This window comes from Crotalus tigris, unplaced genomic scaffold, assembly GCF_016545835.1.
Source record: "Crotalus tigris isolate CLP2741 ecotype Arizona unplaced genomic scaffold, ASM1654583v1 scf7180000017753.6788120, whole genome shotgun sequence".
In the NCBI taxonomy this organism is placed as follows: Eukaryota; Metazoa; Chordata; class Lepidosauria; order Squamata; family Viperidae; genus Crotalus; species Crotalus tigris.
Window position 1 is genome coordinate 2,422,566 of NW_024096615.1, and position 144,179 is coordinate 2,566,744.

The 144,179-nt window shown below is 40.1% G+C and overlaps 1 protein-coding gene across 1 annotated transcript; it reads left to right on the forward strand.

Annotated features, from left to right (window-relative positions):
* Positions 1-10,492: 10,492 nt before the first annotated feature.
* Positions 10,493-103,438, forward strand: LOC120306765 (PDZ domain-containing RING finger protein 4-like). Its single transcript, XM_039340574.1, has 4 exons — positions 10,493-10,595; positions 100,781-101,034; positions 101,886-101,988; positions 103,373-103,438. The coding sequence occupies exons 1-4, from the start codon at positions 10,527-10,529 to the stop codon at positions 103,436-103,438; spliced, it is 492 nt and encodes a 163-aa protein (XP_039196508.1). The 5' UTR covers positions 10,493-10,526.
* Positions 103,439-144,179: the final 40,741 nt, after the last annotated feature.

Here is a 144,179-nt window from a genome sequence, read left to right on the forward strand (position 1 = left end):
GTTTATTGAAATTAGCTCTCTTGAAGTCCAAGACTCTACTTTGACTGTGTTCTATTGCTTGTGCTTCTATAATGTTGAATTCTAATATTGCATGATCACTTCCTCCCAGGGTTCCTATGGCTTCAACACCTTCTATCATTTCATCTCTGTTAGTAAGAATTAGATCCAAAATTGCTAAATCCCTAGTTCCCTTCTCTACTTTTTGGGAGACAAAGTTGTCTGCTAGGTTTGCCAGGAACCTGTTTGATCTTCCACTTGGTGTGGAGTTTGTCTCCCAGTTGATGTCAGGGTAGTTAAAGTCTCCCATTACTATTGTGATGTGCTTCCTACATACCTTAGTTAGCTGACTAGCAAAAAGTTCATCTATTTCCTCTGTTTGGTTGGGTGGTCTGTAGTGTACACCTACGGCAATGTCATTTCCCCCCACCTTTTATATTGACCCAAATGCATTCAAGACAGTTTTTATCATTGTTGTGCTCTATTTCTGTAGAGATGTAGTTATTTCTATATAGAGAGCAACTCCACCTCCTCTTTTATATGGTCTGTTTCTTTTAAATAATTTAAATCCCTCTAGCTGTGTGTTCCATGTGTGGGTTTCATCCCATCATGTTTCCGTAATGGCAACAATATCGTATCTGCCCTCATTAACCTGAATTTCTAGTTCACCCTGTTTGCTGTTCATACTCTGTGCGTTGGTGTATAAACATTTGAGTCCTTTGTGAGTGTCCCTGTGTTTCCTTTCTACATAACCTGTGTGGTGCCTGAGTTCCCCTATTGTCTTATCACCTATTTGGTTAGTGCACTTTGTGTGGCACTTGCTATTAGAGGCTTCATTTTGCTTGATAGCAAGGTTGGTATTCTTGTTCACACATACATCTATGCTACATGCACTGATAACGCTATAATTTTTAGATTGCCGGGGACAGGGTTGTTCTGTATCAATTAACTCCCTGTCCCCGCTGTTTAGTTTAAATTTCCCTCCAGAAAATCTGTGAATTTATAGCCGAGTAACTCAGTCCCTTTTTTGATGGATGCAAACCATCTCTTTTGTACATCTTTTGATTGGACCAGCTACTGACATTGTGACTAATATTTATTTATTTATGAGACTTATATACCGCTTTAAGTGCAAGCACTCTCTAAGCGGTGTACACCAGTAAGCAATGTATATATATATTTACATTGCCCCCAACAATCTGGGTCCTCATTTTACCTACCCCGGAAGGATGGAAGGCTGAGTCAACCTTGAGCCGGTGAGATTTGAACCGCTGACCTGCTGAACACAGTCAGCTAAAGTGGCCTGCAGTACTGCACTCTAACTGCTGTGCCACCTCGGCTCTTCTATATCCAAAGCCTTCCCCTTTACACCACTCCTTTAGCCACATATTGAACTGTGCTATGCGCTGGCCTTTTCCGTTTTGCTCCTTATACACTGGTAAAACCTCTGAGAAAGTAAGCCTACAGCCTATTCTGCTAAGTTCCTTCCCCAAGCTCTGGAAATCGTTCTGCACAGAGAGTACATCTTTTTGGGACAGATCGTTAGTGCCAAGATGTACAATAGCCTCCACATCACAGTCCTTGCTGCCATTCTTGATTATTTTAGAAATACGCTTCTTGTCTCTACTGGCAGTAGCACCTGGAAGACACCTGACCTCTTTCGAAGCCTCTGTGTCCTTTCCTAAATTTACATCACTTATAATTGAATCACCTACCAGAAGGTAGCTTCTCTTTTTGGGTGCCTTTCTGTTCTTGCATGACTGATGTATAATACCAGATTCACACTTCTCCCTGTTGAAATCTAGTTCTTCGTCTCGGACCACAATCCCCTGCTTATTTGAGTTATCTTCACAAATACCTTTACCTGTCTCCTTAATGTCCTTATTAAGGTCAGCAAGGGCACTGTAACTGTTGTGCAGGGACATAGCGAAAGCTTGGTGTTTATGGTTCACAGCTCTCACCCTGCCAGAACCCACGGTTGTCCACACTGCCCTTCTCCTGCAGGATCTTTGTGGTAAAGGGGGCTGATAGCATGGAGGCTTACTAGAGTAGAGCGGCTGAACTGGATGCCTAATTTCTGCCTGAAGAGCACGGATTACAGACCCTAGGTAAATGATCTGTCCATGTAGGCTACTGATTTGTTTACAGATAGGACAGTTTCCAAGTTTGAAAAGGGTACTGTGAAAGACAGCTGCAAAGCAAGTGTTGCACTGAACTAAGCCAGACATTCTTAGATACAGGGGATCTCAGACACACTTGCCCTGAATGTATGCTGCTGTTTATGATTTTTAGTTATATAATTCGCGCGCTGTTAGGCACGTGGGCCACTACTTTCCTGGTGGATTCTCCCAAAACTTATAGCTCTAGCAGCAGTTGATGCAATATAGCACGTCCCAGCAGCTCCGACAGGAGCTTAAATGGAGTTTAAATACAGTATAATACACTATAAATATAATGGAGATCCAATCAGGGCCTAGCTACTTTCCTGGTGGATTCTCCCAAAACTTACAGCTCTAGCAGCAGTTGATGCAATATAGCACGTCCCAGCAGTGTGCTTTTCCACATGTGAAATGGGACAACTTGCCAAAGCCAACTTGCTGTGGCCAACTCGCCATGGCCAACTCACCACAAGACAACTTATTGCAAGACAATTTAACAATTGTATTTACTTATTTAAAATAAATAAAAAATATTTTATTTTTTGCTATTCACATTTCATTCTGTCCCTCCTTTTGCATCCTTTCTTTAATAGTTGTATTCCACCATTTCTTTGATATTAGTGTAACTCTTGTCCTGTGATGAATTGGTCATGGTGAGTTGTCCTGCAGTGAGTTGGCTGTGGCAAGTTGGTCATGGCTAGTTGGCCACGGCAAATTGTCATAGACCCACATGCAAAGGATTTCCATATTGTTTCTTTTCTCCTCCCCTTCTTTTAAAATTCTTATTCTAATGTAAATTAGCTAGAGACATTTTGGAGTGGTTTACAAAATTGAAAAGAAGGAACACTCTGGACAGATGGGATTTTTAAAAATTTTTATTTTTCCATTTATTACAATTTACAAGATAAAATAAATAAATAAAATAAATTCATAACCATTGGTACCGCTTGCCCGTTCCCCCCAGGCTGCGTCCACCCTCTCTAATACCTTCCCTACTTCCCTCCACTTTCTCTCCTCCCCTCCTACTATCTTCCCCTCCCCTTCTCCTCACCATCCTACTTCTTCCCTGCACCTTCCTCTCCTCTCATGCCTCTCAAACACATAAACGCAGCATAGGGGAAACGCCCAAGCAGCACCTCTATCATAAACAACCATATCTATATTATCCTTACCCACCCACTCACCCACCCACCCACCCTCAACCCTCCCCCTCTCACTTCCCAGAGCAGAGTACAGGGTTATTAATAACAAAATTAATAAAAAAAAAGAAAAGAAAAAAAAAGAAAAAAAAATCATACTTGGCCCTCAACTCCCCTTAAAATACATCATCAGAAACAAATCTCTTCTACAACATTTGCTATAAAATTTACTTTAACATCATAATTTTATAAACAAATCCATTATTCATAAAATAAATGATACTTTGTAGTCCCATACTTTTTCTGAATATAATCTATCCATCTTCTCCATACAATAATATATCTTTCTTGTGTATGATCCTTTAAATAAGCAGAAATTTTTGCCATTTCTGCGAAATTAGAAACTTTAAATATCCGTTCTTCTAAAGTAGGCAACGAATCTTTCTTCCAATATGAGCCTACTAGTAACCTTGCTGCAGTTAATAAATTCAACATTAAAATAGTTTCTTTATCATTTAAGTCCACAAAAATACCTAGTAAGAATAATTGAGGAGTAAACTTTATCTTCCTTTTAAAGATCTTTTGAATGTTCCACCAAATCATAATCCAAAAAGCCTTTACGTTTTTACAATTCCACCAAACATGAAAGTATGTCGCATCCATATTACCACATCTCCAACATTTGGGTTGTAAATTAGAATACATACAAAATATTTTTTTAAGATTTAAATGCCATCTATAAAACATTTTGTAAAAATTTTCCCTCAAATTTTGAGCTTGTGTAAACTTAATGTTTCTGATCCAAATTGTCTCCCATAAATCCAATGGAATCGGTTCCTGGATATTCTGAGCCCATTTGATCATACAATCTTTGACCAATTCTGTTTCTGAATCTAATTCTATTAGAGCATTATAAATTCTTTTTATATGGGCCTGATTCTGATCTTTAATCTGAATAACCAAATTTTCATCTTCTAACGTTATTCCCTCTTTCTTATCTACAGTCCACCTATCCACTATTTGTAAATATTGAAACCATGACTGTAGAATATTTTCTTGCCTTAATGCATCTAAAGATTTTAAATGCCAATCCGAACCTGACCAAATTAATAATTCTTTACACAAAATTTTGTCAAAATTCATCCCCTTAGAAATTCCCTCGATTGCATGTCTAGGAATCCCCCAGATAGGTATTTTATAATTTAACCTATGATAATACTTTTTCCAAACTCGGAGTAAGGCATTCCTCAAAATGTGTGATTTGAAAGCCCGGTCCACTTTCTTGTTAAAAATTAAATATGCATGCCAACCATACATTAAATCCCACCCTTCAAGAGAAAGAATATCCTTGTTTGTTAAGTTAAGCCAATCACTTATCCAAGTTAAAGTGGCTGCATCATAATATAATTTCAAATTGGGTGCTTTAAGTCCTCCTCTTTCTCGGGCATCTTGCAAAATCTTAAACTTAACCCTTGGTTTTTTCCCAGCCCAAATGAATTTATTGATACCCTTCTGCCATTCCTCCAAATTTACATCTTTTTTTAAAATAGGTATCATCTGAAACAAGAAAAGAAACTTTGGTAGAACATTCATTTTTACAGCTGAAATTCTCCCCAACAGTGACAATTGCAATTTTTTCCAGTCATTTAAGTCCTTTTGTACTTTTGCCCATAATAATTCATAATTGTTCTTATACAATTTTCCATTTGAAGCAGTTAAATATACTCTCAAATATTTAACCTTTTTCACCATCTGAAAACCTGTGGCTTTAACTAAACCAGTGGTTCTCAACCTTTCTAATGCCGTGACCCCATAATACAGTTCCCCATGTTGTGGTGACCCCCAACCACTTATACATCACTGGGTGCCAGGGGCGTGGCCAAAGAAAAGGGGAAAAAAATGGCAGACAGCCTTGTTTGGCGACCCCCGTGAAATGGTCGTTCGACCCCAAATGGGGTCCCGACCCACAGGTTGAGAACCACTGAACTAAACTTTCGTTATCATTAAGTGACATATTCTTAGATAATATCTTAGTCTTATGATTATTGACTTTAAAACCAGAAACTTTCCCATACTGTGTTATAAGTTCTAATAAACAATCAACCGCTTGAGTCGGCTGTTCCAAAATTAAAACCAAATCATCCGCAAAAGCCCACAGTTTATACTCATTCTTTCTTATCTTTATACCCTTAAGTACCGTTGATTCTCGAATCTGGATCAACAAAATCTCCAATGTTAAAACAAATAACAATGGAGATAATGGACATCCTTGTCTTGTTCCTTTTTCAATATTAAAAGTCTCAGTCAGTCCCCTATTAACAACAATTTGAGCAGATTGTTGCTGATATATAGCTTTAAGCGCATGTAAAAACTTAACCCCAAAATTCATTTTCTCTACCATTGAGAATAAGAATTGCCAATCTAATTGATCAAAGGCTTTTTCAGCATCCAAAAATATAAAAGCCACAGGAATCTGATTATTCTTATCCAGATACTCAATTAAATTAATAATTTGTCTTACATTATATTTCATATATCGCCCTGTTATAAATCCTGATTGATCACTGTGGATCAAATTCTTCATAACCTGCATTAATCTATTTGCCAAAATTTTAGTGAAAATCTTATAATCTACATTTAACAAAGATATTGGCCTGTAATTCTTAGGTTCTGTAAGATCTCGATCCTCCTTCAGAATCAATGATATAAATGCTCTTTTCCAAGAAGGGGGGACTTGTGCTCCCAACAAAATACTATTAAAGAGCTCCTTTAATGGCTCCATCATTTCTTCAGATAAGATTTTATAATACGTCAACGTCAATCCATCTGTTCCTGGAGACTTTCCCACCTTTAACTGCTTAATAGCTAAACCAATTTCCTCCACAGTAATTAATTAAACAATTCATCCCATTTTGCTGTTCCTCAGAAAGTTTAGGAAAATGTGCTGATTGTAAATATTTATCTATATCCATTCCCTTTATATTATCACTTGAGTATAATTTTGTATAAAAATCTAAAAAACTCTTTTTAATCAAGTTTTGCTGAAAAACCTCAGTACCTTTATATTTTACTTTCTCTATAATCCTAGCCTTCTGTTTCTTTCATAACTGATAAACCAGCCACTTTCCAGGCTTATTCGCATTACAAAAAGTATTATGTCTCATATAACGCAAATTGTTAGCCACCTGATCTGCCATCAACATATTAAATTGTTCCCTAAGCATTTTTATAAAAACCTTTAAGTTATTATCAGTTGGGTTAAGAACAAGCGCTTCTTCTTTTAATTTAATCTCTTCTTCTATTTCTCTACGTCTCTGTGATCTTTTATCCCTAGAAACTTTATTTAAATGAATCAAAATTCCCCTCATATACACCTTACTGGCGTCCCAGACCGTGGGCATCGATGTACCCTTATTCATATTTAAAGCAAAAAACTCCTTTAAATACTCTTTACATTTTTGTACAAACTCTTCCCGAGTAAACAAATTCTCATTCAGCCTCCAGGGTCTTCTATTCCCATCTTCCAAATGTAACTCCATCCACACAGGACCATGATCTGACGAAGTCCTGGGAAAGATTCTTACTTTCCTCACCCTAGAAAGAAAATCACTAGTAATCAAAAAGAAGTCAATCCTTGAAAATGACTGGTGTCTATCCGAGTAAAAAGTAAAATCTCTATCACTTATATTCCTTTCTCACCAAATATCAATAAGTTCCAGCTCTTCTTTCAAATCAAAAAAAGTTTTGGGTAATTTAGTCTGAATAAAAGTTTTAGAAGAACTCTTTTTATCTATCGTTGAATCCAAAACTCCATTCCAGTCACCCATCAAAATTACAGATTTGTAGTCCAGCTGAGATACCTTCCCATGCAAAAGCTTATAGAATTGCTTCTGTTGTTGATTAGGGGCATATAGTCCAACAATAAGAACTTTCTTGCCTTGTAATAGTAATTCCACAAAAACATATCTTCCTTCAGAGTCAGCCTCAATTAGTTTAGCCAATAAATTTTTCTTCACATAAATTACAACACCCCCTTTTTTCCCTGGAGCTGGAGCCATAAAATGTGGTCCCAAACGAAAATTTGTCAAATATTTTGAGTCCTTTGAAGTTATATGAATCTCTTGCAAACATATTAAATCATTATTATGTTGTTTCAAATAGTGGAAAAGCTTTCTCCGTTTCTGTGGTGAATTTAAGCCGTTAACATTCCAGGCCAAGAACTTGGCCATCTCCACCAGACTGAAGCCTCTGAAGCATGGCCTGAAGATCAACTGTTGAAGATCTCTTAGGTCTTGCCCCTCCCACAGGCTCTGTGGTAACCGTTCCTTCTACTTTATCACCACTCTTCTGCTGCAACTCTTTTTCTTTACGTTTGTGGGCAGCTCGTGTCATCCTTTGATCTTTTATCTCAAAATTCTGTACAGGCAACACTGCTTGTTCCATGACCATCAGTGAGGAGGCTGCTGCCATAACAGGCTCTTCAATTATCCTTGTTTGTGGGGGTGAAGACGGTCTTGCCTTTAGAATAGAGTGATAAAAATCTCTTGCCTTTGAAACTGTAGTTAATCTGTAACGTGTCCCATCATAATTCACCACTATTCCTCTTGGAATCTCCCATCTGAACTGAATTTGGCGACGTGTTAACTCATCAGACAGAAAAGTGAAATCTTTTCTGCCTCTTAAAATTTTTGGAGGTATTTCTTTTAAAATTATCACATCTTGAGCTGCAATTTGAAACCTCTGTTTATAAAAAGCCTGTATAATTTCATTGTGAATAGATCTTCTGTAAAAATAAATAACCACATCTCTTGGTAGATTTCTCTGTCTAGCAACCCATGAGTTAACTCTAAAAAATTTTTCTATCTCATTCCCAACTACTTCTGGTCTCCATCCAAGGTTAAAAGCAATATCTTTAACAATAAGCATCTTTAAATCTTCCTGGGAGTTTTCTTTCAATCCCCTGATACGCAATGCAAACTCCATTTCTCTGTATTGTGAGATAGTTTGTTCATCCTGTGTAATTTCTATCTTATTCTCCACCTCCTCCATTCTAAATTCCAGTCTTGCTGCATTTTCAGTAATCTCCTCCATTTTATCATCAATCCTTTCAATATGCAGAGCAAGACCTTGAAACGCAAATAATATGTCATCTCTGACTTGTTTATTTTTTTTCTCCAATAATTCTTCTGTAATAGCCCTCTCTGCAATTAAAAGATCTTTTATCTCCTCTTTAATATCCAAAGCATTCATTTTTAAAGCCTCTTGTAAGTCTTTAAGAGAAATTGCAGGAGGAGGGGAGGGTGAGGGTGATTTTGGTTTAGACTGAGAAGCAGGTTGAATCATTGGTGAAGAGATAGAAGCTTTAGGGACAGAGACCAAAGGTTTTGAAGCCATTCTCTTAAATTCAAAGGAGCAAAATTCTTGCCTCTATAATAGCACAGTTCTTTAAATAATAATAAAAAAAGAAAAAGAGAAAAAAGAAACAAGATTCTTGCCTCTATATTTAAAACATGAACTGTATCCAACTTTTAACTTTGTTGCAAAATCAAACAAGAAAGACAGTCGCCATTTTGCCTTTCACTTTCACTTTCTTCAAAAGGGAAAGTAAACAATAAAAAGGGGAGAAGATACTTGCAGGAGTTAAAGTCACAATCAATCTTAAATCCACTTTCTCCTGGTTTGCTCCATCTGCATTTAAGTACTCACAAGCCAGCAGAAAAAAGCAGATATGGGAGCGGCGTCTTGCTTCATCCCAGAACTTTGGGACAAAGACATCCTGGAGCGCGGAGTTGGCTCAGGCTCCGAGGGAGCTCTACCCTCCAATCCCCAAAATTATAGGGATCCAGGGGAGTTCTTTCCTCTACCTGAGCAGCTCTTCTCTTCCCTTTCTCCCAGGGAAGAGATTCAAGCTGCGGGACAGCTGATTGTCAAAGTCCCGCCGGCTTTTACACGATCCGGGAACGGGCGGCTTGATCCACCGGAAGTCTGGACAGATGGGATTAAGCATGCGGTGAGGTCTTTTTAAAGACCCATGTAAGATTCTGCTGCATAGTAATGGATGCAGCAAAGGGCATCACTTTCTGCACTGCATTTCACAGAATGGGCTGTGGCTTTTTGAATGATAAAGTTCAAAAATTTGGGGGATGAGAATCCCCCAACAATCAGAGACTTGCTCAAAGCAATTTTTAAATAGAGGCATTCATATTTGTTCAGTCTTCAGTTGGATTCCAGTATTGAGGCAGGGCATAGAAACCAGTAAAGGCCTTGTTGCTTGGACATTCTGGGATTTCTAATCCTAGCACTTCTGGAGGACACCAGGCTGGGATACCTGGTAAACGTTCTTCCCAGATACACAGCAGTAAATCAGCTCCATGCATACTTTGAAGTAGTTTATCAAATCGTTTGCAAAAAATCCAAATAAAACCTTCATGCACATAACTGTTAGAATATATTTTCTTCTAATTTTAGTATTTCAACAGATTTGATAGCACCAAATGAATTAAGAGAGAGTGCAACCATCTGGATTTGTTTTCTTTTTCTCCCTTGTTTACTTCAACTGTTAAGAAAAATAATGTTTTTTTCTTTTTTAAAAAAACAGAGCCTATTTTCAAAAGGTACCATCCTGCATTGCCAAAGTTGGAAACCTCTCCTGGTACAAGTGTGTCATCTCACAATTTCTGTTTGTAAAATTGCCTTTCATTCCTCAGATTAAATGAGACACACTTTTTTAAAAAAGGTATTCCTATCTGTACTCTCATCCCAATTAACAACGATGTTAGTGATACATGTATTTTAAGTATACTATATTTGCTTCTTAATTAGTGAATATTTATCTGTTATCAACAGTGGCTAAGACACCCTTCCTTGCTAACACATTGTGTCATAAATAATCAATGAGAGCCTATTAATATTCATGAGCTGGAATCTGTGTAGTCATGTGCACTGATGCAGAGAGAGGGGGAGTGTTGCTGCGAACTGAGATGAAACTCTGTGTATGTCTGTAGCTATACATGAGTGTAAGACTCTTAGGCAAGAAGAAGAAGAAGCACCTGCTGCTTACACAAGCTGCCCTAGCTTGTGCTTTTAACTAACAGTGGCATGCCTGTGTTTCTGCACTGGAGTGACTGATGAAAAACAGTAGACAACTCCAGAGGGTCTTTCCCTGCCACTGCATTTGGCTCTCAGCTCTTGGGAAATTAGAAGCCTTGCTTCTTCACTATTGCTTAATAGAATGGGTTGTAATCTGTGCAGTTTTCAGAAAAGGGAGGAACACTACAAATTGCTTTATGAAGTTTCTCAGGTGAGTGCAGAAGATGCTTCCAGCAGCTCCACAAAAAGAATACTGTGATTTGAAAAGCACTTAATAAAAACGAGGGATGTTTATGTTGGTCTGTTTGCATTTGCATGTTGGGGTGGTGGTGATAGTAGTTCATTTCCAGTTTTAATTGACTTCCTGCTATTTTTTTTTTTTAATCTCTTCATATGTTTGTCAATTCTTAGAGTTGTTCATTACCATCTCCATAACCTGCATAGAAAATCTTTCGTTTTGGTACGAGAATGTTCTGTCAATTGCACTTGATAAAGGTTTTGTAGCTGTGAGGATTTAAGAAGTCTGTGGTATATGCTGTTTTCAAATTATTTATGATATGTTTTATTTGAGGACCAGCTTCTACTGTTTGTGAAATCACTGCTTTTAATGAAGAACTGTCATTTAAAAAATAAATAAGATGCACCGATTGTTCTTTTCACCATTTTGAATAGGTCTTAAGTTACTTTCTCTCTGTGTGTGATGCTTTTATCAGTAATTATGCCATTTCTTTGTACAGTTTATCATTACGAGGAGAGTTTGATTTATCCTGGACTTATTTAAGTGTCTCCGCCAGCAACAGCAGTATTTCTATAATTTGCTAACATGTACTAGCTGTGGCATCAAAATAAGGAGGCAGAGAAACAGATGTGATTTTGAACAAGTGCTATTGCATCCATATTTAATTTGGGTGGATTTTGTATTGATCAGGCTTTTGCTATGAAAATTTAATAGATGAAAGTTTAGTGCTTTTCAGCATTTGTTCCTTTCCTCTTTGTCATTTGTCCTTGCTCTGACACATGTTAACAGAAGCTGAATATTTCCAGTTTTGAACTGCACCATTGATGACGGGCTCAAGACTAAGGACAAAACAGCTTAGAATATTGGTGGTCTATTGCCTCCCCCTTTTAAATTTTTCCCATTATTCACTTCACAGTGGGCTAATTAGAAAGTGGATTCTCTAAATATGGAACATCCTTTTCAGTTGTAATGTTAATGCGCATTTCCACTGTAATGTGATCAAAGCCTCATTAGCCAGTACCACAAATGATCCTCTGAATTAAATATAAAAATGACTCTTTATTGCACTGAAGGGAGAAAAGAAGATTAACATTGTCAGTTATAGCTGAGGACAGGATCTCTGATTTTCAGAGGTGAGGGGAAAAAAAAACCCTATGAAGTAGCAAGCACTTTTGTAATTTTACAAATAGTGTATCAAAATATATACTTTCCCCTTCCATTGCTTTCTTCACCAGAAAATGGACTCTAGGTGGAACACTTTCCTCCACCTATTAGATTTCTCCTAACAGTTGTAATACAAAGAACGGAAAAGTAGTACAGCTCTTCTCATATCCCACCCTTTTAACACTTAAAAATGCAAAATATAAATATCCTAGACTACAGTGTTGAAGATCAAAGAAGCTATAAGAAAACAGATAAAACCTTTCTCTGGATTTCATCAAAGGACATTGAACCGAGAGAATATATACTAACATATTTTTTAAAAAAATTGCTTGAAATGACATTCATTACAAATGCCTTTTAAGCATGCAAAAGTCACTCTTTTGTTGAGGGTTTCCAAGTGTTAAGCCTTACTTTTTTGTTTCCCCTTTGCCAGAGTTGTGGCTTTCTTTCTTTCTTTCTTTCTTTCTTTCTTTCTTTCTTTCTTTCTTTCTTTCTTTCTTTCTTTCTTTCTTTCTTTCTTTCTTTCTTTCTTTCTTTCTTTCTTTCTTTCGTCAGTCAGAATGAATTACGGCTTTCACTTTAACCCTGCTATTTTACCTGATAAGCTTTAATCCTAGAAAGAATTTGAGCTTTCTAGGAAGGCAACGAAAAGTCAAACCCCAGCTTTTGCCTTTTGGGTGGTTTTTTGGGGGGGGGAGAGGGAATGGAAAATTTCACTGATAAAGTTATTTACAGATATAACTTTCCATATCGTATTGGCACTGTTTCAATCTTTCAGCTACTTTCTAGTTTTGATCCAGTATTATTCATCTTCATGATCACATGTGAGAATATTTTAGGCATTAGGTATTCTTGGCTAGAAACTAATGTCATCAAAGAATACTCCACAATATAACTAAAGTGAGATATCTGGCAAGCATTTCTATCTTCCCAAAACTTATGTTTTATACTTTAGCTTGCATAGATAATATGCATGTTTGAAAATAATGTTATATTTATATGAACCATTTGGTAGATTCATTTTTCCTACTGTTTAGGTCAAATTCTCCTTATTGGAATTACAATATTCTAATCCTGCAGAAAATGAAGATATATCTGGCTATTTTTAAAATCTTGGCTTTTTTTCCCTTTCCTTCTAAATCTTTTTCAGTGGAATTACAAATGTCGTCTTCTGGTACTGAAACTATATTTGTTTTTTTATATTTATTTATTTATTTATTTATTTATTATATTTATATTTTCTTTTATATTTATATTTATTTACATACTCTGTAGTTGTTGTCATTAATAAATATGAAGTGTGATGTATTTAATAGTGCATAAAATCAGACTCAATGTGTAGCTCCAGGGATAATAGAATAATTAGGACTGTGGGCTGCAAAAAGATTGCAGGAAAGTTATATTTTATATATTTCTTTGCTGCCATCTTAAGATCTTCTGATGCTTTTTAGCCAAGATAGATAAACTGTAAGGAAAGTAAGTTAACTGAGATCTTTATTGCAAAGGAAATGTGAGATCTGAACACTATAATGAATAATTGCTGGTTTTAATCAAGTTTGCTGTTTCAAATTTCAAGATAATGTATTATAAAATTTATAATCCCTACTGGTATAACTTTAAAGACTACAATCTTCTGCTCCATTTTCATTGGTCTAGTTCCTCCTAACTTATAAATACTTCTACTGTTTGCTGGAAGGGCTGTGGTTTTGCTAAGGACTTAAGATTACTGGTCATTGGCAAGAACCTTTTTTTTGGCTGTGGTTTATTCTCTAAGCTTGTTTTAATATAATTTCTGAACATTTCGTTACCAAACTAGGTTACATCATCAGCAGGATTTTCTTGTCCTATTCTCCTTACCTTATAAGTGTCTTGTGTGCCAGTGAGGTCAGTTAGTCGTGCAGTTATTTATTTGTTTGGAGCAGTGGTTCTCAACCTGTGGGTCGCGACCCCATTTGTGGTCGAACGACCATTTCATGGGGGTTGCCAAACAATGCAGTCCACCATTTTTTCCCCTTTTCCTTAGCTGTGCTACTCCCTTTTATTCTATTGGCTTTTGAAAGCCAATAGAATAGACTCTCTTGAATAGAGTCTAATTCTATTGGCTTTCAAAAGCCAATAGGAATTGTCCAGGCTGTCTCTGCCCTGCTGAGCCCGCCAAAAGCCCCAGTCTGCAAATGGTGCTGCAAGTTGTCTGCAGCGAAGGCAAGCTGTCTGGAAGCTTCCACCCCTCCCTGCTGACCAACTACTAAAAATATAAGTAAAAAAGGGCCAGGGGTGGGAGGTCAGCGGGCGCAGGGAGGGTTGCTGGTGCACGTGGGGCCCGGCGGGTGCCTTACCTCCCTTGGGCTGGGCCAGCTGGTGGCCCAGCCGGTGATCGCCCTGCGCCATCGCTGCCCCTTGCCAGCTACGCCTTGGCCGGCGCAGGGGGCAGCACCACACATGCGTGGCACTCCCGGGCAGGGAAAGTCCTCGACTTATGACTGGTTGGGTAGTCCTCGACTTACGACTGGTTGGGTAGTCCTCAACTTACGACCAACTGGGTAGTCCTCGACTTACGACCAGTTGGGGTCACGGCATTAAAAAGGTTGAGAATCACTGGTTTGGAGCTATATTTGAATTTTGAGCAGCTGATTGGTTGTCTTGTTGATTGGCATTTTGAATAATCTGGTTTCTTACATGTTGGATCTAGATCAATATGCTTGTATATTGCTCCTTTTCCATAATGAAAAGAAACCAGACCGTTCGAAGTACCAATCATTTTAGCCATCATCTATCCAGAAAGAAGGCCTCTTGCATATGTTTTCAACCTTTAAGCCAGGGGTAGGCAACTTTGGCTCTTTTATGACTCGTGGACTTCAACTCCCAGAATTCCTGAGCCAGCCATGAAGTTGAAGTCCACAAGTCATAAAAGAGCCAAGGCTGCCTATCCCTGCTTTGAGCTTTCTTTTGCCAATTGGCCAGCAATACTTGCTGATGTCATTGATCCATCTTGTTTTAGATCTCTTTTGTGGATGCTTTTTATCAAGTTGTATCCATTCCGTAATGTTCATCTCTTCCAGTAGATAACTTCTCTTCAAATCTTTAAAGTTTCTAGAAAAGCCTATTTTATTTAATAGTATATTTACCATTTATCTCCACAAGATCCCTTTGTTCCTGGTTTTATTCACTTCCTTGGATGAAAAATTATTTGATCATGTTCAATAGAAAAATGCCTTTGAATGTCTAATATGTGGAGTTATGATGAATAGTGGCAGAAATGGATTATTCTCCTTGTGAATACCAAATAATGCAATATAGTTCCACCTATTGTCAAATTGCAACATTGAATCTAGTGCTGCTAGAGTCATTTCTTCAGGATGTTTTCTGTCCAGTGACTAGAAGCTTCAAATGTACTCATCCATCTTCTTGTCTCATTAAATGTGACTGATATTCTGCACCTATTAAATTGATGGGAAAGAACAAAAGGAAGAAAAATGTGCCCTCTACTTGATCCTATATCTTAAAGGAGCAAATTTCTACTGGAATTACCAGAGGAGCAGCAGTTCCAACTTCTTTAAATAGTCATCCATACTGATCAATTATAGCTAATTATAATATACTTGTATATTGCTGAATTTGTACCTTATGAATTTGTACCTTATGTTTTATTCTATAATATCAGCCTTTTCTTGTGATACAATAGGAGTCCTCAAAGCATATCTAACAGTTCTCACATATCTCAAAGTGTTATTATTTTATTACTTTTCTTCTTTATTTAGATGCACAATACAGAATGATATATAACATATGAGATACAAAGTCTGTACCTTATATTTTTCTTTTACTTAAGATATATTCAGGTATGTATTCTCAGAAAATTTTGGAAAAGTCCAAAAGAAAGACAGTTGCATTTAGGTTGCATCTGGAACTTATTATTTAGACATGGAAATGCTTTGGAAAAAAAGAATTGTTCATGGAGAGACTACAGTAGAATTTTGAATGTCAGAAATTGTTACCTCTCTAACCTTCTGATTCACTGGTGTTCTCATTGCTACAGTGGCTGCTTTGGCAAAGTTACCTCTTTCCACACATATACTTTTCTCTTATATTGTATTCGTGATCCTGGAACAACAAAAGAAGGATATCTGTCTCTCCTTTTCTGTCAACATCCAGCTCAATAATCCAAATAAAACTCCAGGTTCATTCTGTTTCCAAAAATCTTACTGTTTATTGAATACATTACATGGCATGATAATGTCAAAGCAAAATGAATTCTGAGGTTCCTAGACACTAGTCATAGAATTAAATAATAATTTCTCAGACTTCTGGTTTTGCGTCCCAGTGAGACGGACACAGGAAGGCAGGACTCTGCCTTCCGCACTTGATTTCACCCTGCTGGGGCCCCCAAACAGGGCCTAAAGTTGCCCCGAAGAGGCGATGAAGAAGGAGGGGTGCCTCATCGATCACGGAGAGATGGTGGTCTTTCCGTTCGATCTGAGGAAAGCCCTCCAAACCGGCAGAGGAAAGACTGGCTGTGGCCAGCCATTAGTTGCTGACAACAGAAGAAGAAAAGTTCTAATTAGCATCGCAAACAGCATGTTTGGAACTGGGTGGGAACATTGATCCTTTTTTTACTATTTTACCACTGAATTTCCTGGGAAAAGCTGCCAAGAAGCTAAAAACCTCTGAATGTGAACAGAAACGGCGTTTTAATTTCTTTTATGGGGGACAGAAGTGGAAGTAACATAAAGCTACAGTTTTGATAAATTTGAGAACTAAGATAATTGCTAAGATTTTCTCTTTGAAAAAAAAATGTTGAGATGAAATATAAGAAATCAATCCTTTGTCTTAAGAGTGGAAAATGGACTTTGAATGACTTCTATGGTGGATTTGAGTACAGCACTATAACTTGCTTCCTGGCTGCTTGGTGACTTCTAGCTTAATGGAGAATAGCTGGCAATAAAGGAAAATGTTTTGGCATACTTATCACCCTGACCATCTTGGACTATAAACATCTACTGAGCTTGAACTTTTAATCTCAAGAACTACTGGGCAAGAAAGAAAAATTTGACTTTTGACTATATCTGACTTGAAGAGACTTTTGAGCTGTTTTCAGGGTAGTTGAACATTTTGAACACTTTGAACATTGTGGATTACAACCGTGCCTGATTGACAATTCTTGGACACTGAGACAAAGGATTACTACAAAATATTGTTTTTAGGACTGGACCCATATTCTGGAACCTACTGGATTATAAAGGCTACACATAAAGTCCAGAAAACTAGATAAAACTTTGTTTTACTTTTATTAAGATTGGTGATACTAGAGGATCTCCAGGAATTATGCCTCAAGAAAAAATAAACACATTTCAGAAGGAAATATACTCTGTGCTACAACTAATTCACCAAACAATTGTCGCATACAAAGAGGACACAAAAAGAAACCATAATGAGACTAAAAACAATTTAGATAACATAAATGAGCAAATCTACAAACTAAATCTACAACTAGAAAATTCCCAGACAACAACTACAAAGTATGAACAAATAAACCAGTAATCAGACAATGAAGTAGAAGAAGAGACAGAAGAGAAGAGAAATATAAACTACCATATACATATAAAATACGGCAAGACTTAGCCATAACAACGAAAATGGAAAAGATGCTTTAACCCTTAGGTTTGCAAAAAGAAGTTTTTAAAAAATGGAATATAGAGCTGTCAGGGGAAATGTCACAACTTGGGAGACAAAAGAATGAAAAGAGAAATTGAGGGAGAAGGAAAGTGGGAGTTGCTTAAGAAATATAAATCGGTGGAATTTCCCCCCCCCCCCCAAATACCCTACCTAAATTGTCTTCCTTACCCCAAGCAACTTTTACAAAAAATAGAAAGAAAATTCCTGGGCGATTTAATAGCTTTGCCTTGGAAAGCTACTTGGCAAAGAAAGAAAGTGAGAGTTAGATTTAAAAAACAGAAGATTTGACCTATTAGACAAGGCATTACATATTTAAATATTTGTTTGAATATGGTTAAAAGAACGGATGACCCTTAGATATAATTAGACTTTTATAATGAAAGATATGATTTAGAATTAAAATAGCATTCTTTTTTCTTTTCTTCATATGGGAAATATAAAAATAAGAGGATGGCTGATATGAATAAAACTTTTAGCTATATAAATGTAATTAATATTGAGAAAGTCATAACTGACAAACATATTTCAAATGTTGATGGGAAATCAAACCTTAACAAGACCATGAAAAACAGGATATTGATTTATGAATTGATATTATTGTTATTTGTATAATATTAGTAAAATATGATGAAGATGTTTATATCAAACTTTGTATACATCAATAGTACCAAGAATTGTAACTGTGTAATGAGGGGAAAATGGAAAAAATATGGCAAAGAAAGGAGGATCAAAGAAAAAATACTGGAGTGTGCAGTACTGAACAGATTTATATTGAAGAAGTTACTGTTAAATATGTGAACCCAGACAACATGTTGTTTACTAAACACTAAAGATTGTAATTTTTAAAAATCAATAAAACATTACAAAAATAAACAATAATTTCTCCGGCCAAACCCCCACTCTCTCCTGTAGTTCATGTAAACAATTTCACTTTTGGGGGGGGAACCGTCTGCTTCCTCTCCACATCTGTTGCAGTATCCTTGGAAAGGTTTCAGGTGCTCATGGTCTTCAGTGGAATTGTAGAGGTTTCGTTTCTCCATCTAACCCATTCTAGAACAACATCTCTCCCCTTTACTCTAATGGCAAGTTGAAACAAAGAGGCATGTAGCTGCCAAAGTTTCATTCTTGATATTTTCTTATTGTTCCAGAAACACTAAATATAAGAATGTTAGATTAAGAGTCTTCTTTCCTTGCTATCATCTAAGCATCAGCAGGAAGGTGAGTCAGAAGCTGTCCTGAAGAAGTTGTTCTTTAGCTCTGGTAGAAAAGGGCTCAGACATGCTTCCATACACCCCTCCTCCGACTGACTGCTCCATAGAGATCTTGCCAGGGCAGACATGTCCAACACAAGACCCAGGGCCCAGATGCGGCCCGCAAAGTGGTTTCATGCAGCCCACAAAGCCATCCTGGAAACAGTGAGGGAATGGCCCCCACTGCCATGGTCCTGGCCCAGGCTGGCCAGGAGCCAATGTACAACTTTGTGGTGGCCATCTATGCTGAAACGCATTCAGTCTTAGCTCCACAAGGCCATCTGGAAACAGCGAGGAACCAGTCCATGCCACATTGGCTGCACCCCCTGGGTGCATGCTGGGGAGGTGTCACTCTTTCTGAGGAATGAAAAAATGCACCAAGGCCAACAAATGGCCTTCGCCTACTTCACATATCCGGCTTTATGGGCTCTGGGGGAGGGGTTTCGGCAGACAGCAGGGCGTTCTTCTCACAGCGCCGAGAGGCTGAGCCAGGTGGTGCAAATCCAAAAAGAAACACGAGGCCCCCCAGCTCCCAGCCTGCCTGGTTTCAGCAGCAGCGGGGTACTCTCCTCACAGTGCCAACAGCTGAGCCGAGTGGCGCAAATCTGATGAAAAGTGCAATGCTGCCTAGCCCCCAGCCTGCCCAGTTTCAGCAGGCAACAAGGTGCAAAACTGGTGAGCTTCGCACTGCCCGGCTCAACCTCTTGGTGCTATGAGGAGAGTGCCCCACTGCCTGCTGAAACTGGGCAGGCTGGAGGCTGGGCAGCATTGCGCAGGTAATGTTGACTCTCACGCTGCTCATGGCATCCCCTCCCCCAGAGCCCACCAAGCCAGATATGTGAAGTAGGTGAGGGCCATGTGCTGGCCACTTCCAGGTGATGGTACATTTCTTCATTCCTCATGAAGGGTGACACCTCCCCAGCTGCATTTCTTGCCTGTTTTTCTCCCTCCCTCATTTCAAATATTTTCCCACCACTCTGTACTTAGGAAGGAAGAAAGGAAAAAAGGAAAGAAGGAGAGGGAGGATCTGAGGGAAGTCCGGCCTTAGTCCTGCCCTGCTGCCCTTCACCATTCCCTTGCCCCCTCCTCCTGGCCTATCCTGGGGGTCTCCCATCCTATTGCTAAGGAAGCTTTGGATACAAAGCCTGGTCTCCTCCCATGGAGAGGGAATGGGCCTCCCTCTGACTTTGACCTCGTACCCATCATGAGCAACCTGGGTAAGGAGAGCAAACACAGCAGCAACAGCCTTGAGGAGGAGGTAAGTGCAGCTGGGCGCCCCCTTGGGGAAGTGGGGCTGGGCTTGGTGCCACGGGTGCTTGAAGGCCAGGCTGGGCATTTGACCTTTGCTGCCCAAGGCTCCGGGCAGCCTGCACCACCATCCAGCCCCCCCACATGGCCTGAGAGGAACATTGAGGCTCCTCCAGTGGACCATGCCTTGGCACTTGCCCTGGTCCCATCCCCTTCTACCAGAGACCCTCAGATCTGTTCCACTCCTGCCCAGGCCCCCACAGGCACCCTTGACGCCACACCCACTCCATCCACGCCCATCCAGTAGGCCACACCTACCGTGACCACACCACCTGGCCCCCCGAGGGCATCCGCAATGCTGATGCGCCCCTCAGTGAAATTGAGTTTGACACCCCTGTGCTAGGGGCTAGGTTATCCAAGACTAAGCTGCATGTGATGATCCTTAGAGAATTAGAGGAACTCTGGACGTTTATAGACAAAAACCTGAAGCGCAGCTTCATACAACTTGCCAGACTGAGAGTAGCTGCTCCAATGCTGTTCAGAGAAAAAAAAGGACGGGTCCCTTCGTCTATGCATGGACTATCACAGGCTGAATGCTGTTTATGTGGAAAATGTTTATCCACTACTCTTAATGAAAGACATGCTAGCTTATTTGGCCAAGGGGAGGATTGGGAGACATACTACCAGATTAGGATCAAGGAAGGCAGCAAATGGAAAATAGCTTTTAATTGCCACTTACGGTATTTCCAATTCCAGGTCTTCCCCTTCAGACTGCAAGGCCTGTATTCATGCAGCTAATAAACAAGATGCCTCATATACAAAGGAGTTTTGGTCCATCTGGATGACATAATTTATACTGAGACTCTAAAGCTCTGGAAGGCAGAACAAGAAGCAATGGATGGAAACTAATCAAGGAGAGAAGCAATCTAGAACTAAGGAGAAACTTCCTGACAATTAGAACAATTAACCAGTGAAACAACCTGCCTCCAGAAGCAGTGAATGCTCCAACACTGGAAGTTTTTAAGAAGAGACTGGACAACCATTTGTCTGAAATGGTATAGGGTTTCCTGCCTGAGCAGGGGGTTGGACTAGATGACCTCCAAGGTACCTTCCAACTTTTATTACTATTATTATCGATCATCGCACAGTCAGCCAGATGTTCAGACTGGATTTGGCATTTTGTCTACCTATCGAGTCCTTACCCAGGACCTGGGATAGGCAGATGTGGATGTTTGATGGTATTACAGGTATCGTCGCAGGATGGAAGCAGTTCCTAATAAGGCCGCCTTTTGACTAATAGCGAATTGTCACTGCGAATTTGTCAATGCCAAGTGTTCAAGTGTGCTCCAGTTGTTTTGGGATTGCACCCAAGGAGCCTATGACTATTGGTACTACCCTTGCTTGCTTTTGCCACAGTCTTTCTATTTCTATTTGTAGGTCTTTGTATTTTGTTATCTTCTCCAGTTCTTTCTCATCTATTCTGCTGTCTCCAGGCACTGCCACGTCCACTATCCAGACTTTTTTGTCTTTCTTATCGACAATTGTTAAGTCTGGGGTGTTATGTTGCAGGTGCTTGTCTGTTTGAATTCTGAAGTCCCAGAGCAGTTTAATTTTATCATTTTCTATGACTTTCTCTATTTTATGATCCCACCAGTTTTTGCTTACAGGCAAATGATATTTTTTGCAGATCTTCCAATGCACCATTGTTGCTACTTTGTCATGCCGCTGCTTGTAATCAGTCTGTGCAATCTTCTTGCAACAGCTTACCAAGTGGTCCACTGTTTCTTCAGCTTCTTTGCATAGGCGGCACTTACTGTCTGTTTGCTGTCTTCTCAATTTTGACTTTATATGCATTTGTCCTTAAGGCTTGGTCTTGTGCAGCCAGAATTAGTCCCTCGGTCTCTTTCTTCAATTTTCCTGCTCTTAGCCATTGCCAGGTTTTATTATTATCTGCTTTCCCAGCTATTTTTTTCATGTATTGGCCATGTAGTGCTTTGTCTTCCCATGCCTCTATTCTGTTCTTCATTTGGTCTTTCTTGTAGGCCAGTTTGGTCTCTCCAGTAGTTAGTAAGCCTTCCTGATATACTAATTTCAGTGCATCTTCATCATTGTTCTTCAGATATTCTTCCAAAGCCATTTTTTCTTCTTCAACCATCTGATGTACTTGTAGCATTCCACGCCCACCTATTTGCCTTGGTAGATAAAGTCTATCAATGTCACTGCGTGGATGAAGGGCATGATTCATTGTCATTATTTTTCTGGTCTGCCTATCCATTGCTTTTAGTTCTGCTTGAGTCCAGTCCACTATTCCAGCTGTGTACCTAATGACTGGGATTGCCCAGGTGTTGATTGCCTTTATGGTATTTCCTCCATTGAGTTTGGACTTTAAGATCTTCTTCACTCTCTTGATGTATTCACCTCTAATCTTTTTCTTGACTTCAGTGTGCTTGATGTTGTCAGCTTGAAGGATACCCAAGTATTTGTAGTACTCTTCCTCATCCAGACTCTTAATGTTATTTTCGTGGGGCATCTTGATTCCTTCAGTTTTCACTATTTTTCCTTGTTTGATAGTAAGTGTGGCACATTTGTCCAAGCCAAACTCCATTACAATATCTTGGCTATATATACGGACAGTGTTGAGCAGCGATTCTATTTCAGATGATGTTTTTCCATACAGCTTCAGATCATCCATGTAAAGGAGGTGGGATAGTCTAGCAGATGTTTTTGATGTTTGATAGCCATGTCCTGAGTTATTCAGTATTGTTGACAGAGGAAACAGTGCAATAACAAATAGTAATGGTGATAATGAATCTCCTTGAAATATCCCTCTCTTGATATTAACCTCTCCCAGCTTCTCACCATTGATCTGCAACTGTGTCTTCCATTGTGCCATCGATCTTTGCACAAATTTTCTGATGTTTCTACTGACTCCTGTTATTTCTAGGCACTTGATTATCCAATCATGTGGCAGAGAGTCAAATGCCTTTTTGTAGTCAATCCATGCCACATTCAGGTTGGTCTTCCTTCTCTTGCAGTTTTCCAAGATCATTTTGTCTATTAGGAGTTGATCTTTTGTTCCTCTGCTATTGGGGCGGTTTCCTTTCTGCTCAGGTGGAAAGAGATTGTTTTCAATTAGATGCTGTTGTACTGCATCAGCTACCACACCAGTTAGTAATTTGAAAGTTGTTGGTAAGCAGGTAATTGGCCTGTAGTTACCTGGTGTTGCCCCTTTTGCTGGATTTTTCATTATTAGGTAGGTTTTCCCAGTTGTTAGCCACTTTTCAATTTCTCCTCCTTGTAGTATATTGTTGAACTGCTTGGCAATGAGTGGGTGTATAACAGTTAGATGTTTCAACCAAAACCCATGCAGTTCATCTTCACCTGGTGCTGACCAATTTTTGATTTTCTTTGCTCTTTTTTCTACCATTTTTGTTGTTATTACTAGTTCTTTCATTTCAACTTCTGTTTTATTTGCATCCACCTCTTTTAACCAAGCCGCATCCTTGTTGTATTTCTTTGGGTTATCCCATATCTGCTTCCAGAACTGCACTGTTTCTTCTTTGTCAGGTACTGACTGATTCCTTGCAGTTTCTCCATTGATGGATTGGTAGAAACGTTTCTGATTGGATTGAAATTGGAGGTTCTGCCTATAGTTTGCAATTTGAGCTTCATATCTACTGATTTTCCTGGCTATAGCTGTTATTTGTTGCTTTATTATTTCCAGTGCTTCCTTGATCTTCCTTGTTTCTAAGTGGTATTTCTTGATTAGGTATTCTTTGGTCTTCTTGTTCTTCAGCTTCTTTTCTTTCATCTGTTCTAGCTTGCTTGCATGTGATCTTAACTTGCTGATCTTATTTTCTAGTCTAACCTTCCATTTTTGTGATGCACTGTTTTTTGTTTTTCTTCTTTGTTGATTTTGCATCCCAGGTATTCAGTTATAACTGCAGCTGTGCTGTACATTAGTTGGTTTGTTTCTTGCAGTGAATTGGTGCTTATACTTGCTATTGCAGTATTTGCATCTTTTAATGCTTGTGCTAGCTGTTTCTTTGGAACAAGCTTCAATGCAGGCAGCCTTATTCTGTTGTTTTTGTGCTGTTCTAGATGCTCAGTTATTCTTTGTTTCAATTCTTTTATTTCTTTAGTTAGAGGGTTTTGTTCTTCCTGAGGAAGAGGTGCCTGGTTTCCAAATGAGAACAGTTGTATATCTCTACTGGATTCTTTCATTCCCAACTCCCCCTGGTTTGCCTCTACATTCTGAATTACTTCTTGTAAGGCTTTGATTTCTTTGCCCTGGGTAAATCTTTGCAGTTCGTCCAATTCTGTTTCTGTAAATACTTTATTTCGTATTATAAATCGGCGTTGATCTAGTAGTCTCTGTTCTGTTATTTCTGATTCTGGATGTTGTTCTTTCCAGAACTGGTGCATTCGTTTTAGATACCCTCGTCTTGTTGGACTTGATCTGTAGTAACAGATCATTATTTCTTTATTTTCCATCACTGTGTATCTGCGACGGGTAAACACCTTTTCTTCCAGTAGTTCTGCAGCTGCTGGCCCTGGTTGCTCAGCCAACAGTCCTGAGTCCTGTAACCCATTTTTCACCAGATATCCAGGAACTCCAATATCTAGTGCGGACCTTGTTAACCCGGGCGACATCCGAGCCGGTATGGCATTCTGAAATTTACGTCTCACCATATTTTGTATGGGAGAGACACTCTTTGTCTGACTCCTCTGATGAGACCTGTCCAGTATGGTTGAACCTCTGGCATAGCTCTCATCTTCCTCAGAGTACACAAGCCCCACAACCACGTCAAGGTATTATTATTATTATTATTATACCTCACTCGGTAATAGGCTTCCTTTAAGCCCAGTTTGGTGAAAAGCCCAAGTATATGCCAAACGTTTTCCTGCCTAAATGTAAAACTTTGCTTTTCTCCACATTAAAATTCATTTTGTTGGATAGGACCCATCGTTCCAGTTTGTAAGATCTTTTTGAATCCTGAGCTTGTCTTCTGGGATGTTGGCTATTCCTGCCAGTTTAGTGTCATCTGCAAATTTGATGAGTTTCCCTTCTATTCCCTCATCTAAGTCATTAATGAAGATATTGAAGAGTACTGGGCCTAAGACGGAGCCTTATGGTACTCCACTGTGTACTTGTCTCCCTGTGAATGTAGTACCATTGAGGACTGCTCGCTGAGTACAGTTTGTCAGCCAGCTACAAATCCATCAGGTGGTGATGTTTTCTATTCCACCTTTTTCTAGCTTACAAATTAGTAGGTTGTGGTCTACTTTGTCAAACGCCTTACTGAAATCTAAGTATACTATGTCCACAGCGTTTTGCTGGTCTACTAATTTGGTTACTTTATCAAAGAATGAAATAAGATTGGTTTGGTATGATTTATTTTTGATAAACCAGTGCTGGCTACCAGTTATAACATTGTTTACTTCTAGTTGTTTGCAGATCTGTTTTTAGATTATCTTTTTCAGAATCTTCCCATGTATTAATGTTAGACTGATTGATCTATAGTTTCCTGGGTCTGTTTTTTTCCATTCTTGAAGATGGGAACCACATCAGCCTTTTTCCAATCCTCAGGTACTTCCCCGGTGCTGCAGGATTTTTGAAAGATATGGTGCAATGGTTCTGAGATAATATCTGCCAGCTCCTTCAGAACTCTGGGATATAATCTGTCGGGTCCTGGAGATTTATATTCATCAAGGTCAGATAGGTGTTCTCTTACCATTTTCTTGCTTATTTTAGTTTTTGTTTCTAGTTTGTCTTTTTTGGTATGTTGTGCTATAATTTCTTTTTGTGTGAAGACTGATGCAAAGAATGAGTTAAGCAGCTCTGTTTTCTCCCTATTGCTTGTTACTACTTTGCCATCTTCTGTCTTTAGTGGACCTACAGTTTTCTTGACTTTTTTCTTGTTATTAATATGTTGAAAAAAAACTTTTTTATTATCCTTGATTTCTGTTGCAAGTCTTTGTTCGTTCTGAGCCTTTGTTTTCCTGACTTTGTCTTTGCATATTCTGGCTGTGTGCTGATAATCAGCCTTAGTTATCTGTCCTTCTTTCCATTTTTGTACTTGTCCTTTTTGTCTTTCAGTTTATCATTGAGATTTTTGTGTAGCCATGCTGGTTTCTTCTTGACTTTCTTGTTTTTCTTTTTCAATTGTAGTGTGGTGGTCTGGGATTTTATGATAGCATTTTTCAGAGTATCCCATGCTTCTTGAGTTGTTTTCCCTTTTAGGATTTTCATCCATGGAATCTTTCCTAGGTTCTATCTGAGTTTGTAAAAATCAGCTCTTTTGAAGTTTAAGATATTGGTTGAATTATTTTCTATTGTTTTTATTTGCATTATATTGAATTCCACTATGACATGGTCACTTTCCCCCAAGGTTCCGGCAAGTTCAACTCCCTCTATCACTTCTTCTCTATTAGTAAGAATTAGGTCCAATTTACTTCTAGTTGGATGACAAAGTTGTCAGCTGGGTTGGTTAGGAATCTGTTTGCTCTCCCGTTCGCTGCAGAGTTTGTCTCCCAGCTGATATCTGGGTAGTTGAAGTCTCCCATTTTACTGTGGTATGCTTCCTACATACATTTGTTAACTGGCTGGCAAAGAGTCCATCTATTTCTTCTGATTGGTTGGGTAGCCTGTAATACTGTATATACCCCTATGGCAATATCCCTTTTTTCCTTTTATATTGACCCATATAGATTCTGGAGGGCTTTTATTTTTGATCATGTGCATTTCTGTAGATATGTAGTATTCTCTTACATATAGTGCAACTCTCCCTCCTCTTTCTGTAGTTCTGTTTCTTTTGAACAATTTGTATCCATCCATCAGTCCATTCCAGTCATGGGTTTCATCCATCCCACCAGGTTTCTGTAATGCCAACTATGTTATATCCACCCTCATGTACTATTGCTTCTAGTTGACCCTGTTCCCTAAACTTAGGATCTAGAGGTTTATTTAAATTTACATTTCAGCAACTTATTGCAATACAGACCAAATGGACAGCAGTCAATAAGTGTAACGGCTTTGCCAGGTGATAACACCCAGATCTTTGAAGCAGGCTTTATACTTTAGCACTGTGCCCACCCCTTGACATTCTGGTGCCACCCAATAGCCATCCCATTTCCCTTTTCTTGTTAAAACCATCATCATACGATTTTCTGGAATGCTTCCTTTGCTACTTCCCTTTTCTCGGAACCGACCTCCAGGTCACCTCCCTATTCCTGGAACTGACTACTGGGTTAGTTCCTTATTCTTCTTTTGTTGCCCTGGTGACTGAGCCACTTCCTGTTCTACCTTGTCCTTGGTTCTAACCACTACTTTCCTCACTATCATTTTTACACATGTCACTGAAGAAGTTGTACCCAGTAGCAAAGGCCAGTTCCTCTTTTCTCATATATTCTTGTCCTATGTTCCATTTTTGTTAAGAAATGTGTGTCACCATTTCCTATTGAAGGTCAACAGCAAGCAAAAGCAAAGCGCTTGTTAGCAAGTTCAAATCTAAGCTAAACTTGATTAAACCACTCAGAAAATAGTTATCAATATATTTTCCTTTCACAGTCCCCACTTCTGGTCTATAAGGACAACACTTCTGTTTACTATTCTGAGAATAAGGATAGGAACAAAGGGTTGCAAGCATCACCCTGCAGACTAGATGGGGCTATCTAATCTGGACTCTTGTAGATTTATGATCTACAAAGGAATCTACTTCAATGTTGTTATAACAATATAAATTTTATCCTAAGAACAAGAGTATGTATATGGGCTATCCAAACATCTCACTGTAGCATATGTTGGATCCCCAATAGATAGGCTAATGCTTAAGCATTGCATAAGCGAAGCAACAGAAGGATGCTCCGAGGAGGGGTGTTCAGATGATGTTACAGAATATGTTCAGTCTCCTGTCGGAAGGGAAATATTCAAGGGGGACAAAGTAACATTGTGCTCTACAGCCTGAGTGCTCATTGTCATTAGAGGCGTTGTTGCAGGTTTATGACAGAGAGAGAACACAAACTTCCTTATCAGTATAATGAGAAGGTAAAGGAGCACTATAATACAAAATATGGTAAGAAGTAACATCAAGATCTTTCCACCAAACCATGAGAATATACTAGAAAGTATAATCCAAAAGCCTCCAGTGCCAAAGGATCCAAAGGGTGTTACAAAATCCTTCTTATATTCAGTGACTGCTTTTTGTATTTTAGAGATAATGTTAAATAGACTTTGATTACCATCCAGGATAAAAACACAGCAAGATTAATTAATTAATTACTAATTTGCAGATTCCACCTTCTTTAGCCAGCAGATAATTGAGGGCGACCCGATTTTGTAAAACCGTTGTCCTAATGGCTAATTCTGTACCAATCACTTCCAACCCGTCAGCAGTGGTGTTAGCCAAACGCTCCAAAAATTAGAAAACTTCTTACACTGTTCCCACAACATATTAATAATGACTTGAGGGAACAGAGTTCCCAAAAAAATGGTACCAACCATTGTGCAATATTTCTCTATTATGCAACCGGGCCAAAGTTGAAGGCCGGAGATCTATAGGCTGTTTCAGAGGCACCAAACCTGGAAAAACTACACCCAGGTAGCATAGACCTGCCCATCCCATAGGAAGCATCTGTATGGATGTGTCCCACAAACAAAATACATACCCTGGAGGGCTTTGACACCATGGAGCCATCTAACGGATTAAAAACAAACAACAGCAACTGTGGCTCGAGCCTCCTCAACATTAAGGGGCCTAAGATATGGGGGAGAGGAAGCATAAACATTCATTTGAACCAATGCAGTACAGTGAGAAAACGTGTATTCTCTGGAATCAGCTAGCTGGCAACACACTGTAATTTGGGGCACCAAAGAATGCAACTGAATTCTAGTTGATGTGTGTAGCGGCACAGTGAGTATATGCAAGCTATCATGAAATGCATGATCCAAACATGGATATTTAACCCAAGGATCAAACAGGCAATCTTTTTTTTTCCTTTTGTTTTTTTATTCTTATTGAAGTTTTAACATTTGCCTTTTATTTCTTCCTTTCTCTTTTATATTCTTTGTTCTATTTTACTTTGTATTAGTTCTTGTTATTGTTGTTAAAACTTTTCAATAAATTTAACAGTAAAATAAAATAATAATAAAATCAATTAATAAATATATATATACAGTAAAAGAACTAAAGGAGTTATGCATTTATCAAACATTTTAGAACTATGGAATAATATTTCAGGACATACTGTCTTTGATTGGAAGATAACATTGAATTAATGTTTTTTTCAGAGCATGTTTTATATAATTTCTACACTGCAATACAATATATATTTTTTTTATTAAATTTTTTTTGTTTTTTAAACATACAATCATTTATAAAAATACAATAAAATTTTAAAGTAGAAGAAAAAACAAACAAACAAAAAAAGAAACAAAACAAAAAAACAAAACAAAAAAACCCCTACCCTCCCTCCCACCCCCAACCCCCCTCCCTTCACTTCCCAGAGCAGAATACAGGGTTAATAATAATAAAAAAATTTATAGTAATTAAGAAAAAAGAAAAAAAAGAAAAGAAAAAAGAGAAAAAAAATATCATAATTAACCTTTAACTCCATAACCTATAAAACAATTCTCTATAATATTTAAAATTCATTCATAAAATAAATGAAACTTTTTAATTCCATACTTTTTTTGAATATAATCTATCCACCTTCCCCATACAATAATATATCTTTCTTGTGTATGATCCTTTAAATAAGCAGAAATTTTTGCCATTTCTGCAAAACTAGATACTTTAAATATCCATTCTTCTAAAGTAGGCAAGGAATCTTTCTTCCAATATAAACCTACTAGTAACCTTGCTGCAGTTAATAAATTCAACATCAAAGTAGTTTCTTTTTCATTTAAGTCAACAAAAATACCAAGTAAAAATAGTTGAGGAGTAAACTTTATCTTTTTTCTAAAAATCTTTTGAATGTTCCACCAAATCATAATCCAAAAAGCCTTTACTTTTTTACAATTCCACCAAATATGAAAGTATGTCGCATCATTATTGCCACATCTCCAACATTTGGGCTGTATATTGGAATACATACAAGATAATTTTTTAGGATCTAAGTGCCATCTATAGAACATTTTATAAAAATTTTCTCTCAAATTTTGAGCTTGTGTAAATTTAACATTTCTTATCCAAATTGTCTCCCATAAATCCAATGAGATCGGCTCCTGTATATTCTGAGCCCATTTAATCATACAGTCTTTAACCAATTCTGTTTCCGAATCTAACTCTAATAAAACATTGTATATTCTTTTTATATGAGCCGGACTTTGGTTTTTAATCTGAATAACCAATTGTCTATCTTCTAGTGTTATTCCCTCTTTCTTGTCTACAGTCCATCTATCCATTATTTGTAAATATTGAAACCATGACTGTAGAATATTTTGCTGCCTTAGTACATCTAGGGATTTCAAATGCCAATTCGAACCAGAACGAATTAACAATTCTTTATACGAGATTTTGTCAAAATTTGTCCCCTTAGAAGTTCCCTCAATTGCATGTCTGGGAATCCCCCAGATAGGTATTTTATAATTTAATCTATAATAATACTTCTTCCAAACACGAAGTAAGGCATTCCTCAAAATATGTGATTTAAAAGTCCGATCAACTTTCTTATTAAAAATTAAATATGCATGCCAACCATATATTAGATCCCAACCTTCCAAAAAAAGAATATCCATATTTGTTAAATTAAGCCAATCACTTAACCAAGTTAGGGCGGCTGCATCATAATATAATTTCAAATTAGGTGCCTTAAGTCCCCCTCTTTCTCGAGCATCCTGTAATATCTTAAATTTAACCCTTGGTTTCTTCCCGGCCCATATAAAATTATTGATACCCTTTTGCCATTCCTCCAAATTTGCCTCTTTTTAAAGAATAGGTATCATCTGAAACAAAAAAAGAAACTTTGGTAGAACATTCATTTTTACAGCTGAAATTCTCCCCAACAATGACAATTGCAATTTTTTCCAATCTCTTAAATCCTTTTGGACTTTTGCCCATAGTGGTTCATAATTGTTCTTATACAATTTTCCATTTGAAGCAGATAAATATACTCCCAAATATTTAACCTTTTTTACCATCTGGAAACCTGTGGCTTTAATCAAACTTTCCCTTATCTTTAACTGACATATTCTTAGATAATATCTTAGTCTTATAATTATTAACTTTAAAACCAGAAACATTCCCATACAGGCAATCTTGAGAAGGGGTCACAAAACTTAGCATTGTTATCTATAGTATAGGAGCAAGGCCTAATATGGAGCTCTTAGGATGCTCACACCATGAGGTGGTAATAAAAATACTAATGTTACAGGAACTATAGCCTAGTGGTATTGTCCCAAGAGACATTAAATTGAAGCCATTAGCCCAATGAACACCTTAAACAATCTTCGATGTCATGAAGACGGTAGTGTCTCACTATGCATTGGAAAGACCGCTTTTTACTTATCTGTGGCATGTCTAGTGTCAAGTCATCCCACCTACTATGGTGCCATTGAAATGGCATGGTTCTGGCAAACAAGGAAACCATGTCCCCTTCTGCTCCTGTGCCATAGTTGCATATCCAATATTCACTCAGGTCAGCAGTACTATGGGCAGCTCGATAAGCCTCAATCATACTCAAATACATATTAGTATAATATGTATTAGTATAATAGACATGGGGCCCCTTCGTAGGAGGTTCAAGGGTCACCAAGGGAATGCATATATGGCAGATTGGTTTTGCTCTATGGAGAAAGGCATGAGACCCACATTGGGTGTCACCAGGCATATGCGAAGCCTGGGTGATGGTAAGGCTAAGAACAGGGGGATATAAGTATTATATAAATTGTTCCAATAAACAGCAGTATGAGCATAGTCCATATAGCAGGCATGTTCTAACACAGACTATTTCTTTTATACACCTCTGGGCATCCATTATGGAGAAGCCTTCAAGACGTCAGCAGATGAGAAATCTGGTTTTGTGTGACAACATTTAGCCTAGGCCAAAGATTATATGGGGATGACGAGCAGAGGTTACCAGCACATGCTCCCTGTTGGGCAAAACTTCAATCTTTGCCTTGCTAATCACCAAAGGATCAGGCTATACAGCAACATCACCTGGAGATATCTCAGTGTCTGGGGGTACCAACGCTTCCTCATCTGGGGGCACCACCTTCTTGCAGTGTGTTATATGCACCCAGGAGGTTAGACCTTCACACTTCACAGTGGTGTTGGTGGTTAGTAAGATCTGGATTGGTCCCTTCCAACGAGAAGCAAGGCAATTCTTTCACTGAAACACTTTTGTCAAAATCCAGTTGCCTACTTTCAAAGAGTGGCAAGGAAGCAGTGGTTCTTTGAGCAGGGCTGCCACAACCAAAAGAACACAACTTAAAATAGAGTTGTTAGCAGTGAGGGGAGGTCACTTTAACACCAGGGTATGACTCTCAGTCAAGGCACTACCTTGAAGACTACAAGGGGGTGATCAGTCCCCAGGAACATCAGCTCCCTTTCAGGTCCTGGCCATGTTAGTTTCTACTGCCACTGGACTTGCCTGACCATTTTGCCTAAGGGCACGACAATTTTTCCCGTGCTGCCAAAACTGGAGGTAGCACAAAAAGGGTGTCCCAAGAAGGGGTACCTCCTTACCTCTGATCCATAGTGTAGTGTGGGTACACGGAGAGGGAGCACAAGCTGATTGCCTATGGTCCAAACCTGGAATTGGTCAGATGCTCCTGTGGAATGCAAGGCCTCTTTCAGCTTCATCCCTTCCCAGCCAATGCACCAAAACTGTCAGGGGAAAAACTTGTTAAAGAGAAACAAGAGACAACACACAACAAAATTCTCACTTTAGGATCCAGAGGTTTATTTAAATTTAATACACAATTCAGTACTTACATTTCAGCAACTTATTGCAATAAGGACCAAATGGACAGCAGTCATTAAGTGTGACAGCTGGGCCAGGTGGCAACACCCAGATCTTTGAGGCAGGCTTTATACCTTAGCACTGTGCCCACTCCCTGACATTCTGGTGCCACCCAATAGCCATCCCATTTCCCTTTTTTTGTTAAAACCATCATCAAATGATTTTCTGGAATGCTTCCTTTGCTACTTCCCTTTTCTTGGAACTGACCTCTGGATCACCTCCCTATTCCTGGAACTGACCACTGGGTTAGTTCCTTTTTCTTCTTCTGTTGTCCTGGTTACCAAGCCACTTCCCTGTTCTATCCTGTCCTTGTTCTAACCACTACTTTTCTCACTATCATTTTTACATATGTCATTGAAGAAGTTGTACCCGGTAGCAAAGGTCAGTTCCTCTTTTCTCATACATTCTTATCCTATGTTCCATTTTTGTTAAGAAACCACAAACTGACACTATTTCCTATTGTGGTTGTGCCAACCACAAACTGACACTATTTCCTATTGAAGGTCAAGAGCAAGCAGAAGCCAACTGCTTGTTAGCAAGTTCAAATCTAAGCTATAATTGATTAAACCACTCATAAAATAGTTATCGATATATTTTCCTTTCACAGATATCTCTTGGGGGGTGGGGAGGACTTCCTAGCAGATGCCTTTTCCAGGCTGTCACAATATAACAGTTCAAAGACCAGTTATCGCATACAGGCAATTGGCAGCTCCAGTCACCACCAGAGCACAAGCTAAACTGAGAACCTAAATAACCAATGATTTGACGGGCGCCATGAAAATGGCACTGGAGGAGGACAAGTGGTTCCAAGCCTGTAAGGGTGAATGTACAATGTTTTAGCTTGGGTGAGAGTCAAATTGTACATCCTGGAAAGCCAACAACTGACAGTTTTTCAAAAAAGCCATGATTCAAAAGTAGCAGGACACATCAAAACCTTGCACTTGGTAAAGCACCAGTTTTGATGGCTGGAAGACATAGACAGCTATGTAGCTAGCTGCCCTATCTATGCCTCTGCCAAAAGGTGACAAGGGAAAACACCAGGACTCCTCCAGCCAGTAACAGAGCCTAAAGCCCCATGGAAAGAGATTCCAATGGACTTCATACTTCCTGAAAGCTCGGGAAATACAGTGATTTGTATGATAACTGAATTATTTTCCAAACAAGCACAGGGCATAAGCCCTGTCAAAATATTCTCTCCATTTATACTTTGGCCAAATTGTTTGTGCAGCATGTTTGTGCCAGCACTCAAGGCCATGCACCCTAAGAAAGGAATGTGGATTGCCCCAAACATCACAGTGTTCTCAAAACATTTAGACGAATCTTCATTGTCTGAAAATAGACTGGTCATGGACAGAGGGCTGGGATAAAGGGAAACATTTTATATCTTTTTCGCATGAGAAACTTAGTTCTAGCCTGACTTTGCTGCAACCAGTATTCTTTAGTAAAAGAACCTATCATTCAATCAAATGGAGTCGAGGGTTTTTCCTAAGGATTAGGGTTAGAGTCTGATAATAGGGTTTTAAAAATTAAAACCAATATTTCAGGTCTAGTGTGGAACTATGTTGAGAGTCAATGCAACTAACAAGACACTGATATAATCAAAACTTCTATTCCTAGTTAATTATTTTGAGGCACTATCTGAGGGGTCCTTTGTGCTTTCTGAGCTTGGTTGTTTTCATGCAGACATTTCATTACCCAAACTAGGTAACATCATCAGTACTAGTAAGGTACTGTCAGTTTATAATTGGTGGCTTGCCCTGTCAGTGTTAGTGGGGGTGATCTTAGAGATTCTTTGATTGGGCTATTTACTGTTGGCTTTTGGCAGTTTCTTGATTGGGGATTGATTATTTGGTCTGATGTTAACCTTGGAGTTAATCTATGCTGATCTGGGTGCTGATTGCTGTTGGATAGGAGCTTGCAGAGGGTTTTTTTTTACCCTTTTGGGCTGGTTGATTGTCTCTTTTGCATAGTATATAGATGTTGCTAATGTTTCTGTCTATTGATAGCTAATTTGTCAGAGTGCCAGGCTTCTAGAAATTCCATGGCATTTTTGGACTTGGCCTGATGTAGGATTGTCACATCTTCCCAATTGAAACTATGGTTAAATCTATCTATATGTTGTTAAATTAAAGAATTTTCATCATGTCTTCTGACTGCTAGTTGGTATTCTGCCTGTTTTTCTTACATAGGGATTGGTGCAGTTCTTACATTGTATGTTGTGTATTACACTGATTCCATGTGGTTGTAGATGTCTGTTGGTGGTTTCTGAGATATTCTTGATGTATGGTAGTGTAATTCCTTTTAGGGTTTCTGTTGGTTGTGCTGTATTGGGTTGATTGGTCAGGGACTTTCTGATAAAGGTGCATTGATATCTATTTTGTTGGAAGATGTTTTATAGATGCTGCATTTCCTTTTTCTGCTGTTCCAGGTTTGCTGCAGTGCATTTGGGTTCATCTAAATAAAGTCCTTGTGCAGCTTCTCTTGTGGGAGATTACTTTGATAGTGGGGCATCTGGTTAATATGGGTAATTTATCTCTACAGCACTATCTATAGCCCTTTTCTACCATATGGACTGGCACACCACATACTAAGAGATGAAGATCTCAGTGAACTGGGAACTGAATGCTCAGACAGTAATTACATAAAAAGGTTTATGTAAGTAAATTCCTGATTTTTAGAAAACTAAAGGAGGAGGACAAAATAACTTATGTTGTATTGTTTAAAGCTAATTGGCTCTATAGGGAGGTTACATTATGTATACTTCCTAGAATCATTAGATTCAGGAACTATATAAATTCATCTTTTATATATTTCACTCAAAGTGATTATTCTCTATTATACACATCCCAAGTCAATTTACAAACTTGTATGCACTGCTATTAACTCATTTTTAAACATAATTTTATCAATTACATTTTATACTTTTGATTTATAGGATGATTACTGAATTCCTGTTATAGAGATATCAAGGATATAGTCTCACTAATTGTCAATATTTATTTTGTTTTCCTCTTAATGAGAGAAAAAGGTTGAGCTTTGGAAGAAGAAATGAATTGATTTTAGGTAGTTCTCGACTTACAACCACAATTGAGCCTAGAATTTATGTTGCTGTGAGAAATCTGTTAAGTGAGTTTTGCCCCATTTTATAACTTTTCTTGCTACATTTGTTAAGTGAATCACTCCAGTTGTTAAATTAGTAACACGGTTGTTAAGTGAATCTGGATTCCCCATTGACTTTGCTTGTCAGTAGGTCGCAAAAGATGATCCCATGACCCAGGAATACTGCAACTGTCATAAATATGAACTAATTGTCAAGTAGCCAAATGTAAATCATGTGACCATGCTGATTCTGCAATGGTCGTAAGTGTGAAAAATGGACATAAGTCACTTTTTCAGTGCTGTTGTAACTTTGAATGGTCACTAAATGAACTGCTGTAAGTCGAGGACTACCTGCACTGGGCTGTTGGGTTGAGAACATCCAAGCATGTGTCATACATTCTCTCTTACTACCCAAGTTCTTCCAGTAATCTTGAGTAGAGTTCCTAAAAGGGAGATTAACATATCTCTATAATGAATTGATGCAGCTTTATGCTGCAGGACAACTCATCCTTCTTCATCCTGCAGTGTGTTGTATTGGTGGCTTTGTTGATATTTCTACCATTCAATTTTGTCTTTAGCAATTTTCTCACTCTTTGGATGTATTCTTTACTAATAACATTTTAAACTTGTCCATGCTTGATGTTATCCAACTGTAAAATGCGCAGATACTTGTAGGCTTCATCATGATGTTTCCTGATGCTAGAATATACTACCTCTATATAGCTCTCAACCTCATCAGTGCAACACAAGACCATCCCCCACTACAAGGGGGTATCCATGGAGGGGATCATTAGAGTGGATTTGGTCTTTTTGCCCACCAATTGAGCCTTTCCCAAGGACCTCAGATAGGCAGATGTTTGATGGTGTTAAAGGTATTGTCACAGGAATTTATATACAAATTTTAATATTTTATAGATTGTATTATTTCTTTTTCTCTTTATATGTTTTATTATTATTTTACTTTCTTATATTTCTTTTCTTCTTTCTTTCTCTTTATTCTTCTTTTTTTTAAGTATTTTCTTTTTTTTTCTTTAATATTTATGTCTTTTATATATATATTATTGTTAATTATTCTATTAGTAGTTTAAGTAACGTATTTAGACTTATCTATGGTTTATATTTTTTTTTAAGAATTCAAGAAAATTTAATTAAGCCTATATTCAGCTCTGGGAAAGTTGAGCGAGGGAGTGGGAGGGTTGGGGTGGGTTGGGGAGGGTTGTTTTTTCTTATTTTGTAAAATTTTAAAAATTTTCAATAAAAAAAAAAGGTATTGTCACAGGATGAAAGCTGTTCCAAGAAAGGGTTTTTTTGCAGTTGACAGATAGTGATTTTGTCAATGCCAGTGGTATACAATTGGTACTTCAGATGCTTGGTATTTTCACTCAAGGTGCCTATTACTATTGGAAATATCTTTGCTTTTGCTGCAGTTCTTCTATTTGCAGGTCTTTGTATTTTGTGATTTTCTCCAGTTCCTTTTCTTCTCCTGTCTCCAGGTACTGCCACATCCACTATCCAGATTTTTTTGTTGATAATCATTAAGTCTGAGGTGGCAGTTGGTTGTCTGTTTGAATTCTAAGATCCCAAAGTATTTTAGTTTCTTTGTTTTCTATTACTTTGTGGTCCCATCAGTTCTTGCTTGCAGGCAAATGGTATTTCTTTCAGATATTCCAGTGCATCATTACTGCTACTTTATCATGCCATTGTTTGTTGTCAGTTTGTGGTCCACTGTTAAAGCTACAGCAGCTAACTAGGTGGCCCACTGTTTCTTCAAGATCTTTGCAGAGATGGCAGTGGTTGACTATTGCTGTCTTTTCAATTCTGGCTTTATATAAGGCTGGGTCTTGCACAGCCAGAATTAGACCCGATGTCTCTTTCCTCAATTTCCCTGCTTTTAGCCATTGCCAGGTCTTATTATTACCTGCTTTACCTCCTGTTTTTGTTTTTTTATGTACTGGCCAAGCAATACTTTGCCTTGCCATGTTTCTTTTTTATTCTTCATTGGATCTTGTAGGCCAGTTTGGTCTCTGTAGTACTCATAAGGCTTTCATGGTTTAGTAGCTTCACTGCATTTTCTTCACTGTCTTCAGATATTCTTTCAATGCTCTTTTTTTTTTTTTCTTCAACTGGTGTATTTGGAACATTCCATGGCCACCTATTTTCCTTGGTTGAGTCTTTCAATATTAATGCATGGATAAAGGGCATGATTCATTGTCATTATTTTTCTGCTCTTCCTGTCCCAGAACTGTTAATACTGTTTGAGACTAGTCCACTATTCCAACTGTATATCTAATGACTGGAATTGCCCAGTGTTCATTGCTTTGATGGTATTTTACAATCTTCTTCAATTTTACAATGTATTCACTTCTAGTCAGTCTGAAAGATGTTCAGGTATTTGCAGGGCTTTTTTTTCTCATAGAACGCCCAGAACGGAGTTCTGGCACCTTTTCTGGATGGAACTTTGTAGGGTAGGCAAGGCGGGTTGTATGATGTGTATGAGTTCTGGCACCTTTTTTTTTTTTTTAAAGAAAAAAAGCACTGGTTATTTGTAACAATTGTCTTCATCCAGATTCTTCATATTATTTCCATAGGACATTTTGATTGTTATTATTATTTAAAATAGTATTTATTATATTATTATTTATATTATTTAAATGTAATAAACGTTTTGGAGTCATTGAACAATCTGTAACTTGAAGAAGGGGTCAATGTTCTGAAGAGTTTGGGAATCTTTTTTCCAATTGAATTGGAATTCCAACTGATGAGGTGTAAGGACCCACCCCACTTTGCATCTTAAGAAGACAGAACTCTTGGAATAATTCTTCCAACAGGAATCCTTTATTAAGAGAAAATGGTTGCAGGCATGCTAGACAGGACTTGGGGTCCAAGCTCTCCCATTCAAGGTTTTAAGGGGTTCCCCAGTAGTCCCACCCAATCAACCCCCCTTCCAGTGATAGTTTCAAGTATCACAATTCCACTCCCTTTCTTCTTTCTTCCGTCTGGATGGAGACTTCAGATAACTACATGAAAGGCAACTTCCCTCCTTTGGTATGTTAACACTTCGAGGTTACAATAAACACACATTCAGCATTCAGCTCTTTGAAGTGTAAAGAAGGAAGTGAGGGCCATAAAGCCCCTTTGTTCTCCCCCTTCTCTCCCTCTTATGGCAGAATCCAGAGAAGGCAGAATTGGGAGTTTCTATATTTGATAATTTAAAGATGAAATATAATTGGATTCTGACATCCGGCCCCTCTTAACAATAAGAGAGATCCACCTGAAAGAAAACACAAGTATAAAATTTAGTCAGGCTTGTTAGGATACTCTGTGTGAAACTTCTTCAATAGCTTCGGGGCTCTGACATGACGTTTATGGACCCACTCATTTTGTGAGGGAGGGAGGTGTTTCCAGGCAACTAGGTACTGAGTTGCTCCATGATATCTCCTAGAGTCAAGGACTTCCTTTATTTCGAAGTGTTGTTCACCCTCCACCATGATTGGAGGTGGTGGGGGGGGGATTTTTGGCCGTAGAGGTGACTGATGCTCTCTTTTCAGCAAGCTGCAATGAAAAATTGGGTGTATTTGCCTGAGATTTTTGGGTAACTCTAATTCTACTGTTACTGGATTTATGATTCTTTTAATTGGAAAAGGTCCTATGTATTTTGGTCCAAGTTTTTTACAGGGCTGTAGGGACTTTAGGTATTTTGTAGATAAGTACACCATCTCTCCTATAATGAATGGTGTAGGCTCAACCCTTTTTTTATCGGCTTGTGTTTTGTAAGCCTGCCTAGCTTCATCTAGTGCTTTTCTGACTATTGGCCAGGTGTTTTGTAATTTTTCCATCCATTCTTTCAGCGAGGGGATCGTTGGTTCGTTTGGGGTTAATTCTGGCATGGGGTTGAAACTTTGACCGGTGGCTATTTGAAAAGGAGTGTAACCTGTGCTGGAGTGGACTGCATTATTGTAGGCAACTTCTGCAAAGGGGAGTAAGTCCGCCCACTCGGTCTGCTGGAAACTAAGAAAACATCTTAAATATTGCTTAAGTACTGAGTTCATTTTTTCAGCCCCCCCATTTCCTTGAGGGTGGTGGCTAGATGTCAGTCCCTGAGTGGTTCCTAAGAGGGATAAAAATTCCTTCCAAAATGCAGACGTAAATTGCACCCCCCTGTCAGAGATGATGCGTTGGGGTGCCCCATGCAATCTGTAAATGTGTTGGATGAAAAGTTTTGCTAAGGCTTTTGCAGTGGGAATCTTTTGGCAAGGGATAAAGTGCACCTGTTTGGAAAACAAGTCCGTGACCGTCCAGACCACAGTATTCCCATTGCTTTCTGGCAATTCCACTATAAAATCCATGGCTATTTCTCTCCAGGGGGCTGAGGGACTTGCCACTGTTTGCAATAGTCCTGGCACTTTCCCTTGCAACCTCTTTGCCGTGGCACATTTTGGACAACTGGCTATATAACTTTCAATGTCCTTTTTCATGGATGGCCACCAAAATTGCCGTTTAATTAAATGTAAAGTTTTTACAAATCCAAAATGCCCTGCTGATTTTGTGTCATGGCAAAGGTGCATGAAAGTTACTCTTTGAGTTGTTGGTATATATAACTTTTCCCCTATCCAAGGCAACCCGTCTTTCATTGTGCACACATTTTTGTTTTTCTGGAACCAATCATCTGTTTCCAAACTTTTTCTGAATTCAATTCCAGTTTGGCTGTCCAGTTGTGGTTTTAATTTGGCTTGGGTTCTTGTGGTTACTGGTGCTGCCAGTTGTGACTCTGCCATTATTGGTCTAGAGTCTGTGGTTCGTGCGCTGTTATATTGGGGCATGCGAGATAGTGCATCTGCCAGGAAGTTCTTTCTTCCTGGTAAATGTTTGAGCTTAAATTGGAATTGGTGAAAATGCTGGGACCAGCGGGCTTGTTTGGGATTGAGTTTCCTGGAAGTTTTCAGGGCTTCCAAATTTTTGTGATCAGTCCACACCTGGAAGGGGATTTTGTTGCCTTCCAGGAACTGTCGCCATGTGAGTAATGCCCAACGTATCCCATAAGCCTCCTTCTCCCATACGGGCCAGCGCTGTTCTGTTTCCGTGAGTTTCTTGGATGTATATGCACAGGGTTGCAATACTGCATCATCATTTTCTTGTAATAGCACAGCCCCCACTGCCACATCACTTGCATCTGCCTGTATTATGAAGGGTTTGTCCATGTCTGGGTGCCTTAGTACTGGTTCGGCAGAAAAAAGTCTCTTTAGTCTCTCAAACGCTGCTTGGCACTCCATTGTCCATGTTAGTGGCTGGCTAGGTTTTACTGAGGATGTTCCCTTCGTTTTTAGTAAGTTAGTGAGGGGCAAGGCTATCTGTGCAAATGAGGGGATGAATTGGCGGTAAAAATTTGCAAAGCCCAGGAAACTTTGTAGTTGCTTTCTTGTGCGGGGTGGTGCCCATTCTAATACTGCTCTGACCTTCTCTGGGTCCATTTCAATGCCCTGTGGGGATATGCGATAGCCTAGGTAGTCTATCCTTTCCTGGTGGAATTCGCATTTTGAGAGTTTGGCATATAGGTGAGCGGCTCGCAGCTTCTTTAAAACCGCTCTGACAAGTTTGACGTGTTCTTCTTTTGTTTCGGTAAAGATAAGAATGTCGTCCAAGTAAACAAGGACCCCCTTAAACAGGTGCTCCCTTAGAACGTCATTGATTAATTGCATAAAGACTGCAGGGCCCCCTTGTAATCCAAATGGCAAGACTTTGAATTGATAGCACCCCATGGGGCAGTTAAATGCAGTCTTCCATTCGTCCCCTTCCTTGATTCTCACTCGATAGTAAGCTTCCCTTAAGTCTAGTTTAGAAAAAATTTTCCCTTTCGATAGGTGTGACAGCATGTCTTTCATGAGGGGCAGCGGGTATAGGTTGCTTTCACTGATTGTATTCAGGGCCCTATAATCCACGCATAAACGTAAAGAGCCATCCTTCTTCTCTCTAAAAAGGACCGGGGCAGCCACTTTAGGCTTGGCTGGCTCAATGAAACCTCTCTCCAGGTTTTTTTTTATAAATCTTTCCATTTCCTCCTTCTCCTTTGGGCTCATGGAGTATAATCTGGGCTTCGGGAGTTTTGCCCCAGGCTTGAATTCAATGGTACAGTCTGTGGGTCGGTGGGGGGGAAGCTCATTCGCCCTCTCCTCACTGAAGACTTCAGCAAGGTCCCTATATTCCTCTGGTATTTCTGTTAATCTTTTTTCCTCTCCTATGGATGCTTTTTCTATTCTTGATTCTGGTAGCCTCCCTTGGGGTTTTAAGTCCATAGGGTCCCCCTTCGGGAATTTGATTTCTGTCGTCCTCCAATTTACCCAGGGGTTCCATTTTTTCAACCATTCCATCCCTAGAATCATTGGGCATTCCATACCTGGGGTCACCACAAACGTTAAGTCCTCTTCATGGTTGCCCAGGGAGAGATGTATTGGCAAAGTGGCTAGGGTAGCTGGCACCCCCCCTGCTATGGATCCATCTAGCTGGCCAAATGAGATTGGTTGTTCCAGTCTCCTGGATGGGATGCCCAGATTCCCCACTAGTGTTGGGCTAATGAGGCAGCGGGTACAGCCAGAGTCTATTAAGGCTTTCACCTTCACAGCTTCGGGCATGGGGGGGATTAATATAGTCACTGTTTTGAAGATGGGTGTGATGCATCCACTTACCAGGGGTTCGCCCTCCGAGCTGTCATCTGAGGCATCCACCGTCCCTGTGGTGTAGGCTGGAGTTCTTTCCCCTTGGTGAGCAGAGGTGGGGGTTTCTGCAATTTCCATCATTCTCATGGCCGTTTCTTTTGGCTTAGCTGAATACTTTCCGGGTTTGTTGATTGGGGATCTGTCTGGGTTGTGCTGGGGGGCCTTTGAGCGGCATTCTACAGCTCGATGCCCTTCTCTTCCGCACTTGAAACATCCCATTTGCTTCTTGGCTGTATCCGATGATTTCACCGGTTGGTGTGTCAGCTCAGGCGGGGGGCGGCTCCATTGTTTTCCTCGGCGGTGCCTCTTCAATATGTCGATCTCTGCTTCCTCTGCCAAGACGTACCATTCCTCAAGTCGATGTGGGTCCCCTCGGGGCAGGCAAGCATCATATAGATCATAGTTTAGTCCGTCTTTGAAATGGCCAAGGAGGATGTCTTCTGGCCAATTCAGTTTGCTGGCAATGGCCCGGAATTCTTGTGTATACTCAGCCACTGGGCGTTTGCCCTGCCTCATCGTTGTTATTCTTTCACGGGCTTTGCGATCAGCCAGGGGGTCTTCAAATCGTCTTCTCAAAGAGGACATGAAACGGTTGAAGTTACTGAGTTCTGGGGCATTGGAGTCATGCAAGTTCACTACCCAATCCGCAGCTGGTCCATCCAGGGCAGATTGCACGATCCGGATGCGGGCTTTGTCGCTGGGAATATCCTGCCCATATTCCTCCATGTAGCTGAGGACTTGGGTTAGGAAAAACCCCAAGCGTGTTGGCTCCCCTTTGAATTTCACTTCCAACGGTGGACGTCTTGGAATGGATCGGTGCCTCTGTTGTGGGTGGTAGTGCCTTCCGTCCAGATTGCCATCTGTGGTCCGGTAGGGGGTGGGAGCTCCTGGATCAGTAGATGTCCCTGGGGTTGCAGGTTCCATGTCCCCCTCGGTGTCTCTCCCTTTGCGGCTCCAGGAACTGGGGCGGCCGTAGGGTTCAGTATTCTCCTCTCCTAGGGAGCTGAGAGTTCTCTTCATCAGGTCAATAGCTTTCTCTAGGATCCAGTCTGAGTACGGTGCCCAGCTTCCTCCCTCTTCACTTGCGTGCAGGGATTTCTCCATCTCCTGCTTCCATTCTGGTTGCTTGGTCCCCCGTCTCAGGGTCACCTTTCTTGATTCCTTTCCCCACTCACTTTTCTTTCCAACGCCCATCGACCAGCGAGGCTTGTGGTCCTGTGTCTCCACCACTTCTTCTCCTGAGGAATCTGGCCTCTCGGATCCCAACATCTGGCAAGGTTCCAACTGGGTCAGCGGCTCTCTTTCCAGGGAGTTTTCCCCCTCTCTTGCTCCATTGTCTGACATGGTAAATTTTTGCAAAATCCCCCGGCAAGGGTCTTCCTTCCAGGTGGATTAATTTTGCAAGTCCTGTCTAATGTAAGGACCCACCCCACTTTGCATCTTAAGAAGACAGAACTCTTGGAATAATTCTTCCAACAGGAATCCTTTATTAAGAGAAAATGGTTGCAGGCATGCTAGACAGGACTTGGGGTTCAAGCTCTCCCATTCAAGGTTTTAAGGGGTTCCCCAGTAGTCCCACCCAATCAACCCCCCTTCCAGTGATAGTTTCAAGTATCACAATTCCACTCCCTTTCTTCTTTCTTCCGTCTGGATGGAGACTTCAGATAACTACATGAAAGGCAACTTCCCTCCTTTGGTATGTTAACGCTTCGAGGTTACAATAAACACACATTCAGCATTCAGCTCTTTGAAGTGTAAAGAAGGAAGTGAGGGCCATAAAGCCCCTTTGTTCTCCCCCTTTTCTCCCTCTTATGGCAGAATCCAGAGAAGGCAGAATTGGGAGTTTCTATATTTGATAATTTAAAGATGAAATATAATTGGATTCTGACATGAGGTCTACAACATTTGTGATGAGAACAGTCGCATACCTGCTTCATTTCAGTTCTGAAACAGAATCCTTGGATGATAGAACACTTGGTCATCTGGAAGTATCCTTAATTAGTTTTCCTGTCCCTCTCTTCTGCCCACTCTCTCTGAGAAAAGATGTATGCATAACAATTGGAGTATTCTATAAAAAATCTCCACATGTTGTATTTGTATAAATCTATGAAACTTGTGAACCCCATGCAGTGTCAAAAATCAGATGGCATCATGTGGACAAAGAATGAGGCTTTGCCCGAAAGGATTAGAAAGAGAAGAGCAGATTTTGTGGCTTGGCACATCATTCCCATTGCACCCTGCTGTTTCTGATAAGAATTCTTTTGAGAGTGACTGAGATACTGTTTACACATCTCTGTGCTTGCTGCAGACTTATTGAGCTTTTGCAAAAGAATGATAAGGAATATAAATAAAAACTAACGAAGCTCCTATGATGAATGCAATCATTTGCATTGCAGCACAAAATAGCTTTGCTCCCCATGGCAGAAGGTTGTGCTAACTACAAATATTCAAAAATGTAACTTCAATGATATCTAGCTGCAATGGTATAAATAAAATTTCTATTCTGCTATTTCAAATACATCTAACACAAGGAGTTAAACATTTTTTAATTTGGTTTTTTTAATTTGCTCTGTGAAATTATACCTTATATACCACTCAGAGTCACAAAGGGTATGTATAAATAAATCAACAGTGTTAACTGTATTAAAAAAAACTAGTTGAAACATGCAACACTGTGTACTATAATAACTACTGAGTAACTTTGATGTATTTGTGGGTCTATTGTTTGGACCAAGTGGGAAACAAAGTAGTTTTTACTCATAAGCTATTTTGAAGTCAAGAAACATAGAAGTTCACAAAGCTATATAAGCACAATAAGAAAACTACTATAAATTAGTTACATTATTCATATCAAAATATATAACATATCTGTTTCCTCTAATTTATTTCATTTTAGTCTACAGTGTAGATGTGAATGGTTGTGCTGTAAAATATAGTCTAAGTAAGTAGATAGAAAACTAATGATTATGATTCTGGTTTCTTTAATGGGACCATCACTGGCTAGCATCTGGCACTGCATATTAGTTCTTATACATTTTGCAGAAGAATTGTCTGCAGTGTTCTTCTTCTCAGGAAGATTTTAAGAAGAGACTGAATATGTTTCCCTCAGAAATAATTCAATTAGTTTCTCTCACACATTGCAGAGGGTTGGACTAAGCAATCTGTATGGTCTTTCAAACTCCACAATTACATATTCATATAGTCACTCAAAGATGAAATCAGTCCAAGACAATCTTTACTTTTAATTTTTTATTAAAGCTTGGTTGCCAAAAATTTCTTGTGATAACATATTCTGGAATTAAGTAGCATAAAAATAAGCTTATTGGTGTCTTACAAATGTAGCATTAAAGGATGCTTTTTGTAAGTGACATAATTGCCTCTATATCAGGCATGTCAAATGTGCGACGTCATGTGCCATCGCGTGACGTATTGGAGCTTTTTTGCTATTGCCGGCAATGGGGTGGGCGCGGCTCCAGTATGATGAAACCGGCCCACGGGCCAGCAGTTTGACACCCCTGCTCTATATGAACTATACTGTATATAATCATATAAGAACAGTTTAACTTGCCATTACAGTATCTCCACCATATCCGCTGGTCACCCAAATCAGCACTAATTCAGTAATCCTATTGTCTCCAACCTGCTAAATACTTTGGATAAACCATCTGACATAAAGAAGCCAAATAGTGTATTTAATGCATTGTATATGGTTGTTACTATTATTTGTTGCATGTGCACAATTCAGTTAAATGTGTACTTGTAAATTAATAATTTATAACAATTCTTCACTAATTGTTAAAAGTGAAAAGTTGGCATAACCTATTTCTAAAGTAAACATATTATATGGAGTGTGTTCTGGCCCATATAGCTCTATGGCCCATATAGCTCTATGGCCCAGCTCTATGTTGGAAGATCTGGCAGTTATTGGGTTAAATGCTAGGTATCTGGATGGGTCAGTGGGAGGAGTTCAAAAGGTCATTGGGAGACTTCCTGGACACAAGCCACTTGGGAATCTCTTTGTCTGTAAGAAGCATGGGCCATGGAAGGTCTCCCTATAAGTATAAAGATGGTATAAAGAGCAATATCTTCTTACCTAAAGGAGGGATCTAAAAGATGAACAAACATGTATTTCCAGCAGCACCAATCTCAACATGAACGCAAGTAATCTTTCTCATTAAAATATATTTTGTTTATTATAAGATCGTTTCTTTTGAGTTAACTATCTGACAGGATTTAAAAGAGATCACTTTAAGTTTGTGTCAGAATAGTAAGAAGATATACTCATAATTTGTGCCATCCTTTGAAAGCAAATAGTAAATTGGCAAAGATTAATTCTTCTCTCAAAGCTGCAACAGTTTGAAGAAAGAGAATCAAATTGGTTAGCCCTTTCTCTACATTAACCTTCAAGGAAGTAAAGATTCTCTTGATGCCTTTAAAAGCCTGCAAAGCAAAGCCAGCGTGTTTGTGTAAAAGACAGCTTTCAAGGAGTGATTCAGAAGTTTTGTTATGCTAATTCGCTTCCTAGCTAACCTTCAAAGTGAAAAGTGCCTTGTATCTGATTCAAAATTACTTTGGACCTGTTCTCAAATTAATGTTTATAGCGGGGAGAAAGAAAAACAAAAATCTACACTTTTGTTCCTTGCATGAAAAGTTTGAATTTTAACACCAAAAGGAGCTTGGGCTTTTCCCCCTCCCCTCTTTGCCAGTGAATCACGCAGCCTGAAACAAAGAACTGTTTAATGACTGCCTCTAAAGTTCAGACAAAAGCAAGGTTTATTGCCTTTCAATAAACTCATCTGTTGCCATAGTGACAGCCCTAGGTATGCTCGGAATTTCAGCCAATGTTATAAGGAGGAATCATTGCAGAAGCACCCCCTGGTGGTCATGCAATTTTTTTTTCTAGCTGAGTCACAACAGCCACAATTAATTCAGCACACAACAGAGCAAATCTGTTAGTTAAAGTGCAAGCTACTTAAAGTTATCCCAAGCTACCAACACCCCCCAGAGGGCACAGAGTGATCTTACCAGAAGCATTCACTCATGCAGAAGAAATCAAAGCCAAGTCTCTTTGCCTATTATCACAGCTGATGACCCAGAGTTCCAGCCTGCAACTTGCCAGGTGGGAGTTTGTACCTCTACATTCTCTCAGTGGCTCACTAGCAGTAACGTGGCAATAGGAAGAATTTGGCTAGCCTTTTTAACACCCCCTAGAGGGCACAGAGTGAACTTACCAAAAGTACTCACTCACTCACTCAAGCTGAAGGCTAAGCTGTTCCAGCTTGAGAGAAAGGAAGCAAGAGCCAATTGCCTTCACCTATTATCACAGCTGATGACCCGGAGTTCCAGCCTGCAACACGCCAGGTGGGAGTTTGTACCTCTACATTCTCTCAGTGGCTCACTAGCAGTAACGTGGCAATAGGAAGAATTTGGCTAGCCTTTCTCCAGATGCCCCCTAGTGGTTAAAGGAAGCTCTACACGCAAGCCTTTAACCGCACCCAGAGAAGCCCCTCTAGTGGACAAAGGGTGAACCTCGAAGCCAGAGCACCCTGGTAGCTGACCCACAGCAAGTGACCCCTAGTGGTGAAGGGGTGAACTGCACTGAAGTACCCACAAACACAGGAGAACGCACCCAGTGGCATCTCCACCCACAGACAGCACCTCAGAAGCTGATCTACAAGTAGCGACCCCTAGTGGTCAAAGAGAGAAGTTCTTCAAATTCTCTTCAAAATAGCTGAGAAGGACACTGAACCTATCCTAGCCATAGCTGAGCGTCCTACTGGTCTAGCAGAAGGGGTTCAACCTATCAGCCTAGTTGAGATACACCAACCAGCCCATTGCAGCCATGCACTCACATCTGATGGAAAGATGGGAGTCAATCTACAAGCGCCATGAAAGAGGCTGGGAGAGATTGTACAAACTCTCCCCAGAACGCGCACACGCAGTAGAAGGAGATAAGGAAGACGCCTATGTGCAATGGATGGACTCTGAATGGCAACTAAAGGATATTGAGGAACAATTAAGAGACTCAAGAATCGATAGCAAGATGCACAACCTCAAGGTACTAAACAAGGAACGCAAGAAGTTTCTAGAGAGCTCACAGGGTTCCCCACAGCCCAAGCCTCGCCAGAAAAGCAGACTGGTCGACAGGACCGAGTCCGAAGTCTCCCGCTATTCACATACACCATCCCAACGGCCGCGTGCGGCTCCATCCCACGTGTCTGGAACAGCCTCATCTTTCCGCCACATATCCAAGACACATTCCAGCATGTCCCAAGAACCGCATATCACAGGCGCCTCCCGCCTTTCGAAGGCATCTTCCTGTCATAGCCGAACCTCCCGAATCTCACAAATCGAACAAATGATCATAGATGCTAAAGCTGCTGAAGCTGTCTTTCGCATGGCACAAGAGGAGAGGCAGAGAAAGAAGGAGTTGGCAGCCATAGAACTTGAGGAAGCTGAAATAGAGGCCAAGCTAGAAGCCGAAGCAGCTCAAATGGAAGCCAAATGAAAGGCTATAGCAGCCAAAATGAAGGCCAAAAGAAAAGACGCCCAAGAAGAACTTGAACTTACCCAAAGCCAAAGAGTTATGGCAGACAAAATGGCTAGAGCGGAAAGCCTTCAGAAAATACTCCAGCACACCACTTTCTTGCCAGACAGGCAACAACTGGAAAATGAAGAGCGTCGTAGCTGCGTACAGACCTACATGGACAACCAAAGTGCATTCCAGAATGCACAGGTGAGAGCACCTCAGCCAGCCACAAGCCCCCCAAGACCGAGTAGACAAACAGAGGAATCTCAACGACCTGATTCGCTGGTCAACCACAGAGTTGATGACACGACACCTAGGTCATGAGATCCTCCTGCCGTTGCTGCCACATCGAACCTGATGGCAACGACTGCACAGCGGGGAGTGCCACAAGATCTTGCCACCATTATTACCCCAGCAACGGCAACAACTGCACAGCGGGGAGTGCCACAAGATCTTTCCACCGTTATTACCCCATTGAACCCCATAAAACCACACCTACAACACTGCATGCTTGTGACAATCAAACCTGTTTTGGTAGCAACAATGTTCCAACCGCGCCTAGAACAACACTGCATGCTTGTGACAACCAAACCTGTTTTGGTAGCAACAGTGTTCCAACCGTGCCTAGAACAACACTGCATGCTTGTGACAACCAAACCTGTTTTGGTAGCAACAGTGCTCCAACCGCACCTAGAGCATCGCATGCTTGTAACAACCAAACCTGTTTTGGAAGCAACCGTGTTCCAGACAAGCAAGACTTACTACAACTTAGCCTTGTCCATGAAGGACAAACAAGACAAACAACGTCTCCAAGACTGGGAGTCATGGAGCGTATTCCCAAGAAGTATTCAAAGCATGCAAGTGCAGCGTACGTATGTCTCCAGCTCACCTGCCCCAATGCAGAAGAAAGAATTGTATGTTTCCTTAGATGTGTCTACGAAGGTTAACACAGCCTTAAGATACATCTCACTCTACAGCGGGGAGAGCCACACTTACGTTATCTTGTTTGTGACCATAAGATGCATCAGAGTCTACAGCGGGGAGTGCTGCAGTCTTGGTGTCTTCTTTGGAAAAGCAAGACTAACAATGCAACAAGGCCACACCGTACCAAGGGTACAGCTATATGGCACCACTTTGGCTGTAAAGCTGACCAACTTGACAGCAAAGACATTGTGCCTTGAACTACAGTCCACCACCTTCTACAGTCCACCACCTTCTACAGTCCACCACCTTCTACAGTCCACCACCTTCTACAGCAAGGTGATGTCAAGCTACATCTGCAAACAAAGTGGACACTTCTACGTCCATGTAAGCAACAGAGAGAAAAGGATTGAAACATCCTTAAGCCCTGAACAATGGCAACATGTGCCAACAAATAAGAACTTTGTTAACCAAGTGAAGTGGCCCAACCTTGCCACGCAGATAACAGAACTGATCTGGCTAGAAAGTCTTCAGCTCTTGGCCTGTCCAAATAGACAGATGCTACATGGACCAAAACGTTATGCACTTCCAGCTTCAGATCAAAGTGCCAACCTTCAACCTCAGACACCCGGTAAACGTCAACCAATCCGCTTCAAAACCCTGTCTAAGTGCAGACAACTGAAGTTAGGCATAGTTTTGATCGTCTTGATCACTTGTCTCAGCACCCCAAGAATTAGCCTTGTAGAAGCCTGCAAGGACTTACTGCCTTTCATGGACTCCATGTCATTAAATACACTGACACCCACACATGAAGTCCTCACCCTGACGACAACAGTAGCAGTCCTCCTCAGTACTCCACCAGTGGCTCCAGACCCTTCGGTTCTTGAGTATCCTGAGTCTTCTGCTCAAGCTGTTGTTCCTGATTCTTCACTTCCAGCTGCTGTTCCTGACCCTTCAGTCCCAGCTGTTGTTCCTGATTCTTCAGCTCCGGCTGTTCCTGAGTTTCCAGATGTTCCTGATCCTGAGTTTCCAGCTCCAGCTGTTCCTGAGTTTCCTGATGTTCCTGATCTTGATTCTTCAGCCCCAGCTGTTCCTGAGTTTCCAGATCCAGCTGTTTATGTCTTTCCAGGTTTTTCAGTTCCTGAGTATCCTGTGAATCCAGTTCCCCTCATTCCCGAGAAGCTTGGGTTCCAGTTTTTTCTGTTCCAGATTTGGTTCCAGTTTCCTTCACAGGAAGAAGACCTTGTCTCATTGGGAGACAAGACTGCATACCAGAACTATTGGCCCACGGTTCCTGCGCACCGGGCCCACCCACTTGATGAACTAGTTTACCCAGCTGAGATCCAGATCATGAAGCCACGTGAGTCTGGTCGTGACTCAAAGACACTTGTACCAGGCTGATCACCGATTTGGTCCATCACTGATGAAGACTGAACCAGAAGATTAAACCTCAAATTATGTATTGTCTTATGCATTGTTTGATGTAACACTTGCCTTTTTCATAATCGTGCATGTTTTATGTTTACCTTATAGTTATGCATGTTCGATACCAAGTTTTTAACCTATTTAGTCACAAGTTAACCACAATGAGTATTGCATGCCTTGATGCTACGTTTTTACTATTTTAGTAGTGGAAATATAAATTTCCAAGCGGGGAGTGTTCTGGCCCATATAGCTCTATGGCCCATATAGCTCTATGGCCCAGCTCTATGTTGGAAGGTCTGGCAGTTATTGGGTTAAATGCTAGGTATGTGGATGGGTCAGTGGGAGGAGTTCCAAAGGTCTTGGGGAGACTTCCTGGACACAAGCCACATGGGAATCTCTTTGTCTGTAAGAAGCATGGGCCATGGAAGGTCTCCCTATAAGCATAAAGATGGTATAAAGAGCAATATCTTCTTACCTAAAGGAGGGATCTAAAAGATGAACAAACATGTATTTCCAGCAGCACCAATCTCAACGTGAACGCAAGTAATCTTTCTCATTAAAATATATTTTGTTTATTATAAGATCGTTTCTTCTGAGTTAACTATCTGACAGGATTTAAAAGAGATCACTTTAAGTTTGTGTCAGAATAGAGTGTTTTAAAAAATGGTAATATTTTCATAAAAATTCAGTCTTTCTACTCCTTAGATTCCCATTCTGAATGTAAACATATATTTAAACATATATTTTCTATTATTGCTATGTTCTTTGGCATTCCTGTAATAATGCAGAAGAATAGACATCTATAAAAGTTAATATTTTCTTAAAAATCAACTATTAAAAATCAAAATATTACTACTATTAGTTTCATTAATGTACTTTATGTTATTCCATCGTTCATCTACTGAAGGACAAATTAAATATACTAAAGTTAATTAAAATTAAAATTAATTTTTCTTAATCATTTGTCATGTTAATTAACAATGATGAAGAATCACAAAAACAGCTTCAAGAAGTAACTGGACCTACTTAATGCAGAAAATTTATTTATTTAGGAAATTAGTTAGCCACCAATTAAAGACCCAAGTACATTATTTACTACTTTACTACTTGGTTTCTTCTTTTTAATGATTTTTTTGAAATTATTTATAGAAAACTATTTTTTTTAAAAAAAAAAACACAAGCTAATCTAATCAAAGCACACAATGTAAACATTGAGTTAATGGTTGTCTTATTATCATTACTTGCTGACATTAGAACATAAAGAAATTAATATTTACAATCTTTGATCTTTCTTTAAAATGTTGCATGCTCGGAAAATGTCTATTGTTACGGTTCCGGCTAATGAAACACTTCAAAGAACTTCCAGGCATATTTTCCTAAAAGTCATTTATTGTTACAAAATGTCAGCACAGGCATAACGGAGGTATGCCAAGATCTAAATTCTCTTCTTGTGAGCAATTAAATTATCAGCATGTTCCCTTCCTCAAATTAGCTGTCATATATCACATTATCCAATTAGTGTGAAGGTCAAAGGTTTCCTTCCTCTCTCTTTCCCTTTAACCTCTTCTGCTCTGCATTAACTCTAAAAATACCAGACAGTTCTGCATATTGTCAAAGCAAGAATATACAGTATTTGCAGCATTGACATCTGCCCCCCCTTACAAGAAGGACAGATCCTGTAAAGTAAACAAAAGCATTTGTTAAGGATTATTTTTCGGTTTGTTGGGGTGTTTCACATGAAACCTTTTGACCAATCTGTCAGCTTTCACTTCACTGGATTTCACTCAGGTGGCTTCAGACAACGGGTATCCCTTCCATTGTACTAGTTACTGCAATTTCCCTTTAAAAACTCTAGAGTCAAGACTACGTTTCACTTCATAGTGGGTCTGTCCTGCAACTACGAGGGGCCCAGGTGCCTTCTTTGGGGGAGGTCTTAGAATGGAGCCCCGATAAGGTTTCAACAAGCTACAATGGAAAACTGGGTGAATTTTCCCTAAAAGTCTAGGGAGTTTTAGTTCTACTATGACCGGGTTGATGATCCTTACTATGGGGAAAGGCCCCAAGAATTTTGGTCCCAATTTCTTGCTGGGCAATTTGAGGCATAGATATTTAGTTGACAAATAAACCTTTTCCCCAATTTGGAATGTTCTTTGGGAAGCCCTCTTTTTATCAGCCTGCTTTTTATAGGTTTCAAAGGTCTTTTTTAAAGCAGTTTTTGTATTTCCCCAAACTTCTTCTCACCCCCTCACCCACTGGTCAAGTGTCTGGGAAGCAGAGGGCAATTGAGGATATTCAGGTATTGGATTGAACTCTTTTCCTGTGGCCACTCTGAAAGGCGTGTAGCCGGTGCTGCTGTGCACAGAATTATTGTATGCCATCTCTGCAAAAGGGAGAAGATCAGTCCAGTTCATCTATTGGTAAGAATAGTATCTAAGATATTACTCCACTGTTTTGTTAGCGGCTTCTGCAGCCCCATTGGTGGCCAGATGAAAAGCAGATGATAAACCTTGAGATGATCCAATTAATGTAAGGAAACTTCTCCAAAACTTCGCTGTGAACTGCACCCCCCTGTCCAAAATTATTCGCTTAAGGGCGCCATGCAGCCGGTAGATATGTTTCAGGAACAATTTGGTTAGGTGTTGGGCAGATGGGAGTCCTTTGCAGGTGATGAAATGAGCCTGCTTTAAGAACAGGTCTATTACAGTCCAGATGACAGTATTTCCACTACTTTCAGGTAGGTCTACTATAAAGTCCATAGCTATTTCTTCCCATGGTTGAGAAGGGTCTGCCACGGGTTGCAGTAACCCAGGGGTTTTCCCTGGGATTCTTTTCATTGTGGCACATACAGTACAACTTTTTACATAGTTTTCCACATCCCTTTTCAGCCCTGGCCATCAAAATTGCGGGCGGATGAGGTGTAGGGTTTTCAAATATCCAAAGTGTCCAGCCTGTTTTACATCGTGGCTGTGTTTAAGAGCATTAAGACGGAGGGCTTCTGGCAAATATAGTTTCCCCCCTTTGTAAGCCAAACCATCCCTGCACATTAGGAAGGTTTGATTATCTTTGAACCATTGATCGGTGAGGAGCTGTCATTTTATTTTCTTTACTCCAGGGCCATCAGGATTGGGGACAATTGCCTCGTTAACCTCATCCCATTCACTTTTGTATTGGGGTAACCGGGATAGCGCATCAGCTAGGATGTTCTTTCCTCCTGGTATGTACTTTAGAGTGAAGTTGAAGTGATTAAAGTACTGTGCCCACTGTACTTGCTTTGGGGACAATTTGTGGGGAGTTTTCAGTGCTTCTAGATTTTTGTGATCTGTCCATACCTCAAATGGCACCTTTCTCCCTTCTAGATAGTGTCGCCAGTTTAATAGCACCCATCTAATCACGAAGGCATCTTTCTCCCAGATTGCCCATCTCCGCGCGCTCTCAGTAAATTTCTTAGAGGTGTAGGTGCAGGGTTGCAGGATCCCACTTTTGTTCTTTTGCAGTAACACAGCTCCAACTGCCACATCGCTGGTGTCGGCTTGAATCACAAAGGGTTCCCCTGAGCAGGGGTGCTTTAGGACCAGTTCAGCAGCAAATAGTCTCTTTAAATTCTCAAAAGAGAATTTTTAAATCCATTTGTGCCCCAGACTTAGGGATTACAAGTTTGGCGGCCAGTGAAAAAAGCGGGATTTGTCGACTCACTATCGGGTCATTCTCTCCTTCATCATCGCTGTCAAAGCAGGGTAGAGCAGGGGCGGGTCCACCCAGAATCTCGGTGTTCTCCTGTGTGGGGAGTATAATCTGGGCAATAGGTTCCTGCATGAGCCGGTTGGATTTTTCTCTTGTTAGCCACTGAGCAGGTTTCTTTCTCATTGCTGGTGCTGGTCTGCTCTGCATTCGGGGGTAGGGGACTGGACAGATGACCACTCAATGTCCTTTTTGTCCACACCATTGCTCGGGTTCGTGTGGGGGAGGTTTCTTATAGCGGGCGAGCCGAATGAGAGAGGTGATCATCTAATCCTTCAATGAAGTATTGAATCAGAGATTGTTCAGGCCACCCCTCTATTCGGCCTGCTATCTTGCGGAACTCTCGTACATACTTCAGGACAGGCCTGCCGGCTTGTTTTATTTTGTGGATCTGTTGTGCTGCTTTGATGGGTCTTCAAATCTTTCTCTCAATCCTTGGAGGAAAAGGTGGGGATCTCCCAGTTTGGGGGCTTGCCCACTATATAGATTGTTCAGCCATTCCGATGCTTCTCCCTCTAGGTTGGACGCAATGACATCGACCATGGCACCTGGTTCCAGGTAGAGATGGGCCCAGCGATTCAAGTGAGAATGACTTGGTTGAGGAAAAAAGTCAACTTCTCTGGGTCCCCATCGAAGGTTGCTTTGAAAGGTGGTGCAATTACAGGCTGTTGCTGCTGGCCCCATCCTGGCTGCAGATTTATGCCCAGGGGTTGCACGTTCAGGGGCTGTGGCCAATCTCCCTGCTGTGGTCGGTCTCCCACCAGCTGCTGATCTCCTCGTTTCTGCACCACCCCAAGCTATTGCAAGGCTTCTATTAGATGTGGCAAGCTCAGTTGCTGCTGATCATCTATCTGTGGAGGGTGCCAATCTGCCCATTGCTGCAAAGGCCTCAGTGTGGGATTCCCTTTGTCTTCAGGACTGCAGTCCCTGGTTGGGGAACCCAGGGTCTGATCTATGAGGGAGGGGCTGTAGGCTTCTCTCTGCAGAAATTGATCTCTGTTTTTCACATCTGGGGTTTGAAGTTTTTCCAGTGACTCACCCAAAGTTTGAGTAGCAGGCCATTCGTTAGCTCCGTACCAATCTGCTTTTGAAGTCTTTGCTCCCAGCTGGGAGGTCTGCCAGAATTCATCTTCCCACAGCATGCTATCTGTTGTTTCCCACTCTGGATTATCAGTAGTTGCTGGTTCTTCAAGCAAACTCCCTTTTCTCATGATAGATTTCCCTCCCCTGAATCTTTACTAGCTCCTCTCAAGGTTAGAGGCAGTGGACGGAGTGCAGGTTCCCAGGCTGTTTGGAAAGGATTTGAGATCTTGGCATGATGTTATGGTTCTGGCTAATGAAACACTTCAAAGAACTTCCAGGCATATTTTCCTAAAAGTCATTTATTGTTACAAAATGTCGGCACAGGCATAACAGAGGTATGCCAAGATCTAAATTCTCTTCCCGTGAGCAATTAAATTATCAGCATGTTCCCTCCCCCAAATTAGCTGTCATATATCACGTTATCCAATTAGTGTGAAGGTCAAAGGTTTTCTTCCTCTCTCTTTCCTTTAACCTCTTCTGCTCTGCATTAACTCTAAAAATACCAGACAGTTCTGCATATTGTCAAAGCAAGAATATACAGTATTTGCAGCATTGACATTTATATTGAATCTTTCAATATAAGAAATGGGAGGACTGAGAAAATAATAGAATTAGACTTCATAGTTCATAACTTGCAAAAGAATTAGAAGTTCATCTTGATTTCAGATTAATCAAAAGAATTAAAGCACTTAAAATAGGAAAATTATGCTACAGCTAACCTCATTTAAAAGCAAAGAAATCTAAGAGTAACGTGCTTGATTTTTTTCCCCTGTAAGATTGTAGGAAGTTGATTTGGAATGGATTTTAATGAGATGTTTGTGAAATAAAATCCCTTTTCAATCAATTTGAAGAAGGTTATCAAGCACTGATCACAAAATTAATCCATAGCTGCCAAGGTACCATGTTAAAGTGATGCAGTATTAATTAGGAGCTTTCTAATAGGGATGTGCATGAAACAAAAATACACTTTACTTCTAAACTAAAATGAATACATTGGACTTATTATAAAGTTTAGCCAAGTCACTCAGTTGAAAATAAGGTACATATTAAGACTCTTCCTTATCGCTCACCCACCTCTACATATCCTGTTACCAATCTGCCAATAGTCTTGTGGGAAGATTTTCTCTGGTTCGGGTCTCCAGCTGGGAAGCAGACCTTTGGCTCAGGCTGAAGAAATGACACAGAACAAAGCAAGCTGCCAGAAAGTAGGTTTATTTACAGAAACCAGACAAAGTAATGATACAGCTATGGTTTCTGGACTAGCTAGTGTCTTCCCAAGGTAAGGGGTCTGTTCTTATATCCCTCAAGTTATTGAGATTATGATTTGATTTTTGAAAGGATTTTTTGTTAATTTAATTCCATCTAGTTTGTGTCTGTTTTGGCTGGTAGCGATTAATACTATCCTCAGGAAGTATTCCTTTGTTTATGCAAATATGTTCCTATATGGTTCATGTCTGTCTTGTTAATGTTACAAAAGTTCCACCTAGTGAGATTGATGGGTCTAATTGTTTTCCTAAGATACATGTCTGCGGTTTTCCTGTCTTCAGAATGTTTCTTTTTTGTTTGGCAGTTTGCTCAGAATGGCTCAGGGGAGGGGGAATGAGAATGAGAGACAGTAAAAAAAAAACTTTTCTCTTTGGTCCTTTTAAATTCGGTTTGGCTTATCCTTTAAATGGTTCTTTTCCTGAGGTGTACCCCCTCCTTCCTGGGTTCATCTACATCTGAGATGGCACTTTTATGGGTCTGGGTTTCCTTTGTGATTGTTATATCTTTGGTTCTTTAGGCATTGAATGAGGCAGAGTGTTGAAAGAGCAAACAAGTTTATTAACTCAGAACAGAAGAAGCCCAAAAGGCGGCTGCACAACTATTTATACAGTTAGCCTCTGGGTGGCAACCAATAGGTTTAAAGTAACAGTTTCCCGCCCCAAACCTCATTATCAGCTTGGAGACAGCCAGTCTGGCTTTCAGTAACAGCAATTGTTAAACAATACAGCAATGTAGGTCATACATTATGCAAGTGATTTAAAACAGTTGTGGCCAATACATTACACCCCTTCCCCCTAGATAGCTCAAACTCTCAATTGCTGCAGATATTTAAGTGGCCTTCTTGACTGTTCTGAACATCTAGGGATTGCAGGGTCTCCTGGTCTACCTGCTCGCCTGCCTGGCTGGGTAGACCAGGACTCTGAGTTCCAGTGAAGTCAGGTTGACTTGGGTCCCTTTGGCCGGCCAGTCCTGGTCAGCCCAAACCAAAGTCCAATTGTGCAGCAAAGTCTGCAGGGCTGTCCCTCAGTACAGTTTGCCCGTCCTGTTCAGCGGATACTGTCTGTCTGTCTGGTGGAAGCTCTCCTACGGCCTTTTCCCCATCTCCTTGAGTAAGAGTTCTGCTGGAGCATGCAAGCTCCTCTGTTGGGCCGCTGTTGCACAGCCCTTGCGTGCGGCCCTCTTGAGAGGCCTGAGGCAATGAATGGTTCACTAGCCTCCGATGCAGCTGGTCAGTGTGCCGGCAAATGACTTGCCCATCTTCCAGGACCACCTCATAAGAGAGTGGTCCTGACACCTTAACAACCATGGCTGCCACCCACAAAGCCCCTTGCTCATAATTCCGGGTCCAAACCCAGTCACCCACTTGCAAATTCTGAGGTGCCTTTGGCTGAGCAGAGTTTGAGGCAACCCGTTCGGGGTGCAGCCTGTCCAGCTTGGTGATCAAACATCGGCCCCATCTGAGTTGGGCAGGGCTACTGCCTGTGGTGGTACAAGGAGTTGTGCATTGGCAGAGTAGAAAATCTGCCAGTCTGTGGTGCCAACCCCCTGTGACAATCCATTTTAATGATTCCTTGGTTGTGCGGACTATGTGTTTCGCTTGGCCGTTCGAGGCCGGGTGAAAGGGAGCCAATGTGGCGTGCCGTATTAGATTTGCCCCGAGGAAAGACTGGAATTCAGAAGTGGTAAACTGAGCTCCATTATCTGAGACTAACACATCTGGAAGTCTGTGTGTTGCAAAGATTCTGCGCAGTTCCTGGATAGGCCTGACAGTAATCATAGTAGGGACTGGTCTGACCTCTAACCATTTAGAATGGCTATCTACCACTATTAAAAACAGCTGTCCCTGAAAGGGCCTGGCAAAATCAATGTGGATTCTTGACCACGGTGTGTGTGTGTCCTCCCATTGGTGGACAGGGGCTTGCGGCATCTCCGATCTGGATTGCTGGCACGTGTAGCAACCATGTACTTGGGCCTTGGTGGCTTTATCTAGCCCTGGCCACCAAAGGTAGCTCCTCACAAGTGCCTTCATCCGGACTATTCCCGGATGACCCTCGTGCAGAGATTCTAGGACCCTGTGCCTTAAAGAGCTTGGGACTATGACCCTACTTCCCCAAAGGATGCACCCTTTATGAGCTGAAAGCTCATCTTTTCTCATGAAGAAACTCTGAAATTCTGGCCCTAGACTTGTCCAGCCATCCTGTGTGTACCCAGTTTAGCACACGACTCAGTGTTTTTTCAGCTGCTGTCTCAGCAGCTATATCCCCAGCGTGGAGGGGAGATTCCAGCAAATCATGGATAGCCAGGATGCATACAGCCAGAACTGGATTTGGCTCCACATGTGGCAGGGGCAACCTGCTTAGGCTGTCTGCATGGCCCATTTCCTTGCCCGGTTTGTGAATCATCCTGTAGCTGTAGGCTGACAGAAAGATAGACCACCTCAGCATTCGAGGAGACAGAATCTGAGGTGTCTGTTTGTTTGTGGTGAACAACCCTAGGAGTGGCTTGTGGCCTGTGAAGACTGTAACTGGCGGCCATACAAGTAGTTATGGAACTTTTTAACTCTGGCCTCCTTGTCAATTTGCACGTAGTTGCGCTCTGCTGACGATAGGGTCCTGGAATAATATGCAATGGGCTTCTGCCTCCCATCAGTCATTAAGTAGCTTAACACAGCCTCAACCCCATATGGGGATGCCATCACACACAATGAAGACAGGCAGCTGCTCATTGAAATGAGTGCAAACTGAGTTCGACAACAGCAGTGATTTGACTGCTTGGAAGCTACTCTCGTGAACACTAGTCCACTGTCACTGAACTTGTCTATCCAAGAGCTGGTATAACAGCTCTGCCACTGCGGCCTTGTTTGGGAGAAAGGCATGATAAAAATTCAAAAGGCCTAGGAAAGCCTGAAGCTCTCCCTTTGACTTCGGCCTTGGGGCCTGTTGGATTGCTTTTAATTTGGATTCCGCCAGATGAATGCCTTCGGCATTGATGCAGAAACCAAGGAACTTGGTTGACTCTATCCCAATCTTGCACTTTTCTTTTTTTAGTTTAAATCCCATGTCATGGAACCACTGAAGGATGGCCTTAAGCCATTCAGCCAGAATCTCAACCGATTCCCCAGCAATGAGGACATCATTGAAGTAGGGGCAAACCCCTGGAATTCCCTTGAGCGTGCGCTCCATCACTCCCTGGAACAGCCCTGGGACTACACTTACACCCAACTGTAGGTGCTTAACCTTAAACCCGCCCCCCCATGGGTGACAATGATCTGGGCTACCACCGTGGCCTCATCCACAGGCAGTTGTTGATAGGCCTGTGCCAAATCTAATTTGGCAAACATGCGGCCTCCTTGCAATGATGCCAAAATATGGTTGACAACAGGCACAGGGTATGCATGCTATTGAAATGCCCTGTTGAGGGTGCACTTATAGTTAGTGCATATTTGCACTTCCCCATTGGCCTTTAATGACGTTACTATGGGGGTCTCCCATACCCCACTGTCTACAGGCTGCAATACCCCTTGTTCCACTAGCTTATCCAGCTCTGCATTGATGTTGGGTTTTAATGCGAAAGGCACTCTACGAGGCTTGATCTGTATTGGAGTTACCATAGGATCAAGCTTGAGGGCAATCAGAAGACCCTTGTACTCACCTAGACTAGAACTGAAAACATCCGCAAACTCTTAGCAGACTGCAGACAGAGCTGCCCTGTGTGTTCGGTGAATGCTGGTTAGTTGAATGCCCAATGCATCAAACCAATCGAGCCCTATGAGGCTCGTGCATTGGCCTTCCACCATTATGACATCTAGTGGCCCCTTGAACCCCTTGAATTCCACCAGAAGTGTGGCTTCACCTTTGACTGCCACTCAGGAGTTTTGGAAGTCTGTGAGTAGTAGATTAGACGGCCGGAGCTTGGCCCATCTGTTGCTACGATGGCATAGGTGCCTGAATGTTACTTAGGAAATGATGGACATGGCTGAGCCCATGTCCAGTTCCATCTTGCATGGAACTCTCTGAAGCTTGACTTGTAGTCTAAGCTTCTTCTTTAGGGGGCAATGGGCATCAGTGCAGAATACACTCCTTCGGCTGAAGCAGAATCCTACTCGGTGTTGACCCGGGGCCCCTGAATGCGTCTTCTTTTGGGTGGTCCCTCTGATGACTCGGCAGACGGTGGCAATGTGGTCTGGTTTGCCACAGGCCCTGAACATTGCAATTCAGAATTGGCAATCCATGCATTGATGGCGGCCTCCGCAGCCCATGCATCTAAGGAACGGAACTGCCTTCCCAGTTGACTGTGGTTTCTTCTCCGGGTGCTTTCATAGCTGGTCGACTTTGTAGTCTGAGTCAGTGTCTTCCATCCACTCGGCATCTTCATAGTGGATGGCTTTGGTGCTCGGCACACTTTTGGAGGGCCGCAGCACTTTAACGGCCCCTCCAGTGGCTTCGTCTGCAATGACCTCCTTCAAGGCTTCTTGTAGTGAGAGAGTCTCCTTAGTGAACAGTTTTTGTTGGAGCTCTCAATTCCAGAGTCTGCAGACTAAGCGGTCTCATAGTCTCTCCTCCAAATCCATGAAATTGCAGAGTCGGGACGTTTGATGAAGAGCGGCAATGAATTCTGTTGCAGACTCACCAGGTTGTTGCTCCTGCTGCTCAAAAGCATGCCTCTACGCTATAATGGATAACTTGGGCTCAAAGTGGTCTCGGAGCTTTTTTTTCAAGTCCGCATAGGTGACCGACTCGAGTGGCGCCGGGGCAACCAGGTTCTCTGCAATGTCAAAGGTGGTGGTGCCACACACGCAGAGGAGTGTCGCAGCCTTCAATCCATCTTTGGCGACCTGGTTGGCATGGAGGTAATTTTTGACGTGGGAAATGTAGGACGTTCATCTCAGGATGAGTTATGTTGAATTCTTCCAGCTTCCCAACCTTTGTCATGGTGGTTTATTTCTTTGTTCAATGCCTTGTGCTGCTGTCTTCTGTGTAGGCCCTAGGATGGATCCTTAGGGCACGGTGGTCTCCAGCATGGCTTGCTGGCAGACTGAGGGGGGGAACATAGTTCCTGTCAGGCTCTGTGCTGACCTCGCCGCCTTGTGACTTCAAGCTCTCTCAATGAAGCAGCACATCCCATCCTCGTTGCTACTGTTATATCTTTGGTTCTTTAGGCATTGAATAAGGCAGAGTGTTGAAACAACAACAAGTTTATTAACTCAGAACAGAAGCAGTCCTAAAGGCTGCTGCACAGCTATTTATACAGTTAGCCTCTAGGTGGCAACCAATAGGTTTAAAATAACAGTTTCCTGCCCCAAACTTCCTTATCAGCTTGGAGATAGCCAGTCTAGCTTTCAGTAACAGCAACTGTTAAATAATACAGCAATGTAGGTCGGACATTAAGCAAGTGATTTAAAACAGTTGTGGCCAATACATTACAGTCATAACCATACATATCAGATCCAAGGTGTAGTGCTTTTTCTAATTTTCATTGCAATATAAAATCTTGAGCTGATCTACATCTAACAATTTTAGCTATGTATTTTAAAGTTTCAGAAGAATAATTTCCCTGGTATAAATATTCTTTTTAATAAGTAAATAATAAACTAAAGGTCTCAAAACTTAAAGATGTCCCATCCCCATTGGTAATTTTGATTATCCCTTTAATGTGTCTTAAAATTTTAATAAAAAACTCAGTAAGATTTGGATAGATGGAAACCAATGTGCAAAATGTGCCATTATACTAGTGCATTTTGGTAACCTTCTGTTCAGTTGTTCTCTGAAGATTGATCTTATATTTGAATCACTCTGTGCAAGATAGAGTCTGTAAAGATAGAATCTACTGTAGAACAGAGTGCAAATATTTGACTTGCATTGAATAGGAAGCATTGCAGCACAAGTTGGTTAGACTAGCTTAAACAGAAACGTCATCATGAACAAGATTCAATAAGTCTTTATATAATGTGAGGAGATAGCATTTCGTAAGAGGTATTACATTGATTATTGAAAGTGTATATTTGATGATTAAATTTAAATTAGTGTGAAGAATACAGTTTGTGGAGTGCTCTTGAAAAGAATTACACAAATAAATGCACAAATCCTAAGGCAGATTGTTTCCAAGTAACAAGGATCATAATATTGCAGCAACTGTATAAACCTGTGAACCTGGCAGCCTTTTAGAAAAGCTAGTGTTTGCAAACAGAAAATGATATCTAACTGGTACTGTAAAGAGGGTAGTCTGTTGAATGAGGGGAAAAAACTTATCAGCTAGATAATTCAGAGAGAAAATGGAGACTTGTAGATATCACATTCAAAGATGTCTGAAATAAAGCTTCATATATTCCCACTCCTACTAAGTATAAAGCATTGGCTCCATTTGTTGTCTAAAGGGGTTGGAAAGGAAGTGTGTGCAGAGAAAATCTAACCTGTTTACCCTGGGCATTTCCTGGTGTAGCTAATTGGGGTAACATATCTGCTCAGTGGCTGTTTTTCAAATTCAGGGAGCAGAGCTAGATAATATTGAAAACAAAAATGTCCCAAACAAAAAGAAAACATTGATGAGTTTCTTTTACTAATCAATTGCTTAAAAATCTATATATCCCCCTTTTAAAAAAAGAAACTGGAATTAAGACACCTACATAAAATAAAAATAAAATAAGAGTAAAAGACTAATATACAAGTACAGCTATAAATCTAACTTAATTTATATAGCACCTAGCTGAATAAAAACAATTCAGTAAAAAGCACAGACTCATGCCAAAGTCTGCTTTAAGGAAAGTTTTTTAAAAACCTTGTGAGGGTCAGAAATTGGATATTGGGTGTGGGGCTGTTCCACTGCTAAAACAGACCTTCTTTCAGTTTTCTCTCTGGATATTTTCAACACATAGAAAGTAATTTGTATTGTTTCCAGCACACGAAATGTATTCATTTATTTCTGTAAGGACCCACCCCACTTTGCATCTTAAGAAGACAGAACTCTTGGAATAATTCTTCCAACAGGAATCCTTTATTAAGAGAAAATGGTTGCAGGCGTTCTAGACAGGACTTGGGGTCCAAGCTCTCCCATTCAAGGTTTTAAGGGGTTCCCCAGTAGCCCCACCGAATCACCCCTTTCTTCCAGCGACAGTCTCAGGCATTAAACTCCCACCCCCTTTTTCTTACTGCCGGCTGGATGGAGACTTCAGAGAGAACTACATGAAGGTAATAGCCCCATTGTTATGGTTAGTCCTTTTGGTGATATCCACATCCAGTTCCTTTGAAGTGTACCAAAGGAAGTGAGGGCCATAAAGCCCCTTTGTTCACCCCCTTCCCTTCCTTGTATGACAGAATCCAGAGAAGGCAGAAATGGGGTTTTCTATAATTGATAACTAGAGATGAAGTATAATTGGATTCTGACATCCGGCCCCCTCAAAAATAAGAGAGATCCACCTGAAAGAAAACAAAACAGGTATAAAAGTTAGTCAGGCTTGTTAGGATACTCTGTGTGAAACTTCTTTAATAGCTTCGGGGCTCTGACATGACGTTTATGGACCCACTCGTTTTGTGAGGGAGGGAGGTGTTTCCAGGCAACTAGGTACTGAGTCGCTCCATGATATCTCCTAGAGTCTAGGATTTCCTTTATTTCAAAGTGTTGTTTGCCCTCTACCATGATTGGAGGTGGTGGGGGGGGGATTTTTGGTCGTAAAGCTGACTGGTGCTCTCTTTTCAGCAAGCTGCAATGAAAAATTGGGTGTATTTGCCTGAGATTTTTGGGTAATTCTAATTCTACTGTTACTGGGTTTATGATCCTTTTAATTGGAAAAGGCCCTATATATTTTGGTCCAAGTTTTTTACAGGGTTGTAGGGACTTTAGGTATTTTGTAGATAGGTACACCATTTCACCTATAATGAATCGTGTAGGCTCAATCCTTTTTTTATTGGCTTGTTCTTTGTATGCCTGCCTAGCTTCATCTAGTGCTTTTCTAACTATTGGCCAGGTGTTTTGTAGTTTTTCCATCCATTCTTTCAGTGATGGGATCGTTGTTCGTTTGGGGTTAATTCTGGCATGGGGTTGAAACTTTGACCGGTGGCTATTTGAAAAGGAGTGTAACCTGTGCTGGAGTGGACTGCATTATTGTAGGCAACTTCTGCAAAAGGGAGTAAGTCCACCCACTCGGTCTGCTGGAAACTAAGAAAACATCTTAAATATTGCTTAAGTATGGAGTTCATTTTTTTCAGCAGCCCCATTTCCTTGTGGGTGGTGGCTAGATGTCAGTCCCTGAGTGGTTCCTAAGAGGGATAAAAATTCCTTCCAAAGACTTCTGGTGGCTGTGTTGGTGTTGATAGCAGCTGTTTTACAGCTGCCTCTCCCGGGAGATCGTAAAAGCCGGTTAAACAGCGACAACCAGCTGTTTTATGGCTTGAAACCTTCTTCCCGGGTGAAGGGAAGAAGGTGAGCTTTCTCCTGGATAGGAGTTGAACCTCACCAACCTCCCAGGGATTTTTTCTTGGGAGGTGAAGTGTGAGAGATCCTCCATACTCCGGGTGTTGCTCTGTTTCCTGGGATGCCTGTGTTCTCCGAGAACGAAGCCAGACGCTGCCTCCACTACTGCTCTCCTAATGAAAACTATAAGTGACTTTTAAAGCAGACAGAGCTCTCAGGAGAACAATGACTGGATTTTACTTCTAACTTAACTCGGGAGAACTAACATCTTCTCCTGTTATTATCTGAACAAATTGCTGGAGCAAGAAATATGGCAGAGGAATATTGTTTCTCTTTGTTACTCTTCTTGTTTGAACACTTTCATTTTCTACTTTTTACTGATCGAGTTTTATCAATGTAATGGACTTGATTTGTTTAAGAGAATTCTTTTTTTTTAAGGAATAAACTTCTTTTTTTTCCTGTTCTTGCTCTTTTTACTTTTACTAGTTTTTAATTCTTTTAAAAAACTTTTTTTTTCTTTGTTAAAATGGCCTCAAAACGTCCTGGACCTGCTTCTCTTCCTAAAGTTGTAACTCCTTCTTCAGTAACTCAGACTGTACAACAATAACCCAGACCTAAACTTTATCCACCCTCACCACCACCGCAGTCAATAACACTTAAAGATTTGCAAGATGCTTTGGAGAACATTTATGAGAAAACTATACAAAAGACAGCAGAACTTATTGAGGAAAAAAAATTATTTATTTATTTATGAGACTTATATACCGCTTTAAGTGCAAGCACTCTCTAAGCGGTGTACACCAGTAAGCAATGTATATATATATTTACATTGCCCCCAACAATCTGGGTCCTCATTTTACCTACCCCAGAAGAATGGAAGGCTGAGTCAACCTTGAGCGGGTGAGATTTGAATCACTGACTTGCTGAACACAGTCAGCTAAAGTGACCTGCAGTACTGCACTCTAACTGCTGCGCCACCTCGGCTCATATGATCAGATGAGAGTAGATATTATTTCTGCATTGAAGGGGCTTGCTGGACTTGTAGAAAAAATTGATGACAGGGTGGATGAAATGGTGGGGAAGGTTGAAATACTACAAGATAGAGTTGATATAATGCAGACAATGTTCAGGATGAGATTTTAATGTCACAATATAGAGAAATGGAGTTCGCTTTGAGAATAAGAGGCTTGAAGGAGAATGTTCAAGAAAATTTGAAGGAAGAAATTGCAATTGAATTGGCTTCTATTTTGGAATGGACCCTGAGAGATATAGAAAAGATTTTTAGAGTTAATTCATGGGTCGCAAAACAGAGGAAGCTACCAAGAGATGTGGTGGTTTATTTTGCTAGAAGATCTTTGCGGAATGAAATTATTCAGGCTTTTTATAAGCACAGATTTCAGATAGCAACTCAAGATGTGATAATCTTAAAAGAAATACCTTCAAAAATCCTTAGAAGGAGAGATTTTGCTTTTTTGGTGGATGAACTTAAGAAACAACAAATTCAATTCAGATGGGATATTCCTGTGGGGATAGTGGTGACTGATCTGGGCTTACGTTATCGTCTTAATACAATTTCTAAAGCAAAAGATTTTTATATGAATGTGTTAAAAGCAGAGTCACCACCATCTCCAAGATCAAAAAAAGATGAGAGCAAGGCAGAAACACAATCTGATGTAGGCTTAAAGCCATGCCCAGGAGAAGAGTTATTGGTTGAATCTATTCAATTAATTGATGACCCAAAACAACAGAGAATTACACGTGCTGCCTATAAACATAGAAAAAGAGAACAACAACAGCAACAGCAACAACAACAAAAGGTTGATGATGGATTACACTTTACTTCGGAGCCAGTGGGAGGAGCAAGGCCAAAGAAGTCATCGACTGCAAGTCTAGAGGTTTTGTTCCAAAGGCTTCAACCTGCCAAGAATGGCAAAGCTTCTAACCTGGAATGTTAATGGGCTAAACACTCCACAGAAAAGAAAGAAAGTTTTTTACTATTTGAAACAACATAAAAATGATATTATTTGTCTGCAAGAGACTCATGTTATTTCCAAAGATCAAAAATACTTGTTTAACCCTCGGCTTGTGGTACATTTTATAGCTCCTGCATTGCAGAAAAAAGGAGGTGTAGTTATATATGTAAGAAAAGAGTTTTCACCAAAATTAATTGACTTGGACTTACAAGGCAGATATGTTATTATTGATCTTTTAATAAATGATAATAGAATTCTTCTTGTTGGATTATATGCTCCCAATCAACAACAAAAACATTTTTACAAGATGATTCATCAGAAACTAATTTCTTTGGATTATAAATCGGTTATTATGATGGGAGATTGGAATGGTGTTTCGGATCCAAGCAAAGATAAGAAGGGTTCTTTTAAAGTGTGTAACCAGGCTAGACTTCTGAAAACTTTTTTTGATTTAAAGGAAGATTTGGAACCCAGAGATATTTGGAGAGAACGTAACCCTCAGGAAAAAGATTTCACCTTTTTTTCAGACAGGCATCAATCTTATTCTAGAATTGATTTTTTTCTAGTTACCAATGACTTTTCTTTCAGAGTGAAGAATACTAAGATATTTTCTAGAATTTTTTCAGATCATAGTCCTGTATGGTTGCAAATTTCTTTGGATAAAGGGTCTAGAAGTTCTTGGAGGTTAAATGAGAATTTATTTAGATATGAAGAGAATATACAGAAATGTAGAGGTTATTTAAAAGAATTTTTCTCTTGGAATATGAATAAGGGCACCTCGATGCCAATGATTTTGGATTCCAGTAAAGCATACATGCGAGGGATTTTGATCTCTATGAATAATGCTCATAGACGTAAACAAACTGAGAAGCGTAAAGAGTTGGAAGATGAGATTAAATGTAAGGAAAATATTTTATTATCAAATCCAATGGATAATAATTTGAAAGCTTCTATAACTCTGCTTAAGGAACAATTTAACATGTTAATAGAGGATCAGATGGCAATTAATTTGAAGTACATGAAGTATAATACATTTTGTAATGCAAATAAACCTGGTAGATGGTTGGCTTATCAATTACGTAAGAAGCAGAAATCAAGGATTATAAACAAAATATGTTATAAAGGCAAAGAGGTGTATCAACAAAATTTGATTAAAAAGGCTTTTTTAGATTTTTATTCTAAGTTATATAGTAGTGAAGCTATACAAATCTCAGATGTAGAAAATTATTTACAATAAGCCAATTTTCCCAGACTTACAACTGATCAGCGTGATGGAATTAATGCTGCAATTACTGCTGAAGAGATTACCTCTGCAATTAAACAATTAAAGGTTGGTAAAACACCAGGTACTGATGGATTAACTGCAATTTATTACAAGATGCTATTGGAAGTAATGATAGAACCATTGAAGGAACTTTTTAATGACATTTTGCTGGGAGCAGAGTTACCTCCATCCTGGAAAAGGGCCTTCATATCATTGATTCCAAAGGATGATCAGGACTTGTCCCAGCCTAGAAATTATAGGCCTATATCTTTGTTAAATACAGATTATAAGATTTTTGCAAAGATTTTGGCAAATAGATTAATACAGGTTTTGAAACAACTGATTCATACTGATCAATCGGGATTTATAACGGGAAGATACATGAAAAATAATGTAAGACAATTGGTTAATATAATAGAATATTTGGATAAGAATAATCAAATTCCTGCTGCCTTAATATTTATAGATGCGGAGAAAGTTTTTGATCTATTAGATTGGAAATTTTTATTGAAAGTGGTAGAGGAAATGAATTTTGGAGATAAATTTTTGTGTGCTCTTAAAGCTGTATATCAGCAACAATCAGCACAAATTATAATTAATGGGGGATTAACAGAGCAATTTAAAATAGAAAAAGATACTAGGCAAGGTTGTCCTTTATCCCCTTTGTTATTTGTATTAACTATGGAAATCTTACTTATTAAAATTCGAGAATCCTCTAGATTAAAAGGAATAAAAATAAATAAGATTGATTATAGGTTGAAAGCTTTTGCTGATGATTTGGTGGTGACAATATCTTATCCAATAGATTCAGTTAACGAATTGGTTGAAATTTTAGCGCAGTACGGACAGGTCTCTGGTTTTAAGGTGAATAAGAATAAAACTAAAATTTTACTTAAAAATGTGTCTATGAAGGGAAAAGATACTATAGCTGAAGCAAGGTTATGATGTAGTTAATAAGGTTAAGTATTTAGGAGTATATATCACAACATCTAATGGGAAATTGTATAAGAATAATTATGAACAATTGTGGATAAAGGTACAAAAAGACCTAAATGACTGGCAAAAACTACAATTATCTTTGTTGGGGAGAATTTCAGTAGTAAAGATGAATGTTCTACCAAAGTTTCTTTTTTTATTTCAGATGTTACCCATTTTGAAAAAGGATGCAAATTTGGAACAGTGGCAGAAGGGTATTAATCAATTTATATGGGGTGGCAAGAAACCAAGGGTTAAGTTTAAGATTTTACAAGATGCTAGAGAAAGGGGTGGACTTAAAGCACCTAATCTGAAATTATATTATGATGCGGCCATTTTAACTTTAGTAAGTGATTGGCTCAATTTAACAAACAAAAATATTTTGGTTCTTGAAGGCTGGGACTTATTATTTGGTTGGCACACATATTTAGTTTTTGATAAGAAAGTAGATTGGGTGTTTAAGTCACATATTTTAAGAAATTCCATACTCCGTGTCTGGAGGAAGTATTGAAAACTTTTATAAAATGTTTTATAGATGGCATTTGGATCCTAAAAAGTTATCTTGTATGTATCTGAATTTGCAACCCAAATGTTGGAGATGTGGTTCCTTGGATGCAACTTATTTTCATGTTTGGTGGACTTGCAAAAATATTAAAGCTTTTTGGATTATGATTTGGTGGAACATTCAAAAGGTTTTTAAAAGGAAAATTAAATTTACTCCCCAATTATTTCTTTTGGGTATTTTTGTGGATTTTGATGTTAAAGAAACTATTTTAATGCTGAATTTAATAACAGCAGCAAGACTATTGGTGGGTCAGTATTGGAAAAAAGTTTCTCTGCCTTCTTTAGAAGAATGGGTATTCAAGGTTTTTAATTTAGCAGAAATGGCTAAAATTTCTGCTTATTTAAAAGACCATTCACAAGAGAGATATGTTTCTGTATGGAGAAGATGGATAGAATATATTCAGAAGAAGTATGGAACAACAAAGTTTCATTTATTTTATGAATAATGGATTTTTATTAAATTATGAATTCAAGTTTGCAGAGAGTTAAGGGTTATTAGGATTTCGGTTATTGTATAAGTAGTAAATTTAAGTTGACTATGTTTAGTTTTCTTTTTTTTTCTTTTCTTCTTTTTTTGTAACCCTGTACTGAGCTCTGGGAAGTCGGGGGGGAAGGGGGTGGGGGGATGGGGGAGGGGAGAGTATGGGTAGTATGTTCAATAGTTCAGATTTTGGTGATAGAGGATTGCTCGGGCATTTTCCCTCAGACTGCATCCGATTGAGAAGAAGAGAAGAGGGATAAATAAGTAGAAAGATGAAGGAGAGAGGGAGGGGAGGAGAGGAGAAGAAGGTAGAAGGAAGGGGGAAGTGAAGAGATGAAGGGGGATGCGGTCTGGGGGGAAATGGGTGAGCAATGTCGGAATTTGTGTGTTGTATTTTAATTTCTTATGTATCTGAATTTTTTTTCTTATGATCGTAATGAAAATAAAATAATAAAAATTGATAAAAAAAAATTCCTTCCAAAATGCAGACATAAATTGCACCCCCCTGTCAGAGATGATGCGTTGGGGTGCCCCATGCAATCTGTAAATGTGCTGGATGAAAGGTTTTGCTAAGGCTTTTGCGGTGGGAATCTTTTGGCGAGGGATAAAGTGCACCTGTTTGGAAAACAAGTCTGTGACCGTCCAGACAACAGTATTCCCATTGCTTTCTGGCAATTCCACTATAAAATCCATGGCTATTTCTCTCCAGGGGGCTGAGGGACTTGCCACTGTTTGCAATAGTCCTGGCACTTTCCCTTGCAACATCTTTGCCGTGGCACATTTTGGACAACTGGCTATATAACTTTCAATGTCCTTTTTCATGGATGGCCACCAAAATTGCCGTTTAATTAAATGTAAAGTTTTTACAAATCCAAAATGCCCTGCTGATTTGTGTCATGGCAAAGGTGCATGAAAGTTACTCTTTGAGTTGTTGGTATATATAACTTTTCCCCTACCCAAGGCAACCCGTCTCTCATTGTGCACACATTTTTGTTTTTCTGGAACCATTCATCTGTTTCCAAGCTTTTTCTGAATTCAATCCAAGTTTGGCTGTCCAGTTGTGGTTTTATTTTGGCTTGGGTTCTTGTGGTTACTGGTGCTGCCAGTTGTGACTCTGCCATTATTGGTCTAGAGTCTGTGGTTCGTGCGCTGTTATATTGGGGCATGCGAGATAGTGCATCTGCCAGGAAGTTCTTTCTTCCTGGTAAATGTTTGAGCTTAAATTGGAATTGGTGAAAATGCTGGGACCAGCGGGCTTGTTTGGGATTGAGTTTCCTGGGCGTTTTCAGAGCTTCCAAATTTTTGTGATCAGTCCACACCTGGAAAGGGATTTTGTTGCCTTCCAGGAACTGTCGCCATGTGAGTAATGCCCAACGTATCCCATAAGCCTCCTTCTCCCATACGGGCCAGCGCTGTTCTGTTTCTGTGAGTTTCTTGGATGTATATGCACAGGGTTGCAATACTCCATCATCATTTTCTTGTAATAGAACAGCCCCCACTGCCACATCACTTGCATATGCCTGTATTACGAAGGGCTTGTCCATGTCTGGGTGTCTTAGTACTGGATCGGCAGAAAAAAGTCTCTTTAGTCTCTCAAACGCTGCTTGGCACTCCATTGTCCATGTTCGTGGCTGGCTAGGTTTTACTGAGGATGCTCCCTTCGTTTTTAGTAAGTTAGTGAGGGGCAAGGCTATCTGGGCAAATGAGGGGATGAATTGGCGGTAAAAGTTTGCAAAGCCCAGGAAACTTTGTAGTTGCTTTCTTGTGTGGGGTGATGCCCAATCTAACACTGCTCTGACCTCTGGGTCCATTTCAATGCCCTGGGGGGATATGTGATAACCTAGGTAGTCTATCCTTTCCTGGTGGAATTTGCATTTTGAGAGTTTGGCATATAGGTGGGCGGCTCGCAGCTTCTTTAAAACTGTTCTGACAAGGTTGACATGTTCCTCTTTTGTTTCGGTGAAGATAAGAATGTCGTCCAAGTAAACAAGGACCCCCTTAAACAGGTGCTCCCTTAGAACGTCATTGATTAATTGCATAAAGACTGCAGGGCCCCCTTGTAATCCAAATGGCAAGACTTTGAATTGATAGCACCCAATGGGGCAGTTAAATGTGGTCTTCCATTCGTCCCCTTCCTTAATTCTCACGTGATAGTAAGCTTCCCTTAGGTCTAGTTTAGAAAAATTTTTCCCTTTCGATAGGTGTGACAGCATGTCTTTCATGAGGGGCAGCGGGTATAGGTTGCTTTCACTGATTGTATTCAGGGCCCTATAATCCATGCATAAACGTAAAGAGCCATCCTTCTTCTCTCTAAAAAGGACCGGGGCAGCCACTTTAGGCTTGGCTGGCTCAATGAAACCTCTCTCTAGGGGTTTTTTTTATGAATCTTTCCATTTCCTCCTTCTCCTTTGGGCTCATGGAGTATAATCTGGGCTTCGGGAGTTTTGCCCCAGGCTTGAATTCAATGGTACAATCTGTGGGTCAATGGGGGGGGGGAGCTCATTTGCCCTCTCCTCACTGAAAACTTCAGCAAGGTCTCTATATTCCTCTGGTATTTTTGTTAGTCCCTTTTCCTCTCCCATAGATGCTTTTTCTATTATTGATTCTGGTAGCCTCCCTTGGGGTTTTAAGTCCATAGGGTCCCCCTTTGGGAATTTGATTTCTGTCGTCCTCCAATTTACCCAGGGGTTCCATTTTTTTTAACCATTCCATCCCTAGGATCATTGGGCATTCCATGCCTGGGGTCACCACAAACGTTATGTCCTCTTCATGTTTGCCCAGGGAGAGGTGTATTGGTAGAGTGGCTAGGGTAGCTGGCACCCCCCCCCCCGCTATGGATCCATTTAACTGGCCAAATGAGATTGGTTGTTCCAGTCTCCTCGATGGGATGCCCAGATTCCCCACTAGTGTCGGGCTAATGAGGCAGCGGGTGCAGCCAGAGTCTATTAAGGCTTTCACCTTCACAGCTTCGGGCATGGGGGGAATTAATATAGTCACTGTCTTGAGGATGGTTGTGATGTGTCCACTTACCAGGGGTTCGCCCTCCGAGCTGTCATCTGAGGTGTCCACCGGCCCTGCAGTGTCCACCCCCCACTTCTGCTTTCCCCTTGGTGAGCAGAAGTGGGGGGTTCCGCAATTTCCATCATTCTCATGGCAGTTTCTTTTGGCTTAGCCGAAGACTTTCCGGATTTGCTGATTGGGGATCTGTCTGGGTTGTGCTGGGGGGCTTTGGAGCGGCATTCTACAGCTCGATGCCCTTCTCTTCCTCACTTGAAACACCCCATTTGCTTCTTGGCTGTAGCCGGTGGTTTCACTGGTTCATGTGTCAACTCAGGCGGGGAGCGGCTCCATTGTTTTCCTCGGTGGTGTCTTTTCAATATGTCGATCTCTGCTTCCTCTGCCAAGATGTACCATTCCTCAAGTTGGTGTGGGTCCCCTCGGGGCAGGCAAGCGTCATATAGATCATAATTTAGTCCGTCTTTGAAATGGCTAAGGAGGATGTCTTCTGGCCAATTCAGTTTGCTGGCAATGGCCCGGAATTCTTGTGTATATTCAGCCACTGGGCGTTTGCCTTGCCTCATCATTTTTATCCTTTCACGGGCTTTGCGATCAGCCAGGGGGTCTTCAAATCATCTTCTCAGAGAGGACATGAAATGGTTGAAGTCGCTGAGTTCTGGGGCATTGGAGTCATGCAAGTTCACCACCCAATCTGCAGCCGGTCAATCCAGGGCAGACTGCATGATCCGGATGCGGGCTTTGTTGCTGGGGATGTCCTGCCCATATTCCTCCATGTAGCTGAGGATTTGGGTTAGGAAAAACCCCAAGCGTCTTGGCTCCCCTTTGAATTTCACCTCCAACGGTGGACGTCTTGGAATGGATCGGTGCCTCCATTGTTGGTGGTAGTGTCTTCCATCCAGATCGCCATCTGTGGTTCAGTAGGGGGTGGGGACTACTGGATCAGCAGATGTCCCCGGGGTTGCAGGTTCCACTTCCCCCTCGGTGTCTCTCCCTTTGGGGCTCCAGGTGCTGGGGCGGCTGTAGGGCTCAGGATTCTCCTCTTCTAGAGAGCTGAGAGTTCTCTTCATCAGGTCAATAGCTTTCTCTAGGATCCAGTCTGAGTACGGTGCCCAGCTTTCTCCCTCTTCACTTGCGTGCAGGGATTTCTCCATCTCCTGCTTCCATTCTGGTTGCTTAGTCCCCCGTCTCTGGGTCACCTTTCTTGATTTCTTTCTCCACTCGCTTTTCTTTCCAACGCCCATTGACCAGCGAGGCTTGTGGTCCCGTGTCTCCACCACTTCTTCTCCTGAGGAATCTGACCTCTTGGATCCCAACATCTGGCAAGGTTCCAATTGGGTCAGCGGCTCTCTTTTCAGGGAGTTTTCCCCCTTTCTTGCTCCATTGTCTGACATGGTAATTTTTTGCAAAATCCCCTGGCAAGGGTCTCCCTTCCAGGTGGATTAATTTTGCAAGTCCTGTCTAATGTAAGGACCCACCCCACTTTGCATCTTAAGAAGAAAGAACTCTTGGAATAATTCTTCCAACAGGCATCCTTTATTAAGAGAAAATGGTTGCAGGCGTTCTAGACAGGACTTGGGGTCCAAGCTCTCCCATTCAAGGTTTTAAGGGGTTTCCCAGTAGCCCCACCCAATCCCCCCCTACTTCCAGCAACAGTCTCAGGCATTACATTTCCCACCCCTTTTCCTTAATGCCGGCTGGATGGAGACTTCAGAGAAAACTACATGAAAGGTAATAGTCCCCTTTGTTATGATTAGGCCTTTTTGGTGCTATCTACATTCAATCCCTTTGAAGTTGTACCGAAGGAAGTGAGGGCCATAAAGCCCCTTTGTTCACCCCCTTCCCTTCCTTGTATGACAGAATCCAGAGAAGGCAGAAATGGGGTTTTCTATAATTGATAACTAGAGATGAAATATAATTGGATTCTGACAATTTCTTTATATGCCAAGATTTTATATCACCATGATATCACCAAGTTCCAGATTATATATACATTCTACAACATTAAAAAGAAATAAAAGATTGTCATTAAAACCAAAGATCAATCATGAGTTGCCAAATGCCCATTGAAAGAACTATTTTGACTGCTTGGGGACACACCAAGAAGGAGAATGTAATAAACTTATTATTAGTCTATTGTATGTATTAACTATTTGATAGCATGAAAGGTAACTGGTAACCTGAAAAATATCATGCACAGGAGAAAATTTATGGATGAATGAGGCATAATGTTAGCTATTAATGGCCCTCTATCAGTGTTATCAGGGACTATAAGTTCTGCCAATATTACTGATCAGTATTACTCCAAACCACTGACATATAATAAGTTCTTGTTATTAGTAGAACTTAGTATTCCAACTTGAATTGTGGTCTTTGATTTTTTTTTTAAACTTGTGTACTCCAGACTACAACTATATTTTTCATTTGAGTTAAATTAACTTTATAATTTTTTATATGTTTAAACACAGGAAAAGATGTGGAAGTGACTCTTGCATGTTGGAAGCAGCTACAGTAGAATAGAAAGCAAGTTTGAAGTGTCTCCAGTGAATGATATTCAAGCAGAGAAAACTGTAGCAACAGTATTACCTAAATTTCTTAATTAAACTGAAGAAAGTAATGAGGCATAGATTCCTGGATTAGTTGATTTAGAAATGCTGTCTGCATAAACTAGGTGAGTAGGAAATCTATATCATTAAGGCAAATGGGCATTGACAGTTACCTGCTCATCTTTTATCTTGGAAGACAAAGCTTTTGTTGTCTAAGTGAATATTTTCATTCTAATAATTTAAAGTGGAAAAAAAAGAATAGAAACAGAAATCCATTGTTCACATGTCTGTCCTAAAAAATGAATGGCTAGGAAAACAAGCTAATACATGCATTCACTTCACTTAGGGGCATGTCTTTGTTTTACCAGTACTTCAGCTTCATATATTCTCTGTGGATAGGAGCTGAACCGAAGCTGGCTTCAGAAATATTGAAATTATAAGCATAAAGAACGCTGTGACTTATCTTCTACATCCATGGCTTAGTTTAGTTAGAAGATCTGAAGTGGAAATGTACCTGGAAAGCAGCAGTAGAAGTTCACATGATCAGAATCTATAAACAGATTGTATATATATGGTTACTTTGCAATTGAGGCTTTGGATATTGAGGTCACAACAATATGCTCTTTATGCTGCATGAATACAGCTGTTGAATATCAGCATAATGTTCAAAGTTCAAAGTTATATATGTCAACTCTACAACGAACCTAGCTGCAGCCATCTTGCTCATTCTAGGTTGCCAAAAAGATGGAAGGGGGTGCAGAGGATTTCTGTTAATCTAAACAAGTCACTGTCCCATGGGAACAAAAGGTCATTTCTGCCGGTTAGGTTGGGAGGGGGAACATTTGAGTGGAAAGCCCACCAAACCATTCTATTGGGAAACATAGCTGATTGCATAACCCTAGGGTGGGAAATTTAACTTTGTAATAGTGTAACTCTTCGGAGGGAATTTCAGACTTGGTTTCACTTTTGACTATGCCAATACTATGTAACCAAAAAACATGTTCTTTGAGGAAACCTCTAACCTCAGAGTTCTGATTTATTTGGTCTTATCTTTTGGAACCTTGATATTATCACTGAAAAAGTGACTTATGACCATTTTTCATACTTATGACCATTGTAGTATCCCCATGGTCACATGATTTACATTCAGATGCCTGACAACTGACTCACATTTATGATAGTTGCAGTGTCCTGGAGTCATGTGATCATGTTTTGCAACCTTCTGATGAGCAAAGTCAATGGGGAAATCAGATTGACTTAATTATGTTAGTAATTTAACAACTGCAATGATTCACTTAAAAAAATCTGGCAAGAAAAATCGTAAAATGGGGCAAAACTCACTTAACAAATTTCTTACTTAACAACATAAATTTTGGGCTCAACTATGGTTGTAAGTTGAGGATTACCTGTATTTATTTTGCCTGCTGCTGAAGAATCACAAAGCACCTAAATGAACAAAAAGAAGATACATAAAATCACAGATATCATACTTTGTATTACCCATATGGTTCAAAGGAAGGAAGGAATATGTTTTGGGATTCCTGTAATTTGAGAACACTTCAAAAAAATCTAATACTGCCCACCCAAGAAAGCCTGTGCACAGTAAAAGGCTACAGAATCTAGGTATAGTACGTTTTCCTTCTGGAGAGAATGGTTGCAAAATATATAGAATTGTTGAATGAAATATGACTTGTATAGTCATAAGACAAGGCTGCCAATTATCCCCATTACTATTTGTCCTCTCCCTAGAAGTCTTGACTAGAATTATTTGGAAAAAAGAACAAATTAAAGGCTTAGAAGCCAAAAAGGAAATATTTAAATTACAGGCCTACGCAGACGATTTGGCTTTTATCATGGAAGAGCCCTTGAAGTCTGGTGTAAGGTTGTTGGAAGTATTGGGAGAATACGGTGAAGTAGCAGGTCTAAAGATTAATAAAGAAAAAACTAAAATGTTGGTTAAGAAACCGAGCTAGTTGGGAAATTAAATACTCAGATAACAAAGAAGGTGCGATATCTAGGTATCCAACTGATGGCAAGATGTGTTACACTTAAAGGAGATAATTATGATAAATTAGTTGATCAAATTAAAACAGATTTAGATAGCTGGAAAAACTTGCAGCTCTCCTTTATGGGAAGAATTGCAATAATAAAGATGAATGTACTTCCAAAATTACTCTTTTTATTTCAATGCATACCAATCAGATTAGGAAAGGAGTTCTTTGGAAATTTAAATAAAATTATATCTAAATTTATTTGGCAAGGTAGAAAACCGAGAATTAAATTTAAACTCTTACAAGATTCTAAGGAAAGAGGTGGATTTGGCCTTCCAGATTGGGAAAAATATTATCAAGCACCCACACTTACCTGGGTGAAAGAGTGGATACATCTGAGAAACAGGAGATTACTAGCCCTTAGAAGGCCATGATATGCAGATAGGGTGGCATGCAATTCTTTGGGAAGGAAAGTACAAGGCTCATCAATACTTCCAGAAACATCACATTAGACAGGCATTAGTAGATGTATGGGTTAGAATAAAAAAACTCAATTACATGGAAATCCCCAATTGGGCATCCACATTAGAGATATTCATACACCCAAATTTTTATGAAATCAGGAAAGGTGATCACATACAAAGATACCTTAGATGAAGAAGGGGAACTAAAATAGAGGAAAAAGTTATTCGAAGAAGGGATAGAACTTGAATGGTGGGCGTACCTTCAAATTAATTGCGATATATGAAGGATAAAAAAATAATAACTAGATAAAATTTTATTAGGAATGGAGGAAAGAGAGATAAAAAGGATATATCAATATTTATTGGAACAGGATATGTTGGAAGAGCAAGAAAAAGACACAATGTTAACTTGGAGTAAAATTTTTGGTTATGGTATTGATTTAGATAACTAGCAAGAATTATGGGAAAGGAATAGGAAGCTCACATTAGCTACTGCGTACAAAAGAAAACTTATATAAGACGTTCTACAGGTGGCACTTTCCTCCTGTAAGACTAGCTAAAACGGACAAAAAGATCTCACTGAAATGTTAGAAATGCAAAGAATTGCTAAGGACCTAGTACCATATGTGGTGGGAATGTTCAAAAGCACAAAAATTTTGGCATTTGATAAAACAGTGGTTAGAAGAGATACTAATGCAGAACATTGAGTTAAAGCTAGAATTCTTTCTTCTGGATATTACTAAGGATAAATACAACAAAGGATCCCTATATCTATTACTACAATTGCTAACAGCAGCAAGATTAGCCTTTGCACAGAGATGGAAGGATAATGAGACACCCTCAGAAGAAGAGGTAATAAATAAGATTTTATCCTGTGCGGAAATGGATAGTTTGATGTTAGAACTCAAGGATAAGAGTGAAACAGATTATTATGAAATCTGGAATAAATTGTATAATTGGTTGGGGGAAAATAGACAGAAAAACTCTCTGATTCAGCAAAATATATTGAAAATATTAAAATGAAAATTAAGAATATAGATGATGGGACCCACCAGAGAGAATATTTAAGAGAAAAAGAGACATTTGTTTGAATATGTGGATTACGAATTATAGAAATCAATTAACAATCTTTCCTTGCAAATGTAAACTAAGCAAACACACTGTTAACCGACTAATAGCTATCAAGCTATCAAGCTATTTTCCAAGGCTCCTGAAGGCAGGACAAGAAGCAACAGGTGGAAACTAACCAAAGAGAGAAGCAACCTAGGACTAAGGAGAAACTTCCGGACAGTTAGAACAATTAACCAGTGGAACAACCTGCCTCCAGAAGCAGTGAATGCTCCAACACTGGAGGTTTTTAAGAAGAGACTGGACAGCCATTTGTCCGAAATGGTATAGGGTTTCCTGCCTGAGCAGGGGATTGGACTAGATGACCTCCAAGGTCCCTTCCAACTTTTTTTAAAATTATTATTATGATGATGATGATGATGATGATGTTTTAAAAACCAATAAAACTTATAAGTAAAAAAAGGATTTGAATTGAACATCTTAGTTAACCATTTTTTAACAGTCCTTATGAAACTGGGTTAATACACAACCCCCCTTCCTCCTAGATAAATCACACATCAAGAAAATGTACATAATCTTGTAGGTAGGCAGGCAACTTCCACAACCACTCTGATCGCTGCATCTCTGCCTAAGGTTCCTGGTCTACCTGGCCGTTTGGTTGGCTGGGTAGACCAGGGCACCTCAACCCGCTAGCTTTGGGTAGACTGGTGTCTTACCTGATCAGGCTGGGTAGACCAGTCTCTCTTTGACTGAATGGACCGGGTAGACCAGCATCTCTTCAGTTGATCTGGCCAGGTAGACCAGAGCTTGTGTCTGTGAATGGAGTAGTCTCGGAAAGACTGGGTAACAGGTCCTCAAGCAAGTTCTGTTCTGTGGGCATGATCCCTCCAGTCTGTGGTGACTCAACCAAGATTGAGTCATCCAGCATTTCTCTGTGAGTCTCGCTAGACCCAGGAGACTCAGACACGTCACAGCTGTCAGGCAGCTCCCGGCTCTGCTCTCTGTTGGCAGCCAGGGTCTGATTAGCCTGCCGCCAATGCAGTTGGTCAATGTGGCAGCGCAAAACATGGCCATCTTCCAGGACCACTTTGTATGACAGTGGTCCTGACACCTTGCAAACCACAGCTATCACCCACGGTGCCCCTTGACCGTAGTTCCTTGCCCAAACTCAGTCGCCCACTTACAAATTCCTTGGGGGCTTGGGCTGCGCTGTCTCTGTTGCTACTCAGTCTGGATGGAGACGGTCCAGCTTCACAGTCAGCTGACAACCCCATCTCAGTTCCTCTGGGCTACAGCCTGTTAAAGTGCACGGAGTTGTGTGTTGGCAAGGCAAAAGGTCTGCCAACCAATGATGCCAATCACCTGACATTATCCTTTTAAGTGCTTCCTTGGTCGTCCTGACCATCCATTCCACTTGATCATTAGAGGCCGGGTGAAAGGGTGCAGAGGTAGCATGTCTAATTATGTTAGTCCATAAGAAGGACTGAAATTCAGCAGCAGTAAATTGTGCCCCATTATCTGATACAATTACATCAGGTAAGCCATGCGTGGCAAAGATCCTGCACAGTTTCTGGATGGTCCTGGCAGTAGTCATAGTAGGGACAGGTGCTATCTCAACCACTTGGAGTAACTGTCCACTACAATGAGGAACACCTGTCCTTGAAAAGGTCCAGCATAATCTATATGAACCCTAGACCAGGTTTGTGTGGTCTCCCAGCAATGAACTGGGGCTTGAGGCATCTCAGGTCTGGTCTGCTGGCAAACATGGAATCCTTTAACTTGAGCCTCTATCTCCTTATTGAACTCTGGCCACCACAGGTAGATTCTCATGAGTGCCTTCATCTTGACTATTTCAGGATGTCCCTCATGCAGAGATTCTAAGACCCTTGCTCTCAATGTGTGTGGGACTATAGCCCGACTTCCCCATAGAATGCATCCCTTATATGCAGATAGCTCATCTTGTCTTCTGATGAAGCTGTAAAATTCTGTCCCAGGACTGGTTCCTGGCCATCCCCTCAGCACCCAGTTCAAAACATGACTGAGTGTTTTGTCAGTGGCTGTTTCAGCAGCCACATCCCCTGCGTGAAGGGGAGATTCTGGCAGATCCTGAATTGACAGGATGTATGCAGCATGTGCGGGGTCTGGTTCTGAATTAGGCAGGGACAACCTGCTGATTGCATGGCCCATTTCTTGCCAGGCTTATGGACTAGCCTGTAATTGTAGGCTGCCATAAAGATTGACCACCTCAGCATCCTTGGAGAAAGGATCTGAGGGGTTTGCTTGTCTGCAGTAAACAGACCCAGAAGAGGCTTGTCATCTGTAAAGACCATAAATGGGTGACCATAAAGGAAATCGTGGGATTTTTTTATTCCAGCTACTATTGCTAATGCCTCCTTGTCAATTTGTGCATAATTTCTTTTCTCAGGGGAAAGTGTCCTTGAATAATAAGCTATGGGTGCTTGCTGCCCATTTGCCATTATATGGCTCAAAACTGCTCCTATCCCATACGATGAAGCATCACATGCAATACTGATAGGCAGTTTTTCGTTGAAGTGTGTTAACACAGAGTCTGAAGACAGCAGTGATTTGACTGCCTTGAAACGATTTTAATGGATGCTAGTCCACTGCCATGGTGCCCTTTTATCCAGGATCCTATGTAGAGGCTCTGCTAATGCAGCCTTGTGAGGAAGGAATGCACGGTAGAAATTTAATGACCCTAAAAATGCTTGCAGCTCCCCCTTTGACTTAGGTTGGGGAGCCTTCAAAATAGCCCTAAGCTTTGAGTCAACTGGGTGTATTTCAGTAGCATCAATCCAGAAACCAAAGAACTCTGTGGATTTCACTCCTATTTGACATTTGTCTCTTTTGAGCTTCAGCCCTGCTTCGCGGAAGCGCTGAAGAACAGCCCTTAGATGTTCTGCTAATATTTCTGCTGACTCCCCAGCAATTAGAACATCATCAAAATAAGGACACAAACCTGGAATATTTTTGAGCATGCGTTCCATCATGCTCTGAAAGAGCCCTGGGGCTACACTGATCCCAAACTGTAGGCGATGAACCTTGAATGCCCCTCTATGGGTAATTATTGTTTGTGCCTCAGCAGTGGCATCATCCACAGGCAGTTGCTGATATACCTGTGCCAAGTCCAGCTTTGTGAATAAGTGACCTCCCTGTAATGATGCCAGATGTGGCTAACTACAAGAACTGGGTACGCATGCTGCTGAAGTGCACACAACTAAGTCAGAATATCAGCAAATAGTCCGAGCCTGCAAAGATGAAGTGAGGAAAGCTAAGGCTCAAAATGGACTAAGGCTGACTTCTGGTTCCGGATCGCGGCGCCTCTAGCTGTACAAAGAGACTCATCTCCTCATCAGCTAGTTTCCCTCCACTGGTAGACCCTTATGCGGGTCGAAAGTTGCCCTGGAGGGCGCGAATACCGCCAAGGAGGCTGTGCTCAGCTACGGAGGAGCGGCGGCTCCTCCAGCTGTCTGAGCAGTCTGAGCTATCTCTGAAGGCCGACGGAGAAGAAGATCAGCCAGTAAAACTTGCACCAACCGCAAGTCAAAAGAACAACTAAGCATGAAGAACCACCATGGTGAATCCAGGTGAGACCTTTCCTTCTCTCACTATCCTGACCTTTCCTGTAAAGAGTTTCTGACTATTGCGTGCACCTCTGGGTCTACCTTAAGCCCTCAAATGCAACTAAGTGAACAAACTATCAGAATGTCAGGGGTAAAAGGGGAAGGCTTTCAAGTATGGAAATTAAAATCATTACAAATGAAACAAAAAAATAAGGAGTGGGAAATTGAAATAGAAATGTTATATATACCAGAGGCAGGTGTGTTAGGAAGAGATGCCTTAAATGCTCTCGGCTTAAGTATAACATTTGGACAAAAGATTAAAATTAATGTGTTAACAGAGGAGGACGAAAAGAGAATGCAACCCGAAGTATGGGTAAGAGAAGGAAACAGAGGAGGACTTAGAGTTCCCCCTTTGAAAATAGAACTTAAAACACCAGGAGAAGTAGTGCAACAAAAACAATACTCCATCTCATTGGAAGGGAGGAGAGGATTGCAACCCATCATCAACCAATTGATTGAAGACAGACTTTTAGAGCCAATAATGTCTCCCTTTAACACTCCCATTCTGCCAGTAAGAAAACCAGATGGAACCTTCAGAATGGTACAAGACTTTAGGCTCTTGAATAGAATTGTAAGGATTAGGCATCCAGTTGTCCCTAATCCATATACTTTAATGGGACATATTCCACCTAAACATAAGTGGTTCAGTGTGATAGATCTAAAAGATGCTTTTGGGGCATGTCCTCTGGATAAAGAGTCAAGGCTCCTTTTTGCCTTTGAATGGGAAAACCCATTTACTGGCAGAAAATAACAATATCAATGGACAGTGTTACCTCAAGGATTTACTGAATCTCCCAATTTATTCGGACAAATATTGGAACAAGTGCTGGAAAAATTTGAAATCCCAAGGAGGATTTATTTGATTCAATATGTGGATGATTTACTGTTGTCCAGAGAGAAGCAACAGGAGGTAACACTGGCCACTGATAAACTACTGAATTTCTTAGAACAAGGACTAAAAGTATCTAAGAAGAAATTGCAATATGTAGAAAAGGAAGTAAAGTATTTAGGATATTTAATTAGTGAAGGAAGCAGAAAAATAATAGTGGAACGAATAGAAGGAATAGCTAAACAGCAGCTACCTAAAGATAAGAAAGAATTGAGAAAATTTTTGGAATTAGTGGGCTATTGCCAATTATGGATAAATAATTATGCCAATTTAACTAAATCCTTGTATGCCAGATTAATTGATGATGAGCCATGGGAGATACAATGGGATGATGAAGGGAAGAAAAGTATTGAAGATCTCAAGCAGGCTTTAGTGCAAGCATCTGTTTTGAGTCTTTCCAATTTGGATAAACCATTTCACCTATTTGTGAATGCAGAAGATGGAGTGGCCCAAGGAGTATTGACTCAAAATTGGGCTGGACAAAAGAAACCCACAGCCTTCCTTTCAAAAATAATGGATCCAATAGTTAGAGGATGGCCTAGTTGCATACAGGCCATAGCAGCCACTGCCCTGTTGGTGCAGGAAAGTTGGAAATTGGCTTTTGGAGGAGCATTAGTGGTTAGTACTCCACACCAAATATGAACTATACTACAACAAAAACCCAGTTGGTGGTTAACGGATTCTCGCATTTTGAAATATGAAGGAATATTAATGAAAAAGGATGATTTGGTTTTAGCCACATACCATAACTTAAACCCCACCCAATTTTTAGCCAATAAACATCAAATGGATATGAAAGGATTGGAATATTACTGCACAGAAGTGATACAATTACAAACAAAAATCCGATTGACCTGGAAGAGCTCCCTTTAATAGAAGGAGAAGCATTGTTTATAGATGATTCTTCTAGAGTGGAAATGGATGAAAAGAAGAATGGATATGCAATAATAAATGGACATACCAAAGAATTATTGGAAGCAAGAAAACTCCCTAAGAATTGGTCTGCTTAAATTTGTGAATTGTATGCTTTGAATCAGGCACTAAAATTGTTAAAAGATAAGAAAGGGAGCATTTATACCGACTCCAAATATGCCTTCGGTATAGAAAAATTTGGGAAGAAAGAGGGATGATAAATAGTAAAGGGAAAGAGTTAATACTTGAAGAATTAATTAAACAGACACTCAAATCATTGCTTGAACCCTGCCAGTTGCTGTAATACATGTGAATGGGCATCAGAAAGGGAACTCATTTGAAGCAATAGGTAATAGAATAGCAGATGAGGAAGCTACAAGAGCAGGAGAAGAAGAAGTAGAAATGAGGTTTTTAATCCCAACTGTTAAGGATAGTCCCATCCCAGTATTTTCCAAAGAACAAAAGATGAGGTTAAAAGAGATAGGAAGACAGGAGGATGAAGTAGGAAAATGGTATCTTCCAGATGAAAGGCAAATCCTGAATAAAGCCATTGCAAGGGGGCTATTGGAAATTTTACATAAAGTTAGCCATTGGGGAACACAAGTGCTTGTAGACACTTTTTTGAAGAACTATGCTTGTTTGGGTATTTACACTATAGGACAACAAATAACAGAAAAATGCTTAATTTGTAAAAAGAAAGGCTTTGTGTAAACAACCTCAATGAGGAGGACCGCCTGCATATAGACCTTTTCAGTGTACCCAAATAGACTTCACTGAATTACCCCGTAGTGGAACTTATAAGCATATGTTGGTGATTATTGACCATCTGACATTGAAGCATTCACAGTGAATAGTGCAACTACTCAGACGGCTGTGAGGATATTACTAGACCAAATAATTCCCAGATATGGATTAGTAACTCAAGTAGATAGTGACCAAGGTAGTCATTTTACAGGGACATTAGTACAAGTGGTAGGAAAAGCTTTGAGAATAGACTGGAAGTTTCACACCCCCTGACATCCTCAGCCCAGTGGGAAAGTGGAAAGGGCAAATTTCAAACTAAAGGAATCCATAAGTAAATTGGTATTGGAAACAAGGATGCCTTGGACAAAATGTTTGCCTTTAGCCTTACTAAGATTACGCACTCAGCCTAGAAAAGATATCGGATTATCCCCTTATGAATTATTATTTGGTGTTGGATTCACCCCAGGGAATATATGTATAGACTCATTTAAAACTAAAGATAATGTACTAAGACAATATGTGCATAAAGTGTCCCAGTATCTTGACCATTGCAGGAAGCAAGGATTGCTGGCTCAAATGCTGCCTTTGGAGTTTCCTGTACACAAATTCAAGATCAGAGATTGGGTCCTGATCTGGAATTGGAAAGGGGAGAAATTGCAACCCACATGGGAAGGCCCGTTCTAGGTGTTGCTGACCTCTGAAACCGCTATCCGGACTGCTGAAAAAGGATGGACCCATTATATAAGAACTAAGGGACCAGTCACTGAACCTCATGAGGACTGGACCATTGTGACCTCTGACGATCTTTTAAAACTGGTCCTGAAAAGGAGATAAGAACATATGTTGCCAGTGGACAAACCTTTCTGGATAGGGATAGGTTTAAACATTTTCCTTCTTCTCTTAGGTATAACCGTTGCTTACTGAGCAAGAGAGGAGTCAATTCCTATCCTGTGTCCGAAAGGAAGGCAAACAGTGGATGAAACAGAATTACAGAATTTACCTGATGTTGTCAACGCTGTTAATATAGGATATTATTGCTTTGACAAGATATTCAGAACTGTCTGGTATTTTTAGAGTTAATTCATATGACATAGGAAGGGAGTAGATTTATAAGGAAAGTGTGGGATAAGGAACGGAAGTGACTCTTGTCCTCTGGGCTAATTGGAAGATGTGACATATGACTGCAAAATAAGGGAGGGGTTTAGCAAGAAAAGTCAGATACAAGCGAGAGAAATTCATGGCATCCATTCTGGCATCCATTCAATATGTGCTGACAATGCGTCCATGATTAAAGACTTTTTCAGAATAAATATGCCTGGAATTTCCTTGAAGTGTTCCATTAGTCAGAACTTTGACATCATGCCAGAATCTAAAACCTTTTCAAACAACTGGAGGTGCATTACCCCCACTTCTTTCTCCTAGGCTGGAGTGAGAGTGACAGAGTTCAGGAGGAGGACAATCTATCATGATAAACGGGAGTTTGTTGAATACAACCCAGCAGCTGCTGATATCCCAGAGGGGGAAGTAACAGACAGCATGCTGTGGGAAGATGAATTTTGGCAGACAAATGCAAATTGGTGGACGAACAATGGACAAACTGCCACTCAAAACCTGGGTGAGTTACTGGAAATATTTCAAACCCCAGAGGAGAGAGGCAGAAATCCACTCCTGCAGAGGGAAGCCTGCAGCCCCTCCATTGTATATCAGACAGCCTTCAAGACCCTGTTTTCCCCTGTCAGGGATTCCAGGCCTGAAGAGAGAAGGAATCCCAGTCTGAGGCCTCTGCAACAATGGGGAGGGTGGCATTCTCAGCAGGCAGAGGGTAAAACACCTCTCAGCTCACCACAGCTGATAGAGGCCTTGCAACAGTTTGAGGTGGTGCAGGAGCCAGGAGATCAGCAGCTGGTGGGAGAACAACCACAGCAAGGAGATTGGCCCCAGCCCCCAAACGTGCAACCCGTGGGCATAAACCAGCAAACAGGATGGGGCCAGCAGCAACAGCCACAGTGGGGCCCCCAACTGCCTATAATTGCTCCACCTTTCAGAGCAACCTTTGATGGGGACCCAGAAAAGCTGTTTTTTTTTCCTCAACCAAGTGCGTTCTCACTTGAATCGCTGGGCCTATCTCTACCCGGACCCAGGGGCCATGGTCAATGTGATTGCATCCAGCGTAGAGGGAGAAACATCCAAATGGCTGAACAATTTATATAATGAGCAAACCCCCGAATTGGAGGACCCCCATCTCTTCCTCCTAGGTCTGAAAGAAAGATTTGAGGATCCATCCCTCAGCCTAAAAGCAAGAAAACAAATCCACAAAATAAAACAAGCCAGCAGGCCTGCCCTGGATTTCATGTGAGAGTTTCACAAGATAGCAGGTCAAATAGAGGGGTGGCCAGAGCAGTCCCTAATCCATCACTTCATTGAGGGATTAGACGATCACCTCTCTCAGGCCTGTTTCTATCGAGCAGTACCTGATCAGCTGCGAGAATAGTACCAGGCAGTGGTGAAGCTAGACGTTCAGCTCACCTGCTATAAGAAGCCTCCCCCACCTGAATCTGAGCAGCACCCAGAGCAACCTGAACAACAATCACCCCCACGAAACCCTCTGACTACTGCGATGGCTGAAAGACCCAGGCCACCTACAGGCCCATCAATTAAGTGTTTCCGGTGCAGACTGAAGGGACATTGAGCAGCAAACTGGTCCCTTACCCCTGACTGCAGAGCAGACCGGAACCAGTGGCGAGAAGGAAAACTGCCCAAGGGCTAACGAGAGAAAAATCCAACCAGGTCACACAAAAACCTGTTGCCCAGATTACACCCCACACACAAGAGGATGCCGTGACTCTGGGTGGACCCTCCCCTGCTCTACCTGCCTTTGACAGCGATGACGAAGGAGAGAACGACCCGATGGTGAGTCAACAAATCCCACCTTTTTCACTGGCTGCCAAACTTATAATCCCTAAGGCGGGGACACAAATGGACTTAAATTTGCTAATTGATTTGGGATGCAGCCTACCCTTTGCCATGAAAATGGGCATATGGGCAAAACAGCTCTCCAAACCTGTGAGGTTCGAGCAAGCTGATGGCTCCCTGATGGGAGGGACTTTAGTCACACAATTAACTGAGCCCTTATGCCTAGAAATAGGTGCGCACTGGGAGTTTATTCGCTTCCTTGTGGCCCCAAAAATGACTGAGGCTGTGATCCTAGATTTAACCTGGTTAGACAAATGGAAACCATTTATCTGGTGGGAGAAAGGAATGAGAACTGTGAGATTCCTATAGGGCCTGAGCCTCCCACTGATTCAACTGATGTTGCAGGACACTTTAGGCCACCTAATGAACAAGCGCACTTGGCTGCCTCACTGCCACCAGATGAACCACATCCCCAATGAATACCAGGACTTAACGGAGGCATTTAGTGAAAAAGAATGCAATGCCCTGCTGCCTCACAGACCCAATGACTGCTCTATCAAATTGGTGCCAGGAGTCAAACTCCCATGACCAAGAATGTACACTATGTTCCCCCTTGAAATGCAGGAGATGCAGCAATACATGAACAAAAACCTAGCGAGGAGGTTCTTTGAACGGGCCAAATCTACCATGGGAGCCCCTGTGTTGTTCAAAAAAAAAAGATAGGTCTCTTTGTCTCTGCATAGACTATAAGGGTCTCAACACTGTGAATATGGAAAATAAATACCCCCTCCCCCTTCTCAAAGACTTATTAACCCATCTGGCTAAGGGGAATGTCTTCACTAAATTAGACCTAAGAGAGGCATATTACCGGGTGAGAATAAAAGAGGGAGACGAATAGAAAACTGCCTTCAACTGTCCTATGGGGAGCTATCAGTTCAAAGTCATGCCATTTGGACTACAGGGGGCTCCAGCCATATTCATGAAGTTGATCAATGAGGTCCTACATGATCACTTGTACAAAGGAGTCCTGGTGTATCTTGATGACATCCGATATACAGCACGAATATGACTGATCACATAAAACTGGTGAGAAGTGTTAAAGAAATTATTGAATGACAAGCTTTATGCCAAATTGTCAAAATGTGAATTTCACCAGACCAGATTAGATTATCTTGGCTACAGAATTTCCAACGACAGCATTGAAATGGATCCAGCCAAAGTGAAAACTATAATTCAGTGGCAGCCCCCAAAGATTCGCAAACAGCTTCAATATTTTTTAGGGTTTGCCAACTTCTATTGTCAATTCATCCCCTCCTTTGCTGAAATTGCCCTATCCCTTACAGAACTACTCAAAACAGGCAAAGGAGGAGGAAAACCATGACCGGGCCAGCCACTTACATGGACTATAAGCTGTCAAACAGCTTTTGAGAATTTAAAAAGACTATTTGCTGCTGAACCAGTCCTAAAGCACCCCTGCCCAGGGGAACCCTTTGTAATCCAAGCTGACGCCAGTGACATGGCAGTCAGAGCTGTATTACTGCAGAAGAACAAAAGTGGAGTTCTACAACCCTGCACCTACACTTCTAAAAAATTTACTGAAAGCGAGAGGAGATGGGCAGTCTGGGAGAAGGAGGCCTTTGTAATTAGGTGGGGGCTGTTAAACTGGCGACACTATCTAGAAGGGTGCCATTTGAAGTATGGATAGATCATAAAAACCTAGAGGCACTGACAACTCCCTGCAAATTGTCCCCAAAGCAAATACGGGGGGCACAGTACTTTAACCATTTCAACTTCACTCTAAAGTACATAACAGGAAGAAAAAACTTCCTAGCTGATGCGCTATCGAAAAGCAAATGCAAAAAAGTTAATGAAGCAATTATCTCCAATCCACAAACTGCCGCTCAGCTCATGCCTCGCAGTGTCCCAAATCCTGATGACCCTGGGGCAAAGAAAATAAAATGAGAGCTCCTCACCGATCAATGGTTCAAAGATAATCAAACCTCCCTGACATGCAGGGATGGTTTGGCTTACAAGGGGGGGAAGCTGTATTTGCCCGAAGCCCTCTGTCTTAATGCTCTCAAACATAGCCATGATGTAAAACAGGCTGGTCATTTTGGATATCTAAAAACTCTACATCTTACCTGCCAGCAATTTTGGTGGCCGGGGCTGAAACGGGATATGGAAAACTATGTAAAGAGTTGTACTGTATGTGCCACAATGAAAAGAATCCCAGGGAAAATGCTTGGGTTACTGCAGCCAGTAGCAGACCCTTCTCAACCCTGGGAAGAAATAGCTATGGACTTTATCGTAGACCTACCTGAAAGCAGAAAGTGGAACTAAAGAGCCTCTTGATGCGGGTGAAGAAGGAGAGTGCAAAAGTTGGCTTGAAACTCAACATTAAGAAAACCAAAATCATGGCATCCGGCCTTCTCAATTCCTGGCAAATAGATGGGGAAGAAATGGAGGTAGTGACAGATTTTATTTTTCTGGGCTCCAAGATCACCTCAGATGGGGACTGCAGCCAAGAAATTAAAAGACGCTTGCTCCTGGGGAGGAAAGCTATGGCAAATCTAGACAGCATACTAAAAAGCAGAGACATCACCCTGCCAACAAAAGTGCGTATAGTCCAGGCCATGGTTTTCCCAGTTGCAATGTATGGCTGTGAAAGTTGGACCATAAGAAAGGCTGAGCGCCAAAGAATTGAGGCCTTTGAACTATGGTGCTGGAGAAGACTCCTGCGAGTCCCTTGGACTGCAAGGCATTCAAACCGGTCAGTCCTAGAAGAGATCAATCCCGACTGCTCTTTAGAAGGCCAGATCCTGAAGTTGAAACTCAAATACTTTGGCCACCTAATGAGAAGGAAGGACTCACTGGAGAAGGGCCTAATGCTGGGAAAGATTGAGGGCAATAGAAGAAGGGGACGACAGAGAATGAGATGGCTGGATGGAGTCACTGAAGCAGTAGGTGTGAACTTAAATGGACTCCAGAAGATGGTAGAGGACAGGAAGACCTGGAGGAACGCTGTCCATGGGGTCGTGATGGGTCGGACACGACTTCGCAATTAACAACAACAACCTGAAAGCAGAGGAAATACTGTCATCTGGACTGTGATAGACCTGTTTTCAAAGCAGGCTCATTTCATCGCCTGCAAAGGACTCCCATCTGCCCAATGACTGACTAAATTGTTCCTGAAACATATCTACCGGCTGCATGGGGCCCCTAAGCGAATACTTTCGGATAGGGGGGGTGCAGTTCACAGCGAGGTTTTGGAGCAGTTTCCTTAAATTAATTGGATCATTTCAAGGCTTATCATCTGCTTTTCATCTGTCCACCAATGGAGCTGCAGAATCCACTAACAAAATGGTGGAGCAATATCTCAGATGCTACGTTTCCTACCAACAGACAAACTGGACTGACCTCCCTTTTGCAGAGGTCGCATACAATAATTCTGTGCATAGCAGCACTGGCTACACACCTTTCAGAGTAGCCACAGGAAAAGAGTTCGGTCCAATACCTGAATACCCCTAGGTGCCAACCGCTTCCCAGACACTTGATCAATGTGTGAGGGGATGGGAAGAAGTTTGGAGAAACACAAAAACTGCTTTCAAAAAGACTTTTGAAACCTATAAAAAGCAGGCTGATAAAAAGAGGGCTCCCCAAAGAACATTCCAAGTTGGGGAAAAAAATTATCTCTCAACCAAATATTTATGCCTCAAATTACCCAGTAAGAAGTTAGGACTAACATTCTTGGGTCCTTTTCCTATCGTAAAGATCATCAATCCGGTCACCATAAAACTGAAACTCCCTAGGCTTTTAGGTAGAATTCACCTTGTCTTCCAGAGTAGCTTGTTAAAACCTTATTGGGGCTCCACTTTAAGACCTCCCCTGAAGAAGGAACCTGGGCCCCTCATAGTTGCGGGACAGACCCACTATGAAGTGAAATGTATTCTTGACTCTAGAATTTTTAAAGGGAAATTGCAGTACCTAGTACAATGGAAGGGATTCCCGTTGTCTGAAGCTGCCTGGGTGAAATCCAGTGAGGTGAAAGCTGACAGGCTCGTCAAAAGGTTTCATGCGAAATACCCCAACAAACCAAAAACTATCATTAACATATGCTTTTGTTTACATTACAGGATCTGTCCTTTTTGTAAGGGGGGGGGGCGGATGTCAACGCTGTTAATATAGGATATTATTGCTTTGACAAGATATTCAGAACTGTCTGGTATTTTTAGAGTTAATTCAGATGACATTGGCACAGAAAGGGAGGAGATTTATAAAGAAAGCGTGGGATAAGGAACGGAAATGAATCTTTGCCCTCTGGGCTAATTGGAAGATGTGACTTATGACTGCAAAATAAGGGAGGGGTTTAGCAAGAAAAGTCAGACACAAGCAAGAGAAATTCAGATTCTGGCATCCATTCAATATGTGCCAACAATGTGTCCATGATTAAAGACTTTTTCAGAATAAATATGCCTGGAATTTCCTTGAAGTGTTCCATTAGTCGGAACTTTGACAGATGTGTTGGTATTATAACTGCAAATGTATATTTGATTGTTGTTGTTGTCAGCATTGTGTAGACTGTGGACCAGCTCACAGTTATTGCAAACAAGAGTGTGACATTGTAATCATTGAAAATTTGGTACCAGACTATTTTGAGGTTCCAAAAGAGAAGAAGTATATAAACTTAAAAACAGGGAAGAGGTTTAAAACATGGCAAGAATGGCAGGACTCTATGCGCTCTGCCGTCCTTGGTTACAACAATAGTTAATATGAGAGTAGATCAATGGTGTGTATGGAATGAAAAAGGACAATGGGAATTTAATAATAAGGTCCTGGGTTTTATGATAGAAATGCAACAGTGGAATGTGTAAAAGAAGATCAAATAACCCAAAATTGTCAGTTTGTAAAAGACGGGGGATTCCTGAGAGGAATGTTTAGGAATTGGAAACAAGCTTTATTTATGTTAACAGTAGGATTTCTAGGATTAATGTTATTACCCTAATTCCAATCATCAGAATGATTGTTGAAAGTACAATTGGGAGTATGAAATTGGTTACTGAATCCATAGAAACATGGAAAAGGAAACCATGCTAATATTAAAAGTGGATAAATCCTCAAAGAATCACACTTCAGGCTATGAAAACCTAAATTTTAAGAAAGTAGAAATTTTAAACCTGATTGAAAGAACTAGTATGGTGGAATGTGAACGGGAACAAGAAATACGGAACAGTCTCCATGTTTTTTTAATTTTATTTTTAAAATGGTATAAAAAAGAAAAGGAGGGAATTTGAGGGAAACAGTTCAAGGGAAATGATGTTTAAAAATAAACAGGAGTAGTGTACCAAAGCCAAAGAACAAACCGTGAATTTCTGCCGGAACGACAACATGTCCATATAAGGTAATATGTTGGTTGTTGAAGTAACCTGAGCACACAAAGACAGAGATAATGTATTCTGGTTAGATGCTTCTGATATATTGTGACCTCTGTGGGCCTATGCAATGGGACCAAAGAGTAAGGGAAATGGAGTGTTGCGATAGGATGTATAAAAATGACTGCTCAGCATGGCTCGCATGTGGCCCATTGCTTGGGAACTTCCTGCATGAAGTCTCGACTCGGATCCACCACGCTTTGCAAACCACTGTTTTTTTTTCTTTGTTAGCAATAGATTTCATTTTCTTTGAAACCCAATTAGTGGATTTAATTTGTTTTTGAATTTGTGCGCAACAATAATAAAAAAACAGAAATAAACAAAGTTATAACCAGTAGCCAGCATGGGTTTGTCAAAAATAGATCATGCCAAACCAATCTTATTTCATTCTTGGAAAAAGTGACTAAATTAGTAGACCAGCGAAACACTGTGGACATAGTATACTTAGACTTCAGATTATGCATTTGACAAAGTAAACCATAATCTGCTGCTTAGTAAGCTAGAAAAAGGTGGGATAGACAAAAACACCATCAGATAGATCTGTAGCTGGCTGACAAACCGCACTCAGTGAGTAGTCCTCAATGGTACTACATCCACATGGAGAGAAGTAAGCAATGGGGCACCACAAGGATCCGTCTTAGGCCCAGTACTATTCAATATCTTCATTAATGACTTAGATGAGGGAATAGAAGGAGAACTCATCAAATTTGCAGATGCACCAAACTGGCAGAAGACAAGCTGGCAAGACCTGACTCAAAAACAGTAACTGTGAGAGGGACCTTGGAGTCCTAGTGGACGATCACTTGACTATAAGGCAGCAGTGTGCATCAGCAGTCCAAAAAAAGAATACAATCCTGGGTTGTATAAACAGAGGCATAGAATCAAGATCACACAAAATATTAGTACCGCTTTATAAAACCCTAGTAAGACTACACCTGGAATACTGCAACCAATTTTGGTCACCATACTACAAAAAAGATGTTGAGACCTTGGAAAAAGTTCAGAGAAGAGCAACTAAAATGATCAAAGACCTGGGGACTAGAACATATGAAGAACGGCTGCAGGACTTGGGTTTGGCTAGTCTAAAGAAAAGAAGAAATAAGGGTGACATGTTAGCAGTATTCCAGTACTTGAGGGGCTGCCACAAAGAAGAGGGGGTCAAACTATTCTCCAAAGCACCAGAGGGCAGGACGAGAAACAATGGTTGGAAACTGATCAAAGAAAGAAGCAACCCAGAATTAAAGAGAAAATTCCTAACAGTGAGGACGATTAACCAATGGAACAGCTTGCCCTCAGAAATCATTGATGCTCCATCATTGGAGGTTTTTAAGAAGAGACTGGACAGTCACTCGTCTGAAGTGGTATAGGTTCTCCTGCTTGAGCAGGGGGCTGGACTAGAAGACCTCCAAGGTCCCTTCCAGCTCTATTCTATTCTAAATGTTCAGAACTGGCAGAGGAAGCTAATCTTGCTGCCAAGTTATCTTGACTAGCTGTTTGCAATGTTTTTGCATTTTTGATTCTACATCATATCAACAACATGGAGAGTGTGTATCCGTTGCTGTGTTTGATTGCTTCTAAATTTTCCAGTTTGGATAGATATTTATCTTACATGAGAAAGGATGAGGGGGAGGGGAAGAGAAGAGAAAAACCAGTCTCATTCCTAGCTACACTCTATAAATGTCTAAATAATGTGGCAACAGCAGCAGTTTGAAGTAACTTGACAAGTAGAAAGGTCACCATATCCATAAGTTTGATCAGTGGATGGTTTTTTGAAAGATTTTAAATCTCATTATCCACTGCTTATAAAGTCATGAGATACATAAAAAAAGACTTTTTGTAGTAATGAAATAACTCACGCAATTAGCCAGAAGGCAACTGTCTATCTTTTTAAACTGCTCAGTTCAGAGAAGACCTGGAGTGTCAACCACTGGTAGAGAATGAGTTGTTATGACAATGATAAGTAGGTTTTTTTATTATAAAAAAAATACTGAACATTGTAGATTTCAGTACTTCACCTAAGATATGCAGGTGAGTGATTTGCCAAGCAAAATAAATATTTTTAAACTTTGTAATAATTAACTGAGAAATTCTAATTAGATTAAATGATAACTTCATGTATTTTATGTGTATTACAACTAGGTGAATATACATCACCATCAGGCTGAATTATGGTAATTAAAAATCAGTTCATCAATATAACAATCAGTTTGCATATTAAACACACTCTGGACTCATTAAGTCACCATCTGGGAAAGCCTCTCATTTGGGTCATTCCATGTCAAGTGGTCTGGAGGTCCCTGCTCCACCATCACGGATTTTGATGAAATTTTGTGTGAACATGCACACATGTCCCCAATGAACATTGGTAAAGTTTTATGTTTGTCAATGCAATACTTGCAGAGATATAGTCATTTGTTTGACCCCATACTACAGCCTTCTACCATATGACTATGAAATTCCAGCAACTTTGAGACATATCTCCAGCAATATTTTGTTGAGAGTAATAAAACTTGACCATCTTGTACAACTTTTTGTGCTCTATTAAACAAAATAATAAACACATTCTCATGAGCAATCTCCATCTTGATAATTTGGAGCAAACTTGGCCAAAAATATTGCGGGTCAAAAAAAAGTTCAAAGTTTGGCTTTTTATATCTCTGGAATGAAATTTTATATTTGAAAATCTTGTGTTGCTAGGTTATTACACACCAAGTTTCACATTTATCATATCTTTCCTTCCAGAGATATAAAAAACCAAACTGAACTTTTTTTGAGCCGCAATATTTTTGGCCAAGTTTGCTCCAAATTATCTAGATGGAGATCACTCATGAGAATGTGTTTATTATTTTGTTTAATAGAGCACAAAAAGTTGTACAAGATGGCCAAGTTTTATTTCTCTCAACAAAATATTGCCGGAGATATTATGTCTCAAAGTTGCTGGAATTTCATAATCATATGGTAGAAGGCTGCGTTATGGGGTCAAACAAATGACTATATTTCCACAAGTATTGCATTGACAAACATAAAACTTTACCAATGTTCATTGGGGACATCTGTGTATGTTCACACAAAATTTTATCAAAATCCATGATGGTTGAGCAGGACACTTTTCTGAAATCAGACCACTTGACATGGAATGACCCATTTGGCTTATCATCTGGATGTCATATATGCTGGCTGTATGTATTTAAGATTCATTGTATTATAGTTGAGCTATGTAGCTTTTATGTTGAATGGTATAGGATTTACAAAATGTGTGACCTTTACCAAATATCTAACTATGTTGATGAATTTCAAATGATTATAAAGAAAAGAAGGGTTGTATCCTAAGTGCTTTCTATTTTACAAGGAAATCACATGAAAATGAAAAAAGTCTAATGGTCATGATTTTTATTTTTAATTTGGGGGAAAAGTTCAGTGAGAATTTAACATATACTGTGAAATGAAATAATTTCCTTATACAGTCATAGTATTCTGATTGAAACAATAGAATTTATGGTATATCCCTTCCATAAGAAGCTAATGAATCCTAGCAAATGGGCATTAGACCTTCTATATTCTATACGGTAGCCAGTAAATGATCTTCTGCTACATTCTGTAAACAGAAAGTTCAGATTGTTTAAATAAAGATTGATATTTTCAATAGTCATATGGAGCTTCCTAAAGAAGAGCAAGATAAAATAATCAAGTACGTACATAAAATATAGTTAAATTTTTAGCCAACTATCATGTATAAACAGAGGAATAGAATCAAGATCATGCAAAGTATTAGTACCACTTTATAAAACCCTAGTAGGACCACATCTGGAATACTGCAACCAATTTTGGTCACTATACCACAAAAAAGATGCTGAGACGTTGGAAAAAGTTCAGAGAAGAGCAACTAAAATGATTAAAGGCCTGGAGACTAAAACAAATGAAGAAGGGCTGCAGGACTTGGGTTTGTCTAGTCTAAAGAAAAGAAGAAATAGGGGAGACATGATAGCAGTGTTCCAGTATCTGAGGAGCTGCCACAAGGCACAGGGGGCCAGGTTGTTCACCAAAGGACCAGATGAAAGGACAAGAAACAATGGATGGAAACTGATCAAAAAGAGAAGCAACTGGAATTAAGGAGAAACTTTCTGACAATGAGGACAATCAACCAGTGGAACAGCTTACCCCCAGAAATCATGGGTGCTCCATCACTGGAGATTTTTAAGAAGATACTAGACGTTCACCTGTCTGAGACGATATAGGTTCTTCTGCTTGAGCAGGGAGCTGAACTAGAAGACCTCCAAGGTCCCTTCCAGCTCTATTCTATTCTGTTCTGTTCTGTTCCGTTCCGTTCCACTCCACTCCACTCCACTCCGTTCCGTTCCGTTCCATTCCATTCCATTCCATTCCATTCCATTCTATTCTATTCTATTCTATTCTATTCTATGTTGATTGCATTATGCTCCTTGCACATTTGATAGCTGAGACTAATTTGGTTATGTTTAAATCTGTGTCTGATTGTATAGATCTTCTTTAAAACCCCTTTATTTAGTGAATGTATTTACAGACCTCTGATGCAATATAGACGTAGAGGCTTAGTAGGCCTGATTCAAGATATCACATTAGTAATTCATTTCAGAGACAAGAAACAGAGCCCCATTCTGTTGATAACCAGTAAGGTCTTTATTTAGCACAACAATATATTCAGCATCAGTTACAAAATGGCCATGAATAACAGGAAAGAATGTGTTGGAAAAAAAATCTTCATCAGGGTCCAGTCCAAGCCGGGAATAAACAAAATGGAGACTGCTTTAGAAAGAAGGTTGTAGTTTATTGAAGAGCAGAACCACAAAACATGAGGCTCTGGAGTAGCTGACCACATGTAGCTGGGAGTGGTGGGTTTTTATACCTCCTTGGGCGTTTGTGTTTGGAGTTATTCTTCCTATTCCTGTGGCATGAACTTTGACCTGAGCTTCTAAACATGTCTTTTCAGTATTCTGATTGTGGTGAGTTAATCCTATTATGTCCTAAAAGTCATATCCTGCTTCTCTGTGGCTGTGGCTGATGGCTTCCTGTGTTGGATTTCTTGGGTAAGGAGTTGCTGGTTCTAATTCTATCACTCTACTATTGTTAGCTCTCAGTTTTGCTGCAGGGGATTTCAAAATATTTTGTCTTGAATGGGCTTCTGCCTGGTGGTATTTTCTCATGAATGGGGCTGAATGGGATTATCAAATCTGCATTTCTAAAAGGTGGTTTCCTGAGTTTCTACTGGGGGCTATTAAGAAAAACTGGGCCTGCTTTTCTGCCTTTAAGATCCTTTGGGGAAATATAATATTCTGCCTTTTTAATATTCCCCAAAATATTTCTTTCTCTGGGGGGGGGGGCTGCTGTCCTCCTACAAATTAGATTAAAAAAGGGCTTGCATCAGATTTCATTCTCATTCTGTATTGCTCAAGAATGATAGTTAAGTATAGATATGGATCATTTCATTTTGAATGTTTTAAGACTATGGACCCCAGCTGATCACATCCTTTTCTTTCTGAAAATAGAAGATAATGTTGATTGCATGATCACTATATTAATCAGCCAGGTGTTCTACAGTATATATTGTTTTTTTAGGTTATTTAAACCTACTACCAGTTTCAAACTATGTGTTATTAATACAAATTAAGAAATTATGATTATCACAATGTTCTAATACACACACACACAAACACACACACACACACACACACAGAGAGAGAGAGAGAGAGAGAGAGAGAGAGAGAGAGAGAGAGAGAGAGAGAGAGAGAGAGAGAGAGATGCAGAAACACTAATTTATGGAATCTTTGTTTTGCTTAGGTCAATGGGAAAGAGCTTTCCAAAGTTACTAAAGAAGAGGCAGTGGAGGCTTTTTGTAATGTGAAGGAGCCCATAGTAGTCCAGCTTCTACAAGGAGCACCTCTTATTAAGACATATGGGAGCGCACAAGATGTTCAACTCATGGATGCTAGCACACAGACAGATATCACGTTTGAACACATTATGGCTCTGGCCAAGTTAAGGTCATCAACACCTCCAGTACCTGATATCTGTCCATTCCTGCTTTCTGACAGGTATGGAACAACATTTCTATCAAACTGTGCAAGAAATCCTTATTATTACTAATTTCTTTTTTTTACTAATTACATAAGATGCTGCTTTCCACTGCATAAAGCAATTCATTCAAGACTTAGTTTTGTCCTAACTGACTGGTTGTAATTTTTCAAGGTTTCAATAAGCATGTTTGTAAGTATCTCAATTAATTAATTATTTAATTTCTTCTCTTTTAATGTGGTTATCTGTAACAAACTGAAGAGGTTAAAATGTTTCTCCTCCTTTTATTCTTTCTTAGTGAATCTTCCTCCATAGAGTGAATGATTATCCTTCTTCCAGCTATTAGTCATCTAGGCATCACTTTTAAGTGCCAAGAAATCCATTTTAGCCTGCATGTGTGTGGTTTTTTTCATGCATATCCGGCACATTCTTTAGCTTTGCAGACTTAAAAGAAAGAAGTATGAACAGCACTATTTTTGCCCCAAAAGATAAATAGAAGAAATTAACACTTTCATCTTGTTCTAAAGGTCCATATTATCATGTCAAATATCAGTCCAAGTGATACTCCTAAAACCTTTTATTCACAAAACAATAGTTGAACATATAATTTGCCCAAAATTGTTTAGTCTCTTCCACATTTGAAGCAAAACTGAGTTTTAGCCTGCCAGTTTTGTTCAAGGTGGTGCCAGCAACTACATAATTGAAGCCCTTTTTACTGAAACTTTTGACTATACTGTTGAAGCTTTCTTAGGCACATGGTATGTAAAAGGAGTTGGGAGTTCATAACATTGCAACTGCATTCACTCAAATAATCAAATATCATAAAATCGCTTATGCCCGACTTGTTTTTCTGCTATTTTATTCCATATAGCTGCCATTCTCTTCATCCTGTTGACCATAAATTTTATGAAGGTAGTGAATATCTATCCAACTTGCCTGCTGATGTAGACAAAACTGAGGACTTTGAGTGTGAGGTAAGAGAATTGTTGCATTCTTCCATGTATACATATGAAGACACAAACCAAAACATAATATTAATTAAAAGTTAAATATTGAGTGCTTATATCTCCATGCAATAGAAGGCCTGTTTTTTCTCAGAACAACTCCAAGGTAGGTGGGGCTGAAGTTCACTAATGAGTTTCTATAGTTGAGATGGACTAGAAAGCAGCATCAATTTGAGTCTCATACACATGTGCATTTACAGGGCTTTTTTTCAAAAACTATGGAAAACATCCATACACATATGGGTAGCCCTCGATTTATGATCACAATTAAGACTAGAATTTGCATTGCTAAGCAAGGCAGTTGTTAAATGACTTGGGCCTGATTTTATGTCCTTTTGCCGCTCTTATTAAGCAAATTACTATTAATGGGTCATTAAGTGAATCTGGCTTTCCCCATTGACTTTGCTTGTCAAAAGCTGGCTGGGAAAATTGCAAATAATGATCACATGACACAGGGATGCTACTACAACTGTCATAAATACAAATTGGTTACCACACACCCAAATCATGTGACCATGGTGATGCTGCAACAGTTGTAAATGCAAGAACCAGTTATAAGCTGTATTTTTCAATACAGTTGTAACTTTGAACTTGCAAAACACATGGTTGCAAATCAAGGACTACCTGTATTTCTTATTTATATATAATTTTTATTTTAAAAAGCCCCCATCATATTTCTATTGATTTCATTTATGTAGTGAATCACGTCCATTTGGATCTGGAAATGAGTATGTGAACTGAATATTGTGAATACTGGATAATGGATACCTTAGGACACTGATGGCGAACCTTTTAGAGACTGAGTGCCCAAACTGCAACCCAAAACCCACTTATGTATCATCGGGTGCTGGGTGGGCGTGGCCAATTAGGTGGGTGTGCCCCATTGGGTGGGCATGGCTGCGGTGGTAATGGCAGACTGGGTGGGACTAAAAAGTTCAATCAATCAATTCCAACTTTGCAAAATTTTCTTTTCCCCCGAGGTTGAAATTGATTGATTGAACCTTTTTTTTTTTTTTACACACGGCGATGGAGGCCTAAAGCGAAAAGGTTTTATAAAACCCCAATGAAGGCCTAGAACTGGGGCGATGGCATAGGTTCGCCACCACGGCCTTAGGATGATTAAAGCAAATCTTAAAGCAAAATATAAAGCTGCCTTGGTTTTATAGGTTGAAGAAAATATAGAACTGATTGATGCTGCTATCCTTTATGTTTCTACTCAAAAGCAATTCCACTTTATGACAGTAGGTATTATTTTTAGGCAAATAGATAAAATAGTATGGCAGCCTTTAATATTTGATTTCAAAAGAGAGTAGAAAAATAATTTTCCCCCTACATTTCTAACTTGATCTTACAGGAATATGTATTCAGATCACTTCAAATCAAGAGCTTGAAAATGTCTTTGTCTACTTCCTTTGTGTGAAATTTCCTAAATATAAAACAATGGGAGCATTCAAACAGTGCCATGAATATCTTTTTCTATTGTGTATTTATTTTACCAGGGTGATTGTATGAGCTGTTTATAAAAGCTATAATGTATTGTCCAAATAACAATGTACTTTTAGAAATATTTTTCTTCATTTGATTTGCATTGCAGAATCTAAAACTCCTCCTTATTTTGTCATTCAATCTATTTATCTTAACCCAGTTATCAAGTGTTATAAAATATTATATACAAAAATTAACTGAAATGTATATTATTTTTTGGTATAGATTTAAGCAAAAATAAGATTTTACTATTTTTCCTTAAATAGCTATTACACTGTGGCACTTGGAAATAAGAGGGAGGAAGCCATTTATCTTTCCTAGTATTTGTCTTATCTCAAACTATGTAATGAAACCTTGCTTGATATTTGGAAATCAAATAGATTAGTTGAACCTTTGATAAATAAGCAAATGAGTACTTCTTATGGCAGTCTCTTTAGAAAAGACCAAGATGCCTACAGTTTGTCCCTTAGGACAAAGGAAAATAAAATACTGTTGGCTTACTAGAGTTTGCTCAAGATGAAATTTTATTTGTGGATTCTGAATACTTCAGTGCATCACAGATAGAAATATGGGAAAGAAAAACAATTGTAATATTTAATTGTTTAAAAGCATATGCACATAAAATCATTTGAAAGACAGCCATGATTTATAACAAATAATTTAAAAGTCCAAAGTTAAAAATGGAGAAAAAATATTTTCTGTTTAATCTCTTGATCTTAGACAAAAGGCTGAGGTGATTTAATCAGATATATTTTCATTAGCTTGGAATCTTAATGGTTTACATTATCATAATCATTAATTTACTGTTAGCTTTTATACAGTAGCCAAGGAAAATTCACCAACTACCTAAAATAAAACATATTTCATGTGAATTTTAAGGAAGAAGCTATCTGTTTTGCAGTAATGGAAACTTCCAAGGAAATGACTATTTATCTGACCAATTAAGATCAGAAAGATTGTTTTTGAGCTTTTAAAAAGGTACTGTGTTATAGGATCCAGTATTTATTAGCCTCAATTGTCCCTAGAGGTTAAATTCAAACTCCTTGTTCATCTAAGGCAGGGGTGTCAAACTGCTGGCCCATGGGCTGGATGCGTCATGGCAAAGCCACGCCCACCTCATTGCCGGCAATGGAAAAAAGTTGCGATACATCGCAACATGTCACATGACGTTGCAAGTTTGACACCCCTGATCTAAGGCAACTAATACTAGTGGGCAAGAAAAGAGGTGGCCTGCCCTAAATTCTTTAACCCAGCTTGCTTGCTTCTGGTGCAATGGGGTATGCTATCTCTGTTCTGGTATGGAATTAAGATTTGCTTCATCCTGTTTAGCTTCTGTATATGAATGAAGGAAATGTTTCACCTTAAAAAGCAAACTGTCTCCCAGCAGCTCTGCCTTCCATGATTGCACTTTGTCAAGGTGAAAATAAAGCAGTGGAAAACTGAATGCTGTAATGCCTCTTCCAACTGCTCAGAGCAACTGGCTAGCTGCATATGTAATGTATGCAGCATGAAAAGTGATTTATTTTAATAAAGACTTCATTGACTTCTTTGCGGTGGAGTTAGTTACAAAATTAGGTATTTCTGTATTTACTCAAACCATCTTTGGCTTCATTTTTCTTGGTGGTCTGTCTGTCAAGATTCTGATAGACAAGACCAAATAAATCAGAACTCCAAGATTAGATGTTTCCTCAAAGAACATGTTTATTGGTTACATAGTATAGGCATGGTCAAAAGTGAAACCAAGTCTGAAATTCCCTCCAAAGAGTTACACTATTACAAAGTTAAACTTCTTACCCCAGGGCTATGCAATCAGCTACATTTCCCAATAAAATGGATTGCCGGGCTTTCTACCCAAATGTTCCCTCTCCCAATCTAACCAGCAGAAATGACCTTGGTTCCCATGGGACAATGACTTTTTAAAACTAGCTGAAATTCTCCACACACACACACACACACACACACACACACACACACACACCATCTTTGTGGCAACGTAGTATGAACAACATGGCTGCAGCCAGGTTTGTTGTAGAGTTGACAGTTGGACCCCCTAAGAAGAGAGCAAGTCCTGTAGAGGGAACAAAAATACAAGTCAGGAATCCCCCCTGGGTTTCTGAGGGTGTTTGTCATAAAACCTCCATATTAATCTGTCTACTTTCACATCCATACATTTCACCCAGGTGGCTTCTGACAAGGGGTAATCTTTCCATTGAACTAAATATTGTAACTTTTCCTTTTACAATCTAGAATCAAGAATACATTTTATCTCATAATGTGTTTCTCCCTCTACTACAATGGGAGCTGGTGCCTTTTTTTGTGACCTGTTTTAACAAACTGCAATAGAAAATGGGGTGAACTTTCCCTAATAGCTGTGGGAGTTTCAACTGAACTGTGACAGGATTTATAATTCTGATTATACGGAAAGGACCGAGAAACTTAGGTCCTATTTTTTTGCTAGGTAATTTCAACCTTAGATATTTAGTGGAGAAGTAAATCTTCTCCCCCACATGGAATGGCCTCTAGGGGGACTGCTTCTTATTGGTTTGTTCCTTGTACATCTTAGCTGTTTGGGCTAATGTTGTCTTTACGTTCACCTAAATGGGTTGCAAAGAAGTCACCCACTGATCTAGGGTCTGTGAAGTAGGAGGTTCTTGGGGGTATTCAGGAATAGGGACAAACTCCTAACCAGTAGCTATTTTGTATGGAGTAAGTCCAGTGCTACTGTATACAGTATTGTTGTATGCCACTTCGGCGAAAGGCGGGAGGTCAGCCCAAATAGTCTGTTGGTAGTTAACATAGCATCTGAGGTATTGTTCCACCATTGTGTTCTTACGTTCAGCTGATCCATTCTTTGTCAGTTCTACAAATGAGCATGGCTGCAACCATTTTTCCTACTCATTTTTGGTTGCCACATAGAACAAAGGGAGGTCATTGCTCAGGTGCTTCACTAGTCAAAATAATCTTTTGTCCTATGGGAACCAAGAACATCAGCTGCTCCCGAGACTGCAGGCTGGGTGTTGCATACAAAGGCCACCAAGAAGATGTATTGGGGAACATAGTTGCTTGCATAGTTTTAGGGGTGTGATTTTTTTTAACTTTGTATTGGGGAATTGTTATGTGTGTGTCTCCAGATTTGATTTCACTTTTGATGTGCTGATATGTTGTGAGTCCGTGCCAGCCAGTGGACCTGGCAGCTGAGTCCGGGGAATCAGAGGAGGAGGAGGAAGAGGGGTTTGGAGAGCCATCAGAGTCAGAGGGAGGCTCTGATGAGTTATAAGACTCACAATCTGATGAAGAGCCTGGCCTCTCCAATCGTGATCAGGATGAGACACATCTGTGTGGGGAAGATGAGTCAGACTTTGAGGACTCACAGCTGGAAGTCATTAGAGATGCTCGTAAAAGAAGGCAGTTAACTAGAGCAGGTAAGAGGGAGTCAATACGGCAACTCCAAGAAAGGAGAAGGCATTGAGAAGCCACGCCTTGGGGCTACTTAATAAAAAATGAAGGTGTGGGCGGTGCTGATTGCTGAAAGCAACTGTTGCAAAGTACTTCATGGGATCATGTTCTTTTGGTATTGCCGGTGACTAATTCCTTGTTTTGCATTGTGTTTCATGTGGACAATTTCCTCCATTTGGATTGTGTTTTGTTGCTTTTGTTTTTGGACCATTTGGCAGGTTTGTTACCAATATTAAAAGGGGTTTTGTTTTCTTCTGAGTCTCCAGCCTATTTCTCAAAAGGGGTTTTGTCCTTGTGCATTTAACAAGGACGGCTATGGGCTGGGACAGAACACGATACTTTGTAACTAATAAATATGTTTTTTGAGGAATTTACAAGCTTCTGAGTTCTGCTTTATTTATCTCTGTCTGCTGACACCTTGACTCATAACAAAGTCTCATAAAACTTTGTTTTCTTGGGGTGCTGGGCTCTGACCGCCTACCCACTCACTTTTGGGAGAGTGGTAAAGACTCAGCAAAGACTCGAGTTGGAGGAGAAAATTGAAATCGCTGCTAGCTGCAACAGGACTCAGGCTGTTGGAGCACAGGCTGGCACTCCAGCCACAGAGAAAGTGTCACTGAAAACCAGGTTGATCCAACCTGGGAAGCTGGTATTGTAGGAAGGAGCTACAGTCCTAGGAAAACTCTACCAAGCCAAGGCTGCCCCTCAGCACAGGAGCACTCCTGTAACCACTGGAGGGGAGCTCTTATTACTGCCGTCCCAGGGTTCTTTATCTGCAGACAGAAAAAAAGGAAAGGGGTGGGATGGCTCTGGAGAATGGAGATTTCAATCCGCAGTCCACAGCCCCTCGCTCAAATAGCTGAAGGAGAAGTTCGGCAGGCTGGAGGTAAAGGATACGATTCCTGTTGCCCAGCAGGTGGGTGCTGTGGGGGGAAATGCCAAGAACTATCCATCTCTTCATCCCCCTTGCCAGAGTTCCAGCCCAACCACCAGGGCCCGTGCCACTTTGCCCATCCCCCAACCAGCTGAGATACCAAGCCCTGTATCCCAGCCAAGTCTGTTGCCACAGGATGCCAGTCCTGGAGCTCAGCCAAGAGAAGTCTGGAGAGTGGTTCGGCCATGTTCCCAGGACTAGCAATCTTCCCAAGCCCAGCAGTAGGTGCAGGCGGCTCCACTGAGGTTTGAGCCACCTCCTATCAAGCCCACCTTTTATGGGGATCCTGAGAAGCTGACCTTCTTCTTAAACCAGGTGCGGGCTCATTTAGATCACTATGCTTATGCCTATCTGGATGGGACTATGATGGTGAATGCTGTGTAGCAAATTTAGAGGGGGAAGCGGTTGACTCTGTGACCAACCTTCATGATGAAGGGGCTCCTGAATTGCATGACATTAATCTATTCATGGAACAATTTGAAAATGAATCCTGAGCCCTGCTGGCCAACAAAGAAATCCAATGCCTGAAGCAAAGAGGTTGGCCTGCTAAGGAGTACATTTGTGAGCTCAGAAGAGTTGCTAGTTGGCTGGGGCAGTGGCCAGAATGGTCACTGATCAACTACTTCAAACAGGAGCTAGATCGCAACTTGCTTCAAGCCTGCATCATTCGAGATTTTCCTAACCTATTGCGTGAGGGGTATCACATGGCAGTGGTACTAGACATCAAGTTAGACTGCCCCAGAAAGTCAAGCACCACTGAACCCAAACAACCACATGTCCAGGAAAAATGCCTTTATGGCTGACGTTCCCAAGCCAAAGCAGCCACCAGCATCTCCCAAGCACCAGCCAGGGCTCCAATCAAGTGCTACGGCGCAATCAAATGGGTCACCATGCTGTGGAGTGCCCAGCTTCTCACCCTCAACCCAGGACCATGCCAGTCATCACAGCAAAACCATGAAGAGTTTTCAGAAGGGGAAGAGAAAAAACCAAAGTGGGCATGTCAGGACCTGGGTGTCAAAGCCTCCCCTCCCACCAAGCCCCTCCCACTGGGCATCTGAGCTAAACTACTGCCCCTACCCATGAGGTTTGAGCAAGCTGACATGTCCTTCATTGGAGGTACCCCTGCCATGCATCTAACCAAACCTGTGTGTTTAGAAATGGATTGGCATTAGGAAATCATCCATTTTGTGGTGGATACGAAGATGACTGAAGCAGTAATTTTGGGGCTAGTGTGGCTTGATAAATGGCATCCTAACATCTGGTGGGAGGAGGGAATGCGGAAATTAAGACTGGGGACAGGACCCCTCCCATCTGCCACTGATGATAAAACAAAGACACTGGCCATCAGCAAGATTCAAGGGGAGCCCTGTGAAACCCTAAAGACTGTAGCAAAAAAACTGCCAGGGATTCAACTTGTCCCCACATAATGCTATGATTTGGTGGAAGCATTTAGTGAGAAGGAATATGACATCCTCCCTCCACACCGGGCTATGGACTGTGCTATTGAAATTCTGCCCAGTGCTAAGTTCCCAAAACCAAAGATGTACTCTATGATGCCCAGAGAAATGAAAGAACTGAGACAGCACATCGATAAAAACTTGGCTCGGTGTTTCATTCAGCCAGCCAAATCATATGTGGCTGCTCCCATGCTTTTCAAGAAGAAAGATGGGTCTCTTAGTTTATGCATTGATTTTAAAGGTCTGAATGCAGTCAGCATAGAAAATATGTACCCCCTCCCCCTGATGAAGGACATGTTAGCCCACCTGGCTAAAGGAAAAATTTTACCAAACTGGATTTAAGAAAGGCTTATTACTGGATCCGGATTAAGGAGGACAAGTGGAAAACAGTATTTAATTGCCCTTTGGGGAGTTTCCAATTTAAAGTGATGCCTTTTGGACTGCAGCCCTCCCACTGTGTTTATTCAATTGATAAATCAAGTGCTCCATGATCATTTACACAAGAGGTTTTTGGTTTATCTTGATGACATCCTTATTTACACCAAAACCATGGATGAACACATCAAATTGATCCGTGAGGTGTTAAAGGGACTGTAAAAAGTCAAACAGTATGCAAAGCTGTCAAAGTGTGAATTTCACTGGACATGCATCGATTATCTGATGTATCAGATTTAAAATGAGGGGATAGAGATGGACCCTGCCAAAGTAAAAGTGGTACTAGAATAGCAACCCCCATGCACCCGCAAGCAGCTTTAAAGTTTTCTGGGGTTTGCCAACTTTTATTGTCAATTTATACCCTATTTTGCAAAGATAGCCATGCCAATCACCAATTTACTCAAAACAGGAAAAGGAGAGGGGAAACCCCGACCTTGTCAGCCATTGCAGTGGTCGTTAGAGTGCCAGATCATGTTCAAAAAACTAAAGAGACTCTTTGTAGCTGAACCAGTCCCTGACCCAAAACAATTCATCATTCAAGCTGATGTGACATGGCTATGGATGCCGTTCTCTTACAAAAGACCCACAGAGTTACAACCTTGTGCTTACACTTCCCCAAAATTAACTGACACAAAGAAGAGGTGGGCTGTTTGGGAGAAAGAGGTTTTTGCAGTTTGTTGGGCATTGCTGACATGGAGTCACTTCTTGGAAGGGGGGGGGAGATACCTTTTGAGGTGTGGACTGATCACAAAAATTTAGAGGCTCAGAAAACCTGCCATAAATTATCTTCAAAACAAGTTTGGTGAGCTCAGTACTTCAACCGTTTTAATTTCACTTTAAAATATTTTTCTGGGGATAAGAACTTTTTGGCTGATGCCTTATCTAGAATACTGCAGTTCAAGAGCCACCGAGGAAGTAATTAATTCCATTATTCCTCTGCCACAATCCACTTCTCAAATAACAACCAGATCACAGACACAGAGACCCCCTGCTGGTCCTGATGATTGCTCATTAAAGGAATTGAAGGAGATTAGAGACCGATGCCTGGTTTAAAGATAACAAATCTATTTTAAACCTATGGGGGGGACTGGCTTGGAAAGTTTCCAAGATATACCTTCCAGATGGCCTCAGACTCCAAGCACTGCAATGGAGTCATGATGCTAAGCAACCAGGTCGCTTTGGATTTTTAAAGACATTGCACCTGGTGCAGAGGCAATTTTGGTGGCTAAGAATGAAAAAAGACATTGAGAGTTATGTTAAAAGTTGTGCCACCTGTGCTGCCATGAAGATGCATCCTGGAAAACCCCCAGGATTATTGCAACAAGTTGCTGAACCCTCTCAGCCTTGGGAGGAGATAGCCATGGATTTTATAGTGGAATTACTTGAGAGTAAGAGAAACACTGTAATATGGACTGTGATTGATCTATTTTCCAAACAGGTGCATTTCATCACTTGCTTGGGATTTCCCTTTGTTCAGAAGCTAACCAAACTGTTTTTGAAAAACATATATTGACTCCATGGTGCTCCAAAGTGGATTATTTCTGACAGAGGGGTCCAGTTTACTGCTAAATTCTGGAGGGAGTTTGTTAAACTGATTGGGTCCTTCTAGGGATTTTCATCAGCTTTTCATCTGAATACTAATGGAGCTGCTGAGAAAGCTAACACAATGGTGGAACAGTATCTCATATGTTATATAAATTACCAGCAGACTAATTGGACTGATCTGCCTTTCACATAGGTAGCCTACAAAAACACTATGCACAGTAGTACTGGATTTACCCCATTTAAAATAGTAACGGGTCAAGATTTTGTGCCCATCTATGAATCTTAGACCAGTATTTCTTAGCATTGGGGCATCTCCACCAGACATGATAATAAGTGCTGGGTTGTTGCTTACATTTCCAACAAATATCCATGACATTTTTAAACATTTTCGCTAAGCAAACTGGTGTCATATGCCATCTGTAAAACATCTTATATAAGTTTTCTTTATATGCTGCCGCTTTTGTGAGCTTAATATTTTTATCCCAAAGTTTTTGCCAATTTTCTAAATCTATAGAATATCCAAAGTTCTTTGCCCATACTATCATTGTTTCTTTCACTTGTTCTTCTTCTATCTTCCAGTTTAAAAGAAATTTATAGAGTTTCTTAATTAAGTTCTCATCTGTTTTTAACAAAATTTTATTTAGTGCAGACTGTTCTTTATAAAATCCTGTTGATTTTACATCTTTTTCATATCTTGTTTGAATTTGCAAGTAGGACCACCATGTCAGGTCAATACCTTGTTGTTGAAGAGTTTGCCTGTCCTTATGTTTTCCCTCTTTGTCCAAAATATCTTTATAACTAACCAGTTTATCATAATTAATCAGGTTTGGATAAGCAAATGCTTCCATTGTTGAAAGCCACTCAGGTATTTTCAAATATATATTATGTTTGATTTTTTTCTCATTCTGAAAGTAGTACGTTTCTTACCGCATGGTTTTGAAAGTATTTATGTACTTTAGTTTTCTCACCTCATATAAAAGCATGCCAACCTAATTGAAGATCATGTCCATCTAGATAAAGCAATCTTTTATTTCTCAATACAATCCATTCTTTGAGCCAAAGGAGAATAGCGGCTTGATAATAAAGTCTCCAATCTGGCAGTCCAAAGCCCCCTTTCTCCTTAGATTCTTGTAACAATTTACATTTAATTCTAGCTTTCTTTCTTTGCCATATAAATCTTAAAATCATTGCATTTAGATCATCAAAAAAGTTTTTAATAAGTTTAATAGGAACTGTTTGGAATAGAAAAATAGAAAAAATAGCTTTGGTAAAATGTTCATCTTAACCGTCGCTATTCTTCCTAGAAGTGATAATTGAAGATTTTCCCATCTTTCCAGGTCTATTTTTATTTGTTTCATTAATTTCTCATAATTATCTTCTTTTAATGTAGTATATTTTGCAGTTAAATAAATGCCCAAATATTTGACTTTTTTGACTGTTTGAAGGTTTGTCATTTTAGCAAGTTGAATTTTCTGTTTGTTAAGTTTTTTGTTAATACTTTGGTCTTTTCCCTATTTATTTTCAAATCAGCCACTTCTCCAAATTTCTTGATTTTCTGCAAAAGTTTATCAGCTGTTTCCAATGGCTCCTCTAAAATAAAAACCAAGTCATCCGCAAAGGCCTGTAGTTTATATTTCTGATCTTTAATCTCCAAACCTTTAATTTCTGTATCTTGTCTATTTCTTGCCAGTACCTCTAATGTAAGGATAAATAACATCCCTGTCTAGTGCCTTTTTTAATCTCAAATCCATCTGTATAATCTCCATTTAAAAGTATTCTTGCTGTTTGTTTCTTATAAATTGCTTGAATTGCTTTGTTAAAATTTTCACCAAAATCCATTTCTTGAAGTTGTTGGAACATAAATTGCCAGTTTAAGTTATCAAAGGCTTTTTGTGCGTCAAGAAATATAAGTGATTGTTTATTAGAACTTATAACACAGTATGAGAAAATTTCTGGTTTTAAAGTTAATAATCATAAGACTAAGATATTGTCTAAGAATATGTCAGTTAATGATAAGGAAAGTTTAGTTAAAGCCACAGGTTTTCAGATGGTGAAAAAGGTTAAATATTTGGGAGTATATTTAACTGCTTCAAATGGAAAATTGTATAAGAACAATTATGAATTATTATGGGCAAAAGTACAAAAATGACTGGAAAAAATTGCAATTGTCACTGTTGGGGAGAATTTCAGCTGTAAAAATGAATGTTCTACCAAAGTTTCTTTTCTTGTTTCAGGTGATACCTATTTTAAAAAAAGATGTAAATTTGGAGGAATGGCAGAAGGGTATCACTAAATTCATTTGGGCTGGGAAAAAACCAAGGGTTAAGTTTAAGATTTTGCAAGATGCCGGAGAAAGAGGAGGACTTAAAGCACCCAATTTGAAATTATATTATGATGCAGCCACCTTAACTTGGATAAGTGATTGGCTTAACTTAACAAACAAGGATATTCTTTCTCTTGAAGGGTGGGATTTAATGTATGGTTGGCATGCATATTTAATTTTTAACAAGAAAGTGGACCGGGCTTTCAAATCACACATTTTGAGGAATGCCTTACTCCGAGTTTGGAAAAAGTATTATCATAGGTTAAATTATAAAATACCTATCTGGGGGATTCCTAGACATGCAATCGAGGGAATTTCTAAGGGGATGAATTTTGACAAAATTTTGTGTAAAGAATTATTAATTTGGTCAGGTTCTGATTGGCATTTAAAATCTTTAGATGCATTAAGGCAAGAAAATATTCTACAGTCATGGTTTCAATATTTACAAATAGTGGATAGGTGGACTGTAGATAAGAAAGAGGGAATAACATTAGAAGATGAAAATTTGGTTATTCAGATTAAAGATCAGAATCAGGCCCATATAAAAAGAATTTATAATGCTCTAATAGAATTAGATTCGGAAACAGAATTGGTCAAAGATTGTATGATTAAATGGGCTCAGAATATCCAGGAACCGATCCCATTGGACTTATGGGAGACAATTTGGATCAGAAACATTAAGTTTACACAAGCTCAAAATTTGAGGGAAAATTTTCACAAAATGTTTTATAGATGGCATTTAGATCCTAAAAATTTATCTTGTATGTATTCTAATTTACAACCCAATTGTTGGAGATGTGGTAATATGGACGCGACATACTTTCATGTTTGGTGGAATTGTAAAAAGGTAAAGGCTTTTTGGATTATGATTTGGTGGAACATTCAAAAGATTTTTAAAAGGAAGATAAAGTTTACTCCTCAATTATTCTTACTGGGTATTTTTGTGGACTTAAAAGACAAAGAAACTATTTTAATGTTGAATTTATTAACTGCAGCAAGGTTACTAGTAGGCTCATATTGGGGCTTGCGACCAAAGTCAAAAATAACAAAAAAAGCTTCTTTCAACATGTAAAAAACAAGAAAAAAGTGAAGGAAATGATTGGTCCATTAGTGGGTGGAAGTGGCAAGAAGGTGACAAGCAAAAGGGAGAAAGCAGAACTATTTAACTCATTTTTTTGCATCTGTCTTTACACAAAGGGAAAAAACAGACCAACCTATCAAAAATAGTGCCACAAAAAACAAAACAGAAACACAAGTTAAGATAGGCAAGAAAATCGTTAGTGAGCACCTGTCCAGCCTAGATGAGTTCAAATCTCCAGGACCAGACGGATTACACCCCAGAGTTCTCAAGGAACTGGCAGATGTGATATCGGAGCCACTGAACCATATTTTTCAAAGATCCTGGAACACAGGGGAACTACCAGAGGACTGGAAAAGAGCTGATGTAGTTCCCATCCTCAAAAAAGGAAAAAAAATGGATCCAGGAAATTACAGACCTATCAGCCTGAACTCAATACCTGGGAAGATCCTGGAAAAGATAATCAAACAACGAATCAACGAACACCTAGAGGCAAACAAAGTCATTACTAAAAGCAAACATGGGTTTGTCAAAAATAGATCATGCCAGACAAATCTTATTGCATTCTTTGACCAAGTGACAAAATTAGTGGATCAGAGGAATGCTGTGGACATAATTTACGTGGACTTCAGTAAGGCATTTGATAAAGTAGATCACAACCTACTACTTGACAAGATAGAAAAATGTGGGGTAGACAGAACCACCACCAGATGGATCCGTAGCTGGCTGACCGGCCGTACTCAGCGAGTGGTCCTCAATGGAACTGCATCTATATGGAGGGAAGTGTGTAGTTGGGTGCCCCAGGGCTCTGTTCTGGGCCCAGTACTCTTCAACATCTTCATCAACGATTTGGATGAAGGGATAGATGGGGAACTCATCAAATTTGCAGATGACACCAAGCTGGCAGGAATAGCCAACACTCCAGAAGACAGGCTTCATATACAGAAGGATCTGGACAGACTTGAACACTGGGCACTAACTAACAAAATGAAATTCAATGGTGAAAAAAAGCAAGGTTCTACATTTAGGCAAGAAAAACCAAATGCACAAGTACAGCATAGGTGGCACCATGCTCAATAGTAGTAACTGTGAGAGGGACCTCGGAGTCCTAGTAGACAATCACTTAAATATGAGCCAGCAGTGTGATGCAGCTGCCAAAAAGGCCAACACAGTGCTAGGCTGCATTAACAGAGGGATAGAATCAAGATCACGTGAAGTATTAATACTGCTCTTCAATGCCTTGGTATACTGCACTTGGAATACTGCATCCAGTTTTGGTCACCACGATGTAAAAAAGATGTTGAGACTCTAGAAAGAGTACAGAGAAGAGCAACAACGATGATTAGGGGACTGGAGGCTAAAACATATAAGGAACGGTTGCGAGAATTGGGTATGTCTAGTTTAACGAAGAGAAGGACAAGGGGGGACCTGATAGCAGTATTCCAATATCTCAGGGGCTGCCATAAAGAAGAGGGAATTAAGCTATTTTCCAAAGCACTGAAGGCAGGACAAGAAGCAACGGGTGGAAACTAATCAAGGAGAGAAGCAACCTAGAACTAAGGAGAAACTTCCTGACAGTGAGAACAATTAATCAGTGGAACAGCTTGCCTCCAGAAGCCGTAAATGCTCCAACACTGGAAGTTTTTAAGAAGAGACTGGACAGCCATTTGTCCGAAATGGTGTAGGGTTTCCTGCCCGAGCAGGGGGTTGGACTAGATGACCTCCAAGGTCCCTTCCAACTTTACTACTATTACTATTACTAATTTCACAGAAATGGCAAAAATTTCTACTTATTTAAAGGATCATACACAAGAAAGATATATTATTGTATGGAGAAGATGGATAGATTATATTCAGAAAAAGTATGGGACTACAAAGTATCATTTATTTTATGAGTAAATTTTATAGCAAATGTTGTAGAAGATATTTGTTTATGATGATGTAATTTAAGGGGAGTTACGGGCTAAGTATGATTTCTTTTCTTTTCTTCTTTTTTTCCCTTTTTTATTAATTTTGTTATTAATAACCCTGTACTCTGCTCTGGGAAGTGAGGGGGAGAGGGTTGAGGGTGGGTGGGTGGGTGAGTGGGTGGGTGGGTAAGGATAATATAGATATGGTTGTTTATGAGAGAGGTGCTGCTTGGGCATTTCCCCTATGCTGTATTCATGTGCTTGAGAGGGATGAGAGGGGAGGAAGGTGCAGGGAGGAAGTAGGATGGTGAGGAGAAGGGGAGGGGAAGAGAGAAGGAGGGGAGGAGAGAAAGAGGAGGGAAGTAGGGAAGGTATTAGAGAGGGTGGACACAGCCTGGGGGGGAATGGGCAAGCGGTACCAATGGTTATGAATTTATTTTATCTTGTAAATTGTATTCTGTATGTTGAACAAATTGGAAAATAAAAACTTTAAAAAAAAGAAAGAAATATAAGTGCCATCTGGTTCCCTGGATGAATTTCATAATATTCCAAAACGTTTAAAATAATCTTCAAGTTATTCTTTATCTGTCTTTTTGGTAGGAAACCATTTTGGTCTGGGTATATAAAGTCAATCAAAAAGTTTTTCATTCTTTCTGCCATTATTGCAGCAAAGATTTTATAATCCACATTTAGTAGCGATATCGGTTTATAATTTTTAATTAGTTTATGATCAGTATCTTCTTTGGGTATCAAAGTAATATTAGCTTCAGTCCATGAGTCCGGTATTTTTATCTGTGTAAAAACCTCATTACATAAGTCTTTCAAAGTTGGAGTTATAATATCTTGTAACACTACAAAAAATTCGGCGGTAAATCCATCAGGTCCTGGTGTTTTATCTTTTTTTGCTCTTTTATTGCCTCTGTAATCTCCATCATTGAAATATTCTTGTTTAACCTCTGGCCCATATTCTCAGGAACCTTTGGGAGGTTTGCTTCTTTTAAGTAAGCCTGAATTGCCTCTTTAGGAATCGTCCCCGCCTTGTAAAGTGTCTCATAATAAGCCTTCGTAATTTTTTTCATTAAATCATTATGGCAATGTAAGTCACTCTCTGAGTCCCGTAGCTTATTTATTAATCTTTTTTATCTTTCTTTTTTTAATCTATATGCAAGCCATCTCCCTGATTTATTAACATTTTCAAAAAAATTCTGTTTAGACTGTTTAATCTGTTGTGCCATTGTATTTGTCTCAAGTAAGTTTAATTTGTGTTTTAATAGTTCCATTTGTATTTTCAGCTTTTTCTTTTGTGGATCTAATTGTAACTCAGATTCCAGGATACTAAGCTGTTCTTTCAATCTATGTTGAATATGTTTCTTTTCCTTATTCTTTTTGGCAAGATAAGTTATAGCTGAACCTCTAAAATATGCTTTTGCTGTGTCCCATACAATTTGAATAGAGGTTTCTTCTTTTTTATTAACTTTAAAAAAAAAATCCATTTCTTTTGTTGCAAATTGTAGAAATTCCTTTGCCTTCAATATTGATTTATTCAAGGACCATCTCGGTCTTTTCTTAAATCCTTTCCAAATCATTTTAATTGGATTATGATCTGCCCAAATGTTTGATTCTATTTCAATTTCTTGTATCATGTTCTTTAAATCAAGAGAAGTCCATATCATATCAATTTTTGACCACGATTTATGTCTATTAGAGTAAAATGTATATTGTGTTTTTTCTGGATTCATCTCTCTCCATGTGTCCTGTATCCAGAGTTCATCTTTCATTTGTAGTAGGGATTTAGGTAAGACATTACTTCCTTTTTCCCCTTGTTTGTAACTTTTATAGTCCCGTACTGGATTGACAATTATATTAAAATCTCCAAGTGTACACAAGCTATAATAATTTAAGTCCACCAGTTTGTCATGTAATTGCTGAAAGAATTGATCTTGTTTCTCATTGGGAGCATATATTGCAAATATAAGTATCTGTTTTTGGTTCTATGTAATCTCAACCATCAAAATTCTTCCCTCTTCATCAACATAGATTTGTTTTGGATTCATCTTTTCTTTTATTTATAAAGCTATCCCTCTTTTCTTCTGTGATGCCAGAGAGAAATAGAGTTTACCTAATTTTGGTTGTTCAAGGATTCTGGAATGTTGTATCTTAATATGTGTCTCCTGGAGACAAATTATATCCATTTTTAACTTTTGTAATCTGTGGAATATTTTATTCCTTTTTGATGGGGAGTTAAAACCATTTATATTTATTGAAAGAATTCCTATTTCCTCCATAGTTTCAGTTATGTCGAGATCTCAATTTTCTAGGAGAGCTTATCGGTCTCTGGTCTTTAGGTCTCACATTTTCCTCTGATTAAGTTTTTTTAGGGACTTCTTCCTCTGTTTGTTTAGATGTTCCTGCAGTCATTTCCTCTGGTTTCTTAGGTTCCGCCTCACCTTTCTCCAAGAAGGCTCTATGATTGTTAAAGAAATCCTCTGCTTGTTGTGGAGTGCTCAATCTGTATCTCTTTGCATCCCAAAAAATTAGTAATCCTTCTGGGATCAGCCATCTGAAATTCACTCCTCTATTAATCAATTTCCTTGTTAAGAATTGGTATTCTCTTTGGGCTTCTCTAATTCTTCTTGGAATCTGTTTGAGAACTACCAATTCTTTATCTTTATATTTCAGTGGTTGATCCCTCACCAATCTCAGGATCTCATCCCGTACTGCTCTTTTATTAAATCTAACATGAACCTCCCTAGGCACTCTATTTCTTCTTGCATAATTTGAATTCACTCTAAAAACTTGATTAACTTCTCTTTTGATTGGATCCACTTCCATTCCAAGCAAATCTGCCAATAATTCACTCATCAGTAGTAACAAGTTCTCATTACTCTCTTCTGTCACATTTTGAAATCTTAGAAAGTATGATGCATGTTCCATCTCCATTGATGCCATGCTTTCTTCCAGCTCCGCATTAGATTGCGCCAATCTCTGATTTTCATCTTGGAGAGCTTCTAATTTCTGGTCCACTAGTACTGACTTATCTTCAATATTTTGCATTCTTTGTTGAGTATCTGACATCACCTGTTGAAAGGCTTCCATTTTTTGATCCATCTTAAGCAAATCATTTTTCAAGTCTTCAAAGTCCTTTTTCATTTCCTTTTTAGTATTTGCAATTGCCTGGAGAATGGCTAGTGTATCCTTCTGCTGTGTGTCTGGTTGTAAGAACGTTGTAATCGATTTTTGAAGCGATGAACTAACTGAGGTTGATGCAACACTCATCTTGATTATTGTATTTATTTATAATCCATCATCAAGCCCGATGGCTCAGTTAGTTATAATCCAAAAAAAGGGCCTGATGGCCAATTATAATCCACCAAAAGGCTCAGGAAAAGAAAGAGATAAGCAAAAAAAAGAAAAAGAGAGAGATATAAGCCAAAACCCTCAATAAAAAGATAAAAAGGAAGATATCCAACAAAAGTATTATCAAAACGTAGAAAAAAATATGAAAAGGAATAGCAATTCTCTAAACAAAAAAGAAATGGAAAAAGAAAAACATAAAACATATGTTTATATCTACACAATAAAGCTGATAAAAAAGGAATAATAATAATAAAAAAATATCCAATTTATAATCCAATTAAAGACACAAAGATCTTCTTTTATGATTCCCTTATTTTAAAAAGAATAAATCCAGAAAGGGAACCAAACAACAAGCAAAAGAGAAAGAAAAAAACAAAAACAGTCTCCTTACTAATTGTTAAGCAAGGCAGGAATGTCTGGGCAGTCAGCCAAGTGTCTGGGCATTGAGCCAAAATTCCACAGCTGAATCAACAAAGTTAGTGTAGCAAAAGAATAAAGGGGAAAAGTTGCAAAATAGCCACCAGGGGACGCTGTTTCTTCCCCCACTGTTTACATAGGGAGAAAGTAAAAGAGAGGGGGGGGGGAAGTTCCAACAATCAATATACAAAACTAACGCTCCAAAAAGTTCTAAGAAAGAGCAGTTAAGGTGGCTTTTCCCAGTTAGAATAATAATAGATCTTTCTTCTCCTTTATAATGAGACAAGCTGGTTCCTTCAATGTGGCTAAAACACGCTAAACACGTATTTAACACGCTAAAACTGCTGCTTTTTGGGAGGGGGGAGAAGCAAAAATCCCCTCCTCCTCCTCCCCTTAAGCTTCCAGCTTAACTTTAAAGGCAGGCAATTTTCTCCAAGGTCCACTTTGCAACAAAAACTGGTACCATCTCATCCAGAGCAGTTGCTTGCTTTCTGAAACAGCTGACTCCTGTCCCAATGATCTGCTGAGAATGGCGGCAAACACAAAGCTTTCTGCCTTTCTCTCACTGGTTCCAGAGGCTATTTTGAGTTCAAAATAGTGCTGGCTCCCTTTCCTCAAAAAGTTCACCTCTCGGTGGCCACCCCTCCAGGGTGGCATTCAGCCCTGCTGGGCCCACCAGCGACAGAAAATCGGACCCTGGGCATGGAGAGATCATGTCCCAGGGTCTATAACCAACGACATCACCGGAAATACATTCAGGACACTCTTTCTTTCTGAGAGGGGCAGACTGTCAATTTTACAAATGAGCATGGCTGCAGCTATTTTTCCTACTCATTTTTAGTTGCCACATAGAACAAAGGGAAGGGGGTTGCCCAGGTGCTTCACTAGACAAAATAATCTTTTGTCCTGTGGGAACCAAGGTCATCAGCTGCTGGGCATTGCGTACAAAGCCCGCCTAGAAGATGTATTGGGGAACATAGTTGCTTGCATAGATTTAGGGGTGGGATTTTTTAACTTCGTATTGGGGAATTGTTATGTGTGCCTCCAGACTTGGTTTCATTTTTGATTTGTTGATACTTTGTTATTCATAAATATGTTCTTTGAGGAATTTGCAAGCCTCAGAGTTCTGCTTTATTCCTCTCTGTCTGTCAGAACCTTAACATTCATACTCTGATGAAAAGCAGATGAAAACCCCTGGGTAGATCCAATCAGTTTTACAAACTCCCTCCAGAATTTTGCAGTAAATTGAAACCCCATATCCGATATATTCTTTTTCAGTGCTTCATGGAATTGATAGATATGTCTTAAAAATAATTTGGCTAGCTTTTGGGCAGATGCGAGTTCCAAATAAGTGGTGAAATAAGCTTCCTTTGAAAAAAGATCAATGACAGTCCAAATTACTTTGCTCCCCCTGCTTTTGGGTAATTCCATAATAAAGTCCATGGCTATCATCAGGGCTGGGAAGGATCAGCCACTTGTTGCAATAGACCAGGAGGTTTTCCAGAATGCTTTTTCATAGCTGCGCAGGTAGCACAGATTTGTACATAACTTTCAATGTCTTTTTTCATGCCTGGCAACCAAAACTGCCACCTCACCAAATGCAAAGTTTTTAGAAAATCAAAATGGCTGGCTTGTTTTGCATTGTGACTACGCTGAAGGGCTTGAATTCTGAGGGAAACCGGAAGGTATAGTTTTGAACCCTTCCAGGTTAATCCATCTGAATAAGTCAGTAGCAAACTATTGTCTCTGAACCAGGGGTCTGTTTTGAGTTCCTCTTTGAGTCTTTGTGTTAATTGACTATCGGGCTTGTTGGATTTCCTCTGCATTTGACCTCTCATGGTTACTTGAGAGGCTGATTGTGGTAGAGGAATTATGGAATTAATAACTTCCTCCTGGCGGCTTTTATATTGGGGCATTCTAGCATCTGCCAGAAGGTTTTTTTCTCCCAGGGAGGTATATGAGAGTGAAATTAAAATAATTGAAATACTGAGCCCACCTAACATACTTAGGGGACAACTTTTGAGGTCTTCTTAGTGCCTCTAAGTTTTTATGATCAATCTATACCTCGAAAGGCACTTTACTCCCTTCCATGTCACCACAAAAGCCTCCTTCTCCCAAACAGCCCATTCTCTCTCTGCGTCCAAAATTTTTCTTGAGGTGTAGGGGCAAGGTTGTAGGTCCCCCTTATTATTATTTATTTTTCTGTAGGAGAACAGCACCCACAGCAACATCACTTGCATTGGGTTGGATGATGAATGGTTCCTCTGGGTCAAAGTGTTTAAGAACTGGTTCTGTTGTGAACAGTCTCTTTAATTGCTGAAAAGCCACTTGTCATTCCATAGTCCATTGCAAATGCTGACAAGGTTGTGTGTCCCCCCTTTCCAGTTTTTTATAGTTCAGTAATTGGCATAGCAATTTTTGCGAAAGAGAGGATGAACTGTCGACAGAAATTCACGAATCCCAAAAAACTTTGAAGCTGCTTACAGGTCCATGGAGGCTGCCATTCCAGCACTGCTCTGACCTTGGCAGGATCCAATTCCAGTCCCACACTTGAGATTTGGTAACCTAGTGTCTGAACTAACTTGATGTGTTCCTCCATGGTCTCAGTGTAGATAAGGGTATTGTCAAGGTAAACCAAAACTCCCTTGTATAGGTGATCATGTAGCACCTGGTTTATGAGCTGCATAAACATGACAGGGGCTGCATAAACACAGCAGGGGCATTATTTTGAACTGAAAAGTCCCCAAGGGGCAATTGAAAGCTGTCTTCCATTCATCCCCCTCTCTAATTTGCACCCAGTAATAAGCCTCCCTTAAGTCCAGTTTTGTGAAGATCTTTCCTTTAGCCAGGGCAGCTAGCATTCATTCATCAGAGGGAGGGGGTACATATTTTCTATGCTGACAGCATTTAACCCTTTAAAGTTCCATGGAGAGTCTCAATGACTCATCTTTGTTTTCTCTAAATAGCACTGGGGTGGCCATGTGTGATTTAGTGGGCTGGACAAACCCTCTGGCCATGTTCTTATCAATGTATTCTCTCAGCTCCTCCATCTCCCTAGGCATGATCTTCGGATTCAGGAGTTTGGCATCTGGTAGAATTTCAATTGTGCAGTTGGTAGTTTGGTGAGGAGGAAGTGTGTCACAATCCTTTTCACTAGCCCCCCCCCCCACCAAACCACTATATTCGCTGGGAATAAGTTGAATCCCTGGTATTCATTCTACAGTGGTCTTTAACATCTCTAGGGGTTCCTCTTGGGTTCCGACTACAGCAGGCTCCTTTATGTCACTGAGGTCAGTAATCAGGAGGGGTCCTGTCACCAATCTCAGAGTTTTCCCACCGTTCTCCCACCAAATATTTGGTCGCCATTTATCAACCACGCCAAGCATAAAATCACAGTCTCTTTCATCTTAGGGATCACCACAAAGTGGATGACTTTCCAATGCTGTCCCAGTTCCAAATGCAATGGCTCAGGTGCATTGCAGGGGAATCTCCGATAAGGGACCGATTAGCCTGTTCAAACTTCCTGGTTAGGGGCAACAGTTTGGTGCGAATACCCAGTTTAAGTACTGTGGGGAGGTTGATTAGACATCTGGTGCAACCTGAGTCTATTACATCTAAATCTATTTGGGCCCCTCTCTTTGGCACTATAATTTTTGTGTGAATAGTGAAAGCTGGGATTGGTCAATTTACCATCAGATCATCTTAACCATCCTCATCAATATTATAAGGCACCAGTAGGGGCACTTGCTCAGGTGTAGCTCTTGCTTCTTCCTGGGATTTGGACAGCTTGCTCCCATTGAACCCAATTAGACTTCTCCTGTCCTGCTCATGGTGGTTTCCTCGACTTGGCAGTTGAAGTGGATGCAGTCTTGATTTGGGGGCAGGAGCCAGATACTCTGTGGTATGGTGACCTTGCTGACCACACCGGAAGCACTTGATGGGAGATCAAGCAGGTGTTCGGGAGCGCTGGCCATAGGGGCAGGCTGGGGATGTTGATCAAATAAGTGTTTTCTGGTCCCCACTTTGGCTTCAACTTCACGATAGTTGGCTTCTTTGGTCAATCCAGCTCTATGTTTAGGGTCACTGCCATGCTGTACCACTCTTGGAATTCATTTGGAATTTCCCAGTAAATGCATGCTTGGAGTAGGTCATGGTCCAACCCTTGCTTGAAATAATGGATCAGCGATCTCTCTAACCACTGTCCTAAGCAATCAGCAACCCTCTGGAATTCCTGGAAATATTCTTTCGCTGGGCAACCACTTTGCCTTAAATGGTGGATCTCCTTTTCCTCCTACAGGGCTTGGGTCTCATCCTCAAACCTTGCCCTCAAGTGCTCCATGAATAGGTTCATGCCCAGCAATTCTGGAGCTCCCTTGTCATGCAGGTTGGTCACCCACTCAGCCGCTTCCCCCTCCAAGTTGGCTGTCACCACATTCACCATCGTGGCATCAGGGTAGGCATAAGCATCGCAGTCAAAGTGGGGCCACACTCAGTTTAAGAAAAAAGGTAACTTCTTGGGGTCTGCATCGAACATGGGCTTGATAGGAGGTGGCTCAAGGTGTTGCAGGACCAGGTACACTGGCTGCTGGACAGCTTGCCAATCCTGAGGCTGTTGCCATATTACTCTCTGGAATCCCCTCTGCTGCATTGGCTGCAATGACTTGACACTGCTGCACAGGGCTTGGTTGGGCATGGGGGCTCGAGATTGCTGCTGATGTGGGAGTGGGCAACATAGCCTGGGCTCCTGCAATAGCCTGGGACTCCAGCAGGGATGTGGAAGTGATGGATAGGTCTTTGTTTAATCCCCATTGAACACTTGCACTTGGCTGCAGGAACCAATTCTCTGACTTCCAGCCAGTCAAACTTCAGCTGTTTGACCAAGGTGCTGTGGACTGCCGTCTGGTACTTCCACTCCGTGGAGTTGTCCCAACCAGTCAACCCCTTCCCCTTCTTCGGTGCCTAAGGGGCCACCTCTGCCTGACAGAAGTCCCCCAGGATTGTGGTTGTCTCTTGCGGCACCAACTTCCCTGGTTGCATTATCTGGTTCTTCGGCCAGGCCCCCATCATCATAACTTTTTCTATGGTCAGAGCAGCCGCTTGTGCTCTGCCAGCTAATTCCCCACTGCGACCAGTGGTGGATTCCTCTTTCTTCTCCATATTGAAATCTTCGCTGAGTCTTTGCTGTCTTCCCAAAGTGGTTAGTAGGCAGCCAAAGCTCAGCACCCCAGGAAAAATATCATTTTGAGGCAGACTCAGTTTAATGTCAAGGTTCCAATAGATGAGACCAAATAAATCCGAACTCCTCAAAGAACATGTTTATTGGTTACATGGTATTGGAATGGTCAAAAGTGAAACCAAGTCTGAAATTCCTTCCAAAGAGTTACACTATTACAAAGTTAAACTTCCCACCTCAGGGCTATGCAATCAGCTACGTTTCTCAATAGAATGGTTTGGGGGGCTTTCTACCAAATGCTCCCCCTCCCAATTTAACCTGCAGAAATGACCTTGGTTCCTACAGGACAGTAACTTGTTTAAACTAGCAGAAATCCTCCACAACCCCTCCCATCTTTGTGGCAACCTAGAATGAGCAATGCTGCAGCCAGGTTCATTGTAGAGTTGATACTGTCACTACGTTCAATGTAACTATTTAAAGCCTTTTAAAAAACAGCTTCCAAAGAACTCAACAGACTGTTACAGTTTTTTCTTATCTTGTGAATACATATTTTAAGTCTTTTCAACATATGAGTTATTTCCTCACTAGACCAAGGCAGATTTGTCTATCTTGTAAAAGACATGTTTATGGATTTTCACACAGAAAGATTACTGAACTGATAGCCTAAAACTGGTCCTGCCTTTGCCTTTTGCAAATGGTGCAAATGGTTTTATAAGTATGTCTGGGCTTCAGGAATGCTTGAAATTTTGAGATGTTTTCCATCATTCCCATATCTACCAAATATATCGGGAGTAGTACATTAAGATTAAATGCGATTTACCATGTATTTTTGAAACATATGTTTTTAACCATATGTATGTTACCAAGGACTCAGGAGAGCCAATTTGGTGTAGTTAAAGCATCAGGCTTGATGTCAGGAAGCAATGAGCTAGTTTTGCCTTAAACACAAAGCCAGCTGGGTGATCTTGTGCCAATCAACTTCTCTTGGCCCTAGAAAGGAGGCAATGGCAACCACTTCTGAAAAACATTGCCAAGCAACCTGCAGGGACTTGTCTGTGTAGTCTTTGAGAATTGGATACAATTGAAATGAAGAAAAAAAAAGTTACCCAGAGTCACTGTTTGTCATTAGGTGGCCACATAAATTTTATGAATAAATACAATTCAGTAATTCCATTGGCATTGACCTCAGCCTTGCTTCAGTTACTAATCTATGTACATAACATATTTTCTTTACTCAAAGGTGTTTTCTTTGGAGAATCTGTGACTATATTGTGTCAGCTGCTACCATGCATAGACAAATTAGTTTCCCTAATCCAGGTTCAAAAATCTAAATTTAGTACCAAAGAGAAGCAGCAATTGGTGGAGGTTACTAAAAGTAACCAGGCAAAATAATTTATCTGAGTTCAATGTATGTTTACATGTTAGTTAAGAACTACTGTTGTTACTGTCCCCTATATGGAGCTTTATATAAATAAGAAGATACCCAAAGAAACTAAAAATTCAGTTTCCAAATTCTTCAACCACCAGGAATAATTTAAAATTAAAAGCTTGAAGAAATATTGTGCTCTTTAACTAGAGTCCTAATAAAATATATATTTGTTATAACTCAGGACAATCAGAGTTATAATATTCCTGTCAACCTTCAAACGATTCTGGCCGCAGCCATCTTCACTTCATTTTCGGTTGCCACATCAAGGGGAGGGGGGAGATGTGCTCTTTTAGTTTAGTCATAACAAATACTTTCTTGTGGGAACCAAGGTCAAGCTACCTAAGTTTTGGCGGGCTGGAGCTTCCGTTAGAAAGCCCGCCAAAATAGTTAATTGGGGATTGTGATTTATGACATATTACAGGGGTGAAAAGTTCAACTTGTTACACTCTAACCTTGGGGGGAGGGAACTTTCAGTCTTGGTTTCACCTTTGTTCGTGCTGATATTATGTAGCCATTAAAAGTATTCTTTGAGGAAAGCAATTGCCTCAGAGTTCTTATTTCTACTGGTCTCATCTATCGGAACCATGGCATTAAACCAAGAGTCCAAAATTCACTAACCCATGGGGTCCTGAGCCCCAGTCACCTACCCAAGCCTTGGGAGGATGAAAAAGACACAGGGAAGACACAGAGAAAGAGGAGTGGTGGTGGCAGATGGGACACAGGCTGCTGCTTTGGTGGAGAGTGTGATCCTGGCAGCCAGAGCGAGACCAAAGACCCGTGAAGTCCCATTGGAGAAGCTGACCCAGAAGGAGGAAGTGATTGTCCTCAGGAGGACCTGGCGGTCAGATGCTGCCCTACAACTCAAGAGCACACTGAAAGCTGCAGAGGTCGAGTTCCCACTGATCTCATCACAAGGTTTCTATTCACCTTTAACAAGGAAAGCAAAATGACTGGCCACCTGGGATGAATCTGAAGAGTGGAAGTATCTGACTGCAATCCACAGCCACTCAGTGGAACATTTGAGGGAGAAGTTTGACAGATTGGAGATGGGCGAAGGAGGACAAGCCACATGCCAGGTGATCTCAGGTGAGCAAGAAAACAGGTGGTTCGGTGAGCCTCTGCCATCCCAGTGAAGTTTCAGTCCCATAGTGATGAAGCGGATCACCTCCCCACTGCTGAAGCCTGACCTGACATTGAGCCCAGGTGCACTGGTGGAGTTCTGACCACTACCAATGCCGTGCCAGCCCGGATTGACCCCAGTGACAGGTTAGTCCTGAATTTTATTGGTGTTCTGCCAGCCCCGATTGATGCTGGCATCCCGCTAGCCCAGATCGACACTGCTGTTCTCCTAGCCCTGACCACTATTGGCACTATGCCAGCCCTGAGCGCCGGTGGCACCTGGCCAGCCCAGATTGCCACCAACGCCCAGTTGATCCCGATCCCAATCAGCATCATGCCAGTCCTGACCACTGTCGGCATCCTGCCAGCCTAACCAGGGGTTTTCCATCAGAGGGGATTTCAGCAGCCCCAGCCCCAGTTGCCTGGCTTACTTCAGGCTCTCTGGGATCGCCATCCTGCAGATCCTCCCCTCAAGCCCACTTTCGATGGCGAACCTGAGAAGGTAACTATTTTCCTGAACCCTGTGTGGTCTCATGTGAATCGTTATGATGGGCTTATTTAGACGAAGCAGAGATGATTGATTATGTAGCTCCAAACTTGGAAGGGGAGGCTGCAGAGTGGATGGCTGGCCTACAAGAGGAGCAGGCACCAGAGCTACGGAATTTCAATCTATTCAAGTGTGGTCTGAGGGCCAGGTTCAAAGATGAATCCCAGGTTATACAAGCAGAAAAAGACATTCATGATGTGAAGCAGAGGGGTTGCCCAGCAAGAGTGTATTTAAGAGAATTTCAAAGGATGTCAGGACAGATCAGGCAGTGGCCCAGACAGGCATTGATCCACTACTTCAAAGTGGGGTTGGACCGCGATCTATTCCAGACATACATCTGCAAAGGTAATCCTAATCAACTGCATGATTGTTACCATTTGGCTACGAATTTTAATATTGAGCTGACATGTTACCATAAGCCTGAAGCTTCAGGACCTCAACCAAGGCGAGATCCAGTGAGGCACACCCCACCTGCCACAGCATGTGGATCAGTTTGCGCTCCTGCTGGATCTCAGATCAAGTGCTTCAGGTGTGGGCAATTTGGGTATAGAGCTGCAGATTGCCCAGTTCCTTTCCCTCCTCTGAAAAGTACAACCGCAGCTCCTACAAAGCCAAAGAGACAACCTCAACCAGCACGAGAGAAGTCAAATTGGGTCAGCCAGGGCAAGTTGTACAAATCATCTCTCCTCCTAAGGTGAAGCAAGAGGAATCAGCTGAACGCCTGCCTGCACCGATCCATGTGACAGCGATGACGGGGGAAAATGACCCGATGGTGAGTCATCCTATCCCACCCTTTCCCCTTTCTGCCAAAATATTGGTGCCAAAATCAGGGGCTCAGATGGACTTGAATGTTAGAGTTGATTTGGGATGCACCCAATGTTTGATCAACCTACCTGCCATACTAAAACTGCATTAGGGCAAAATTGCTACCTCTGCCTATGAGGTTCAAGCAGGCCGATGGATCTCTCATAGGAGGAGACCCGGCTAGCGCGTCTAAAAATAGGGGAGCATTGGGAGCTAATCTGTTTTGTGGTGGTCCCAGAAATGACAGAAGCAGTGATTCTGGGCTTGGCTTGACAAATGGCGCCCTATGATCTGGTGGGAGAATGGAGTGAGGACTTTAAGGTTAGCAACTGGACCATCACCTTCTACCCCAATCAGTAGCCCAGTTGAGAGCCAAGGGCATCCCCTGGAAATCTTGAAATCTGCTGTGAGTTCCCTGCCGGGAGAGCCAATCATCCCAAGTGAATATAGAGACTTAGCAGAAGCATTCAGCGAGGCGGAATGTGATGTCCTGCCTCCCCACCGAACCACTGACTGCACTATTGAGGTTTTACCAGGAGCCAAATTACCTAAGCCAAAAATATATTCAATGGCCCCCCCATGAACTGAAAGAACTGAGAGCATACATTGATAAGAACTTTCAGCCAGCAAAATCTCATCCAGCCAGCAAAATCTCAGGTAGCCGCCCCAGTGCTGTTTAAGGAAAAGAAAGATGGGTCATTGAGGCTGTGCATTGACTATAAAGGGTTAAACTGTGCCAGTGTGCAGAATATGTACCCCCTCCCCTTGATGAAGGACATGTTAGCCCATTTGACAAAAGGAAAAGTTTTTACCAAATTAGACCTAACAAAGGCATATTACTGAGTAAGAATCAAGGAGAGAGATGTGGAAAACTGCTTTTAACAGCCCCTTGGGGAGTTTCCAGTTCAATGTTATGCCTTTTGGCCTGCAGGGACCCCCTGCTGTGTTCATGCAATTGATAAATCAAGTATTGCATAATCACCTGTATAAGGGGGTTTTAGTTTACCTTGACGGCATCCTCATCTACACAGAAACTGTAGCTATCAGAAACCCTCAGAGATCAGGCCCTCCAATGCAGTCATGATAGCAAACAAGCAAGCCACTTTGGCTACCTAAAAACTTGACATTTAATTTGATGGCAGTTTTGTGGCCAGGATTAAAGAAAGATGTTGAGAATTATGTTAAAAGCTGTGCAATTTGTGCAACAATGAAAAAACATCCAGGTAAGCCTCCTGGATTATTGCAGCAAGTTGCAGACCCTTCCCAACCCTGGGAAGAAATTGCCATGGATTTTATTGTGGAATTACCAGGAAGTAGGGGAAATATGGTAATATGGACTGTGATTGACCTTTTTTCTAAACAAGCTCACTTCATTGCCTGCACCAGTCTTTCCTCTACAAAGAAGCTGGCAAGAATGTTTCTCAAACATATCTATCAACTCCAGGGAGCTCCAAACCGGATTATTTCTGATAGGGGGGTGCAATTCACTGCCAAGTTCTGGAGAGACTTTCTGAAACTTATTGGGTCCATGCAGCGTTTGTCATCGGCTTTTCATCCATCTACTAATGGGGCTGCTGAAAAAGCTAACTCTATGGTGGAACAATATATTAGGTGTTATGTTGACTACCAACAAACAACATGGGCTGACCTCCTCCCCTTTGCTGAGGTGGCTTACAATGACACAGTACATAGTAGCACTGGACCACTCCTTTTAAAATAGCCACTGATAGAGAATTCATTCTCATGCCTCAACTCCCTCAGAACTCTCCTGCTTCTCAAATTTTAGATCAATGGGTGACTTCTTGGAAAACTGGGACAATGCAAAAGTGGCTCTAACAAAAGCCTCAAAAATTTACAAAGAGCAAGCAGACAAGAGAAGGGCTCCTCAAAGACCATTTTGTGTGGGTGAAAAAGTTTACCTGTCTATAAAATATCTAAGACTCAAGCTGCCTAGTAAAAAATTGGGACCAAAATTCCTTGGACCTTTCCCATAGTGTGGATTATAAATCCAGTTACCATGGAATTAAAACTCTCTCCCCTTTTATGGAAAGTTCACCCTGTGTTCCACTGCAGCCTATTATTACTAGAGAGAGTCCTCACTGAGACCTCCTCCCAAGCAGGCACTTGGTCCCCTTGTCGTGGAGGGGGAGACTTATTATGAAATAAAATGAATACTTGATTCAAGGTTGTACAAGGGAAAGTTATAGTACCAAGTGCAGTGGAAAGGTTACCCACTATCAGCAGCCATCTGAGTAAAAAGTAAGATTAAAAAGCTGACAGATTAATACATAAATTTTATGATAAACATTCAAATAAGCCTAGGGGTGATTCCTGACTCTAATTCCTTTTTTACCTACAGGATTTCTCTCTTCTTTAGAGGATCCGACTGTCAACCTTCAAACAATTCTGGCCGCATCCATCTTCACTTTGTTTTTGGTTGCCACAGCAATGGGAGGGGGGAGATGTGTTCCTTTAGTTTGGTCATAACAAATACTTTCTTGTGGGAACCAAGGTCAAGCTACCTAAGTTTTGGCAGGCTGGACCTTCCATTAGAAAGCCCACCAAAGTAGTTAATTGGGGATTGTGATTTATGCCATATTACAGGGGTGGGAAGTTCAACTTGTTACATTGTAACTTTGGGGGGAGGAAATTTCAGTCGGTTTCACCTTTGTTCGTGCCGATGCTATGTAGCCATTAAAAGTGTTCTTTGAGGAAAGCAATTGCCTCAGAAATATTTCTACTGGTCTCATCTATTGGAACCATGACAATTCCATTGCAATGATACCTAGAACATTAATGGAGAATGAAAAGAAATAGATCAATACGATTAAGGCAAGAAATATGAAAAAATGGAATTGGATTTTGTGCTATGTGCCATGTAAGTTTGTAATGGAAGAATAAATGCTGTTCCTGAGTGCCTTTAACTGGAGTCCCTTTAACTGGATGATAGGAAATGCTACACCAGAATAACTATTCATAGATTAAACTAACAAGATTATATGCAAATATATTTGTCATTCTTAATTCCATACCAAAATAATATTTTAAAATGTCTTCATTTTGTTTTAAAATGCAAGTGCATTTTACAGCTGTGAATGTTGTAAATGCCTTCTGTGAATTAGTCATGATTTCATTCAGACTGGACATTTGCAGAGAGCATAAAATTTGAGGATAAACTGAATTGAGTTATACGGTCAGGAAGGTAATTATTATAATGAGAAAGTTTATTAGAATTGCCTGTAGCAGCTTTCTGTTTTGATACAGTGGAGTCAAAATACAAGGTATGGTAAACATTTTAGAGAATAATAACAAGGGCAAGTATCAGCAAGATATCTTCAAGTATGTCAGTATAATAAAATTTTGGAATATTCAACTTCAGATTTTTATTGAGGTAGGATAGAGCATAGCACCCCTGAATTACCAGCAAAGAGCCTATTTTGTGCTATGTTGAATCAGTGCAGTTAATGTCATCTTGCAACTTAAAAATTAGATCTTTCAAAAATGATAAAAAGTCAAGTATTTTATTTTCATTTACTTATCAGGTTTGGAGTTGTGAATGAAGAATAACAGTGTCTTGACCTTTTGAGGCAGTTTAGCTTTGTTGCCTCTGATCACTGGACTTTTGGAGTGCTAGGACAGTTGTCCTCTTAGGGGGAAGAAAACCTTGTTACTGGTAATGGGAGAATTTCCCTGGCTCCTTTTTCTTCCGAGCTGGAAAAAGAACACTAGCAATCAAGACACAAAGGCAAGCTGCTGGAAAGGGCCTGTCTTTATTATTTCCAAAAACAATACCAGGTTTGCTTTTGGGGCAGCTGGCCACAGACTGACATATCAGCAAGATTTTTATAGTATTTTGGTCCGTTTGTGGAGGACATGCCAGTGTTATATATGATTTTATGGCCTGAGGAGCAGGAAATGCTGGAGTGATGCATGATTTTATGGTTAGAGGAATTATTTTGTTTGTTATCTCTTTTATAAGAAAAAGATCTTCATGGGTGTAAGAAACATGGACCTAAATATTAAATCTCCATGCCTTTTAAATGTTGATTGGCTTCTTTTCAGTCTAGTATCATATTTGTTAGACTTTGAATTGCTTCCAATCAGTGGTGGGATTCAAATATGTGAACAATCAGTTCTCTGTGTGGATGCCGCTTCCAGAAGTCCATTCTGGGCCTGGGCAACAAAAAATTAGCTACCAGTTCTGCCAAACTGGTGTGAACTGGCTGAATCCTACCACTGCTTCCAATACTGTTAGTTGGTTAGCTTAACTCAGGGAGCAGAAGCAGACTGACCCAGGGAAACAAAATATGGAGAGGCTGACCATAATGAAAGCTTTGACCTTTCCAGAATAAATTCTATCTGGCTTTTGTTAACGTTTCCTGGCACCCATTGCCTTACTGTTGAGGAACTTAACACTTGACTTAACTATTGGGATTTATGTGTTTATTGGATTTCTATTCTCCAACACATTAATATTAATTAATAAGGAGGAAGGAAGAACCATTACTAAATCAATGGTCAGATAAGAGGGGCCTGAGCTGGATCAAGAATATAACTAGTTTACATGAAGATGAAGATGAGGAAGGAGGAAGCAGATTCGGATTTATATGACTCTGTTACTATAACTGTTACAATAAAAGTAGCCCTGATCTATGTGGCATTGGTTTTAGTCTTGTTTACTTGAAAGAAATCTGCAAATTTTCATTTGGCAAGAAGGCACATGTACATGTGCTAGATCAGTAGTTCTCAACCTGTGGGTCGGGACCCCATTTGGGGTCGAATGACCATTTCACGGGGGTCGCCAAACAACGCAGTCCGCCATTTTTTTTCCCTTTTCCTTAGCTGTGCTACTCCCTTTTATTCTATTGGCTTTTGAAAGCCAATAGAATAGACTCTCTTGAATAGAGTCTAATTCTATTGGCTTTCAAAAGCCAATAGGAATTGTCCAGGCTGTCTCTGCCCTGCTGAGCCTGCCAAAAGTCCCATTCTGCAAATGGTGCTGCACCAGTTGAGTAGTCCTCGACTTAAGACCAGTTGAGTAGTCCTCAGCTTACGACCGGTTGGGGGTCACGGCATTAAAAAGGTTGAGAACCACTGTGCTAGATAGACATGACCAGTGCTGTATTTCTGATTACCAAAATACAAATGTTATGCTTGGCATGCAGAATCCTATTCCATGAAAATATTTTTCAGTGACCTCTGTATGGGAGCTGTAAAGAATGCAATAGTCATTAGTTGGGAATTTTCCCAGCATTAGGCATATGTTAGTACTCTAAACTGCAATTCAGGCAAAGAAGCAGATTTCTAACAGCTGTCAGGTATACAAGTGCTGTGCTATATAACTTCATTTATTTAACATGCTGAAATATTTATTCCCTGAGTTTCAGCTCAAAAATGTTCAGGTATGCGACTACAGCACCTGAGCAATTTTGCAATTGATGTTGTGTTCTACAAGGACTAGAAAGCTGTTTCTTAGAGTCTATGAAAACTCATCTATTTACATTTCCTGCAGTTTGATTGGGTGGCTGTGATGCTGTAGTAAATGCATAAATCTTTTATTTAAGCCAAAGAAGTTCAAAGATTATTATCATGAAAATAAAGGACACAAATGTTGTTGGATAGACATATAAATGATGCTTTTTACAGTCAATATATGGTGAAACTTGTGCCAAGGCAATGCTGTTAAATATAACAAACATATAAGCATCCTGTATAAATAAACATTATTGATTTTAAAAGGGTAATACAGTACACCAGGGGTGTCAAACTGCTGGCCTGTGGGCTGGCTGCATCATGCCAAAACTGCACCCACCCTATTTCCGACAATGGAAAAAAGTGATACACCGCGACATGTCACATGACATTGCAAGTTTGACACCCATGCAGTACACCTTACAATACAGTGGAGTTTTAAATGAATTCAGGATTGAAAATGTTATGGAGTCTTATGGCTAAAATCAATAAGTTCCATATTGTGCTATGAATTCACTGAATTCACTTATATCATTTTCAAGTTGTTCTTCTTTGGTTCACTGTATGCAGCTCATAGTAACCTAACTTCAAGGGCTGTTGTAAGCTTTATAAAATAATACATATATTTTATTTCATGCCTTAAGAATATTTATTATATTTTGAACATTTTTAGATATGCACTTTTACTAATATGCTCAGAATTCTATAGATTCATTTCCTTTATCATAGTTTGCCACTAACGACTCTTGCTAAAGAAAAAAAAGATTTTGCTCCCATAAATTATACATTTTACTATTCTCCATAGCTGCTGAGAATCAAATCCCAATGTTTTGCAATGCAGAATAATGAAATATTCTGACAGAATCTACTATAGAACTAAAGCGTGACACTGTGATGACATGTCAATAGTGAAACAACCTTGTGCTTCAGCTGTTTAATACATCAGTCATCATTAAATTTATCACATTATTGTTGTATTCTCTCAGTATTATCCTCTTAAAAAGTTATGGGAAAAGATGTATTACAAAATGTAAGTAATTATAAATGATTGAAAGCAGTAGTATAGTTATGTCCCATGATCTTAGAAAGTTTTGCATTGTCCTACTTATATTTGTAACAATATAAAATATATTCATACTACTGTGCAGAACAGTACATCCTGTAAACTCTGAGAGATTATTTTCATAGTATTTTTGTAGAGAAGAATGACTTTCCATTGACGCATGTATTATTGATACGAAACATTATTATTGTTATTGTTATTATTGACTTAGAACTAGGGGCTAATAATATCAGGTGGACTTTTTTTGAAAATAATGAAATAAAACTAAATTGTGATTTATTTGAGAGCAGTTACTGTAACAAAGGGAGGTTCAAGATTCAGATGGATCTTGACAACTTAAACACTGGGCTCTTTCTAACAAAATGAAATTCAATGTAGAGAAAAGCAAGATTTTATACTTAGGAAAGAAAAACCAAATGTACAAATACAGATTAGGTGAAACTTGGCTCAATAGCAGTGTGCCACAGCTGCCAAAAAATCCAATTCAATCCTAAGCTGCATAACAGAGGGATAGAATCAAGATAATGTGAAGTGTTACTACTGCTTTATAAGGCCTTGGTAAGACCACACTTGAAATACTACATCCAGTTTTGATCACCATGATATAAAAAGGATGTTGAGACTCTGGAAAGAGTGCAGAAAAGAGCAACAAATATGATTAGTTGTGAGCTAAAAAAATATGAAGAACAGTTGCAGGAACTGAGTATATCTAGTCTAGTAAAAAGGACTAGGGGTGACATAATAGTATTTGAGGGGTTGACATAAAGAAGAGGGAATCAAGTTATTTTCCAAAGCACCAGAAGGCAAAACAAGAAGCAATGAATGGAAACTAACCAAAGAGAGAAGCAATCTAGAACTAAGGAGAAACCAAGGAGAATAGAAGGTGAGAAGAACCAACACCAGCAACCCAAAGCCTGCCAAATCATTTCATAGGATCTCTGTGTTCACCTCAGGTTTCCAATATTCTGTGGCTGCATAGAATGTGAAGAAATCTACGGTACCATTTCCCTATCTTTTATCTTGTTTCAGATGTATTTTTCTATAAGTTGGCAGTATCTTTTGTCTCCTCTCAAAGCACATACTTGTGAGCTAATTGTCAGTTCTGATTTGGTCCAAAGCCTCAGTTGTAAATATTAAAATAAAAATATATTTCTTGCTTTGGATGCCGCAAATTTGTTGTGAAGTATCTATATTTAAGTACTTTGTATATTTATTAACATATTTGTCTGTATTGTTTTTTTATCCCAAATGTAGGAGAGGGAAGGAAGATGGTGAACTATGTTCATCACCAGTCCTACACCAGCCTGGAATCCTTTGCATGGGATCTCCAATCTCATGTCTCCTCAACCTGATCTCCAGGGTGTCTGGGTATAGCTATTCTCCCATGTAATATAGTTCTACCCAAGCAGTTAAATATGATGCTACCAATTAGTTTTTGAATGAGTTTTTAAATGAATGCTTCAGATTTCCCCTTTCAATGAAGGTTTATGAGGCTCAAGTGATTTCCACGTGCATGCACTAGCTTATGAATCCAGCATTGGAGTAATTTAAAAAAAAAATTTATTTGAACAAAAAAAAAACAATGAAAGGATTAGAGAGAATTGTTTAATTGGAACAAATAATACTGTCCAGACACTATATTGATTGGGGTGGTATATAAATACTGATAAACAAACAAATACATGAAATTTTGAAATGTGTATTTCAAGACAGAATAGAAACACAATTTAAGATAGGCAAGAAAATGGTAAGTGAGCAGCTGTCCACCCTAGACGAGTTCAAATTGCCAGGACCAGATGGATTACACCCCAAGGTTCTCCAGTTACTGGCAGATGTGATCTCGGAACCACTGAACTATATTTTTCAAAGATCCTGGAGCACAGGGAAACTATCAGAGGACTGGAAAAGAGCTGATGTAGTTCCCATCCTCAAAAAAGGAAAAAAAAATGGACCCAGGAAATTACAGACCTATCAGCCTGACCTCTTTAATACTTGGGAAGATCCTGGAAAAGATAATCAAACAACGAATCAATACCTGGGAAGATCCTGGTAAAGATAATCAAATAATGAATCAACGAACACCGAGAGGCAAACAAAATCATTACTAAAAGCCAACACGGGTTTGTGAAAAACAGGTCATGCCAGACAAATCTTATTGCATTCTTCGACCAAGTGACAAAATTAGTGGACCAGAGGAATGCTGTGGATATAATTTACTTGGACTTCAGTAAGGCATTTGACAAAGTAGACCACAACCTACTACTTGATAAAATAGAAAAATGCAAGTTAGACAGCATCACCACCAGATGGATCTGTAGCTGGCTGACCAGTCGTACTCAGCCTGTGGTCCTCAATGGAACCGTATCTACATGGAGGGAAGTGTGTAGTGGGTTGCCCCAGGGCTTTGTTCTGGGCCCAGTGCTCTTCAACATCTTCATCAACAATTTGGATGAGGGGATAGATGGGGAACTCATCAAATTTGCAGACGACACCAAGCTGGCAGGAATAGCCAACACTCCAGAAAACAGGCTTTAGATACAGAAGGATCTGGACAGACTTGTACACTGGGCACTATCTAACAAAATGAAATTCAATGGTGAAAAAAGCATGGTTCTACATTTAGGCAAGAAAAACCAAATGCACAAGTACAGCATAGGTGGCACCTTGCTCAATAGTAGTAACTGTGAGAGGGACATCAGAGTCCTAGTAGACAATCACCTAAATATGAGCCAGAAGTGTGCTGCAGCTGCCAAAAAGGCCAACACAGTGCTAGGCTGCATTAACAGAGGGATAGAATCAAGATCACATGAAGTGTTAATACCACTTTACAATGCCTTGGTAAGGCCACACTTGGAATACTGCATCCAGTTTTGGTCACCGTGATGTAAAAAAGATGTTGAGACTCTAGAAAGAGTACCGAGAAGAGCAACAAAGATTATTAGGGGACTGGAGGCTAAAGCATATAAGGAACGGCAGCTGGAATTAGGTATGTCTAGTTTAATGAAGAGAAGGATGAGGGGGGACATGATAGCAGTGTTCCAATATCTCAGGGGCTGCCACATAGAAGAGGGAGTCAAGATATTTTCCAAAGCATCTGAAGGCAGGAGAAGAAGCAATGGGTGGAAACTAATCAAGGAGAGAAGCAACCTAGAACTAAGGAGAAACTTCCCGACAGTGAGAATAATTAACCAGTGGAACAACCTGCCTCCAGAAGCGTTGAATGCTCCAACACTGGAAGTTTGTAACAAGGATTGGACAGCCATTTGTCCAAAATGGTATAGGATTTCCTGCCTGAGCAGGGGGTTGGACTAGATGACCTCCAAGGTCCCTTCCAACTTTACTATTATTATTATTATTATACCAGCACTCCAAAGACTTTATGTAAAATTAAATGAATGGAGAAATAATGAACCCTCACAAAATTAAATCAGTATTTTCTGCCCACTGCCCACTGCCAACAGTTCTACTTTATTGGTTCCTGTTCTCTAGCATCTTCTTGGCTTTTGATTTGAATACTTAGGTTTAATTACATCAAAGCTACCAGCCCACAAAGGGTCTCTAAGCCAAACTCTCTCAAAAAAAAATCTCACATCCTCTCCCTAACTGTCAGTCTATTCCTTATTGAAGAAGAGAGTATTTTGAGAATGATTCATAGTGCAACCAGGTTAAACCACCTAGAATAAGACACGCCCCATCCAAGATCTGGGATATTGTGTTGCGTAAAATAGCACTAGAAATGTCAGAGGAGAAATATTTGAATTTGTTTAAAAAAGTAAATTATAAGTTTTGATTATTTGGAAAGAAGTTTAAAAACAATTATTAATTGTTTTGTGAAACACATGAGCTAGTTAACCTTTCCGAGATGCCTGTCACAACTCAGATATGGAGCTTAGAAAATGTTATCAAATGGATGGGGCAATTCTTCAACAGATTCAAACTTTACTTTTTATTTTGTTTTATATTTTTGAAAGCAGACTGGTGCCATAGTGAGCAGAATAATAGTGTACTGTTGTCTCACAAGTGGGTTGGGGTGGGGTAGGAGAGTTGCTTTTGTTTCTTTTAGCTAAAATAAGCTTTCCCAAACCCTTAGACATTGTTTTGGTTTTATTATCAGCAAATAGTCAGGAAATATCATCTACCACTGATACTGAAATCTACATTTACTACTGATCACTAACATTGTCAGTGACCTCAATGTCTTAAAGGAAGAGTTTAGAGTTGCATGTATACAATGCATAAAGAATAGGGTCATCAACACTGGTTTAATATCAAAGATACTCTTTTTAGGATGTTTTATATCCTTCCAATAAGTTAAGAAACTTATCTTCTACCAAAAAATACAATATTTAGATGGATGTAATCATTTAGTTGTTATCTTTCTTCAACAAGTTGGAAATACACTACCAATAAAGAGAACAAAAAAATTAATTCAGTTAGCTATAACTGACCAGAAAATGTGTTGATAGTTGTTGACATTTCTGCAGCCAAGAAGTCAGTAATCTTCAAAGATTTATTTTCTTTTGTTTGATTTGCTTATGAGATGTGATTCTAAAGAATCTATCAGGGCTGTATAAACTTGAGATTTAAATGTGCTTAAAAAGCACATGTCAGCAAAGCCACACTAACTCATTGACTTTTCTCTAGGCATTAATGTATAGCCTGACTGTATAGAAATCTTAGTAATAGATGAATGCACAAAGTAACAAATACATCCCTCCAGAGAAACTCTTGCATTTTACAAAGCCAGGCTTTTTCAATATTGTTTGTGAACTCTCTTAATAGAATTCTGCAATTTTGCTTTCAAATTTACTTAGCATTTTCTATTGCAGAAGATGTTAGATATAAAAGTTATGCTTTTCTTTACCGGGACATGAAAATCCTCCAATCAACATCTAAAGTGAAATAAACCCTTGGAAAAATGGTACTGGGAAAGACACTTTGTGCAGCTTACAAATTTTAATACAAATTTTAAAACTGACAAAGAAAGCAAAAAAACAAAAAACAAAAACCCTAACAAAGGCTTTTTATATTGCATTTGAATTGGCAATATTGAAACATTTAGCACCAAAAACCTATTGATTGATATAATGTATATCATCCAACTGTATTACTAGTACAGGTTGGTCTTATGCAGGAAAGATTCTCTGTCAGCTGGGCTTGCATTACCTGAGCTCAACTCATTGTGAACCCTGTTTTTGGGATGTCTTTGGAATGTCCACTATTATTCTTTACTGGTATTCCAGAATAGGTAAAATAGGTAAAAGGACAGTTTTAAAGCTACTTTATGCTTAGTCAGTTTTGTAGTATTTAGGCTTCTGCTTTATTTCATGATGGTGTTCCACTATTTTTTTAGTAACTTGTGACATTTTTAAAGCAGATCTGCACAACCTGTGCCTGTCCAACCTATGCCTGATTCACATTTACTGAAGGGGAATTGTCTTTGCCACATGTAAAATATATAACAGACAAACTTCCTTTATTTTTTTATTATTTTGTGGGATTGTATTACTAGTTGCCCAGGGCCACATCTCTATTCTAGAGATGTAAAGGGGTAACTACTAATAAGCAATGAAATGGTAACTCCCTTTTAACTTGCTAGATAGCATTTAGAATCATTTGCCAAGTTCTAATTAAAGCCTACACCTCCAGTTGTCTGAGAGAATTCAAGAATGAATTGTATTACGTCCAATGGAGTTTAATGTCTCTTCCATTTTATGCCCTTGGTAATATTTATATGAGTTATCTTAAATTGAAAATAGGATAATATTTTGTAAAAAAAAAAAAACCTTATTGGGCTCTTCGATATTGCTAAAATCATAGCCAGCTAAGATATGACAAATGATACATTTTTTAAAAATAAATAAAAAGGTTATTATATTACCTCTGAAACATAATGTAACTCTGTAACTTTCACATTCTTTTGAGTCATTCATCTCTGATCAAAAGGCTAACTAATGGAATTTGTCTTTTTTGGTTCTTGACATGAGATGCTACAAAATTGTTCTGTCAAAATAAGTCAGAAGACAATGGTGAATACAACTTTATTTTGTTAAAAGCTTAACTGCCAGGAGTTTTCCCTTGTTTCCATGTTGGTTGTGTTGCTCTGTAGCTTTATGTTTCCATCCAACAATCTACAAATATATTGTGGGTAAGATTTCCTGGGTAAATTTCCACAGCAGAACACACTGGAAGTGTTAGAGAAAAAAGGGAGCAAGCAAAGAAATGCATTGCTTTTTAAAAAGCTTATCTTGATGTTTGCCAATTCTCCGTACACACTTTGGCAAGATAGGTTGAAAATTCTGTAAAAGACAAAAAGCTCAAAGGATAACTTAGGAGAATGCTATTAAAATCCCAAGATGTTCATTACCTCCCATGATGAGAATGACAAAGGGACAGACAACTTTTTAAGAGAAAAATGGGTGTCATTGTTCACAGATATAAAATATATGGAATAAGGAAGTAAAAAAGTATAACCTTTGTATAGGACTTGATTATTAGTTTCTTATTTTTGTACTTGTATGTTAAAAATGTTTCCTGCACATTCTGAGGTAAAGACATGATCTCTGAATTTAAAAATGCATGTGCTAAGAATTCAATTACACTTTAATTAATTTCTTTCTTAATTTCCCACTGTGAATGAGATGAGATTTCATCCTTCCACAACCATTCCCCTCGCACAATGTTTCTTACAACACTGCAAGGATGGGAAGTTTCAATTATTGCCAATGAAGGAAAAGGTGGTTTTTTTTTCATCTTTGAAAGTGGCATGCTTGGGGGTATAATTTAGGAGATATACAGTTAAGCAGGAAAAATTAAGCATCTCCTCCCTACAAGTTGCATTCCAAATTAAATCAGAATAAAGAAAAGCATAACATAGAATAACATATTAGATAATTAATATAATGGGTATTATTACTATTGGTAATAATACAGAAAGAGAAAGTGCCAAAGTATAATTATGCAGATTAGAATGCTTTCACTATGTAGGGCGTGGTTTCAGGTCCCTGTCAGAACGCTGCCATTCTGAGGGCAGGAGAACTGTTACTTGGGGATTTTGCTTTTGCTTTGATGTAGCTGTATGGGAAATAGGGAGGGGGAAATGGGCCATCTGGGCTAAATGGATAGACTACTTTCAAGCCAGTTTCAGCCTGTTACCAAGGTTGTGGTGCAAAGAAGACAACTTGTTATCACCTTCTCATCCCAGAATTTTCATAACACCTTCATGCCAGAGGATTGGCTCCTGATGGACTGGGGCATTGGGATGGGGTTTGAACAAAGGGGAAATTAGCTTAACAATTCACACAGGAACTTCAGATTCCACCTGGCTTGTCTGCAATCACTTTCTCTCAGTAAAAGTTACTTTTGAAATAACGCTTGTTTCAAGAGTCATGCTTTCCTGAGAAGATAGCTGAGGCAGGACCTTACCCTATCACTCTTGTCTCGCATCTGGGCAGGTATGGTTCTAGCTCCCACTTCCACTCAGAATGCTGATAGCTTTTTCCACTGGAGTGATACCTATTATCTACTTGCATTTTTACATGTTTTCAAACTGGTAGATGGGCAGGAGCTGGAACAAATGACAGGAGCTCACACCACCACATGGTGCTGTGAGCTCAAACCTCCAGAGTGCCAATCATCTCTGGCCAACAAATCCAGCATATTTAAACTACTATGCCATCGCCTCCCCCATCTCCTTCATTGATATAAATTTATATTCCAATCTTTTCCACTTTTAAGTCATTACTGTATTGTTCCATATGTCACCAAAGAACTGTTAATATTTTATCTCCCACTTTTCCTGCAGCTTTCAAATTTTCAGTGGTTACTTCACCTGTACCTGGTTCTGTTTGACAACTGGTCTATTGCTATCATTCCTCACTTGTTAGTGGAGTCAGTTCCTGATCATATTTTTAGAGAAATTCCCTGAAGATGGGCTTCAGCGTGAGTCTGAAACCTCGGAAGAGTAAATCTCTGGTCCTGGTGACTGATCCAAATTTGATCTCGCATCATTATTCTGGGACATGTATATTTGCCTTCATTTATATTTTGTCTTTGCAAATGTTTCTGTCACTCTATTATCCAATTAGTAAAAAAGCTTCAGTATGCTATTTCTATCATCCTTTATTTCTATAAGTTCTATTCATAATAGTTGTATTT

Bases quoted from the DNA above. Each gene is read 5' to 3' on its own strand.
- LOC120306765 (XM_039340574.1), top strand. From the start codon at position 10,527: ATGGGTTGTAATCTGTGCAGTTTTCAGAAAAGGGAGGAACACTACAAA. The intron at 10,596-100,780 runs GTGAGTGCAGAA...TGTTTTGCTTAG, and splicing joins TGCTTTATGAAGTTTCTCAG to GTCAATGGGAAAGAGCTTTC. The intron at 101,035-101,885 runs GTATGGAACAAC...TATTCCATATAG, and splicing joins CCATTCCTGCTTTCTGACAG to CTGCCATTCTCTTCATCCTG.